Raw genomic sequence first — 118,820 nt, 5'->3', positions numbered from 1 at the left:
CACGTTGCTTTAAGGTAAATCCGTCCTTTGGGGGTAGGATTCTGAAGTCCCCCCAAAGTTCTGTGTTTCTTATAAAGCACGTTACACTTTTTTGATCTATAAACCTGCAAAGGTTTGCGCATTATTAAATGTCTGAAACTAGCAGCAGCAACAAGACTAATCTGAACCTTTGTGATGAATGGTCTTTTCTGCCATGGTCTGGAGCTATTTTGAATGATGTAATAGGATACCATACTCAACAAAAGGGCCACAAAAATATTATAAATCATTTATTTCATTTGAAATATAAAATATTAAATTTGTCATGAAATTAAACTGTTTTTAAGTAGAAAGAATGATATAGATATTTGATTCCGTCACAGAAGATGTTTGGCACGCTGAAGAATGTGCCCAATGGCAAGTTGTGTGACTACTTCTTTCACATCACTAACAGCATGAATTAAAGGGATATAAAGTTTTAACAAATGGCTCACTTTTAACAAACAGAATTAAAATGTGTTTCCTGAAACATAAAACGATAAACCAGCACCTACTTTTGATTTCTCTTGCCATAAATATTCCAACGAGTCAGATAACAGACAATGAGACCAGATGAGAGAAACAAGGAATTGCTGGGATCTGAGTCAACATCGACCACAAGACAATAACACGGCAATTCTTAAAATATTTAGGGGAGGGCAGACAACCAAATATGTCTTGCATGCCGGTGCAAATTACACAGTGTCATGGCGGTAAGCATTATTCGTCTACAATGTTCTTTTTTATTTTTATTTTCTTGCTATTCACAAAGAAACTTATTCAAAGCTCAAAGGAATGTTGACGCATCGTCTACTCCGCCAAACCTTCAATGATTAGCAAAGAGCTGGACTGCAGCAGCTTTGATACAACTAGTTGAAAGCTATGACAAACTAGTACACTGCTAAGAAGACATAGTTCACAATTAATAGGTTTCCAGTTTCGTGATGAGAGGGTGGAGGATTTGATATGCTGCCAAAAACAAAAGCATGTCCACAATACCTTTGATATTATTCAGAATCAATATGAAAAATCTGAAGACAACACGGGGAGGAAGTTATGACTGCTATATTAATAAAAACAAACACATTTCAGCAACTGGCAAAGTTGTCTGTAAAATAACATTAAAAACATTGTTAGGGTTCCAGCTTTGACATTTGTATCTGGTAGAGTGTCAAAATGATGCATGTTTGAGGATAATTGATGGAAAAGTGCAAAGACTGAGAACTATATAGTGCTCAACTGTGGACATAATACGAATTCAGTGGTTCACACGGTTCAACAGCAGAGAACAAGGACTTGATTAAAAACATTTTTTTTGAAGCCTCATTTGATAGATTTGGCCAATTTTTTTTAATCATTTCCATGCACGATGACTGCTGAAATAGGCTTCAACATGCCTGCGACCTCCGAAAATGGATGGATGTTGTTCACAACGCTGTTCTCTGTTGTGTGTCAATTACAAGACATTTACTTTCACTTTAAAGATGACAAAAGTCGTAACATGGCTGTAGGGTTGTTGCTTTGACATAGACAAGCAATTGCAGTTTGAAGACAATTAGTTCCAAGGTGTGCCTTTGTCGTAGTATTGCCTCTCTTGAACAAAAATTATTCAAAACCAATATTGTAGTACTTGTATTAACTTGAAAGTTAGATGCTCAGTTGTGAAGCACTGGTCAAAGCTTGGATACACAAAATATGTAATAGTCCCTTTGCATGGCAGGAGACCAATTGAACCAAGGCCACAATTATTCACATCAATAAAATGTCCAGCATATTAAAATAATATGATAACCAATGTGTATCTTGATCCTGTATGGCAACATTCGGCTCTGAAAGGCATTTCTTTCTGTAGTACCATGCAACTTCTGTGTAAGGCTCTTTGGACAAAAAAAATACATAAAAATACTCTGAATATCAGAATGAGATCCAATTTTGATTAGTTCCAAAACTCAGTGAGACTAAATAAAGTCGTCCTGTACAAGAAGCTTATTCCATCTGTGAGAACTGTGTGTCAAGTAACATTTTTGTTTTCTTTATACAGTCATTTCATTGCGACCCATTAAATGATCACAGTACGTATGTCACATGCGCATTCCAGTCCTGCGCAAACTCCTTTACCCCCCCAATGTCCTCCTCCGTCCTTCGTCAAATGCGCCTGCCCCTCGCTTTTCGTGTCAGTCTTTCAGAGCGGGTTCAAGGGGGTCAGTTTGCATTGCGCCCTGTCCTGTTGCTTCGTGGAAAGCGGTGGACTTTGAGGTGTTTTGACAGGTGATCGCTGCGGGCAAACTTCTTCTCACAGACGATGCACTGGTATGGTTTGACTCCGGAGTGGGACCGCCGGTGTCTGGACAGCTCATCGGATCGGGAGAACCTGCCAAAATATTAGTGCATTTCTTAATAAGCTTGACTAGACATTTTCCATAATATTTCATCAGGCACCTTTGGTGTTCAACCATTTTTGTCATATTCACACCACAAACGGGAAGTTCAGAATGACACAAAAACACTGGATGCAGTAAGTCTGCCTACCATGCTACCTGTATAAATGAAAAACGTTTTGTCATATACGTATTTGATATGCTTGTTAAATATTAGTACCTGTGAAAAATATCAGCCCTCTGTGGCCTCATCTTGAACCACTTAGAGTTGTAAGAAATCACAGTGTCCGAGGAAAACCAACCAATCAAGAGACAAGGCGTGTCAACCATTACAGTAGTCGCACCCTCACAGAACCATAACTCTTAATAATATGGTAAAAGTCCATTGGGATTACGGTGCCATGCTTTTCTGGGGTAACAAGGTGGCAGGTCAGCTTAAAATGCTTGTTTTCATGTTTCTTTTAATCTCTTTTATGTGAAGTTGGATAAAAAGCACACTGGATGACCTTTCATATTTCACTAATGTGGTTAAGGATCACTGAAATATGTTCCAGGATGCCAAATATCATAAAACCAAATTTCCAATGATGGTAATCTAAGCATGTTGATGATTTTATGGATGCGAATTGGCCTGCATCCTCTCTGCGAAGCTGAGGAGATGGCCTTTATTTAGCTCCAACACATGAGCGCTGCAAATCCTCATCTATTCCTGGCCCGCCCGGTCTCTGGTCTCCATGGGCTTGCCACAGTCTGGCTATCATGACACGGGAGGTTTAAGTGGACTTTTCACCACTCGTCTTTTGTGTCCGTCCTTGTATGTATGAGTAAAGCTGTTAACATCAGATTCATCTGTAACACGGGTTGATCCCCCAGGGCTTCCCTATTTTTCTCCCAGGTCGATAATTCGCAGTTATTTCAAGCCATTTCCACCTTCGACATGAATTACATAATCAGTCCGTTCATCATTTTAATGGCCTCACAATATAGAGTGAATAGCTAGCAGAGTTCATCATGTGCAACAATTAAAAATGGAAATGCAAGATCAGAATGTCAAACAATTTACGAGTGCAATGATTAATGTTCTCTGGTATCACCTTACTCATGCTACATCCAAGTTGACGTTATAATTGGCGCCGATGCGGGTTCATTTTACACTTTTAAAGCAAGTGCAGTAGTGTAATTCGGCGGACTTTCCAGAATTGAAACAAAGTTTGGGTTTCAACCAAGATAGGCCTATACAGTCACATAAAACCCCAGCTGTCACGATTTCAGTTTAGGAAGAATCAAAAGCTAACTTCTGGATATGCTTGGCTCCTTACTGTATGTTCTATTCAACAAGGGTTGTAAGAGATACATAGAACGACACAATTAGAAGAATAGACTGTATTGCTTGATTGCTGATTAATCAATCAGCGCTGCAGTGCAATCTCAATTGATGTCACAGATGAAATAGGCACTTTGCATCATATTAATGAGGGTTTGCAAACAAGTTTTAATTGTCTTTAATTGTCAAAATGTCGATTTTCAAAAGAAATTATGGATAATCGTGAGAGATTTTTCAAAGCACCAAAACTGTTACTGTTATATTTTCAAAGGACAGACAGAAGGTATTATTTGAATGTGTTATAAACGCTTTTATTGTCATGTTGTAAAGTTTTTATATGCTGTCATTTGTTTTAGTGCCAGTGTTTATTTATCTTGGTGGTAAAACTGGTATAAGAATATTTGGCAACGGGACACATATTTCAAATTTATATTGATTATTGCGCAATGTCATTTATCTAAACTTCTTTTTTTAACAAACACTCACCAGACAATCTTGTGATGACATGACTAACTAGTGAAGCTTTCAGAATCCAACCAAAATCATGTGACGGCCATCTGTTTTTGTGACTACAATAGCAGTCATGCAGGGAAAATATTCTACTCTAATATTGACACATTAGTAAATGGAGAAGCTTTGACACAAAAATAATGGAAAACCCAGTCATTCTAATTCAGGGAACAAATGGCGAAACCACATAGGAGCTCCATGTACACTGCCTGTGCTTCAAGCTGGGTCATGCCTCAATCATAAGAACATATGTACACCCAACACGACACGACGCAACATGCATATAATTAGCATGATATTCTTAACACTAACACAATACGCTCTGCAGATTGCAGTCTGCCCTTCGCCTTAAGTTCTACAGGACTCGATTTTCTATGACGGTGAACAGGCTAAGCACTATAGAAAATGGATGGATGGATATTTTGAACTCACAATTTTGTTTGGACAGATCACGTGGACATCTGTGTCCAACCACTTGCTTTTTAGCAGCCTCTTAACAACTCGTTTGAAGTTTTAGCACCTCTATACTGCATGCTCCAGAAGGTCACAGAGTTCAAAACTAAGGGTGACTGAAGGGCAATTGAGTCCATACGCCCTTAGGCTGTCTTGGTGTAGATGGAGCCTTGCACAAAGTTTGTGGGAAACACATATTCACAGGCTTTGTGCTAGCTGTAAGCATGGACAATAACCAACAAGACCATTGCACGCACACGCACACCAGTTCGGCAAATACGGAAGTGTACAGACGTTGTAACTATCATCCTTCTGTTCACATCACTCTGCAAAATCACAACAAATTTCAGCACAACATACTGAGGGCACAAGAATGATGGATCACATTGAGGATGTACTTCACTGGCCATTTGCGTTGGATTTTTGGTTGTCCTGTGTGTAAACTACATATTTTGTCTGGGAGGGTTGAAGCTGGATGAATTGGAGAGCTTCTGACGTGGTATCATAGTTGGAAAAGATAAAGTGCTGTGGGGCTAGTAATTGTTGGGGCTGTGACATATGTTACCATAAACCCTAATGCCCATTTGTTGTTTTTTTTTTGCTATATCGATGTATTGCAAATGACAAGGACAATAACTGCTATATGTATTTTCAATCTCAACTTCAACAAACCAACCGGTCCGGGTGTCCCCCGCCTACTGCCAAATGACGGCTGGGATAGGCTCCAGAATGCCCGCGACCTCCGTGGGGACAAAGCGGTACAGAAAATGGATGGATGGAACTTCAACAAACATTTTGACAGGCCAACTAATACTTGTTATTCCATACAAGACATTTCTTAACGTCCAAACAATACTTTTACAATACATTTCTTCCTCATTATTGTAACTCAACAGTCAGCACTTTAAAAATCAGTTCCTCGCCTATAATGCTTAAAACAAAAGGTGACTCACGGTTCTTGTCCTACATTTCATAACAAACATCCCCCTCCATGTAAGAAAACAAATGTACAGACAAGCGGATAAATAATTGATTACTGCAAAGAACGTTGAGCCTTATCTTTTGAAATGTTCTAGAGCAATAAAGTTCATCCTAGTGACAGTCAGTCCTAAAACTTAAATGTACACAGAGAAACCATGCTGATACAAACATTTGAGAGAATAAATTTCACTATAGAGAAAAATTTCTTAAATGGAAAATTCCCTGATCATGCCTATCCTAGTTCGTACCCTGCATGCGTACAACACCTTTCGAGAATTATTTTTTTCACCAAGGTTTGCAGGCCACAATAAGACTCTCACGTGGATCACCGTCATGTCAACAAATCTGTTCTTGTTCTGTGCTTTGCGTTGATCTAAAGGTGTCAGAATCTAAAGATAAATCGGACAGAGTGACCGCCCGGCAACAGAGCTGTTCTTTGCCGTGACAAAGAATGCATCAGCTGACAAGCCGCTGATCGGGTGACGGCTTGTCAGGTGCACTCGCGGACTTGCATGTTATGACAGTAAACTGTTTAGGTTTGAGCGTGGCTATCAAACATGACCTCAAGTAAGAGTCTTTGTGCAGGCCCAAGGTAAGCACAATTGCAGTTATGTATATGTATATCCTGCATGTGTTCATTGCTTACATTGGACTGTTCCTTCACAAGCACATATTTGCCAGATTATAACATACGTAAAGCATGGAAGAAGCATAGGGATAAAAAGAGTCGAACTATTTGGCAGGGAGAAAATATGACTGCAAGCTATATGTAGGAGCTGAGCCAATGAAATACGACTCTTCCCTACTCCTCACACATGGACCTATTCTGAAGTTACTCTTACGAGGACGTCCCAGTTGACCTCTACCTCCTGGTAGGGGGTGAAGGGTGGACTGTATATTATGTTGTAATGCTGATGTCATATCAAGGCTCTCAAAGTGCAGTTGTTGGCCGGACAACTCCATTCACTTTATACTGGTTAGTCTCTTAGTCTAAGTTAGTCTCTTACTGCATGAAAAAAGCTGATCCTAAATTACAACACAGCGGAATGGAACCTCTAAAGTTGTACGACCCCAACTAACATTACAGTGGAAAATTGTAATAGTAAAAGTTTTAGCCGTGGTATAAAAACATTGCCTATACACTTTTATGACTGCTCAACTTTTATTTAAGAATGTTTTGATTTCCTTTTTCCCCCCCTGGAACTATGACATTGTCATTCTAACAAATTGGACCAGTGTCTCGAAACTAATCATTTCCAACGTTAGACCACCACAGTATAATCAAGAAATAATACAATACTATGTTACGTAATAACCGCCTGCTTGCATGTCACTGCCACAGAAGAATAGACAGATATATGCACAGTCATCATCCAAATATTGTTCCTATGTGTTCTGCTCATGTGAAAGTTCCAAATGGAAGAGTTTAGATATTTAAGTACGTATGTCTTCAGGCCTCATGAGAGTCTGGTAAGACCTTATTTATTTGCTCCAACCCTATGTTATATAATACCATACCTCTCCCATAGTCAGTGGGAAGAAAACATTGCTGAAACTGCTTGATAGCCTGAGGTCTCTGCTTGAATGGGCCAAATTTGTTGTGCATGCATGACACTGCCTTCACTTGAGCAATTAGCACTGATCTGTAGATTAAAAATTGGCATTTGTAGATTGGAAAGGTCTGTCTTTTTTTTTTTTTTTTTTTCTTTTAATGAAGTTCAATTGTGAAACAGAAAATCTATAGTTTTGCTGCCTTGTATGCATCTTGGATGAGTGGAAAATTTCAAGAACTAAAAACCTTTAACTTGATTCCGTAATAACCATGCGTGTGTTTGCGTGTGTGTGTGTGTGTGTGCGCGCGTGTATGTGTAGGAAGTGTTCACAGACAGTGAGCAAACAAGCACAATAACTAGCAGGGACAAAGTCTGCATTCAGTCAACTTCAAAAGAAACTCTAATCTTATCAGAAATTTTACCATGGTACAAAAACACACAGTGAGCCAGCAGTTACTCTGAACAAATCAACACAAATGTAAACTTTTCCGAATTATTATTATTGTTTTTTTTCACAGTTCACATTTCATCTCCTGAATCGACTTTTACCGTACATATTTTGGACCAATGTTCCATTGCCGTTTTGCTGCTTATCACACAATAACAAGACTCTTAGTCTTCTAATCTAGACCTTGGTTATAAATTGGCTTACAAATGTAAGATATGTTGTGTGAAAACTGATAAAGCAAAATCATGAGTGATGACGCTTGACGGGACCATCCGAATGTCATAACAACAACATTATGATGATGATGATGAAAGATGACGTTGATTGTGTGAAATGCAGAGTGATTTTGAAATAATAGTAAAATAGTAGTAGTAGTAGCACTATTAAAATACAACATCACCACATGCAGAGTGCTTTCTTATATTCTAGATGTACAGTGCTTAACTTATTTTTATATTTGCAAGATAGTGATAGAGGTTAAAAAGTGAGATTTATCTGCAACACGTATCTGCAACACAAATCATCTTGTTGATACTCAATTTAGCCATTTTTCATGTCCTTCAATTTAGCCCAGTGGGATACATTCCAGCCACTGAAGACTTTAAGCAGATATATTTACACTCCTCAAACATGTAGAAATGTGTTGGCATAAGAAAAATACTAGATGAGGTAGAATCCAAGTATTTTTCTTGTTTCTACTCCTTGTGTAGCATCTTCATGATGGTTGCATTTTCTTATTTACCTTCATTTATTATTTCCCTTCTTGTTTTTGTTGATTTTACTGTTTTATGTTATGTTTGAAATAATTCGATCAATCAGTCAATCAATTTTGTAACTAGGAATGGATTCATGCATTCACACACCAAGAGCATTTGAGAACCATTTTGAAGGCTCATTTTTTCTACTTTTTAACATTCAGAATTGGCAGGTTAGTTACTAACCCTCTTCTCAGTGGTGTGTGGAATTTAGAAGCCGCATATTTTTACTTAAAAGATATTTTAGGACTGCTGCATAAAATCATTTCTGTGCCATTCATAAACATTTTATGATGGCCACAGCTTGACCCTGGAGTGAAGGATGTAAAATTTATTTCCTGAAGAAGTAGTAGTTGTATACTTTTACATGCGGTGTCGGTGGGTGACGTTGGCTTGATTCATTTTTGTTCAAGTGTTCAGACTTGCAGTACAAGAGCACTGATAATAAAGATCGTCTGAAAAAAATCAATAGACAGCGGGTCAAGTGTAACCATGATGTGCCATAGTATACTCAATTTCTTCCATTCTATTCACGAGCGCATTTTGTATTATTAAGCCTTTAGGGACAAAATGTTTTTGTCATGTAAACATAAGTTTGGAATCATATCTTTGTTCTTGGTCCTGGACCGATCAATAGTCCTACAATACACCTTGAAGCCCAGAAATGGACCTCCCATTTGGGAGCCAATGTAAATAATTATGTGGTTTTCCTCACCTCCATCCACAACCAGGCCATGTGCAGGCGAAAGGTTTTTCTCCAGTGTGCCTCCTCAGATGAGCTTTAAGGTGGCTGCTTTTGGTGTACATCTTATTACAGCCCGGAAAAGAGCACTTGTGCATTTTGATAAGGTCTGCCACTGCACTCTTCTGGTATCTCTGACCTCCAGCGAGGACCCCTGCGGTTGATCCACCACCTAAGCCGCCTTCCCCAAGCCCAGTGGGTTTGGCAGCAATGGGCACTGGTGCGATCCGTACAAATTTGGGGGAATTTTTATTCACAAGTGCAATGTTCGCTGGGGAAAGCAGCTGAGGCACCAAGGCGAAGGTTTGGCCCTGGATGTTGACCAGAAGCTGGGCGATCTTGATATCCGATGGACCTTGCGCTGGTTGAGACTTCTGCACGTTAGCTTCTTGCATTTGAGCGTCTGAGACAGTGCAGGGCTGAGGCTCTTGTTTGATCTGGATGGGCTGGATTTGTAAGATGACGGGCACACCAGAAGCAGCACTGGTGGTTTCCCCTGAGGCTGATGGAGATCCACAGTCTTCCTGTTTGAGTCCATCGACTTCATTGTAGGTGGAACTCAAACTAATACAGCTCACATCGACTGTTGATGAATTGTCCATGCTAGGTGCATGTAGCGTCTGTTTGGTCTCTCTGTGGGAGGACAGCGGAGAACGAGCCACGGGTACAGTCTGATCTGAGTTCTGCAAGACCTCTCTGGCTATTGTCTTTGCCCTTTCGGCCTCCGAGAGCTCTGGCGTCGGCGACATTGCATCGTCGCTCCCCTCGTCTTCCTTCTCTATCGCTATCACCATGTTCTCTTCCAAGAATTCCTCAATCTCTTCCAGAGTGGGCTGGAAGAGGAGCGCAGCAGGATCCTGCAGCTCATCCAGGAAAATGGGGAACTCACAATAGTCCTCTTTGGCTTGGTGCTGGAGGAGACCCAGCCGCTGGTCCCTCTTTGACTCCCAAGCGAGGCCCATGGGTAAAAATGGGGCAGTGGAAGATGATGACGGTGGTGAGGAGAGCAAGCTGCTGTTGCTGATGTTGGAGCTTACTGAATTGGTCATTTCCTGTGAGAGGAGGAGGTCCAGCAGACTGTCTTGACTCTCACCTTCAGAAGAGCTCCTGCTTTCATAGCCGGAGCTCACATGAGCGTGGGATTTGGGCGACGAAGACTCCGGGCTGGAGCAGAGCGAAGATCGAGAGCTTGAGGAGTTGCTAAGGTCATCCTCGGACAGTCCCGGTGAAGAGGACACCCCTTGGTAGGGGTTGTATATGCACGCGTCAGTCACCATGACACCCCGGGGCAGTTCCTCGCTGGCATCGCAACAGAAGCTGCTGTGGTCACGCGCCGATAAGCTAGTACAGTACAGGAAGGTCTCCTCACCAAGTGACAAGTGATCCACCATTCCTGTGAGGATGAATGGCAGCTGAACTCTGGTCTGCACTCAAGATCAAGTTTGTAGAGTTGGCTAAATATTAATGAAAATGTTTTTCCATCCTCCTGTTGAAGTCAAAACAATCAGAATCATCAGTTAGATCAAGGATATCCTGTTTGGAAACACATCCTACAGTACTTGGGGCCAACTCCTGTAACGTTGAATTGTAATTGCTTTATATCATCTTTTGACTCGGATAACTTCCAACGGCTCAAATCTAGCATTTACTCTCTTTGGCAACTTAAACTTTTCGGTTAATATTCTACAAGGGTCCTGCAAGCTTCACAGAAATGTGGAAGCCAGCGGATCGAGAGGGTGAACATGACCACTGTTTGACTTTTCTGCCTGCATGAAAGAACTTCAGTGTGTGTATGTATATAGCAACTGGTATGGCGTACACTGACCATGTTTAATCCAAAATTCCCATTTCTCCACTGCAATAAGTGAGGGAGCCACGTGGCTTAAGGGAAAAACTGTGGATACAGAAGCGATATCATCTATTTAATTCCTCTTTGCTATTTTTTCATGGTGCTAGTCACAAGACGGTTGCATATTAGCATGATTTTCAACACACTTTAACATTCCAGTGCCCTTTAAATAGAACCATAACGGTTTTATGACAGCTAAAGCGATAAAAAGTTGCAAATGTAGGGCAAGTTGAAATAAGTGTTAATGCGCGCCATCTAGTGTTGGCTGAGCGAATCTTGCTTTCCAAAGTAAATAAATAGTCCAAGTTCTCTGAAAAATGCGGCGTTTGGGTATTTAACCTAATAACCACCTATATTATAAATATTAACCATATTTGCAAACCTAGCTCTTATTGTTCATTAAAGATCCCATGTGTTTTTTTTATATATAAAAGAAGGCAAACACAGACTTTTAATTGTTAGCTTAATTAGTGAAAATGATACTAATGTCAAAATAGTAAAAAGTAAAAAGAAGAAATAAAATAAAATAAATGAAAACAAGATAAATATTTAATGCATGATGGGCTTAACAGAGTGTGGAGTAATTTGCCCTATAGTAACCTCTGCCTCGATGAAACTACTGTATTCAGGCAACTGAAAATATGCATGACGCAAAAACAAAACTAATACTGTGCATCCAGTCACCGCTTGTGTATTTTAACACAGTGTCGAAAAAGACCCTTCATGCATCTCAAAAGTTGCGTTATGTTTACGTATATTCTTGCAAGTTGCGTGGCCCGGGCTCACTCTGCAGCAAATCAACCACGTACACGACGCACTGCACGCGCGTGTATACATGCGTGCGTATTGGCTCACCTGTGCGTGGGTGAGAAGAACGAGGTTTTAATTTTCCCAAATTCAACGCGCTCTCCTCTTCCAAGTGTTCCTTCGTGCGTAATGGTGAGATCAATCCGCGGGTGGGTGCATGGTGCATTACTCTCTCTCTCTCTCTCTCTCTCTCTCTCTCTCTCTCTCTCTCTCTCTCTCTCTCTCTCTCTCTCTCTCTCTCTCTCACACACACACACGCACACACACACAAATGTACACGCATGCACAGAGGCTCACACTCCCTCTCTCGCTTTGTCATTGGGCTGTGCAGTTAAGTCACATGATCTCTTCTGGCAGTGTTGTGGGCTCGGCTTGTGAGGGCTCGCCTGCTCCGCGCGTCCTCATTGGTTAGTTGCTCGTAAAAGGAGGCCGGCGTGAGGGTATGGCGTCAATGGAGAGAGTGAGAGAGGCTGGGTCATGTGCAGAACACAAACATGAACATGATGACACTCTGTTGTTGTTCTGTTCCCATTTCTACGGTACAAAAGCTTTTTCCTTTATGGACTTGACCTCAATCCATTCCTATTTGGATGAGACGAATTAAAGGAATTTACCATATTTGGCTGAAATAGATCCTTTGTTATCGAACTCACATTCAAGACAAGAACTGCTTGTTTATTTTGGAAGAAATTGATCAACACTGGACAACATAGAAAACCAGGCCTTTCACAGCCTTCTGTAACCTGAGAAGCACTGTCGTCATGATATACAGTACATCATGTACTGACTGTGACCCCAAGAAATACATGGAAATTTCATCATAATGCTTTTATATGCTATTACAGGCAGCAACCATTTCAGCAAGGTTACTTGCCAACATAAGTAAAAATCCATGTTTGTTTCATATAGTAAAACCTTAAAAAATCATGGAGCAAACCTTATCTTTACCCCTACATATATACAGAAATCCAAATAGCATGACATATTATTGCTCAAACACAACAAATGTATTTCTTATCCAGTCACCTTCTATACCACTTGTCCCAATAGAAAGAGTCTACCCCAACATTTGGCAGAGGTGAGGTACACTCTTGATTGGTCGCGAGTCAATCCCTGGGCACAAAAATAATCACAGTTCTAGAAAATTTCGAGTCCTCACTAAACTCACATGTTTCTGGAATGTTGGAGGAAAACCGGATTGACCAGAAAAATCATGATGATTTAGTGGGTTTCTGTGTGCACTGAGTGGAGTCACAATGGCCCATGTGTGCTTACACTGGTACACTGACAACCTCTGCTTGATGAGCAGATGCCGCAGTTTGCAAACATTTTCATCACTACTGCAAATGTATCATCAAAATTATATTATACAGAGACACATGGCTATTGCTAAGAAGAAACTTATACACTTTGTTGTTGTACTTAGGTAGATTATTCAGGTGTCTGTATCTGTACTTTACGCATTTATTTTTCTGTTGATGTTTTATTTTTACTCTCCATACATTTCCAGTCAATGGCCTTATTAGAATCATTTGATGATGTCGGCTCCAAGAATGAGTCATGGTGAATATGTTGTGTCTTGTGCAAACCTGAAAACCACTAGTTTCTGGCTATCAAAAAATTGTCTAATTTGAAAAACATAGTAATTTTTCAGCTGTTCTAAATAGCTAATTTTATATATTTTTTGTTGATCAGTTCACAACCTCACCAAAGTTATGGGCACAGCACAAATACTATAAAAATTAAAGTTAGAAAAAAAGAGAAATTTGTGAGTTTAAGAAAAACAAAGAGTAACAAGTTGCTCTTTTTTTTCTTTAACTCACAAGTAGCAGTAAAAAATCATTTTCAATTTTACATACAAATCAGAGTCTGGGCGTTTACTTCTACGTAAGTAATGTGTTTGAGTTCTACAGCTACCGCTGACTCATTATAAACACTGCACTGTAATTGCTTCCATTCATTTCTATGCAAATGGAACGTGAATGAATGTGTTCAAGGGTTAAACGTTTTCCATTAGCAAATAAAAGATAAGTGTGGCTTCCATCTCAAGATAGGCCCCTTCGACTTTCTCCTCCCTTTACTTTAAGCTAGTTTTGTATCTTTCTTTGGAGGGGTGCTCAAACACTGCCATGACTGCACTGCTTGTTTTCTTAATTAAAAAGCGCCAAAATGTCTAAGGCGACTCGGCCAATGACAACATTTGAGTTCCAAATGAGTGTTGTAATTGCTGGTGCAAATCAGACGACCATGGTTCATTTCTTCTCGTATAGAAGCTCTACAAGAAGTCTTTTGCGCAAAAGTGGGTGTCCATTAGACTTGAGGTCAGCAATTGGTGATAACTTTCTAAGGTTATGTTGTTCACACTGTTAATAAGACCTTGCTGATTAGTTGTGGGCTAGTCAAACTTAGTAGCCACTCAGATGTATCTTTGAATAATCTTGTTTTTTGTCCACCTTTAAAATACTTTCAGCTTCTTTGGCAGTGAAGTTCTTCCAGTTCACATAAAAACAACACAATTGTGGGCTGTTACATTCAAATGCAAACCATCGCTAACTTCTCCGGCATTGCATAATATCCTGCCATGGCTTTCAGCATCCAAATAGATCAGCGGATCTTGAGCTTCCACATAAAAGCAGTTGCAATTCGAGGTCGATCTGAATATAAAAGAAGACGTCTGTGTTTTCAAAACTTGTCAGACTTAAGGGCTTATGTTTCACAAGTCTGGTTTCATTTGTACTAATGTCACTGATTATTCTGTTTCTATTGTCACATCAAGGTGTCACGTCAACAAACGGAGTGAGAGAGGCCAACCATGAGAAATACGAGAAATATGTCAACTCCCTCTGTTGTCTTTTCCTTCTTTCCTAATCGCCACGATGCTGTTAAATGGATTCATTTCAGGTCGTCAATTTACTTTATTAGTTCTAATGAGAAAGTCTGCTATTCACGGGGGCTGAGGACAGATCCCTACAGCGAATAGCGAGAATCTGCCAGTAAGGACGCCAACCCTAAAGAGGTTTGTAATTGCCTACAGAAGCCACAAGGTGGTGAAAAGGGACAACTTTTGTCGAAAAGAAGCTCCTCAATTCACTTCAAATAGTAGATGGTTGGTTTTGTGGGCACCATGATGCCATCAGATAGGGCCAAAACAATATACTGCTTTGGCGACGGCACAAAAACAACAAAATGTTTATTTATTTATTTATTTATTTATTTATTTATTTATTTATTTATTTAAAATAATGGTGGATACGTCCCCCCCCCAAAAATCCAAATGTCAAGGTTGTCAAAAGTTTATAGTATCCCCAATACATCATAGATGTTCTAGCAAAAAAAGGAACTCACCGTTATTTCTTAATTTGTTTATTTTCTGAAGTTGCAATAAAACCTTTGTCATTTTGCAGGTCTGAAGCTTATTCTACGTATAATTATGTTAAAGTTCTTGGTGGAGGGTGTATTCAATTGGATTCCATTTGAGATTCCAGATGCAGAATTCCTACTGGATCCAATTGGATGGCATGTTTGTACTTAATGAAGTGTCCAGTGAGTGCATGCTGCTTACTGACTCAATAATGTCATGCCAAGAGGGAAACAGAGGGTCTTGTTCCTGCCCAACAAATGAATTGGTACCAGATGGTGTGTTCACACTTGCAAATACTAACAAATGAGAATGTTGTGTAAGGCTCACATGGACTTAATGAATCAAAGTGATTTATCCCTTATGGCTGTGTTTGGAACCTGCCAAAAGTTAAATGGGAAAAATGTGGGCATCTTAGGTATATTTTTGTCAAGACTAAAAATGATCATGAACGCAAAAGAATTCTGACTGAGAAGTGCTGTGGTTCAGAATCTTGGTAACGGAAGTATTTGTACAACTTCTGACCATAAAATGAAATAGTAATATGCTATTATTCATTGTTTGTGGCTTCTTGTTTTATTTTCTTGTGTTGTTTACTTGTATGTACATTGTGAACTATGTCTTGTCACCGTGGGATAGTGAGAACGTAATTTCGATCTTTTTGTGTGTCTTGGCATGTGAAGAAATTGACAATAAAGCAGACTGACTTTTTTTAAAGGCTGATTTTAGGCCACACAGTTTTATTTTAGCCATCTTTTATTGATTCTTTAATCAAACTAGTTATTCCTGATTCACATAATTATACCTTGTCATGTCCTGTCAGTCATCATCATCATCATCATCATCATCGGTTTAAAGTCCGTTTTCCAGGCACCGCTGGGTTGGACTGGGTTCTTGATATGGCTTTCTTCCACCGGGAACGGTCCATGGCCATCTCGTAGCTGATGCCGAGTGCCTTCATGTTGGCTGACACGGCCGTCTGCCAGGTCTTTTTAGGTCGGCCACTGGGTCTTGTTCCCTCTACGTTATACGACATGACTTTCTTCACCCAGTCGTTCTCGTCCTTCCTCACTACATATCCGTACCATCGCAGTCTGCCTCTCCTCACCACATCCACTATAGCCTCCACTCCCATCTTCTTTCTCAGCTCTGCACTGTTTTTTTTCTCCCTCATTGACACACCACACATCCATCTGATCATCCTCATTTCTGCTCTGTTTAGTTTTTCTTCGTGTTCTGTTTTCAGGGCCCATGCCTCACTCCCGTACGTCATACTACTTCCGGCGCAGGCTGAGTACACTTGGCCTCTCATCTTCAGGGATGGAGCCTTAGATGTTAAGAACGGCATGAGTTCCCTGAATTTCTTCCACCCGCTTCTCACCCTTGTGGTCACTGCTAGGTCCACCCCCCCCATCAGCGTTAAGCATGTCTCCAAGGTAGCAGAAGCTGTCCACCACCTCGTACATCTCCCCATCTACTATGAGCCCCTCCTGCTCAGCTGGGTCTGCTTGGGCGACTTCTCCCCTGCACCGCTTGCATTTGAAGGTCTCATTTGCAGCAAGTAGGCTGCCTTTTACTCCGCTGCATCTCCGGTGTACCCATCTCTGACAACCCTTGCACCGGATAGAGTTAGCTTGCACCGCCTTCCCGCAAACTCCACATGGCCATGCTCCTGACTGTGGTACCACTCCCAGGCCAGCACCACCGACCATGACCTTTGATTTTGCCGCATTCACCTTCATTCCTTTCACTTCCAGGCAGGTCTTCCAGGCTGCTAGCTTCCTAGCTAGGTCTTCTCGACTGTGAGCCATCAATACCAGGTCATCCGCGTAGAGCAGCTCCCATGGTAGTCCACCCCTCACTTCCCTCGATACCACATCCATCACAATAGCAAACAATAATGGGCTGAGCACCGATCCCTGGTGCACCCCTACCCTTACTTCAAACCCATTACTGTCGCCAACTCCTGTTCTAACAGCTGTGCATGCTCTGCAGTAGAGAGTCATCACAGCCTTAACCAGTCCCTCTTCCACGCCCGACTTCCTTAGGGCCCATCTCACCACCTCCCTTGGCACCCTGTCGAATGCTTTTTCCAGGTCAACAAAAGCGAAGTACAACCTCTTCTTCTTCTCCTGGTGTTTCTCCTGCATCTGTCGGATGACAAAAATTGCGTCTGTTGTACCTTTACCAGGCATGAAGCCATACTGCATCTTGTCCACCTCTACCCGTGACCTCACCCTCCTTTCCAACACCCTCTCTAACAACTTCATTCCATGCTCCAGCAGCTTTATGGCCCTGTATGACCCGCATGCAAGTGGGTCCCCCTTCCCTTTGAATAGCGGCACCAGTACTGTCAGGCATTGCCTCACTTCTGAAAACCTTGCACACCGACCAGCTGGTCATACAGGCGCAACTCCTGGGGTCTCAGTAAACCACGCCACCTCTCCCACCACATTGCAGCCTGATCTGCTCAAAGATTGGAGGGGCAGATTGAAAAGACTGTAAAACCAAAACAGCTTACAGTCCTTCCTAATACCAAAGACCCACCTGAAGCAGAATTGCCACAAAAGGACTGGGTGAAGCTTCATTGCCTCTGCACTAAGGTGAGCCGTTTTACCAATATGTTCCGATTGGGCCTCACCGACTTGCTATCCTGTCCATGGGAACCAGACCCTCAGACGGCACAACACATCTATCAATGCACTATGTGCTAACCTTAAGATGGATATGTATGTGGACCGAGTGCTTGATGAAAATGGCACATTCAAATGGCTGTTGGATGAAATAAACAGACTTGGCTGCCTCAAATGCAAGAAGTCAAAGAAAAAGTTAATCATTGCAATGTTTGGCTTCTTTTTGCATGCAATTATACGTATTATTATTCACTGCGTGACATGGGATAATAATGCAAATGCAAGATAATAAGAATAATAAGAACTCCCACTGAACAGTGATAATGACAGGAATACATTTGGAAAATAATTAACCCAGACAAAGACTGGCAGGGCGCCCATTACCATGATTGTAAGCAGCCACCATGTATACTACGAGACATTTGAAGGATGAAAGTGGATTTAGTGGATGGAAACGCAATCAAAGAAAAGGAGAACTGCCTACTTGAAATTTAATTACACTTGAGTGACTGCTAGTTTATCTCAACGACATGAGACCATATGTACAAAATATACCAAAATATACAAAACAAATGCAAACAAAAACTAGACATTTAATAATATCACTATTATCACATATAATGCTACGCCTGTGCAGGTGCAACATACGTCAACCTGGGTGAGCTGAAGTGCGAATGATTCAGCCTTTTCTATCAACAAGCAAACTTTGTTGAACAAGTGTTGTTTTGACCCTAAATTGGCAACAGAATTCAAACTATGAGCAAGTCAGCCGCAGGCCAAGAAGTAACCAGAAGAGGACGGTGGGATTTATGGCTCTGGAAAAAAATGTGAAACACACCGTGACACACAAAACCACCATGTGTGAGCTCCAGGCTGTCAAGAGCAGCAGGTACCTACGGTACATATACAGAGCACACATGCACCGCAACATTTTGTAAAGTTAGTGTGCTGTGGCTACTGCTGCAGTACTGAAGAAACCACATCATTTTTCCAAGAAAATACTGCTTTCCATTTCCTCACATAGAGACATATAGGTGGACAGAGTTGCCAGAAATAATACTTAAGAAAGAGTACTGTTACTTTAGAACTATGAATCAAGTAAAAGCTAGTCCTCCGAGTAACTACTTGAGTAAGAATTATGAAAGTGAAACATATTCCATGTGTAACTTCCAATTTTTATTTTTTTAATTGAACCGTCAGATCAATGCAAGTCCAAATTGACCCAAATTTAATCACAATGCTCACAATGTTTTGCAAACTGGTTAAAACAGCACCATTTTAGGAGGAAGTTCTTGTAGACTGAAATGTAGAGCTCTTTAGACTGGCACAGATGACATAGCTGTTCTTTTTCAAAGTTTTTAAGGTCAGCATAGAATGAAAACGAGGCCAGCTAGGTCAGGAGTGAACTGCTCAGTGAAAGTAAAAAGGGGCCATAGCCCTATCAGAAATCTATGTCGCCCCAATTAAGCCTCATCAGCATTTTAATTAATTGGGTAGAAAACATATTTATGAATCATTTCTCAGCCCCTCAGTCAAGCCCTTTAGCACTGGGAGAGAAAAAACATCCTGCAACCACTCTTGTATTGACGTAACAGCAGATGGGCCAAGGCCACAACTGAATCGACCACCTTTAACCCTGCTTAACCCACTGAACATAGTTTACTAATCCATGAACTTTGCTCCCTAATTAGTAAAAACTGAAATGAAAAAAATAATTCTAAGCAGGTTTGACATAAACAAGAAACATACGGTTAATATGCTGTGGTTTGAGCAACATTCTGTTTCTTATTTTCCCAGCCACGACGTATGTTGTCCAGAGGGTGACAGTGAAAAATGTGTTTCTTGGTTCAAAATAACAGTGAAGGACGAGTGAAGCAATTCAGTTTTGAAAGTAAATACTGTTTATTGAAATACGGGTGCAGCTTTGTTTCAAGGTTGAAGAGTAAGTGAATGACAGGTTATTGACCCCTGACATCACTGACGCACATTTCATAAGTAACAGAGTTGAGTTTTTGAAACCTACTCATTTTGAGTTGATTGTTTTTTAAAATACTACTGTTGTTTTATTTCAATTGTTGTGCTTTACTCATCAACACAAAATAAGACCAGCTCACTAATGAACTCATTCAAATCCTTCATACATCTTTAACTTTATTTGCATAGTTCCCTTTGCCATTTGTTTAACCTACTGAAGCATGACGAGGCCCAAGTTCAACAAGTACCTTTCAAAGCTCATCATGAAGATAGCGTGCAAATATTTGTTTTGTGCCAGTCGGTATTCAGTCATTCATCATTATATTTTCCGTCCTTATATACGCACATTTTTGTGGACTAAATCAGTTTCAGCAAGCTATCAGTGTTTTGTTTTCCTCATTCGAGCACAACATCCAACCATGAAAAACAGATTTCCTGGTCAGAGATATATCATTGAAGTCTTCACTCAGGACTCTCAGGAGAGTCTTTTTTACAACGTGTAGGTTTGAAATGACCTTGGCCCTAGCAGTCTGTCCACAGTGCCTCTCAGCTTTGACAGCAACAGCAAAAAAAAAGCTGTATTATGAAGCAACTCATGAGGTCAGTGGAAAAAACATAGCGGCCTCATTGTTGTTATTGCTTTTGCTACTGGTGTCTTTCATTGCATGGTTTTGAACAAGACGCCACATCCATTATTTACTGTGTATTAATTTCCAGCACTGAAAATCTGTCACTTGAAATCAAACAAAGTCAGTGTTCCATGGCTTCAACAAATTATTTTAGGAACGCAAGACCAATAATTAAAGCATGTTTCTTGTAAATGCTTGCACACAATGTCACAGCTGTCTGTCCATGTGCTAAGTTAGTGTAGGTTGTTTGCCACTAACTTCAAGTTAGTCTCTTTTTTTCTTCCTTCCTCTTCCCGAGCTTCATTTATATTTGCCCACACTTTCCCTGAGCTCAGCCTCTGACCCATTACCCAAAGTCCCACAAAACCTGTTTTGTTGAAGTCCTTTTTAAATAACACGTTTTTGCCAGATGTTGCTCCTCACTTCACTTTCCAAGTGGCTATTAATACAAAGTTATGTTCAGAAGAAGTGAGTTGTCATGACAGCGGGATTTGCTTGTTGATGTGCTGAGCAGTTGTAGAGTGAGTGAGTGATTGAGGTGGTAAATAAAAAATGAAGTCACTTTTGGTAAGCACTTAAGAGGCTATCATCAGGCTGAGTGTGTTACAGTGGGCTCCTTCACTTTTCGACTCCTGTATTTCCCTCACTGCTTCACCATACTCCCTTAAGTAGCATGTTTACGTCCAGCAACCTCTTTAGAACATTGTCTTCAATAGTTCTGAGCAGTGAGCCCGTCATGCAGATTTACCATGCACATGAGTCACCACTTTTCCACATGACTATTGCTGTCAACTGCACTAATATACAGTTTTATTATCCATGTATAAAAATCAATCTATTTAGTTCTTCCCTGTGCAGACTGCTACTGATCAGAGCCTGCACAATTACTAATAGGGTTTCATACAAAACAGTGACAGACACACAGGCATATGTCACAGTTAAATGAAACAACAGGTAAAATAAAGTGAAAAATAACCATAAAATCTTGAAGGTATTATGTTGTAATATTACAAGAAATATGTGAAAACTTCAGGTGGAAAAAAAGTCCAAATATAGGAAAACTGACTAAAGTTGTTGTTTGAAGCGATTATTGATGAAAACGGAGTGATTCAGTGTCCTTTCACAAGATGCCATGATCACAGCGTATGTGATGTCACACACGTCTGCTACAGCTAAGTCTGAAAAGTAAACCATCACGTTGGTTGACAAATAGAGAGACTAAAAGAGGATGGTTCAGTTCTCCTGTCCCACATTCTGTTCAATTCCAAGCGCCAATTCACAGTTGTAGGCACACATCCACGCTCCGCTCCACACCTCTGTCTACTTCCTTGGCTTTAACCAACCATCCATCCAGCCGCATCCAAGCGTGTCAATAGATGTCCAGTACAATTACTCAAGAAATAACGACTGCCGCACGCACATCCAATACAACTGGCGTTTCAGACCCACATGACAGGTGATTGGCCTTTGCACATGTGCCAGCTTGTTTGTTGGACCCTGAATGTTGATCCATGCCCTCATTCTCCATGTTTCCTTGTTTGTGTGTTTTGAGTATCTTTCTGGGTGTTCGGTCTGTGTTGCAGACTTTAGGTCCGGGCCTCTAACCCAGCAGGCCTGCAGTTAGGGGCCGGTCTATACGTATGTTCTTTGTTACATCATATTATCTTTGTTCCTCGGTTCACTTGTGTCTCGTCGCACTTGTTGGCAGTCAGTCCGAGAATAAAAATGTGTTTTAAAAAAGATGCCGCTCTAATCAACAAACTAATTGCAATGAGTGAGTCAGAAAAGCATTCCAGTCATCAATCAGAGTGGTTTCTTGCTGTCATTCTCAAAGGCTTTGTATTGATAAGATGAGAGACAATGCTGGAGTTAACCCTCAGAGAGTAATTACTCTAGCCTGCAGTCTTGCTTTGTCATAATAAGGATACTTTCCAAAACTCGGCATCTGTTTTCTATGAGAGCTCAGATAAATCTGCTGGGCATCAGGACAGAGAGAGCAGTTGAACGGGTAGCGAACATTCATGCAGCAAATAGAATTTTCCCTCCGAACACACGCAGGGTGAATATTCACGTCAAAATCCACATAGTGCTAACAATGGTAAGAATGGAAACATTAACCCTGGTTTGAAACCCTATTTTGAAACTCTAACCCTAGTTTGAAACCCTAGGTTCAAAGCTACTTCCTCTATTATGACTATACTTTTACTTACAAAGCTACTTTAAAACATTAACCCTAGTTTGAAACGCTCATTGATACCCTAAACCTAGTTTGAAGCCCTACATTAAAAACCAAAAACCAAACTTTAGTTCGAAAGCCTATTTTGAAACCTTAACCCTAGTTTGAAACCCTACCGCTAGTTTGAAACCCTAACTTTAATTTGAGACCCCACTTTGAAACCTAAACCCTAGTGTGAAACTGTGACTTTAGTTTGAAACTACTACAACTTTAACCTTAACCTGAACCCCTAACCCCGTATTTCTAAACTCTAACTCAACTCTAACCTTAGTTTGAAACCCTACTTTGAAACCTTAACTCTAGTTTTAAACCCTACTTGAAACCTAAACCCTCGTTTGAAACTCTACTTTGAAACCCTAACCCTAGTTCAAAAAGGTTACTTTAGTTTTAATCTGTACTATGACACTTAACAATTACCTTAATCCTTAACCCTAATTTGAAAGCCTAATTTTAATTAGAAACCCTACTTTTGAACCTTAACCCTAGTTTGAAACTTTCACCCTAGTTTTAAACCCTACTACAAAACCCAAACCCTAGTTTAAAACTCTACTTCGAAACCCTAACCCTAGTTTGAAATACTTACTTTAGTTTGAAACCCTACTACAAAATTTGATCAATAACCCTATTCCCTAAACCTTAACCCCTAACACCTAACCTGAAACTCAAAATTTAACCCTAACCTCTAACTCTGACCCTAATCATAGTTTAAAACCTAACCCTAGTTTGAAATCATTTTGAAACCCTGACACTACTTTGAGACCTTAACCTTAGTTTTAGACCCTACTATAAAACCCTAACTCTAACACGAGTTTGAAAATCTAAACCTAACTTGAAACCTTAACTGTTGTTTAAAACTTTGAACCCCTAACCCTAGTTCGCAATGCTCACTTTAGTTTGAAACCCTACTCTGAAACTTTAACCCTAGTTTGAAGCACTACATTAAAAACATAACTTTAGTTTGAATCAGCATCGTAGCCGCCATGACCACACACAGGCTAAAGCAATGGATTAGACAGGATTGAGTTAGCCAGGTTTGAGCCCAGCCCACTAATTTCGATGGAAGAGTTTGACAGATTAAATAAATAAAACTCTGCAACACGGATGTTTCAATGAAACAGAGAAATAATATTTATAATTTACCTTTGATTATTGGAAATTTCATTAATAAATGACACGGTGCTATATTTAATTCCATATTGAATTAATAAATTAAACACTGAATTATTATTCTATTTAATGGTGCAGTTGATTATTGAGTGTTTTTATTTATTTATTTGGTTTATTTAATTCCATGTTTGAATAATAAATATTTAATTAATACATTTAACATGTAATTAATTACATTTTAGATTAAACATTCCATGGCGTATTTATTTATTTTATTTTGGCACTTTTGGTCCTTCATATTTTCACACGTGTTCATCCATTTGATCAAAAACGTAGACATGTATTACTTTGGGTTTGACCAGTTAAGCAGTCCAAACATTTATTACACCAAAATACAATATAGACTCAACATTACACAGAATAAAAAAAGTTTTCTGTCTTGCTACCGAGCGCCTAAACCAGTTTTGGTTTCAAGCATATAACCTAATGAATTAAAACTTGATTTTCTGTACAAGAAATCTGAGGACTATGTATGGGCATTTCTATTCGTGCATAAGCCAATGATGAGACAGAAAAAAGTATTCTCTTGTTAAATAAAGACCACAGGCTAATTTAAGTCAGAATATAGCAGTGATCAAACTATTTGGAGTACAGACATTTATTCCCAACATGCAAGAGACGCAAGGACAACATCTTTTATATTATCAAGAATACAAGGTTTTAAAATTGATTCATATACTTGCACAAATGTTTACAGCATCCTGTTAAGCCACCATCTTTACGCTGAAAAATACATTTTAAAAAATACACCTGGTTGATTGAATTTGACTGTAGTATTAAGTCATTTCATCACTACTGTTTTAACTACTGTCTGTGATGATCATAGTAGTTTGCATGCATAATACAGATACTTGTCTGTACAAATGATGGTCACAAGTGGGCGACCTTTGTTCACAGCTCAGTTTCTGACACCCAGTCAAGTCGTGGAGGATGGATAAACAGTAGTGGAAGCATGCATAGGACAATCTACACTCAGATTCAAGTCTATTGCCTTTCAAAGAATGTGCATTTTATCCACCAGGGAGCGTCTCTTCCCCACAAAAATGCCCGTCAGAAAGAGAAATGTGTGCCTTTTGTGACCTTCATTGTCATTCCCACTTCCCATCATCCACCATCCTCCATCTTCGTTTCAGGCATCAAGTCAAAGTCTCCGGATCTTCCTTTATTCCTCCTCACTTGTCTCCACACTTGCTTCCTCGCTCTCCTGCACCTGCCTCACTTTTCATTTCTTCACTCTCTACACCACCTCCTCCTCCACTTCCTCTCTCCAGGGCAGCCAGAGAGGGAGAATGACATTTCTCTAACAGCGGGAGGGCAAATCTGCACCCAGCATCACTTCACGCAGCGAAAGGATGAGTGGGTGTGGCAAAACGAATTACGAGTGTGTGTGTGTGTGTCTAAGTGTTTATTTGTAAGAATGAAGATACAATTAGATATTCATATAGTTTACTAATTCTATTTGATTCAGGCGAATTTATATTGTAAAATTAGAATTTACAATCCCGCACTCCTCGCCCCCCCTCCCCCAAATTTCATCTTTTATTTTATGTCTATAATCTCATATATGATTAGGAATTAATATAATGCAAAGTTGTAGTACACATTTGCAAGTAAAGCCAGGAATTGGTGTTAATGCTTTGCTGCGCTTGAACTTGACTGGTGAGAAAGAAGGATGCTTTTGTTCACTACTGCGTGGCAAAGTGACTTCACTGTTGGTAGTGGAGGTGTCACAAAGGAGGATAAAGTTTTAGGTGGAGAGGGGGGGGGAATCAAGCAGGATCGCTTTGTGCTGTTATGGAAGGGGCGAGGAAGAGATGCATGGTCTTGGTTCAATTCCTCGACTCTTCATGAATGACAAAAGCTGGTCGGGGATCTCGGCGAGGACGTCCTTTGCCAGTCGCGCCATACTGAGGACTTGGTTTCCAGATCTGTCCACGTAGTCTCGGAAGGGAACGAACTGGAGAGGCAGGGAACAAAAACATATTGACCAAGTTCAATTACTTGTATGGACTAATTATGATTAAACAATGCTGTTTTCTGTACTCACTTGTCTTTTTGACTAATAGGCCAATTTAAGTGAAATGAGACATGATCGATCAATGACATCTCATAACAGATTTTGCACTAATCTCTTTCATTCTTTCAAAAATGTACACAACCCCCAAAACAACTAGCCATCCATCCATCCATCCATCCATCCATCCATCCATCCATCCATCCATCCATCCATCCATCCATCCATCCATCCATCCATCCATCCATCCATCCATCCATCCATCCATCCATCCATCCATCTTCTTCCGCTTATCCGGGGTCGGGTTGCGGGGGCAGCAGCTTTAGAAGGGACTCCCAGACTTCCCTCTCCCCAGCCACTTCATCCAGCTCACCCCGGGGGATCCCAAGGCGTTCCCAGGCCAGCTGAAAGACATAGTCTCTCCAGCGCGTCCTGGGTCGTCCCCGGGGTCTCCTACCAGTGGGACATGCCTGGAACACCTCCCCAGGGAGGCGCCCAGGAGGCATCCTGATAAGATGCCCGAGCCACCTCATCTGGCTCCTCTCAACGTGGAGGAGTAGCGACTCTACTCCGAGTCTCTCCCGGATGACCGAGCTTCTCACCCCATCTCTAAGGAAGAGCCCGGACATCCTGCGGAGAGAACTCATTTCGGCCGCTTGTATCCGGGATCTCGTTCTTTCGGTCACGACCCATAGCTCGTGAGGGTAGGAGTGTAAATCGACCGGTAAATTGAGAGCTTCGCCTTTTGGCTCAGCTCTCTCTTCACCACGACGGACGGGTACAGGGTCCACATTACTGCCGACGCTGCACCGATCCGCCTGTCGATCTCGCGCTCCATCCTCCCCTCACTCGTGAACAAGACTCCAAGATAGTTGAACTCCTCCACTTGGGGCAGGATCTCATCCCCGATCCGGAGAGGGCATTCCACCCTTTTCCGACCGAGGACCATGGACTCGGATTTGGAGGTGCTGACCCTCATCCCGATCGCTTCACACTCGGCTGCGAACCGTTCCAGTGAGAGCTGGAGATCACGGCCTGAAGAAGCCAACAGCACCACGTCATGTGCAAAAAGCAGAGACGCGATGCTGAGGTCCCCAAATCGGACCCCCTCAACGGCTCGGCTGCGCCTAGAAATTCTGTCCATAAAAATTATGAACAGAATCGGTGACAAAGGGCAGCCTTGGCTGAGTCCAACCCTCACTGGGAATGAATCCGACTTACTGCCGGAAATGCGGATCAGACTCTGGCATCGGTGATACATGAACCGAACCGCCCTTATCAGTTGGCTCGGCACCCCGTACTCCCGAAGCACCCTCCACAGAACCTCCCGAGGGACACGGTCGAACGCCTTCTCCAAGTCCACAAAACACATATGGACTGGTTGGGCGAACTCCCATGCACCCTCAAGGATCCTGCCGAGGGTGTAAAGCTGGTCCACTGTTCCACGGCCAGGATGAAAGCCACACTGCTCCTCCTGAATCCGAGGTTCGACCTTCCGACGGACCCTCCTCTCCAGCACCCCTGAATAGACCTTACCTGGGAGGCTGAGGAGTGTGATTCCCCTGTAATTGGAACACACCCTCCGGTCCCCCTTCTTAAAGAGGGGAACCACCGCCCCGGGCACTGTCCCCAAAGTCCACGCAATTTTGTAGAGACGTGTCAGCCATGACAGCCCCACAACATCCAGAGCCTTTAAGAACTCCGGGCGGATCTCATCCACCCCCGGGGCCTTGCCACCGAGGAGTTTTTTAACTACCTCAGTGACTTCGAACCCAGAGATTGGAGAATCCGCCTCAGAGTCTCCAGGCCCTGCTTCCTCAATGGAAGGCGTGTAGGTGGAATTGAGGAGGTCTTCGAAGTATTCTCCCCACCGACTCACGAAGTCCCGAGTCGAGGTCAGCAGCACGCCATCCCCACTGTAAACAGTGTTGATGTTGCACTGCTTCCCCCTCCTGAGACGCTGGATGGTGGACCAGAATTTCCTGGAAGCCGTCCGGAAGTCATTCTCCATGGCCTCACCAAATTCCTCCCACGCCTGGGTTTTTGCCTCAGCAACCGCCGAAGCCGCGTTCCGCTTGGCCATCCGGTACCTGTCAGCTGCCTCCGGAGTCCGGCAGGCCAAAACGGTCCGATACGACTCCTTCTTCAACTTGACGGCATCCCTTACCGCCGGTGTCCACCAGCGGGTTCGGGGATTGCCGCCACGACAGGCACCAACGACCTTACGGCCACAGCTCCGGTCGGCCGCCTCAACTATGGAGGCGCGGAACATGGTCCACTCAGACTCAATGTCCCCCGCCTCCCCTGGGACGAGGGAAAAGCTCTGCCAGAGGTGGGAGTTGAAGTTCTTCCTGACAGGGGATTCTGCCAGACGTTCCCAGCAGACCCTCACAGAGCGTTTGGGTCCGCCAGGTCGGACCGGCATCTTCCCCCACCATTGGAGCCAACCAGGATTTAATCTAGATCCATCCAGAACCTTTCGGATGGCCATCAAAAATTGTGGGTTCGAACTGAACTCCCAGTTTCTACTGATGACACAGCCTCAGGAGTGTGGAGAAATGTGGAGACAGTGTTAAAACCCTTTGACTAATTTATAGACCGATTTGATAGATCTATGCAGCGTTTGTTCATTGTGAAAGTGCAAGTAAGAAAAAGTAAAGTGTGATGAACACTCCTTGTGGATTAATTCTCCGTGTATGCTGGAATATAAAAAAATGAATGCAGTTTGAAACTGTATGTATCCCACAGATTGCAATATGTAATGAAAATGTCTTTAAAGAATGTAACTATTATAATCAGATATCTTGGACTCACTACAACAGTCTCACTACAAAGGCACAAGGCAAGGTCTATTTTCTGTCAATCTAAATTCCCCCTAAAATCAATGTTATATTAATCCTGTAAACAAAATACATGTCGCAGAACACAACATGATTGTTCCTCTAATGAGAACTATGTGATTTACGGTGGGTGGGAAAGTCAGCGGTGTTGCCATACAAAATAGCGGCGAACAACATTTTGGATCGATATCAAGTAGGCTGCAGTAACTGAATCGATCAATTGATTTTTGTTGTTGTCCCCCCCTTCTCCTCACGAAGTCTTAAAGAATTGTTGTCATTGAAAGGTTAAAGGTAATTGGAAGCATGCATGCAAATGAGATTGTAGTTGTATAACAAACAGCGGACAGTTATGTGGAAGGGCCCTGACGCTGAAACATGATGGCAATATCAAGACAGCTTTGGCCTGAGAGCAGAAATCATGCAGTCAATAAGCAGGCCTTTGATTAATGTCTTAAAAAGTCTTAAAAATCTGGGCGAATGTAGGTCAGCAAAAACTTTAACTAGCATTCATATACATAATATGAACTTTTACGTCTAATATAAGGCTACATTATTATCATTTCAATTCACATCGAGCTCGGAATCTGTGTTTGTGTGTGTGTGTGTGTGTGTGTGTGTGTGTGTGTGTGTGTGTGTGTGTGTGTGTGTGTGTGTGCGCATGCGTATATGAAAAACAAAATAAGTACACTTGTTGAAGAACTGGGGGAAAAAAAAAACATGTGCAAGTACTAGTATGTCCTAAAAAATTCAGAGCGTGCAGATGAGTTAAATGGAAGAAGGGAACCAATTTAGAGGCTGATTGAAGCCTTGTTTCACTATGCACTTCTTTGTTACTGCTTAAATCTCCCTAGCCAAGTTCAATGGAATTGTGATGAGTACCTGCACAATGTCTCTCTCAGCGAGGCGCCCTCTGGAGGATACTCTCACCTCATCTCCATCCAGCTCTTCCATTGCTAAAAGCAGCAGAGAGACAGTGAAAGAATGACTCAATAACAGCGCCACTGAGAGGGAAAATGAAAATGATCATTGTAATTACTGAAATGGAACGGCATGAGGAGAAAGGTGTTGAGTGGGGTGTGGACAGAACATTTTTTTGCAACAAAAAATGTCACAGCTCCTGCAAAGATGATACAAATTCAAATCATGGGTCAGAAAATTGAGAAGCCCAGTAGTTTAAATGTGAAGCTGCGGGAGAGCTTCATAAGACATTTGTGCTAACAATAAGAGGGTACTTGGGGAAATGTGTTTAGATGTCCTCAATTGCAGAACCACCACAATCTCACATGTAATGAATGCATACTGTATTTACAGTTCTGTCAAGTCCCATCTGGAAATGAAACACTGCAATGGAAAGATGTCAAAGGTCATAGTATATGCTCACTGATCATAACGTGAGGTACACTGAAAAAGCCATTTATTACCTCTTTTGTTTTTCAGTACGTCTGTAGGCCTGATACTTGATGTTGGCATGACAGATCTATTTTTATTTACGTGTGGCTTCGCAATAAAGGCATTCACATCCTTGTTGCTGTCAGAGTGCACGTTGCCGATTGCAGAATGGCTGCTCAACACAATGTGTTCAGCCAAGCAAACACATCAAGGTACAACCATGCCAGAGCGCTAGAGGCAGCATTTCTCATACAATTGGAACTCAGTATGAGTCAGTATGAGTATTGAATATAATGTATGTCGAGACACACACACACAGGTAGCACATGTGACCTTCAAACGTGGCTGACAGCATTGCATTCACTATTAATCCTGATATTGGATTTCCAAATTAGAAAAAAATAGAGGACAATCCAACCCAGGCTGAGGTTTAAATCGTCACACATCACTGAACCGTAGCATCAGCTAAAGGTTCATAGCTGATGGCAAGCCAGGGTTTGACATTAAACTACACTAACTCAAGGCTTCATGCTGGAATGAATTGAACACATCAATTGATGGCACCCGTGTTTACCAACAAATGTATTGGCATTGCCTTAGAATAAAACCTAGGTGAACCATGGAGAGGGAGTTGTGGAGAAAGCAAAGTCAACAGAAAAGATCGATCAGTTTCCTCCCTTTTCTCTCTGGCAAGATTGCCAATTATATCTTCACAACCGCAACTAATCACTACAGGTCAACACCGCTTTGGATTCTTTTCTCCTGCTGGGAATTTTTGCATGGGTCTAGGGTGAGAAATATTTTCTTTTCTATTCCATCCATCTATTCTCTATACTCAAGCAGAGCACCAGAATGTATTTCTTTCCTGAGGCTAAACGAGAGCTTTGCAGATACATACTGCGGATAAGAAAATAATTTATAAATATACTGTATTTTAGAATATTAACTCAAATGCTCCAGGAGCTACGCCGATTTCCAATGCCCCTCGAGCTCCAGTGTAGCGCCATCCCTGTCTATATTGATTGTACTGGTTAGTGTTGCAGAGAGCTGGAGCCTATCGTAGCTGACTTCGGGTGAAAGACAGACTGGAGCCTGGACAGGCTGGACTGGTGGACAGTCAATTACAGGACATATATAGAGGCAGACGACTATTCACACGAACATTCACACTGTCAACGAGTGGGAAAGAAACCCATTCTGCCTGCATGCAAAAGGTTAATACACAAGAAATCCTGCTAGAAATGGAAATGACATCACAGTGCCTGAGGGCTCAAGTAAAGACATGGCTCACTTATTTTCTGGCTTTGGTCATGTGATGGTCCTTACTTGAGCGCTTGGGCACTGTGATGTCATTTTAAGTGGCAAAATTGCAGCCCTTTGAGGAGGATAAGGATTGAGAAGGATTGTGCTGCGTAATTCATCTTCCACATACACAATCCTAATCAAAATGTTGTCTTTACACTAGTGCGGGGGCATAGAACACATTATCTTCAAGAAAAAATTGGACTTCCGCTTTAAGCAGCGCCACTAGTTCTTTAGAAATAGTAAAAGTTGTAAATATTAAAATGTGTCACTCATTATTTTTTTCCAGTCATATCCCGACCCTGTAATACTCACCATCAAACTCAGCGGGCCCTACACCTACGATGATTATAGACAGCGGGAGTGATGCTGCCTGCACAGGAGACATCACAAAAGAAAGACCACATGAAAATCCAAAGCAGTGACACATACATTGTGGCATAAATGACAATCACACTGGCAGGACAAAATGGAAAAGCAAAATGTTTTATCTTGTACTACAAATGGGTGGTGCAATTAATCTGTCTCTGCCCCATTTAGGGATTCAGCAGATATTACTCATGAAATCTTGGCAACCTCATTCAGCATTAAAAACACCCAATACTGTTCATTTGTATGTATAAAAGAGGGGATAGAAACAACCAACTCCGGCCACTCTGCAGTTTGATTGAACTCAGGCTCACCACCCATTTTTGACATTTTTACTTTCTGTCACTTATCTTTTTCCTTGTGGCCTGTTCCTAAAGTACATATAAAAGGAAAAGGGCAATTGAAGGACAGGTATGACAGATATGTCTCACATCAACAAAAGTAATATTTTATGCATACATTTGTATTTCATCCTCATGAGCACAGACTGTTAGGATCTTTGGCTATATAAAATAAAAAACTGTAAACAGAGGTTTCATGAAGTGAAATATTGCATATGGGATTGACATGGGTCGAATTATCGGTCACGTATGGTAAATCTGTTAGAAGTGAATGCAAGCCAAAGAAATGTGTTGGAAACGTGCCTGCACAAACATGTGTGTTTACTTACATTGACCACGGCCTCTTTGGTTTGGACCATGTCAGATATGACTCCATCTGTGATCATCAACAGGACAAAGTACTGCGAGCCATCTGTTATCTCTGATGCACAGCTGGCACACAAACACACACGCACACACACACACGTAAACACACACACGCACGTACACACACACGCACACACACACAGATAGTTTGGCCAAAAGACAGACTATAAAATTACATATCACACAAGTCTACAATAATTCCAGTCTTTAACAGAATTGCATACATGTGATCAAGGGTTTATGACCCCCCAAAAATATTCATCCTCTGCTTTTCATTTGGCCAACTAAATTTAATTGAGTTTAGAGGAAGATCAACAAATACAATTGCAATTGTATTATAAATGTCATTTAGTTCTAAACCCTCGGCAAACACTCACTTTGCCACTTTGTTTATGACAGGTGCAAAGTTGGTAGGTCCATAGAGCTGTACAGTTCTTAGGCTCTGGAAGTAGGCCTCCATGACGCCATCAATGCCCACGCAGTTTGGATTATCATTATTGCTACCCTGAAAAACAAAGCAATGCATTATGAAAGACAACACCTTTAAGTCAGAGTTAAGCTCTTGTCTTTTTTTTCTTTGCTTTTTTCTTTTTTTACTCATATTCATAAGACATATATGTAACGTATTGCTCTTAAACTGTGGGCAAAAGTGAAGAGGCTTTTAAGCAAAGATACTCAATACAAATAAACTGCAGCAATTGTGTTTGTAAAGCAATCCAATGAACACAGAACAAAAGTTGTCTGTGCGGTTATAACATAAATGCATGAATTTTTACACCATCCAAATTATTCTGAAACTCTTACTTTATAGTGCATGACACGAAGGGAATAAAATTGTGAATTTCAGGAGAATACAACGACTTCAGCAAATCATGATGTGAGACATCAGCTCAATGAGCATCGAAAGTAAAGGTGTAAAACACAAGGCCGGGGGAGCAGTTTTAGCCTGCCACATCCTTTTATTGGCTCACTAAAGAAAAAACAGTATGTCTACTTTGTACTCATTGATTAATGGATTTGTTCTTGTTCTTTAGGCAGAAAATCTGATGTAAAGTTACATTTTTCTTTACTTTAACCAGGTTTGCAACCATTCTTTTTCACCAAATCCCATCTCAGGATAAATTCAAATTTAATTTGTTGTTAATTTCTTGTGATTGGAGACTTTATCCTTGACTCAGTCGTGATGGCCCTCTGTGACGTTGGCTGGCAGCAAAAATGTGTGTGACGTGCCTGATTCTATGTGTGATGATGATGGGCAACTGGCATCCTAAAATAGGTTGTGTTCAAGATACGAGCTTCTCCTTACCATATACTGTTCCTTGGTTAATCTCGCATTCTGCTCTGCATTATTTCCTGTTTTGTAATGTATTGTTTACTTGTCCAGTAATCATTTATGCATATACGTAGGTCAATCCTATTCTGTAGGTCAAAAGTATTTTGGTGACAAAGTAAGGGCTCTCTGGAGAGCCAAGCGGAAGGACACAAGTTGCAAGGCGAAAGGGTGCTGAGCTGAGCGATTCCTGCTGGCAGGCAGATGAGCACAACTTGTTAGCCAGCTGTTGTCGCAACAACTCCCGGTCCCAACCACATCATGCTACGGGTGTGCTGTGTGTGAGTGTATACGTGTGTGTTTGTCCTCCGCAGGTGATATGAAATGGTGTGTTTCTTACCAGTGGGAAAGCATGGGAGATTTTGCCATCGGGGGGCAGCTTAGCGCCAAAGCCATAGGCAGGAAAGAGCTTGTCACTGTCATAGTCCTGGATAATCTCACCCACTGCTTTCAGGGCCATGGCATATGCATTCATCTGGTAGGGGCTCATATAGTGGAGTGAGGTGGGCTGCGATGGATTACCTTGCAGAGGCAAACAAAACAAAACAAAACGAAACAAAGAGAAGGAAAAAGATCACCGGCCTAATCACTTGCTTTCAGATACCATAAAATGAATGTTTGATAACATATGTTGCTTCCTCTTATGTCTAATTTAGGTAATTAAGAAACAGAAAAAACATACGACACACTCCAAACCTTTAAGAGGCACTACAACCGCCTCTACTGAAAAAACATGTATGCATAATAGCCAGATCATATAAAATATTGAATTTGAAATCATCACACTCTATTTAGCAAGTTCAACAGGGATACGAGTTTACAAATGGATGTCTACTCATGAGGGTGATCAATGATTAACAAACTGAATAATGTAATATTACTTTCAAAGATTATTAAATATAAATAAACTGCACACTACTTGTTCAGAATTTGAGTTAAATGAATTAACATTTAATGACCCATGTGAACATAAATAGTAAAAAATTTAAATCCGGAAATCACAGCTTTCTGAAAAACCTCCGTAATAATTCTATTGGTTAAAGACAATGAATCCCTTCTTCAAATCTGATTTTCAGGCTGTATTAGACTGTACATATAAGGCTTCAAACTGCAGAGGGATGCAAGACAGCGCGGAAATTACAGAGGACATGGTGCAAGCTTGCCCATAGTTGGCGCTGTTTGGAAGTGGCCTGGTGCCTTGACATCATAACAAAGTAGGCCGCAGTGTTTGTCACTGTTTCAATGAAAAGCCCTGGATTTGCTTAGAAGAAAGAGGAAGAGGAGGGAGATGAGCAGCAAAGGATGAATTTATCGGACTCTAATGGTACGACAGAAATTTTAAATTTGAGTTTAGATTCGACCATCAGCCATCAGAGCTGCTTTGAGGTGTACGAGCATGGATGAGCAGGGACCAGTTTCCCTTTTTACTATGTCACGCTGCATTTTCAAAAATCTTGTGCTATTCTCACTTTGAAATTACTTCTCCACCAACTCTCTAATTGAATGCACCAAGATGTCATCATGGCGCTCGCCTAAATTGAACATTTTTTTGATTCAAGATGCAATGTGAAAGGGCCTTAAGAATCTTACCATTTGATGCTGTAAAGTCTATAGCAACAGTGAAGTTCAGCTGCGTCCTGGTGCACATAAAATTCACCCCAAAAGTGAAGAAACAACAAAAAACACAAGTCAATGTACATGCAGGAAATATTATACAGTAGTGCATGTGAACATTAATGGATAACCATCATTATTACACTGTAAAATGTAATTTGGTTAAAGAACCTCTACTAACTGATGCATTAACGACAAAAATATAAAAGATTATTCTAATAAACTTGCTAAGGATTGTACATTTAGGCAAAACAACAAAACAGAAGGTGATCATATTTTAGGTGCTCATTAGTACGCATTCACAATATTCGTCCTACCACTTTCTGGCAAACAAAATACTCAATTATAAGAGAATAATGACCTGAATACATACAAGAGAATTAGGAGTGCAAAATTCCTCAGGTGTAATTTTGTCAAAGTCAATATCAAATCAGTCTGATGCTCACAAAGCTTTTGGTGTGTCAAAGTACACACACGTACGCACTTGTGCACACAACTGGGTGGCATTGACACTGTGAGAGCGGGCTAATCATTAATTCCACTCACCCTCCTCGGATGAAATCCACAAAGGTGTACTCAGACTCCACTTTGAAGGACAGCAGAGTTACCTTGTGTGTACACACAGACACATGCACGCACACACACACAAACACACAAATGAAAACGGAGCCATATTCATGCCAATGGGAAGGGACAAACACAAACAAGTTGCCAGAGGGCGTCGCAGACATTGGGAGAAAAAGACATAAAATATTTGGTGTGAGTAAAAATAAAAAATACCAATGAGAAGCCACTAATTCCAATTTAATTTCAATTTATTATACTGTGACAAGGGGAAATTGAAGTTACGCTTTGCTGTATATTTTTGTGTTACAAACCACACACACAGAACCAGATCACAAATACAGGAACGCAAGGAGACAATCAGAGTGAAAGAGGTGTGCGAAACATGTTGCACCAGTTCAGCTTGTGGCTTGCGTTTCCTGCCTCAAGCGGACCTCAACAGTAGACATCAACCAAACCAGCAGCACTCCAAAAACTAGTTGCCATTATTCTAGTTTGACAACAGCGGGACTTGAATTTGTGGCTTCAAAGCCCAAGTCCTCATATCTGCTGCCTGCCACCTTATACACAGGCAAGTACAGGGGAGGTGGAAAGACTCACAGTTCCTGAATTGACATACTTCTTCTTTTTGCCCTTCTTCTTGGGATTTAAAACCTGTACGTGATAGGAAAAAGGGGCATATGAGGTTACCGCACATGAGTATCATACATTGGACAGTGCTTTAAAATGAAAATGAATGCAACAATGATCATCATGGCTGTCTATGAATAAACTGAAATTATTTCAATACATCTGATAAAGATGATTCATTTTAAAAATGCATTAATGAAATCACCACCCATCAATAGTTATCCACAAATGATTCACCCACACGAACTTTCAGTGAGTTCAGTATTTTCCTGCAAATAAATCGTCAAATTTAACTAATTTGAGGGCAGAAAAAATAGATGGATGTTTACATTTTTGTTCTTTGCTTTCTTACGTCAAAAGATAATTTTCCCAGCATTCAGAGATTGTGTTGCAGCATATTACTAATTATTACCACAATCAAATGTTGCAACTGTGTCAGTCCCAAAACATTTGAATAACATTTCAACAAGTTCACCTCATAGACGTTGAACTGGTTCTGTCCCCGGGACAGCTCTCTGTAGCTGGTGGTGAACTCGCCAATGAAGTCATGGCTGCAAACACACACCCACACATGGGCAAGCATGAATCCAAATGTCATCATCTGAGACATAGTGTCAAGTCTATTCACATCTCCTTCTGCGGGTCTGCCAGATTAACCCCCTTGTGTATTGTGATGGTGTGAGTTTATGTTCCAGTCATAAGGCTAAACAAATACAAGTAAGATAAGTTGGATTGAGGTTAATACACACACACACAGAAACACTATGGTAATAATTAAATTGTTTGGTGTTTGAGCTAAAATTTAGAAGCCGATATGGAGTGGGAGTGGGCAATAGTTTCCAAAGTAATCACTGTTATGTGTCATGTAAATAAATAAGCACATCACCTTCTTTCTCCGAGGGCCTGTAATTTGCTGCACTATAATAAACTTCATTACCACAATGCACACCAGCCACACAGCAAACATGGCATCAGTAAAGTAGCGTTTAAAGAACACGTGCTCCTGCGCGCATTCTGACGCATTCCGGAAAAAAAACACTGAGGTGGAGAAACAAGAAAGTTCAGATGCTACTATTGAATGACCTGTCTGCCGGCAGTCGTGAATGGTTTCTAAATAGAAAATGAAGGATTACGATGACATTTTGAAAATCACAAAATGTGTGATCTTGTTTGAAGGACAAAATTGCCAAAGTGACGATTTATAACATCTTGAATGTATAACGTATAATAATGTATAAAATAATTCTAATTAAGCACTAGGAAGCAGTCAGCTCAGCATACACGTGCAGTCACAGCAATTAATTATGTGACATTAGCGAGAATGTAGAACAACAAAGGATAGAAACACGTGACATAAATGTAATATTGTCACATTGTGAAATGAAAAAGAACTTATCTATAACATATTAAAATGGAATACTGATAACTGAGGTTGACAGGGACGTAACATGACTTTACCTTCCGTCTCGATCCCAGTCATAGACGTCTATTTTTACAGTCCTGAAATAGAGAACATATTAGTATTTATGAGTGTGCCAATGCAATTCAATGATTCAACATTGTGTTTCTCTGCCAGCAGAAATAAGGTTAAATATAAATTGCAACACTGTTGAATATTAAAAATGCAGCACCTACTGGCACTACAAAGCAAACAGGGTGCTTCACTGAAACAACACGACTGGCAGCGCAGAAAAAATGGCCATAACAATTCATTGTTATTTCAAAACGCCTGCCTTTTAAACTTTTTGAAATATTTTATCTTCACATAGGAGAAGCTGGTAGACCCAAGAGCAGGAAAGAAAAAAAACAGCCTGGCAGAATGCTGATGATTTATTAGAAAAATATAATACGTGCAACACCAACAGACACTGGTGGGACAGAGCATCTTACCACTGATAGTCTTAAAAAGACTGCCACAGACGACAGGATGGAAATAAAGATGGAACTTATAAGGTACAAGGGTAATGCAAGACCTGGGGCCCTATTTTTGTTCTGGGTGCATAGAGGGAGTTTTCTTTTTTTAGGTAAACCTGAGTCCGCCGTGCCTGACATTGCGGAAACAAAAGCATCACCCTGCTAGGGGATCATGTCCGCGGCCATGGTGGCCTTGGAAGCTCACAACTAACTGCAGAGTTAAAGGTCGGGGCTGCCACCCCACCTTATAACCCCAATGGAAAGTACACCCCAGGCTGGCATGATTGGCATCTGTTAAAATACCCCCTATTATTGATAAGATGATAAAAGTGAAACTATAAATTTAGGTCAATGGGAGGAATTGGGAAGGGGTCGGGAGTGAGAGCACTGTAGCTCATGACTATCAATCCCTTCTAATAAATAGATGAATGGTACAGCTCTAATTAATGAAGGTGTTTTGAGTCTAGCAGTTATCATATATTATACATTCTGAGCCCAGTGTTTATCCACTTTGGCTGTTTTTGTGTGCCTAGTTGATGTATTGTTTTCATTTTGGATTATCAATATTATGTTCCCATGCACTCCCTGTAGAAATATAGTCGAAAAATGCCACTGCAGATATAAATTTGACAGAGGAAGCTTTCCATGGGACATATAGCTGAAATTTCTTGTACACTGTTGTGATGGCACTTGGGTGAGACATGGTTTTCACATCGATTGCAAAATGAATATAATGAAATTCATGATACTTATACAGTTGGGGTTGATGTTACTGACAGTGTCCCTGTGGAATTTGCCCTTTCCCCCTGATGTGGGGCAGTGGAGAGCCCTGTCCTATGTTGCCTAGCAACAACAGGCTAGGCAACCGTGTGAGAAAAAAACCCTGTTTTTTTTTGCTGTGGCTGCCAAGAACATTTTTATTTCAGTTGTTAAGTTTATTTTGAATTGTGTAGCCTATTTGTTGAATGAATGGGGTCAAAATACAAAAAGTCCTGCCTAGCTACAAAAACAGATGTGCTCAAACCTCATTGAATAAAGTACATAAGCAGACAAGTATATTCACATATTAAATCAATAAAATAAACATTTTAAGCATATAATTGTACCTACACACCAAATCAATAAAGAGAACATAACTAGACATTTTTGATAAGTGGTAATGAGAAATGGTTTTATAAACTTTATGATCTGATATATATTTCTGAGCACTTTGAAATAACAAATGTCTTTTGATATATTGCTTAAATAGCTTAATGACCCTTAAGGAACTGTGTAATGCATGCCTGATGTTTTTCTCTAAATCATGGACACGGCCAGAGTTGTCTTGACCGTTCAGTACTTGATTGTATCTTATGTTTTGACTAATGCTATACGCCAGTTTTTGATTACTACTGAAAAGAGGGAAATATTTTGCCTAACAAAGGAAATATACGGTTGGAAGCATGATTAAACTAAGAATATAAGCAAAGACATGAACAATCAAAAGAACAAACTTTACATAGTCAGGGAACAGCAATAGATTAATGATGTCACAGCGAAAAGCTAACATAATTTCGTACAAAATGACAAAATTGAAGGGCGGCTCGGTGGCGCACTGGGTAGCACGTCCGCCTCACAGTTAGGAGGGTGCGGGTTCGATTCCACCTCCGGCCCTCACTGTGTGGAGTTTGCATGTTCTCCCCGGGCCCGCGTGGGTTTTCTCCGGGCACTCCGGTTTCCTCCCACATTCCAAAAACATGCTTGGTAGGCCGATTGATCACTCCAAATTGTCCCTAGGTGTGAGTGTGAGTGCGATTGGTTGTCTGTCTCTGTGTGCCCTGCGATTGGCTGGCAACCAGTTCAGGGTGTCCCCCGCCGACTGCCCGATGACGGCTGGGATAGGCTCCAGCACGCCCGCGACCCCCGTGGGGACTAAGCGGTTCAGAAAATGGATGGATGGATGGATGACAAAATTGAAAGAATGAGGTACGACAGTGTATGTCCAAGATTGGAGAAGAATGTTCACAGGAAGGTCACGTGGAGATAAAACCAGCAGGTGCCAGAGGGAGCCAGCCAAGGACTCGGCCAAAGATGATCGCCAAGTCCGAAAGACGGGATGGAAGACAACAGCCCCCACAAACACCAAATCACCCATAACCAGCACCCACTCCCATGGCGAAATTGCCCCACCCCAAAGACTCATCACCCATCAATCTCGGCCGACAATGTGCAACTGAATATAAGCTGATCAAAGAACCTTGAACATTGCCTTTTCTGAATGGAGACTTTCCGCTCTTGAAAGGCCCAGCGCTGTATTGTACTTTCCTGAAAACAGCTTTCTGAACAAGAATTGTGATTGAACTCAACCAACCTGTGTAAGTCTAATTTCTGCTTCAGTGTCTTAGCATTTTCCTAAATCTGAAGAAATCAAACGAGCACGCAGTGAGTAAATTGGATAACAGGTGATTGGCAATGGCTTTTGCCGTGAGGCGCAGATAGCGCGCTCCCTAAATTGTGGACAAAATCCAACATTGTCTATTCCATTTAATTGTGCATTTTTGCTGTAAGCTACAGTTGCCCTGAAGTGCAGAACACGAAAACAGATAACTTAACACAACACAAAATGAAGAAAAAACCATAGGGGGAAAAAGCAAATTGTATACAAATGACCAACCACAACGACATTTTCATACCGAACGAGGTTGGTGCGTGATAGGGTTTGACTTATGGCTGATCGGAAAAGAGGGACGCCTTAATTGACCACATGCACTGTTCGTCTTTGACCATGAAATTATTCCGTAAAATGTCCTTTCTTCAAAATGAGACCTGTGTTTGATGAGGAGTTTAGTATTTTTGTATTTGTGAGATTTTTATTTGCTGTTTCTTTGCTGATTAGATTTTATTTATTTTTTACGAGCTTTTTTCTTTTTTAATATTTGTTTTCATGTTTTTTGCTGTTGCTTTTGTGTTTATCACTTCAGGGCTACTGTAGTAATACCATCATAAATGTTACTCAGCTCACACATTAACATTTAATTTTATTCCCACGTGTAAAGTAGTGTTGTCTCATGAGAGCACCAACTGTAAAATATGCCAGTAATAGCCTCCAGTAATTCTGCTATCCACTGGTTTTTGAGATATACTGGCTAGGGAAAAAAAGGGCAACGTGATAGTAGCACCCGGTTTATATCACATGTTGAAAGATTTGCATCATCTGAGGATTGCTGTTTTATTTTACTGGCGCTGAGAAAAATTTGAAATGCCAAGCATCGTAATCCAATGTTCACACATTTAGGTGTTTAATACGATGATCTTATTCCCACAAGGACAAGTGCAGTTAGACAGGAGCCGTGAAAGGTATTAAGTATATGCAGTGCGCACCTGCCCGCAAGTGGCTATCACATCTGCTCGGCACACTCGGAATGTCAATGTAATACAGAGTGCGGTGTGGAAACCGAGGCGATCTCAATAACACCGGCGCTGGTCCCCGGGACAAAATGACCGACTGCTGGCATTATTCTGACCGCCCCGGCAACAGGTGATGTCATCGACTCCCGGTGTATTCAGGGTTCCTATGTCAGTTTATATAGGGGGTTATTCACGCATAAAATACATGGACGATCAAAACAGCCAACATTTCACTATGCAATTCTTGCATGCATTTATGCATGACTCGGGCAGCTGTTTTCTGACCTGTCATAGTCGCCGTTGCAGAGAGCTCGAACAGGGATGGTGAAGGGCTGCCACACTGGGTTCAGCGTGTTCTTGATCACCTCTGTTTTATGGCAGATGGTGAATCTGCCAGAAAAAATGGAAAACACTTTGAGAAACACACAGACGAGGCAAAACAGTGCTCATTTGCTTTCTTGATGATAATTACACAGCATTTATAGGGATGTGTCTCCGTCAGTTTGTCTGGAGGACATGAGCAGATGGGGTTCTGCTTGGACAAAGAACCAAGCTTCAAGAAGTTATTTGAATAAGAATGACACACAAGTAAAATCAGATGGAAGTAATGTGAAAATTGTTTACCCACACAGCTTTTTCATTACCGGAGTCCTCAAAGAATTTCCTCAAGCTTTCGTTGAAGAATTTATAATATTTTACATACGACTACTATTTAGATGACAATATTGTTTGGTTAGCCCCCAAAAAGCAAACGTTAAAGTACTTCAACTCCACAGTATTAACTCCAGCAAATGAAAGATATAACCGCTGCGCATGATTCCAGTAAATTGTGAGAAAATGTCTGCCTCTCCAACTGAATAAATGAGAAAATAGACTTTGGAACCACCAAGTAATGCTTTTTGTTACAAATATCTTGTATTAATTTGTTTAAAAATGAAACTGGAATGCAATTTTGTTAACATGACAGTAGTCATGTAAACCTGCAAAGATCTGTCATCTGCGTGACTGAATGATAAACTGCTTGTCAAGATTTGGCAAAGCTGTCCAAATCCCTGAATGGATTAGGAATTGGGTTCCCATACAGTGCTTAAAAACAAAAGGAACGCTTCAATCACACATCCCAGATATCCACAAATAGCATCATAATTAATGTAAACCAGAATCATTTATTTTCACAGGCTAATAGTAACCCATGAGGCTTTTCAGACTCACGTTCCATCTTCGTTGCTGCGATAGAAAACCAGGAAGGGGTCTGACTTGCCAAAAAAGTCTTTTTTATCCAGCTTGTTGGCACACAACTGCATAGTAGCAATATCCTGTGAGAGAAGACAAATAAGGCCTGATGAAAATATCATTTAAGATGCAATTTAATTTTGAAGGCAGCAACCTGCTGTGTTGCACATCTTATTATTCCAGACTACAGCTTTTTGTGACACAGACAAAGTCATTTATAACACAACACCCCATCTGAATGCAAAGCAATTGTCGTAGTTAAACTTGTATAATGGAGATGCAAAATCCCAAGTCGGCAAGGAGTCAAGCCTCATCTTCATAATGACTGCATATATTACATGGAGAATTCAGGCCGGTGTTTCATTTAAAGTATACATTTTATCAGAGGGAGAAGCAAATTTTATCACGGATCATCTGTAATATAGTCATGGAGGAATGGGGAATAGCCTCATGCATATTTATGAGTGGTTACATCCATTAATGAGACACTGGTATATTAGGTCTGTTGTTTTTAGATCCTTGGTATGGTAGAAGGATACTCTGGAAAGATTGTCCATGATTAAATATAGAATTCATTGCATTTGGATTTGTCAGTGCCCACATACTACAAGTATGGACATAATATACAATATTTCTGTTGGGTTTGGGTCGCTTGTCACTTTATCTCTGTGTTACATGCCAGTTTTATTTCAAAGTTTTCCGCATCTAAAAAAAAAGATACAATCATACATGGTTAAATAATAATATGAATCTGATCAATCTGACTACAGTATAAGAGGGCTGGTCCCAAATATCCTGTCAGTGCTCCTTTTTTAATGGGAACAACTGGACACATACAGACACGAAAATGACACGTGACAAATGTACTGTAAATTGAGCGTTCAGTTTTAATTTCAATAGATACTCAGTGTATAACCTCACGATAGCTGAAGTTACGATCCATGTATTATATGAATGGCAATGGCTGGGAATAACACAAGCTTCTCTATTTTGGTAGACTGGCACACGTTCACTCGATAACGGGCGTTACTTCATTTTTCTGTCAGCGTAAATCTAGTCTAGTGTGTTTGGGTCCATACTGCGCTCATCTGGGAGTGGCGGCGCACGTACCAGCCTCGCCCCCGAAGCACCTGCTAATTTGGTGACCAAATCCCGAATCATTATGATCCTCATCATCAATCTGAAAAATATATGCTGTATTTTAAAAGCGCACTGTCACTAACTATTATTTTGTGTGTGTGTGTGTGTGTGTGTGTGTGTGCGTGTGTGTGTGTGTGTGTGTGTGTGGAGGGGTGATCCATAGTGCTCTCGCTCCTGACCCCAATTCCCACCGTCAACAAAAATGTATTAGTTGCATGTTTATGTTTATGAAATTATTTAACAGATGATGACCATGCCAGCCTCAGTTTTACCTTCCATTGGATTTATAATAACCTTGCATACAAGCTGAATTCTCATGGTATTTGTGAGTTCACAAGAACAAATTTTCTTCGCACTCAATGCTGATGCAGTTCAATTCTTTTTACCACTGCTGTTTGAAAACAAATAACTATAGCAGTATCATTAAATCATTAATACCGTGTACGGGTGGATCAACACTGTTGGGAATTTGACATTTATATTACCATCATAGCCGGGGAAAAATGTACACTTGAGCCCTGACTAAGTGATTTACATGTTGAACTCCAGCTCATTTGTCACAGTTCACACTCCTCTCAAAAGTTGGGACCATTAAAACTTTTCTGCAGTTGTGCATGCGTGTGTGTGTATATGTGTGTATCCTATTATTGGGGCACAGCTCAAGTGTGTGCATAGAGGGGTGTGTGAGTGCACGTATGTTTGGCTACTGACCCTGCAGTTACTGAGCTCCTCAGCAGTTAGGATAATGACCCCACACTTCTTTCCTGGAATTCCACTGCAAAAAAGATGATTGAAGCAGGAAATTAGTCCGCATATATGCATCTTCTTTATTTCGCTCTTCACTGTATATAGGTATATGCAGACGTTTCCCACTTGGTTAACGAAATGTTTTCATCCACAACAATGGTAAAATCCCTGTCCACATAAACTAAGCCAACCTTTAGCTAATTTTTGGAAAAGGCAAGAAAGCAAAAATGGTAAATCCAGAGGATGAAGTATATAAATGTGCACTCATCACAATATGTGGTCTGCCAATAAATGTCATAACTTTTAATATTATCTATAAATTAACATGGTGTTTGTTGAGCCAAGGCACACATTTTACATGATGACTAAAGTGAAAATTGACATAATGATATTGATTCAATCTACTCACAGATTAAATTATTCACTGTTAAATGTAGTAGATGTTGGTAGATGAACAAAAGTATATAAATATCAATTACAGGACAAATAAACCATAATTGAATAATTTTCTGAAGCACACCAGATACTACCTCATGGCACCCTGGTTGGCAATTATTGCGTCATTCCTTGTTTTAAATGCGTTTCAGGTCAATTCCAGGTCTTCGTTATTCCCCAGTTTGAAATCTCTATTTACATGTGAAAACATTTTCGAGGTCAAGCATACAAGCCATTTATTGAGCTGTCGCATGGGAGTGGGGGTGGGGGCTAAACGTGGATAAAAATGAGAGGGAAAAAGAAAGCGTTGATGGGTAAATTAGTGACAAACGGTGCAGAAAAAGGGCAAAGCTTGTTCCGATCGATCGTTTTAGAAATGATGGGAAACAGAGTTGATACATTAAAAAAGAAAAAGGCTGTGTGACAGGCCAATGAGAAAAGCTAATACTTGTTGGTATTACTCCAAAGTCAAGCAGATCCTAATTCAAGGTTTGTCACTCTTAGGCCTGTTTGTCATAAATGATTAAATGTTGTGACTTGAGCCAGGTATTACAGTAGTACACCGAAGGCGTTGCATACAGCTTTGCACCTACTCTGTATATTGTTTTACATAGTGACGATGAACATACATACATATTTGTGACAATTAGGGGAAGTACATGTTCTAGCCTCTATTCATGTATATTATGTGATTTGAGTCACAATAATTTTAATGAAGCACTGTGACAGTCCATCCGCTCTTAAATTTGCCATTGCAGTATCAATGAGACAGCAATTTAATAAACATAAAAAAAAAAAGATTGATACCGAGTACTGAGCTCAAAGTCTAAGCATTTAGACCTTTGAAAATGGAACAACATCCTCTAACTGCATGCTGTGATGTTCAAAGAAGGGAGCAGGACAGTGGAATCGAATCAAAAGGTCATCTATCAGCAAGCCCACCCAGCTACCAAGGACACAAGGTTCGGATGAAAAAGTTCAGCAAGCCTCCGGTATAACTGATTAAATATAATACTTTCTGAGTAAGTCATATGTTACTGACGAATGTCCACTCCTGTTCTGAAATACAATGTTGTATTGACTTGTTCACCATCCCGATAACCAATTCATATTTGAGCCAGTTTGCAACAAAATATAAGTATGCTATAACAAACAGAGGATTTAGACCATCAGATTTTGAATAGAGTCAAAAACACAGATGCTGCTGCGTCTATTACCACATTACTCGATTGTGTATTCAACAGATATTTAAGCTGTTGGAGCAATTGATACAAAGAACAGTTACTTGATCAATAACCCAAAACAAATGAAGTCATATTTCAACTATATTGGTTGTTCTGTTATTTTGTTGCAGATCTAAAACCAGGACATGCTGGCATCAGACGGAGCAGAGAAAGTCCCTCAACCTAACAATGCTCTCTCGTACCTCAGGGAACTGAAGCAGATTGATTGGAAGGATAATTTTCTCTGTTTCCTAGGTTTACCTCAGGGTCTCCTACTAGTTAGACACAATCAGAAAACCTCTACAGGAGTATACGAGAGTACCACCACCCTTAGAGTGTGACCAGACTCTAATTGACTACTCCTCAACCTACTTTGAGAGGTCTGCGCTCTATTGAGTATTTCTACGACTTGAGGCGAGTTAGCCCGTGAAGGAACTCATTTCTTGTGCCTGAAATCTTTCTAAGACAAAAAAGAACAGTTGTTTTAATTGTACCTCAAGGGGAAATTCAGTTTTTCAGAGGGTTGCAAGTCATCATCACCCAAGCCTCCTGACTATAGGTGAGTGCATAATTTCACCTGTAAATTGAAAGCTTTATCTTTTGGATTGTCTGCACATAAAACTGGTGGTTGGAATAAAGCGAATGTGTTAAAGGTAAAGTGTTTTCAAATATTTTGCATGTTAAAAAAAGACAAACAAACACAATGAATAAAATAAAAATCAAATAATCAATGATAAACAAAGTACATCTCTGTCATCTCTGGACCCAAAGCCCGAGGCTCAGTCAGCAGATTGAGCCAATGTCCACTTAACATAAATGTTTTATTAGAGCTCAGCTGTTTGATTTCATGATGAAGCAGCTTGCATAATAACAACCCTGTCAGACCTCCCAACTGTATTTTCTTTTTATTTGACAACCAAAATGAATAGGACATCTGAAATAAGATAAAAAATGAGTTCAAGGACACCAGGAGTAAAGCCTGAGAGTAAAGAAAAAAAATGGAATTTCAACATTCAGAGAGCAGTAGAAGTGCACATAAATCTACAAGATTGCAGTTTTAACGCTGAAAGATCATTTACAATATGCAGAGCGTCACGGCAAGCACCGTGGAATAATTTTTTTGCATAGATACGATTGCAAAACTGTCTGGTGGGACTCTTATGTACAGTATAAAATGTCCTGCTTCGAAATGAAGACTTTCCCTCCAAGCTGTGTCTCTTCAGTGACTTTATTTTGAGCCAAGCCAAACCAGGATGAATAGTCTTGCACAATGTGCAATGTGTCGTCCGGATCACTTCCTGTTTTATTGTGTACTTTTCCTCTCGTTCCAGTCGGTGTGTCCTTCCCCTGTGCGTCCGGTCACGTGAACCCCTGATTCCCAAGTGTGTGCACCTGCGTCAATGACCAACTGTCTTCACCTGTGTTCCCCTCCTGTGTCCTTATAACCCGCGTCTTTCCCCGTGTCCAGTGCCAGTGCGTCTTGCCTTGTGAAAGAACACTAGCGATCACGAAATCCTCGAGTCTCGCCTAGAAGCCTTGTTTGATCACCCATGGTAACTTGGTTACATCGCTATCTTGTCACGGTCGGGTGGAGCATGGAGCAGGACGACCAAGTGCAGCTTGGACCAGGGTTTATTGAAGCAACTCAAAAGGCAAACTGACATGACTTAACAAACAATAACTTGACTGACCGGGACATGAAACAAGAAGACAGCAGGACATGACGGCATCAAGACAGTACGACAACACCGAACGACAGCAACCAATGATCCGACAGGGAGTGAGGGGCAGACAGGACTTTTATACACGACAGGTAACGAGAGGCAGGTGGGGACAATCACACTGATCATGGGCACACAGGAGGGGAGGGGCAAGCACACAGACAGAAACCAAGACAACAGACACATAGTGGAGCAGTTGAGGACGAGACGTGACATATCTTGTTATAGTATTTCCCTCGGTTCGAGGCGCTTTGATTTCCCCTTTTTTCTCCCTCGGTTCGAGGCGCCTTAGTTTCCCCTTTTTCCCTCGGTTCGAGGCGCTGTGATTTTCCCTTTTTTATCCCTCCGTTCGAGGCGCCTTAGTTTCCCTTTTTTCCCTCCTATTGAGGCGTTTTTTGTTCGACTATCAGTGGAGACAATAAAAGCCTTTTTGGACATTGAAATCTCTGCATTCGAGTCCTCTCCCTGCTCCGCGCCTGACATTACGCACTGGCCAGACATGGACTCGGCAGAGACAGCGCAGCTGGTCGCCCAAGTACGCTCCCAGACGTCGCAGCTGGGCCAACAACAGAAGCAGGTTAGACGCTCTGAGTGTTGGTGTCCAAGAACTGGTGAAGAACCAGGAAGGCTTCAGAGAGGCGGTGGCCGCCCAGGTGGATTCGCTGAGTCATCAAATGCAAGACGTCCTCACGCTGCTGACCACGGGGCGAGCTGCGACGCACAGTTCCACAGCGGCGCCCCCTGTGGACCACCCGGCGCCCGCTCCTATGGCGAGTGGGATCAGACTGGCCTGTTTGTGAGATGCAGTTCGAGCGAGCTCCAGGCGACTTCCCAACGGAACGCTCCCGTGTGGCATACACGATATCCTATTTGACGGGAAGAGCCCGGGCGTGGGCGACGGCAGAATGGGCCAGGAATTCCGCTACCTGTCACTCATTCTCCGGATTCATCGAGGCCCTGCGCATGGTGTTCAATCCAGTTCCCACGGACCGAGAGAAGGCACGGGAGCTGAGCCATATCACCCAGGGTCGAGAGACGGTCAGCGACTACGCGATCCGCTTCCGCACTCTGGCCGCGGAAAGCGGATGGAACTCGACGGCCCTGTACGATGCTTTTCTCCGGGGTCTTTCAGGGACCATCCAGGACCATCTCATTCCCCTCGATCTTCCTGTTGAACTCGACGCTCTCATCGCGTTGGCCATCCGAACAGACAACCGACTACAGGAATGGAGGAAGCAGCGCGCAAGCCGGGGCACGATCGTCACTCCTCCCGCATCAGTGGGCGGGCTGTCATCCCACGAGACGCACCACCAAAGATCGACCCCGGCATTGCCACTGGCTGGGATGGAACCCATGCAGCTCGGCAGGGCCAAATTGAGCGAAGAGGAAAGACAGCGTCGATGCCAGGAGGGCAGATACTACTACTGCGGGGCGCTTGGTCATCTCCGCCTCTCCTGCCCGGAGAGGAAGGCGCTGAGGGTAAGCACCTTCTCCGTGGTCCGGCAGAAGAATAGGGTACTACCCGTCGGGACGCTAACCTGCCAAGGCAAGGTAATCGAGCTCGGAGTGTTGATTGACTCTGGAGCCGATGAGAATCTGATTGACTGGGCTTTCGCTCGCAGCTTAGGTGTAAAGACCGAACCCTTGAACACGACCATAAAGGCTAAGGCACTTAATGGACAAGCCCTTTTCGACGTATCCTCTATAACTGAACCCCTCTCACTGTCTTTTGGGCCTCATCATGAACTAGTAAGACTGCAAGTAGTCACCTCCCCCCCTGAATCCGCTTATCCTCGGTTATCCATGGCTAAAACATCACAACCCTGCCATAAACTGGGAGTCAGGGGAGATAAAGGGGTGGGCATCCCAGTGCCAAGAATCGTGTATCAAACCGAACCCTTCGATCGATTCTACACGCACTTCTCCCTCTGACTTTGCGTCGCCTGAACCAGAGTTCAGAGCCCCGGATCTAAACCAAGTACCCGTATGCTATCATCAACTCGCGGAGGTATTTAGCAAAGCCAAGGCGAGCTCCTTACCACCCCACCATCCTTACGACTGCGCCATAGACCTATTGCCCGGGGCTACGATACCCAAAGGGAGACTTTATTCCCTTTCGGGCCCCGAAAAGAAGGCCTTAAATGACTATATTGATGCGTCACTTAAAGCGGGTCTGATCAGGCCGTCCTCATCGCTTTCAGGGGCCGTTTTTTTCTTTGTGGGTAAGAAAGACGGTACCCTGCGCCCCTGCATAGATTACAGTCCCCTCAACCAGATCACTATTAAAAATCGGTATCCCCTCCCACTCACGTCGGCCGTGTTTGATCAGTTGCAGCAGGCTCGGGTATTCACCAAGTTGGATTTGCGTAACGCGTATCACCTCGTGCGCATTCGGGAAGGTGATGAATGGAAGACGGGCTTCAACACCCCCAGGGGACACTTTGAATACCGGGTAATGCCGTTCGGCCTCACCAATGCCCCCGCGGTCTTCCAGGCCATGATCAATGACGTTCTGAGTGATTTCTTAGACCACTTTGTTTTCGTTTACCTGGATGATATCTTAATTTATTCACCAGATTTGAAGACCCATGAGAGGCATGTTAAATCGGTCCTGCAACGGCTCCTGGACCATCAACTTTATGTAAAGGCCGAAAAGAGCGAGTTCCACGCAGAGACGATATCATTCCTTGGCTTCATCATAGCCCCAGGGAAGGTCCAGATGGACCCAGCTAAAGTAAGCGCGGTGACCCAATGGACGGTACCGGATAGCCGCAAAAGAGTGCAGCAATTTCTGGGATTTGCTAACTTTTATAGACGATTCATACGAGGCTTCAGCGCCATCGCGGCTCCACTGCACGCTTTCACCTCCCTGACAATTCCTATTCGCTGGACGGCGGAGGCTGAAGCCGCCTTCCAGGAGCTGAAGAGGCGGTTCACCACCGCTCCGATCCTCACCTTGCCCGACCCGTCTCGTCAGTTTGTGGTGGAGGTTGATGCCTCCAGTCAGGGAATCGGCGCCATCCTGTCTCAGAGATCCCAGGCCTACAACAAGCTCCATCCATGCGCCTTTTTGTCCCGACGGCTGACCCCCGCGGAGCAGAACTATGACGTCGGAGATCGAGAATTGTTGGCAGTCAAACAAGCTCTTGAAGAATGGAGACACTGGCTGGAGGGAGCCCAACATCCCTTTCTGGTTTGGACCGATCACAAGAACCTGCAATATATCAAGGAAGCCAAGCGATTGAACTCCCGCCAAGCTCGTTGGTCCCTGTTCTTTAACCGTTTCCATTTCACTTTGTCTTATAGACCGGGGGCCAAGAACATCAAACCAGATGCGCTGTCACGCATCTACAGCCCAGACCCGGTGTCCACAGAGCCAGAGCCCATTCTCCCCCCTCACTGCGTGGTGGGAGCCGTAACCTGGCCCATAGAGGACTTGGTGAAGCAGGCAAACCACGACGATCCACCCCCTAGGGGAAGTCTCGAGAATAGACTGTTTGTTCCGCCCGAGCTACGATCCCAAGTGATCCACTGGGCGCACACCTCCCGGCTCACATGTCACCCGGGCGTGCGAAGAACCCTGTATGTCATCCAACAAAGATTCTAGTGGCCCTCCATGGGGGCGGACGTCAGGGAGTATGTTGCAGCCTGTTCCATCTGTGCACGAAGTAAGAACACTCCCGGCAGCCGTGTGGGGTTGCTGCAACCTCTCTCCATTCCCTCTCGACCACGGGCCGACATCTCTGTGGATTTTGTCACGGGGCTGCCAGTGTCTAGCGGTAAGACGACGATACTCACCGTTGTGGATAGATTCTCCAAGATGGCCCACTTCATTGCCCTGCCCAAATTACCTTCGGCTAAACGTACGGCAGTAGTCCTCATGGACCACGTCTTCAGGATTCATGGATTGCCTCGGGACGTCGTGTCAGATAGGGGCCCCCAGTTCATGTCCCGCTTTTGGAAAGCATTCTTCAAACTTATAGGGGCCACCGTGAGCCTCACTTCGGGCTACCACCCGGAGGCGAACGGTCAAGCACAGCGCATTAACCAGCAGCTGGAAACGGGCCTCCGCTGCTTGGTAACCCAAAACCCCTCGTCGTGGAGTCAAAACCTGACCTGGGTAGAATACGCCCATAACTCCCTTCCCACCACGGCTACCGGGATGTCCCCCTTCATGTGCGTATTTGGATACCAGCCCCCTCTCTTCCCCGACAGTGAGCCGGAGGTGTCAGTTACCTCGGCGCGCGCCGTGGTGAGACGCTGTCGGCGCATCTGGGCGGCGGCCAGGGCCACGCTGGTCCGCCAGGGTGACCGGGTGAAGAGGATGGCTGACCGGAGACGACGTCCGGCGCCCGCCTACCGGCCAGGCCAGCGGGTCTGGCTGTCCGCCCGGGACCTTCCCCTCCAGGTGGGCTCCAGGAAGCTGGCCCCCCGTTTTGTGGGGCCGTTCCCGATCTCCAAGGTCGTCGATCCGGCGGCTGTGCGACTCCGTCTGCCTCGGTCCCTTGCGGTGCATCCCACCTTCCACGTCGGGAAGGTCAAGCCGGTTAGGGAGAGTGGGATGGTGCCAGCTCCCGCGGCACCCCCGCCTCCGAGGACGGTGGGAGGTGGGCCTGCCTACACGGTTAAGAAGTTGCTAGATGTGCGCCGGAAGGGCCGGGGCTGGCAGTTCCTGGTGGACTGGGAGGGTTACGGGGCAGAGGAGCGGCAATGGGTGCCGCGTAGCTATATCCTGGATCCCGGGCTACTAGATGACTTTTACGCGGCTCACCCCGATGCTCCGGGTCCGTCTGGGATCCGGCCCTAGAGGGGGGGGGGGTTATGTCATGCTGTCATGTGTCGTCCGGATCACTTCCTGTTTTATTGTGTACTTTTCCTCTCGTTCCAGTCGGTGTGTCCTACCCCTGTGCGTCCGGTCACGTGAACCCCTGATTCCCAAGTGTGTGCACCTGCGTCAATGACCAACTGTCTTCACCTGTGTTCCCGTCCTGTGTCCTTATAACCCGCGTCTTTCCCCGTGTCCAGTGCCAGTGCGTCTTGCCTTGTGAAAGAACACTAGCGATCACGAAATCCTCGAGTCCCGCCTAGAAGCCTTGTTTGATCACCCATGGTAACTTGGTTACATCGCTATCTTGTTATAGTATTTCCCTCGGTTCGAGGCGCTTTGATTTCCCCTTTTTTCTCCCTCGGTTCGTGGCGCCTTAGTTTCCCCTTTTTCCCTCGGTTCGAGGCGCTGTGATTTCCCCTTTTTCCTCCCTCGGTTCGAGGCGCCTTAGTTTCCCCTTTTTCCCTCATAATGAGGCGCTTTTTGTTATTACTACCAGTGGAGACAATAAACACATCTTTGGACAGTGAAACTGCATTCGAGTCCTCTCCCTGCTCCGCGCCTGACAGAAGTAGTATATTTTCATTTAGTTGTACGTATACTGTAGTGTATTTCAACCATAAAGTGATTAAAAATTTAACATATATACAGAATAATTGCATTTCCATTGATTATAATAGGAAATTCCATTGTAAATCCAGGTAGTAGTAGCTACTACCTGGATTTTCAAACCTTTTAAGTTTTCAGCTACAAGGTTAGGGAATTAATTAAGTTTCATTGTGTTGGTTCAGAAACCATAAAAAAAAAAAGCAGATTCAATTGAGATTCATTCATAAATCTCAGTCTCAAATCAGTCAAATCAGATTTAGAAAACTGCCTTCCATAAACGTCACAAAAAAAACATGCATCAAGATTTGAAATTGTGTCTTGGTCCAAGGGAGTGCAGTATTCATACCACATGTTGTTCACTTAATTGAAAATAAGCCTGAAAGGAAAAGCTCTTAGGGACTGGTAACAAGATTGTACTGAAGAAATGTCAAGGTGCTGCGGAACAAGGCATGAAACCTCTAAAACTAATTTTGGCACAGCGTTAATGCACGAGCCAATCACCCTGAAGAAAAGCACCAAAGTGGATCCACTTGCGCTTATGGGTGGATTGCATATCATTTGAAAGGAAAAGTAAAAACAAGACTTGAGATTGGGAATGCAATTTGCTTCAGGATCTTATTAAATTTATTATTATTTTTTTAGGCAAGGCAAGGCAGATTTATTTATATAGCGCATTTCACACACAAGGCAACTCAATGTGCTTTACATAAGAAGGATTAAAAAACAAAGAACATAGAGCATAAAAAGGGGGAAAATAGAATATAATGCTTACAAAATCAAGAAAAAAAATTCATATTAATATATTTAAAAATGTGAACAAAGTACTCATTTGTTTGAGAATAGTTCAACATGTATTCAAAATGTACTTATATTTCTACATATCTAGTATTTGTCTAATTTCTTCATTATGCTCTTTAGGTGTTTCATACCGATGATAGAAAAACATAATTTTTACTGCCCTGGTAATTGACTTGCAAGGGTGAATTATATTGGGCTAACAAAGATACTCATTCCCTTAAAATATTTTATATTGGTTCTTGTCAGAGAGAGCCTAAGGGTTTAATTTGCAACTCAAAAAATGTCTCCTATATTTCGGCTTTGGGGTTATGTTCTGTTTAAAAAAGCAATATGTGTGAAACCTGGGTGGATGATATTGCCTGTGAATGAAAATCTTTGCTGTTAAACTGCTGTAGCTCGAGGATTCAAACGTAAGCTAAATATGACCTTGATTTGGACAGCTTGAGTTATTACTTGTATGCCAGTTCAGAAATATTGGACTTTTTTCCTGCTAGGAGATGAAAGGCGAGATAATTGGCAGGAAAATAAATTGGTGTTGCAACGATGTAAGGGAATCGCCTCATAGCAATTACTAAGTGTCCAATAAGAAAGTTCTGTGATCCTTATGCTGCTCATGGCCTTTCTGGGATATACAGCATTTGCTTTGTATCTGGTATACTATACTGGTATACTATATGTGCTTCACTTACATCGATATGCTATGCATTATACAGACTTGTTGCATTACTGGTTTCTCAAAATAAAAGCCATTGCTTGGCTGCTTTTTTTGTTTTGGTTTTTGCCTTTGACCTGTGAGCAGTTACGTGTGAGCCTTTGACAGCTTCAATCAGGTGAGGGAAAAATTGGAGCAATTCAGATGGTACCTCCTAATGAACCTCAGTTCACGAACGAATCCGTCTACCAACTCCATGTTTTATATATGAGAGCGAGGGAGAGGGAGAGAGAGAGAGAGAGAGAGAGAGAGAGAGAGAGAGAGAGAGAGAGAGAGAGAGAGAGAGAGAGAGAGAGAGAGAGAGAGAGAGAGAGAGAGAGGGAGACTTTCAGCTTAATTACACTTCATAAAACCAGTTTATTTCTTATCTTTCTTATTATATTTTTTCTATTGATGTTTTACAATAATGTGCAATGCTATTTTTCTTCTAAATGTAATGAGCTGGAAGTGGCCTTGATGTTTCCATGAGTGAAGTTCTGTTTCATAGTAGAAGTCCCAGATGGTGTTTTGTTATTGGCTGAATTATTATGTTGACCTGACAGTGGCACACATGAACACATGGCAAGACAGCAGCAATCAGTTTCTCAGTTGGAAGGAATCTAAGTCTGCTGTATCTCCAGAGTGCAATACTGGGAACAGCTACGATCTGGCTCAGAAACTATAAGGCCTCTGGTAGAGAGAACCTGAGCTTGAAGGAGATACCACCTCAGGATATAAAATAATCACTTTACAGGAGACCCCCAAAACAGCTACTGTTCAGCTAAATTGCATCATCAAGAGAGGGGATGTGAGTGATCAAATAGTAAAGATGATTTTTTTTTTAAAACATGAAATTTACCAAATTGTGACTCTTGAGGTTTTCGACCCAACATCAGCGATATTGTCAATCACATAGGTTAAAAGAATATATGCATTTTGTGCCTTCTTTCCACCCACTTTTTTTCAGAAAGTTAGGCTGGCTCAGGTTTCACCAAAACGAAAAACATAATAAAAGCAACAAGTTATCTAATGAATGAATCCCTAGACCCTAATTGGAACTGTTCCAATCTACATCCAAATTACAAGTAATGACATTGCCATTAAGAGTCTTTGCAAAGTAATTTTGCCCGCTATCACCTCTCAACTAATGAACAACTTATCGAGAGTCAGGTCACCTTGGGAAGCCTGTACTTTGGTTTAAATTGTTGGAGTGTGCATTGAGTTTTTGTATCCTCTGGTCACTAAGCAAACTGCTGGAACATTCAATTAAGGTTATGTCTCTGTTTGCCACTTTCGTCTTTACAACACTTAATGTTTTTGTTGTTACAAGTTAAGATCATCATGTCTTAGAGTTCACCCAAACACTTTTTTTCCCAGTTGTATTTATTGGTAAAAGACTGTCAGGGAAATTAATGTTAAACATGTATTTTCGGTTTATTAAATTTATCGGTTGTTTAATTTGGTCTAAGTTTGTAAACAGTCCTGTTTTATCTGTGCAGTTTGCTTCAATTTCAAAAAGAAAACATTCATTCATTTGTAGACAATATGTACATACTTATTAGTCATGATATTTTTTTCCACCTTTCGGAACCCAATCCATCCCTAAATCTGTACAAAACATTACTTTCTAATGCTAGCTATTGAGATTGATCATGTGTTAGCAAGCAATCATTGCTCCTTTTTTAAAAGACCAATTCGGTATTTCTGACCTATGCTTCTTCTCATTGCCATCTGTGGATCAGATAAAAGGATCCATCTTCCTCCTGCTGGCTCTCTTCCACCAGCCTCACCACCTGCATCTGGTCTCCAGTGGATTTCATCTAACTCCTGGCTTCCTGGGGCAGCATGTCTAATGAGGACACTATTGTTGTTGAAAAAAAGTCTCACCGAGGTTACCTCTTTAATCAATATATTTAATTTTGGGTGATACGTCTCACTAAATCTTTGAATATCACTCTTTTCTTTTAACCTATGTGATTGACATATTATCAGCCCAGACTGTACCAAGTGTCACAGTGAAATGTTTTCAAAAACCAATAAGATTTAAGCAAATTATTTAGTTCTAAAATTTGGTAGTGTGTGCAAACATTTCACCACATAACAGAATCCAAACAAATATGTCCTATAATTGAATTTCCCCTTGTCTTTCTCCTTGTCTTGATCAAAAGCTAATTAGTAAATCCTTGAGACATACCAAAGCGACACACAGAATGGCAACTTGCGCAACTTTTGAAGTTGTGTGGTCCTGATCCACATTCTGAAACCAAATAATCTAAAGCAATTCACCAATATCTAAAAAAAATCAATGGTCAGGATTTTTAAACTGGTCTGGTTAAATATTTGGTATGTGGTTCGAAAACACAGAAAAGGATAAACTGATTACTACAAGCAAGCTCACTTTTGATGCTGTCATGCTTGGCCATAAGCAAACATGAGGTGGAATGAGCTGGGACAGAGAAGCCAGGGGGTGACATGTCACCTTCACCTGCATCTGACTCATAAACTCTACATGGTTCTGTTACTTTTTGTCTGTCACACTAGTTTGTCACAGGCCAAAATTTATTTGCTAGCTGAGTGATGGGATGGATATACTAAAAACTACTCTTTTGAAGACTCATTTCACATGCTTCAAATGAGACAAATCAGAATGGCACAATCACAAGATAAAGAATATGAACAATGTTATGCATTAGCTTTTATGTTATGCGATAGCTACGTTCACTGTGTGGTTCAGTGGAATATTTACTATTTATGAATGGTTTTGTAACACATTCCAGAGCTAATCTTGGAGATTATTTTCTTGGATTACCCACAATTAATCCATGATTTATAAAGAAGGCATTTTTCCACACATGAGCAGGTCGTTAATAAATATTTGAAAAAATAAATTTGACATTTTATTGGGTTATATTTACAAATGTTTGATTATGTTAAATGTGGAGACACATGACAAAAAAATTAAGAATTTAAGAAGAGGTCTAATGCTTTCTTTTATGCCACTGTATAATGTAAAAATGTGCTTCCCTGAAATACCCAATTAAAGAGAAGGTTTGAAGTACCATTAAATCAATTTTCATCAACTCATTAAACTGGTGCCTTTAAATAAGTATCAACAAACATTTAATTAAATGAGTGGAGAACTGCCTGGAATTTATAATGGTCTGAAAATAATCAACTTGACACATTATTAGTTATTTATCATGTTGGTTTGGTAAGTTTCATGAACGTGTTTTTATTGTGCCTTTTGAGTTTAATAACTGAAGACAGTTAAAATGCTTATTTGCTTCTCATTTGGTTTTACTTTTAATATAGGTAACGCCGATCATTTTATCAGAGGCCGTATTGGGGATTACTGTATTGCACCACTTGTTATTTTGGCACGATAAGTGAAATTATTTAAATAGCGATTCTTCAGTGGTTATCTCTTATAAAATGCATTTATTACAAATCCCTTGTTGGTCCAACAATTGGTGTGGTTGACAGATTAAGAGTGTCACAGAACAACACTGTCACATTATTTGCCAAGACGCTTTGAGCTGGCAAGAAAGAATCACTCATTTCCACATTAAAGCGTGCCAACTGCTGACAGATCTGTGCTTTGCAAGCTAACAACAAATTCTTGCCAGCTGGAAAATACACATGGATTATTTACTCAGATTCTTTTGCTACGCAATAAAGCTTCCTTTTTCTTTGCACAAAAGTGGGATTGAAAGACAGTTGCAAGCATTGTTATTAATTTACCCAGCAATAAGACTGCACACAGCATGCAGCAACAGTGTGGCACAGACTATTTTCTTTCCTATAAAGATCTGCCACAAGCCCAAGATGTAATATCCATTTGAAATTTGGGCTAAACTGGTTTAACAGGCTCTTCAGAAGCTGCAAGTGTTTTGTCGTGTGGCTCGTCTTTGAGCAGGCCAGATGAGACCTCAACGACTGCACCAGATGGCGGGTGATGCTTCGCTAGGACATTGACCGCAGGGGAGGAAAGTGTGTGTGTGTGCGTGTGCGTATGTGTGTGTGTGTGTGTGTGCGCGTGTGTGTGCGTGCGTGTGTGTGCGTGCGTGCGTGTGTGTGTGTGTGGGTGTAAGCAGGTAGGTGGGTGGTTATGGTGGGGTGATGGCTGAGTTTGATTGTTCAGAATGAAATAAAATGCTGCCCCCGCGACCCGACCCCAGATAAGCGGAAGAAGATGGATGGATGGAAACAAAATGGAAAACGTTAGGATTTAGTCTATTTTTCAATACTTAACTTCATAATGGATTGCCTCATTTGGAAACCACTAAATCATCTAAATTATAATTAATTAGTGTGATTTTGTCTCTTTTGTGTTGAAGATCCTCCAGATAAATTACTTTCAAACCTTTGTGGAAAATCGAAATGAACATGCATTTGTTATCAGATGGATAAAACCCAAATGTTTTAATTTGAATTCAATTATGGAGGAACAAGAAACTGTGATAATATAGTGTTCAATTAACAATATAAGCAAACTGTTTACAGACAATAAAAAGGGATTGTTACATTCTAGGAATACGATTCATCATAACTATTGGTGGTAAGCTACATTAAATTGGCTTCCAAAGTTTTACTTATACAAGCAGTTGTGATAGCCAGTTCTGTTTTGCAGAAGACACACTGTACTTTAGCTTCATCTGGTAAAGGCAATACGATTTACCGTATTTCAATTCCATGTTCATATTATAATGCCTGTTCCATAAAGTGTTGAATAAAAACATTTACAGAATGGTCAGAACCTAAAGAAGCCAATCCAATGAATGCACGGATCTAACCAAAGTTGCAAAACCAGTAGAAAGATGTATGGAACACCTCCCAAAATGGATCAATAAAATATGGGATGCAGGTCTCCCACAGCTAACTTTCCTGTAGCAAGGGTTCAATTGCCATTCAAGAACTAATGTAATGAATAAATTACTAAATATTGCATCTTTTAAATGGCTTCACTGTCACGGCCGATTAAATTCGAACTTCACCTTGATCCTCAATGTTAACTTAAGGAATCTTTGGCACCCTCTCAGAGATAATGAAACCTGATCATTTTCCAATCCAGTGACAATTATAATCTTCAAATGTGGGAAATGGGGTAAAAAATGGAGGGCATGCATGAGTTGTGACAGTCTTATAATTGAGAAAAATGAGGATAAAACACCTAAGAAACTACTCAACACTTGCTGGCAATGGTTAAATGAATTCTTGTCTATAGTGCAAATGTTTTACCATCAAAGCTTTGGCTGACCAAAGGAATGCAAAAGAGGGTGAGATAAAATGTGTTCTTAGGGGACTTTTTTGGTCTCTCTTGGAAGATCTCACGACAAATTTTGAAATGCATTACTCTACTTGGATGAAATGGATGTTGTAAAATTAACTTCCAAATGACATTGGAACCCTAACTTTTCTTATAAACGCTTTTTGGGAAATGAACACTTCAGATAACATCATTTTACACGACTCAAACCACGAGTGTTTAAAAAAGATATTAGACACCTCTCTGTAGAGTATATAATTACAATATGATATCTTACTCAATAAATGGTGTGTGGTGTGTTTTCTGGGCCAGGCTGATTAAGCAATTTATTCAGTACATTGTTTTTTTTTTCTCATTGATTTTTTTTCCCTTGCAAAATACAATGCAGTGAAAATATGGTACGTTTCACGGCTGACAAAGTTGCATTGGCCAGTGCTTCTAGCATTTGTGCATTGGGTCACAATTCAGATCTGAAGTCATCCCACCAGCTGCCCACAATTCCACACTCTACCCTCCAACAACACAATTCACGAACAGACTGACCAGCAGCTCATGTGCAGAATCCTGAGTGTCATCATCGCCTGACACAGTCGGTTTGCCATCACTAACTCACCAGAGGAAGGCAACTTTGTAAATTGCTATCCATCCAGCCTCTATCAAGCTCAGGTTTTAGACCCAAACAAATAGTTCATGCTACCATCGTGCTCAAGGGAATGGAGTGGGTGGCTTCCTGCTGAGTGTGTTCTCAAATAAAGTATGTCACAAAATGTACGATCTTAAGTACCTGTAATTAGCAAAAAGTTATTTGTTTTTTAATTACTGTCATTAATTTGAAGGAATTATTATAACATAACACACTACCCTCCTACATCTATTTCGTCAATGTAGTATGTATCGAGGGGTCTGCCTCACAATCCAGCTGAATCGTAATTTTTCAAATTATAATGCTAGACTTTTTTTTTTTTTTTAGTATTCTCGCTTTCTTTCATGAGGATGCAAGCCGTAGTTAAAACTGAATATGAAGTACTGCGAGAACTAGTCCCCATAGTAAATCATTGCTCCACTTTTTGACCCAGGGCGATGGTGCCATGCATTTTTTGTGGTTCGCTGATTAAAAACATTGCTCTCCTGACAAACGGCTGAACGGCTTTTTGGGCTGTCCACTGCTCTTTATCCCGGTGGGGGAAAAAAAAAATTACAGATTTTTATTTTACATTCCACAGTTCAGCCAAGTTTTCGTGCTCCGGCACCTATCTTTAAATTGGATTATGAGACAAAAATGTATCAGTGCATTTCAGAGACCAAGGCAATTTTCTCAAGTTAAATTGGGATCTGGCTCCAGAAATTATGCTATTTTTCAAGGGTACAGTACATGATAGCAGAGAAGACAAACCATTAATTTGAAACATCATTCAATATTCTCAAACAGCATTTTGTCACCTGCCTGCTTGAAAGTTTGTGCTGAGCAGTTGACAGATCTTCAACCGTTCCCTGGAGCTGTGTGAGGTGCCCTCGTTCGAGAGGTTAGTGCTGAACCACCTGAAGGATGTCATGGGCCCCCTGCTTGACCCCCTCCAGTTTGCCTACCGGGCAAACAGGTCGGTGGATGATGCGGTCAACATGGGACTGCACTACATCCTGCACCACCTGGACACCCCAGGAACGTATGCCAGGATCCTGTTTGTGGACTTCAGCTTGGCATTCAACACCATCGCTCCTGACATCCTCCAACAGAAGCTCATCCAGCTCACGGTGCCTGCCTCCACCTGTCAGTGGGTCACCAGCTTCCTGACCAACAGGAGACAGCGTGTGAGGCTGGGGAGCATCACATCTGACACCCGGACCACCAATACTGGAGCCCCTCAGGGGTGCGTCCTCTCCCCACTGCTCTTCTCTCTCTACACCAACCATTTCTCCTCAGGTAACTCTCCTGTGAAGCTCCTGAAGTATGCAGACGACACCACTCTCATCGGACTGATCCAGGACGGTGATGAGACTGTGTACAGACAGGAGGTGGAGCGGCTGGTCCACTGGTGCAGCCAAAACCACCTGGAGCTGAACCCGCTCAAGACCGTGGAGATGACAGTGAAGGGACCTTTACCACTTTCACCCCTCACTATCCGTAGTAATACTATTCTCTCCACAGATACCTTAAATTTCCTGTCAACCACAATCTCTCGGGACCTGAAATGGACCGGGCCACATAGACTCTCTCCGGAAGAAGGCCCAGCAGAGGCTATACTTCCTGAGACAGCTCAAGAAGTTCAACCTGCCACGGGAGCTGCTGAAGACCTTCTACACTGCCATCATCCAGTCTGTCCTCTGCACCTCCATCACTGTCTGGTGTGGATCGGCCTCCAAACAAGACAAGCACAAACTGCAACGGACAATCAGGACTGCAGAAAAGATAATTGGAATCAACCCCCCATCTATCCAAGACTTATACCTGTCCAGGACCAGGAAACGTGCAAGTAACATCTCTACAGACCCGTCTCACCCAGGTTGCAGTCTGTTTGAACTACTCCCCTCCGGACGGGGTTATAGAGCTCTGTACACCAAAACCAGCAGACACAGAGACAGCTTCTTCCCCTAGGCTGTTGCTCTGATGAACTCACACCACTCTTAGAGTCTCAGAGTCATTGCTGTGCAATAACATCCTGCTCTCCACACCTTTTTTTGAATTGTCTACACTGTTTGTACTATGTGTTCTCTCTGCATCCATTGCAGCCTGGTCATCCTGGAAGAGGGACCCTCCCATCTGTGGTCTCTTCTCAAGGTTTCTCATTTCCCCTAGCTGGAGTTTTGAGTTTTTCCTTGCCCTCTTGGGCGTTTAAGATCAGTTTAAGATCAGGGGGTGTTTGAGAATATCTTTCGTTCTTCACATGTCCTGAGTGTTGTTGTTAGTCACCTAAATGTTGAACAGAGGCTGTGATGTACCGAAGTCAAATTCCTTGTTTGGCACGCTCAAACATGGTGAATAAAAACTCTTGAATCTTGAATTTTAGAATCTTAAAACTGTCATTTTATCGTTCCAATGTTGATGTCTACCATTGTTCATTAAACTGACAGATCATTCGTCTTTGATCTATTCTTTTTCTCTTTATTTCTCCCTCAGGGCGGGCGGGTTCAGAGAAATGGGTCATACTTCGGTAACCTCCGAAGAAGTTATTTTTTTCTAACAAGACAAAGACATGTCTAGTGTAAGTGCCACAACTGGCTTCTGGGCAAGAGAAAAAAAGACCATTCCTGTCTAATCCCAATCCACACAAGGCAGTCTTGGCAGACAGTGAGATTATTATTAGATCGACCTCATTTTTCCACACTTACGAACAGGCAGTTTCTGTTTCTTTAGCTTTCTTTTTCCCTCACATTTTTTAACATCAGGGTTTCATATCATACTGGCCACTGCAAAATCCTCGTGTTGAAAAACCTAAACTGTGCGTGAGCATTATCACAAGCACATTCAGTTTAAAAATAACCTTCGGTATCCGCTGCTCCCACAGCACAGTATCCACACTGTGAAGTACGAACCCCCACATTTATCTTTTCAAAAGGGAGTACATTTTGAGTCATTATTATACATTTGCTGCCTCAGCTGATAGATATTTTGGTCACCATAGCAACACACAGGTAAGTGGAAAGGAGTGCTTTAGTTTGCCACGCAGCATGGAGTCTGTTTCTAAAAGTGTTGACCCTTTAAAAGCATACACCCACTGACACGAGGAGGCAACCAGAGTCATATTGTACATAATTTGGAAGTGCGAGTTTGAAAACGGAGGGGGAAATCTAATATGTCTTGTACATTGTGGATTTTTTTGTTGCGTGTAGGCACCTGAAGTGCAGTCTTCTCAATCACAGCATATATAGCGAGGAGGAATCCAAATCGGCCTCTCTCTGTTCCTCCCTCCTCTGCCTCTCATCCTCCTCTTCTATCAATTGCCTGTATCTCAGCATCGATATCCTCCCCCTCTCTCTGCTCTACTCGGTTGTCAACTTTCACACGCCTTCTTTTATGTGCCTCGCTTCATGCCTACCTTGTTTCTTCCCTCGGGCTTTCCTGCGTCTGGCCTACCAGAGACTCCTGACAGCTGTCTCTCTGCTGCAGGCCGCCATCAGAGACATTGACCGTACGGAAAGAATAGTAATTGTGATCGTTTGGCCTCCAAAAAGCAGAACAAAGCAAAAAGTGTGTTGCTTCAGGCTGCTCTGTTCACATCCTTTCATTTGTTTTCCCCAACGCTCAGCTTGTGCACAAGATAGAAATTTAATATCAAAGCCATCAAAATAAGGTGTGATGCGGAATCAGCATCAGGGAAAAATATGACATTTTGATATTATTTAGTATTTAGTGTGAGTGCGTGCGTGCGTGCGTGCGTGCGTGCGTGTCCGTGTGGACTAGTCGTCAGCCAATTGCAAGAGATTTAAATGTTCTGAATGACTATTTTCTATTTGTTTCTCAACTAATTGTAAAAGCTATGAAAGTAGTTCGTAACAAATTTGGTATATAATTTTCCTCATTTACAGAAACACACACCTACATCAATCCAGCATCTTTACCGGTAGTTGAAAATCTATACAAGCAAATGAAGCTTTGTTATTTGCATTAAGCAAGTAAATTGAATGTGATTGTTCTTATGTTTATGAAACAGGGTCGAGGATGTTCGATTAACAATATTGTGGTCATATAACTCAATATACCGGTGTCAATTTTAACACTGTTTTGAGAGTAGATTTAGCAAGATATCAGAATAGCCTCTCGAAGGTGCGATTTGGTTGTAAACTGCCTCCCACACTCATAAATCTTTGAAAACAGCAAAAATCAGGCATGTGAGATTAATTACATCAAATTTGTTTTGATTTGAGTCAGTGTGTGGTCAATGGCAAAGTTGTTAGCAAAAAAAGGCATAAAATCATCGCATCTGAAACGACATTGTCAATCATATACAGCGCAGTTTTCCAAAAATGTGATGAACTGAAGCAGTCAGAATGCATCATTCAGTCCTATGGTATACTCACAGAAAAAACAAAAACATATTCATTTCAATTATATTTTCTTATCGTGCTGTATTTTTTAAAAAACATGCTTCTGTGGAATTTAATTTTTTTTCATTTGAATTCAATCATTAAAAGCTATTTGTTTGAATTATTTATTTTTGTATATTTTTTTTATTTCATTTATTTGCTTTTATGAACTACACTATAATGATTCAAGTAATGTTCTTTTTTATGTCCCCATTGCTGAGCACAGTGAGCATAAAATTAGAGTAAATTACAATAGTCAACATACTTTTTAAGAATAAAACAGCCTACAAACCTACTGTATTTAAATGTTGATCATGATGGTAATATTTGGAGAACTGAGATTTTTTTGGGGGGTACTTGAAGTAAAAAAAAATGACAACCACTGTTATGTGATAGATCTTGCACCAAAGTGTCATTTGTCCCAAAAATGTTCCTTGAAAGTAAACAAGAGAGCAAGCTAAAACAGTAAACCGACTTCTATCAAGCATACAGGACAGGTTTCCACATTTTACAGGGAAATAGCTTATAAATATTTCATGAGGAGCAATTTTAACACATTTGTTGGACCCAAGAGATATGAAGAGCGAATATAGAAAAACTGACTGTACACACCAATTTTGTTTGTATTTCTAATTTTAATCGACCTTGGAAGGGACTCATGTCCCGAATTTAAAATGGCGATAGAATGAACAGAGAATTCATTGAGCTCTTTTACACATGGACCATGGATAAGATAACCGAGGTTAAATTTGATACAGACACAAGCTGAGGGACATTTTTCTATTCACACTTGTTATCTATTATGACATTAAATTTGTCAAAATGTTTCAGCGTTGAGTTGAGGTGAAATCAAAAGGCTTGTGTTTGCAATGTATTAGGTTATGGGAAGTAATGTATTTCCGAGTAGGTAATAGTGGGGATTTTTCAACTATTCCATCAGTATTCATCAGTCTTTGTTTTGATCACTTGCACCATGCACTTTGATGAACAAAGATGTTTTGCATGATCTTGCCTCTGATATTGCGATATAATAGATGAAACCAGTTGAGGCGATACGCACCTCATCACTGAGATGGGTATTACAGCTTAGATTTCATCAGGGGCCGGCCATCGATATTCATGAGCATACATTTTATTATCATTGAACACAATAGCAGAAATTGGGAATTAATTTGTCATGATTAAATATATCAGTATAAACGAGATTACGCTGCAAGACTTACGAGAGAGTTTTCTCCAGACGCCCTCCCGTGGAACCAATAATTTCTCCAAGGGTGCAAAACGTCTGTCCCAAAAAGTCCTGAATGAAAAGAGAAATTGAATTAATTGCATGGCAGATGAAAAACATAATGGTGGAGCTGCAGTCATACGCACTCAATTCCGGAACATGCCCCCCCAAAAATACCGACAGGATGAAACATGAGACGTCTTTTGTTTTGTGTCATTAGGGACTACACTAGATGTGTTTAGCACTTGTAAATGTCGTGACACAGACTGCTGTAGTCTCAAACAACAACAGCTGCTTGTACATTTGAAGTCCAGCTGCAGCGAGACACCGTGAGCAATAACACAACGAAGGAGGGGAAACTCTCTCCCTTATGTTGTTTGCCCTTGATGAGATGGAATGAAAGAATGGGAGAAAAAGCAATGAGGTGGACTATTTTAGAACATAAATCATGGAATGAGTGGAGGATGAGGTTAGCAATGTACTTTAATCATAAACCACTCACCTTCTGCGCTCCGGCATGATTGAAAGTTTTGGGAGAAAAAAAAAAAAAGAAGGAACATTTGTCATTAGAAAGGCTCCTGCTACATTGTGTTCTGAATGACACTTTATGCCTACTGAGTCACAACATGGCTGTTGTTCACTCTTACATTGTAAACGACTTTACACTGCTAATGAGAGCTATCAGCACTGAGTCAGTGGACATTGACATACTGTACTTACGTGCTTGGAAATGTTGCAGCTCCGAGAGTCCACATTATACCTGGCAGAAACAAAGACATAATAAGACATTTGACTTTGACATTCCGTAAAGCTTGTGGAGCCTTGGATTCCCAAAACTGAGTTGTAGTTTATTATCAGTGATATGTTGTTAATTATAATGTGGTCAGTGTTGTTCTCTTCATTTGGACTCAGATTATGCACAATATCTTCCTCTCAGAATTTTTTTTTTTAAGTTTGTTGGCTAGTTTCTTACCCGTGAAAACATTGCAACCTGCCTTTCATCTCCTCTTCATCTCATCACAGTTAAAGTCTAATGGTTTTTTTTGTAATATTGAAAATCAATGTTTTGCAAACAAGGTGTCTTGAATGGAATGCTAAAAAGAGCTGGAGCCAGATATACGGTGAGCGAAGTACCTTTACCTTTTTAGTTGTTTACTTGTTTACTTGATTGTCTACTGTGGGCCATGTCTTGTCACCGTGGGATAGGGGGGAACGTAATTTCGGTTTCTTTGTGTGTCTTTGGCATGTGGAGAAATTGACAATAAAGCTGACTTTGACTTTGACTTTTTTTTTATTCTAATGGAGAGTTACTTCAAAGAAACCGAATGAACACACGTCTGAAATACGACATTTTCTCACATTACTTGAAACAAAAATCATTTCATCATCATTGCGCTTGCTACTTTGTTCCCACAAATGCTATGGTTTGGTCATGTGCAAAATAACTTTTTTTCTTTTAAATACTGCCAGTTCTAAATGTACATTATATGCGATTTAAAAAAGGAATAGCAACAAAAAATTAGTCAGATATATTTCACTGGTAATGGGTAGTGGACTCAAAGAAACATTAGAGGCATCTCAATGGTGAGCTATTTTTAGACGTTGGGTCACTCATGTGGTCCTTGGGGGCTACCTGCTGCCTGTGGACACCATGTTGGTGGCCCCTGATCTGAAAGGATTATCTGCACTAATGGATGTGCTTGTTTAGACAGGAACTGAATTCTGCACATAATTCAGTGACATTCAAAATGTATCTCTGCAAACAGCGGCGACAACATATGTGTTGAGTGCTTAGATTTGGATATAACTTGTCCATCTGTGCTTTAATAGTCACTGACTGCATGCAATTTAGCTCAGAAGTGCATTTTTTCACAGTGTTTTTACTTGTGGATTTAATGAGCTCCAAGCAGTACTTTATTCTGACTGCTTGTTTTTTTTTTACTGTCAGAAAAACAAAGCTTGCACAATCTTATTACAAAGCCTAAATGAGATAATCATAGATAAAAATGCCTACTCTTCAGTGGAATAGATCCGGCTTTCAATAATGGCTTTTAATGATGGCCAACCCTGTTAATTGTTCTCACGTGAAGGAAAGGATACAAGGAAGACTAAATGTTCAACATAGTTGGGTCCATCTAAATGTCAACTAGCAGTTCAAGAACATGAGTTTACAAAATGAAAATATATGCATTTTTTTTTTTTTTAGGTACAATTTCCTCACTTCACTATCTTCAGTTTAGTCAAAGGAATTGTCACAACAATGAAACAGCTCATACCCTGTAGATGAAGTTTAAGTGGAATGTGAGTGACCTTTGATAGCTATCAATTGAGGCTAAAAAGGATAGTGAAGTTAAGTGAGTATAAAAAAAACCTAATCAGTGAGGCCACCAAGTGACTTTTTTTTTTAAATGAATAATGATCGAATTTTATTTATCATCCATTTTGGTGCTATACCCTCCTGAATAAAGATTTCTTTTCACCAAATTGAGCTGTGATGCAACAGAGTCACCTCACCTTGGATTTCTTTGGGGGATTTGAACAAAACAACAGGTTACTTACACATCAAACCTTATACTTTGTTTTTCTTCAAAGAAGAAATCCAAGACAAACTTTCGGACAAAATCAGGATTCCGGGTGTTATCGATCACCTCTGTCCGGCCAGACTACAACAGCAGAAAAGTCAATACATGTGGTTAAACTTCCTCAAACAGAAAGAAAAAACAGAAAATCACAAAGTCACATTAATATTATTACAATATTTGTTAGAGTTAAAACACTCAAATATCCTTTAAAAAATGTTCTCAAAAAGTGGCACTGTGCAAAATGTTGTGTCTCGTGGGAAGTCAGGGGGCTATTTAAAGCAAGAATAGAGACTCGCTATCCCGCACAAGTCCAGGTCCCAACCTTCTCTCCCTGACAATCACACCACCACTAATTCCCCCAGTGGACGACCAGCCTCGCCTGCGTGGCCTGGCCCGAAAAGCACCAAGTAATGAGCTATTGATTTCGGCACTGCCTCGCCATAGCTACATTAGCTTGACTCATGTCTTTAGTGCCCTGGACACATAGACGACGCTATCAACTATGTCCTCACCCTATTCATTACCAAGGACTCATGGAAGTGCCCTGGACCTTAGAACCCACCTGCCATATCACTTTACAGAAAATCCCTATTGGTTTCAAATTTCAATCTGGGGTGAATTTTTTTTTAAAATAGCTGCTGCAATGGCTTGTGGGGGAAACATTTAGGGATGTTTTTAATGACCAAATTAAATGAGGTTTCATTTTGACAGTATTGCTATAAGAAGTAAATATACCTTCTTTTTTTTTTTTTTGCCATAATGATTTGCAGTCATTGAAAGGGGGAAATAGTGTCTTTACTTTTTTTATTGAATGGGTGGGACAAGATTCTACTGCCTTAAACTGTGACATTTGGGCTCAAATTTAACAGACTAGTTCTTTAATTTTAACGTGACACCTCAAGATATTTGAGGTTGATCTTGGAATTCTAATTTTAAATGCACAGACATGATACGTGATCTGTAGGACAACTATGTCACGCTCAAATCTTAAAGCTCTAATGGCTCACTGCGGCTTTGCTTTGAATCATACCCGTACACTTTAACCTTTCAGATGATCAATTTTGTTCCTGTCAAGTTTAAAAATGTTTTCTCTTCGTACCATGTCAAGTGTCATCATAGTACAGACAAAAATCACTTCAATTGCATAAATCCTGTCAAAAACACACTTTATGGATTGAACTATAACCACCGGATTCCAGGTTCAGTGAAAGAATGTCGCAAACGCTGTTGCTTTTTCTATCTCCCATTTGTTTCTTGATTGGAAATGTAATTTCAAAAGCAAAAGAAAATTGTTTCATTTCAATTCATGCATTGTCATCGGCTCCTGGCACTAAAAATGATTGCACACTATCTGATGACTGTATGTTTACCTCTGTAGATTGCAATTGATTCCATTCCTGACTACATCCTGACGCAAGGTCTAAAACTAATTCTAAAGGGTGAAAGTTCAGGGATGGTCATTCAAAGATAATTGACATTTTTTTTATATATACTAACAAAATTTTCTTTCTGTGTGGAGTTTGCATGTTCTCTCCTTACCTGCGTGGGTTTCCTCTGGGTACTACGGTTTCCTCACACATCGCAATAACATGCATCATAGGCCAACCACTCCAAATTCCCCATATGTGAGTGTGAATGGTCGTTTGTCTACGTGTGCCCTGCAATTGGCTGATGACCAGTTCAGGGTGTCCCCTGTCTACCGCCCCAAAATTGCTGGGATAGGATCCCGCGACCCTTGTGAGAATAAAAGCGTTGGATAATGGATGGATAGATGAATTTGGTTGACCATGTGGAAGTCAATTAATAAATTTCAAAGGTTATTTTATCTTCTAAGGCTTCCCATGAAGCAATGGAGGCAAAACATACTGCACATTTCCGCAAGGTGGTAGGCCTATACCTAAATATGGGCCTGATTCATTTGCTGCCTCAACCTGAGTTGGAAAGTAAAGTTTGGCGCAGACCACACAGATATATTTTCCAGTAAATTAAAAAAGATATACACTGACTAGATCTCTAATTCACTGGTAGACAGTTCATCCCAAGGTGGCAAAGTTGGCTCATCACTGCAACTTTTGACATCTTGGGAGATGGTGTTTTCAGCTGCTGGAATGACTGGACTGATAGGCTGTTAGAAGGTGATATACTTGGTTTCTTCTGGGAGCGGTGCAATAAATTTCAATGTAACACATGATGAAAACAGCAAAGTGAACTTCTACAGAAAAGGTCGACACAGAAAAATTCCAATGTTTTGATTAAATCATATCTTGAAGTTGGACTGTCGACAAAGTCATTTTCAACTGATCAAATCATAGTATATCCTTATATTTCATCCCCATATTAGCTCTCTGGAATGACCTGTCTGCATTGGTTGCTATGGTAACAAGGTAGCCTTCAGAACATGCACTTGCAATGCCGAAGATGAGTTATTCATTCATTCAGTCATTTCTTCGTTCCTTCATTATCCGAACCACTTATCCTCATGAGGGTTGTGGGCGTGCTGGAGCCTATCCCAGCTGACTTCGGGTGGAATGCAGGGTACTCCTTGAACTGGTCGCCAGCCAATCACAGAGCATTGGTAGACAAGCATTGAATTCACACTCGTAATCAAACCAACAAACAATTTTTGTTGGAGCGGTCAACCGGCCTGCCATGTATGTCTTTGGAATGTGGGAGGAAACCAGAGCACCCGGAGGAAACCCATGCAAGCACGGGGAGATCATGCAAACGCCACACAGGAAGACTGGAGCTAGAAGCAAACCCAGCATCTCGGAACAGTGCGCCACTGTGCTGCCCTATGAATTTATTTAATTGTTATTGTTTAATTTATTCTTGCTCAGATAGTAGCAGCACCTGGCTTTAAAACCCGTAGGTGCTTTCTTTTCTTCCATGTGTCTGTCACCAAAGTCGTCATGAATCACAGTGCATAAGCTCAAGGTTTTTCTCCTTATTGCCTGTTCGCATGCAAGTGAGCAAAAAGTGATTTACTCTAAGATTTGATAGACCAGAGCTTCAACACTCCTCACCATGTGGTTTGGGAGTTGGATCTATCTTGCTCAAATCAGATTTCACACGATTTTGTTGTTCAGACTTAATAAAGTCAAGACTGATACAATGTGGGTTATGACAGAAATTGGATTTGGAGCCACCATTTTGAACAAGACCTTTGTCTGGTGTTTTAAAGATCGATAAAACTAAACTGCTCGATCCTAAATCATCCAGCTAAATATTTTATTTACTATTTGATCATTATATTTTACTGTTCCAAAGCTTTTGCATACATGAAAATTTGATGGGTTCAAACAAAAGCTGCTACGTTCTAAATTGTGTACTGGAGCTAAAATGAAGCCCCTCAAAATAAGAACTGAAATATTGATGCACGTATCAAAGTCATCTTTTGATTTCCAAGCCAAATGTTTTCGGTCTTGGCCTGACTGTTACTTACTTGTGGAGGAGAGTGTAACTTTGTCTTAGAACAAGTATTTCATTACAGAATCTCTACTTTCTCTAATGTATCAATCAAACAAGAAAGATAAATAGTAAAAAATGAGCACAACTCTAAAAGTTACTTTTAGTTTATCTGAGAACATCTGTTCATATGGCAAATTTTCCAATGAACACAAAAGTTAACTTGGAATTTTCAATTTATTTTTGGCTGATGATTTCATGGCAGTAATGTGTAACATCTGCCATATTCAGGATTTGACGTATGCACCAATGCTCTTACTTCTCATCTTTCACCTCTTGGAAAAAAAAGTAACAATGAAACGTGACAAAACAGGTGAAGGAAGAAGCAATGAATGAACGGTCACAACCCCCTGCCATTAATAGTAAAGACAGAGAGCAATATTGCAAGATGGCAAGGGGAGGATTGCTCACATTTAACGACACAAACCATTAATCTCTCTTGTGCATCTTTGTATCCTTATTCATGACTGGACATTCTCTTTTTTAACAATGTGCTGTTTGTCTTTTGTCTTTTCTAATTCAATCTTCACTGTTTTTTATAACTCAAGCAGCCTTTTTCAGACTGTGATTACACTTTGTCGCGCCATTGAGGAGGTTGACGCTTTTTAATTTGTGTCTGCGCATTTTGGAAAGTCACTCACACTTATGGTCAATAAAGGTGTGTTGTGTGTCACACCAAAAACAGGATGCTGGCATATACTGAAAATAAATGTTTTTCCTACCTCCCTCCACTCTTTGGTTCCTATTGCCTGCAGATACAGAACCACCACTGAAAAGAAAAGAGTGTGACAAGAATTAATTTAGTACACTTGATTGAAAAGGAGCGTACAGAAACCTTTCTCAATTGCAAAACCAATCAGTTAAGGATTTCTCACCCAATTGTGGAAACATGTTTCTGGTAGAAATTCCTCTCATATACAGTATTTACCAAAATGTAACCACATAGTAATATTCGAAATGTAACACACGTTTGATGTGTAAATCGTTCTTCACACCACAAATTAGTGCGAACTGAATCAACAAACTGTCCGTTTACTGGCAGTATATACGACACAGTAAATCAAGAACTGAGTCCACATTTTCAAATTATAAATGAATAACCAGGTTTCTAAAGATAGAATAGTATCACACATAACATATTTATTTCTTAAAAAAAAAAAACAGCCACACTAGCACACTGACTTTGAATGTATACAAAATGTTACAGTATGGTTTCCTTACAAACCAGAGCTTTTGTTTCTGCTCTGCGGCTCAGCTGCATAAATAAGCAATTATAACAACCAAATTATAAACCCACAAATTCATCACTTTGCCATGTTAAGATTAAACACAAATGTGCTTGTTTAAGCATACAAGCAAGACCCGCCGCTAGAGAGAGTCTCTAATTGGATGTTTTAATGATCGGTCAAGTGTTGCTTTTTGTGTTTCAATGGGAACAATCAGCCACTGCATGTTTGTCTGAAATTGATTAGGTGGAATGAACTTCAGACAGTTTTGGACCAGCACACGATTAAAACCACATTTTTCCTCCTAATGAGCAATTAACTGAGGGGAGATAACAGAGAAAGAGCAGAAGTCTTTTCAGTAATGCATCTTTGGCAGAACATTCCTTTGTTAGATTGGTAGCCATATTTGTTTCAATGGCTTTTGTTCATCCTTGTCTCATAAATGAATGATTGCGGAAAATAGGTAGAGATTCAATCCCTAAATCGCACCGATTCTGTCTCATCTCCAACATGTAATGACGTCCAAGCCACCAAAAGCATTTTGTCTGCAATCAAAGTCATGGGACCTTGGTATCTCCCCAAGGTTGCAGAGTAACAGCACCAAAGCACGGCGGCGACATCACACTAATCCAATGGAGTGTCAGCCAAAGAACCTGACTGATTACCTCTTTTATGGAAAGTGACTGAGAAAGGAAAATCCCCATCTGCTCAGCCTCAGAGCAGCCAAATCACACGGCTATTCATTGCCAGCACTCGAAGGCCTACCTCTAAATACAATTCTTGACAATGGACTACAGGACAACAAGGGCCCAGGTGACTTAGAAAAAGACTGAAGTTGCATGCAAGCACAAATCACATTATATGCAGTGCAGCAGAGTTTAGCAGTGGCAGAGCAGAGGATGTCAGGAGGAATCACCTCTCTTACCGTTGTCCTATTGGCTGGGAATGTCTTCTTTCAGCCTTTCAGCCTTGCAAAAATAAATGCTTGCAAAGAGATTATTTAGACGCGAGCGGTCACTTGACCAATATTATTGCCTTTAACTGATCAAAATTATAGCTACGAGTGCACTTCAGACTGCCAATGATACAGATGCAGTTCACTTCATGACATCCAGCCAACATTGATTCGCATTTTTGTTTTTGTTTTGTTTACTCCAAATAGAAGAAGAAGGGGCACATATTAGGTACATGTATGTCATGTGCTCGCATTTTCCGGGTTTGCAGGTTACACGGAGAACAAATCCGTGTGTTTTCATACAGTTCAAAATTGTTGAGCACAATTTATCTTTTGACAAAAACGTGTTAAATGTGCGCATTTTAAAAAGGTTTGTTTTAGGAGAAGATCGAACAAATCAAATGCAATTTCATTCATTAGAATGGTAAATATAATTAGAGACTGTTAATTTGAGACTAACCCCAACTATTTAGTTGAGAGTAAGGCATCTCATCAGGTTTCAAAAGCATACGTCACATAGCATTTTCTTTGAAGAAAATAACAGACATTTGCTTTTCTTTGAATTCATAATCTCCTGCTCGATCTACTATGCTCCAAACACAGACGACTTCACAAGCTTGGGGAAACACACAAAGCCTGTGACTCCTCAAGGGCAGCGACAAAGTAGTTGAGGTCACGCATGCCTGTAATATGTTAAAAAAAAAAAAAAAAAAAAACTCGACAAGATGGTGATGAATATGAATATACAGGTCAACACTAGTGACTTCCTCCCGGGAAGGACTCTTATTAAAAGAAGCAGCATCTTTAAAACACTGACTGACAGCAGAAATTGCAACAAGCCTTCATGAATACAAAATGGTTTCATACTACGTACTTGCAAAAAATGAGCTGAAATGTATTTGTGGGTAATTTGAATACCAACACTAGCCTCTATGGCTCAGCTTATTCATGTGATTCAGATGTATTATTTATTAGACATATACAACTGAGACTAAAACATAACAACATACTACAGTCAGCTGTCCCTTGAGGCATTCGAATGAAGATAAATAAATGATCAGACCGATGACATTTTCTTATTTTTTTGCAGAAGATTGCTACCATTTTCACAGATCTAATAAAAACAGAAATTAACCTTTTTTTTTTGCCATTTTGTATGTAATCTTTTATTATTTTCTAATTCATTAGATTCAACAGCTGCAGGGTAACTGTGTCTGCTGGTAAAGATTCCTAAAGGCACGGTATAAATACCGTAAGACTAATAACGCAAAAATGAAAGTGAAACTGAACCTCGTTTTGAGCACTAACAAATACAATATCAACAGACTATGCGTTATAAATATTGATTGACTAATCCTAAAATGATGACTTTGTTTTGAAGTTGTTTGATTAATATAGATTCATCATTACAACAGGCAGCAAAGAAACTAGCAGCTACAGTAAGTCCCAGTGCTATAAGCCCACATGCAGCACGTTTGCATAATTGATCTGAACGTATAGTAAGAACTTTAATAATGCATAATGTGAAGAGTCTTTGATATTCTCTCCAAGAGCATTTCATGTGACCAACAACTCTTTTAATAAGAGTAAAAAAACAGCACATATTGTTACAAAAGTAAGAAAATATTACTGATTAACTTACTGAAAGTCAGTTTTATTTTATTTAACCTTTATTCAGGTAAGGAGAGAACACATTCTTTTGCAAATTATATCGAATTTAATAAATGTCAGAAAAGTTGGGGAATGAAGCAATTACATACTAGTAGGTCTTAAAATGAAACATTTTTTAACAATGCTATGTGGCATCTTCTAACTTTGAATAAACTGAAGAAAGATACTGAAGAAAGACATTTTTGGCATTTTTTAACAATGCTATGTGGCATCTTCTAACTTTGAATAAACTGAAGAAAGATACTGACGAAAGACATTTTTGGCATTTTTATGAGCACACAACTTGAATATAATCCAACAACAGCTATGACCTGTGCTCTGCACACAAAAAAATCTCTGGATGAGGTTCTGCCAAAGGGGCACAACAAAGCAATTTTATTCGCTTGCATTATACATTTAAAAGGAAACTAACAATGATGTCCATTTGAATGAGAGACTACAGATAGATGGTAGTTTGAAAGGACATAAGACCAGAAATAGTCAGAAGACTGTCTTGGGTATGTTGGACAACAAGAAGGGTAATTTTATAAAACGTATCAACCTTGAAATTGAAGAGGTGATTGCTTCCTCCAGGGTCCTATGCTGCTGATGTACGTCTTACTGTCTAAAAGCATCAGAGAAAAAAATATATATACAGTATATCACTCCACTGGCAAGTTTCCTTGATCTTGGCTGCACATGGAGGAATGAAAATTGATCACACAGTTACTCCTCCATGTGTGGGCAAACACATCCAGGCATCAAGCAATTTGGTGGCGGAGAAGCACAAACTCTAATTCAATTTACACGATGCCCAGGCAACACAGTACAACATCTCCAAGGACAAAGTCTAAGGCATCAATAAATTAGATGAGTAGAGAGCCACTTCACAGACAATCTTCACCATCTTGCCATTTTGTTCTGCAAAACAGCGTTGGCGGTCAAAATGACTTTAAAAAAGGATAGCAACTTACCAATGAACTCAGATTCAAGCATTCACTTATTCTGAAAAGAGAAGTGCAAAATGTGTTCTGGGGGATCTATAGCGTTATTCAGCTCAGAGAATTGTACTCAACCATTAACAAATTGCATCACTCATTTGGGGTGGAAAAACTTTCATCTAACTCAGCCCTGTCTCAGATTTGCATAAAATTCCGCCCGGCTCCCATTATATGATGTCAGGTAAGCTGTGGAATCCACTACTTGGCAACAACCAATAGGAGCTGTCATTGATTCTCTTAAAGCTAAATAATTGGTCATGTCTACAATAGATTACACTAGCTATGCAACTATTCTGCTTAGCATTATAAAGGGTGCTTGTCTATTTTCCCGATTCAGGCGGGAGACTCTCGACTTTCAACTTTATCTAACAAGTAACTCCCAATCGATCATTTCTCCCGCTAAGATCCCAATCTTACAGTGAAGTAAACTATTTACATTGTGGGGAATGTGTCGCGACAGGACTCCTCACCTCCGAGGGAGAGACTGCTCACTCGGACTCGCTGCCATTGAGCAACCACTTCTTCTCAATCCATGGTATCATCTCAAGCGCATTGCTAAATTGACTAGTTAAACGAATAACTTTATGAGTTATGAGTCTTGTTTCCCAATTCTGATAAAACTGCTGCTGCTGTCACTTTCATGACATCTAAACCATCTGGCTCACACTATTCTGTGCCCACCACAATAGTATCCGGCTTGAGGACTGGCAAGATTGCTTTGTGAAATTGTAGCATGTATTCTCGCGAGTCCATCTGCCTCACAATGCAAGCATCTGACTGCTTTGGGAGAGACAAAATAGTGATTCAATCTTGCATTGAAACGAGAGTGACTTTTTGTGGCTGGGTTAAAGGTATACAAAGTATCATCGAATATGGAGTGCCATCAAAGTGCCTTCAAAGAAGCCTTTGAATCCTCGCTCTGATGTTCTCTCACCCTTTGTGTGTGAGTATGTGCATGCAATTGCCCCGCCCCCAAGGGTCTCTACAAAGATATACTGAGGTACTGTCAAGTATGTTATCGCTTCCTCCTGTTTGGTAAGTGTGACATCATTCACCGTAATGTCACAAACAACTCGAGACTTGCCCTTTTAGCTTACAGAGCACTTCACAGAATTTCGGTGTCGCATTTTGTATCTTACACTGATGCGGAGACAGATGACCAATTATACAAGCAGAAGGTCTGGAAATTGAGTTGAGGTCTGGATCATTGACTTCCTGGAATTGGAATAACACTTGCCAAAGTACTTGAGGTGGGTGACAGAATAAAACGGTGCCCTGAGAAAAGACAGCTTTGACATTTTTAGGTATTGCAAATTAACCTTCACAGTACCAGGGGCAAGCAAGTACAGTACAGATTCTCATGAATAAAAATGGAAAAGTACAGTACTGAAGGTTGATTAATGCTGAAAAAAAATATTTATATCATTAAATACTTAAAATTTCACAGTGGAGCATTGCTTAGCACCTGCCCCTCACAGTTCAGTGCTACAGGCTCCGGGCTTCCTGTGTGGAGTTTGCATGTTCTCCCCGTGCCTGCGTGGGTTTCCTACGGGTACTCTGGTTTTCTCCCACATTCCAAAGACATGCATGCTAGGCCAATTGTCCAGAGGCATGAGTGCGAGTGGTATATACTGTGGATGCTGTGGCACAAAACACAATTTCTTTTTGATATCAATGATTTGGGTCACAGGATTTTTTGTCACCTTTTTTGTGTCAGAAAATAATTCCCTATTTACAACAGCACTCATATATAGTTCCACTGAACTATCCAAATGAAAAGTATATCAATTCACCATAACTGTGAAGTATACTGTGCATCTTTATCCTATACTTTTTAGAAAAAAGTTGATAAAGTGTTCAAAAATTATTTTTGTCACTAGGAATTTCGATGTTGTCAAGAGTTATGAGTCAGATGATGAAACGGTAGTTTCAGACTCTATCTCTCTGACCCATTTACTAATTGACGCTGATTAGTTCTGAATGATATGAATGAGCGGAAAAATGTAACCCTAAATTTAGCATTTTACACAATCAGCGGTCTACAGAGATTAGTTGTATCCCTGATTATGACTGTGTGATTTAATTAAACCATTTACATCACGTCAATCTCCTATCTCCTGTATGGCGCCCACTCTGTTAATTACGTCTATCCTGTCACCTAAATTGCACTCGTATTAGTGGCTTGGGATTTACTCGTATGCATGATTCCTGTCAAAATAGCCACCAGATGAGGCTGATGCAGAGTGTGCCTGTGAATGTAAATGAAGTGGTTGATTGGAATAGAAGAGCTATAGAATTATGTGGAAGCTATCATCCAAATGATGGAATATCTCACATGTACTGTACGTTATGCATTTTGTCGTTAGAGCAAGTAATGCCCAATTTAATGTTTTTTCTGGATGACAGTCAAAGCTAGTTTGCTTGTGTTTACACCATTATGAACAAAAAAACAGGGCTCACTCCCAAGTTGATATTGTATAAAGTTATGATATCTCTGATCAACTCTGTTACTTTCACCTTTAATGTTTAATATATTAATGCATCTTATTTGCAATTACATGTGTTTTATTTCAAATTAAGCCTGGGCCACTAGAATTCACTACCAGCTTCTTGAGATGCCCAGTAATCACGTTAACGGATTTAACAAAGATCTTGCCCTTTGAATTCCTCCAAAGTCTCGTTGGTCCAGTAGACTTGTTTCTTTGACCACTTGCTCCTCTTCCTTACACTTTCGAACCAAATGCTGTCCTGTCAATGGACTATTACAATAACGTTGCTGTTGAACTTACCTACCTGTGTTACTACCTGTGTTTTAGCCATCAAGGCAAAGCTTTAATCTAACTTTGGTAATGCCACAGTCTAAACGATCAGCTGCAGCAATCAAGCGCTTCCATGTAATTTTCTTCGAAAGGCTCTTTGGTACTGTTATAGCTAGAACAAGCGCGCCCACTTTGTTTTCTGACTAAAACACTATTCTGGGATTCCTGAATGGCCCTGTCACTTCGATTATGTTCAGAGACCATTTTTATTTACTTATACTGTACGCTTTGACGATGAAACAAAACTGTGCTTTAATATCTTCTCTCATCCTTCATATTGTCTCCCTTTTCATTTAAAAATAACAGTGTGGGACTTATTTTTCCCTCTATAATATGTTCAGTGGGAGCATTAACTAAAGTTTGAAATGCACCAGGTTTTGCTTACGTTGACATCTCTTATTTATCCTCCAATGTAAAATACTGTTTAACAAACATGTTTGCCACTGCCGTCTAAAAGATAATCTTAATATTATTTAACTGGCTGATTAAACCAGGTAAACATTAAGTAGGTGGGGGTGACTATGTCAAAGTGAAGCATGAACACAACAATGGCTACAGGACTTCGCAATGACTTCAAGGTGAAATTGCTGACCCTGACAAATATCTCTTGTGTTGGTTCGTGTGTGAACACTCGGCACTTTCAAAAGGACAATTCCTCTGGCACTCCTAAAATATTTGCGGTGTCTGGGTAAAAGATAAACAAACCAGAGAGCCATCACTAGATAGAGTAGGTGTCATTCCCAGTATGTTTATTCATCCCCTAATCCTTTTTTCATAACCTCAAACCATCAAACTAATGATACCCCAGCACCAAAACAGGAATATTGGTAAAACCTATGGGGCCACAGAGGCAACATTGGCCCCAAACAATAAGTTTTAAAAAGATGAAGATGAGTTTCAACTTTTTAGTTCGAAATAAACAACCCTTTGTTTATGGCTTCACCACAAAAAAGACAGAATAAGGATGACCTAGTCAGAGCCCCGTCCATGAGCCAATTGAACATCTGTGGGGTGACCTGAAAATGGCTGTGCACAGAGAATACCTTTAAAATTTGGCACATGGTCCACTTTTAAAAGAAAGGATTTTGCAGTTGTGCAAAGATATGGTCTAACTATGAATTATTCAACTTTGGATGAAACATAGTTGTTGTAAAGAGAACAGTAAATTGCAACATTGCCATGGCAACCATGGGTAACCTACTTTCGTCATCTATAATATTGGGGGACCAGCTGAGACACTCTCTAATGTAGCTTTAGCGTTAAGGCGAACGTGTTCAGGTTGGATGCTTTCCCAGCTCGTACCTTGAGAACTATTGAATCATGTTTTAAAAATATCAGCTCAGTATTGCTCTTTTGCTCTTGCAAATTGTTTCCTGGGGTAATGAGGTCACACAAAATAACCTCCCGCAGATCTTAACCAGACTTGCCAGGATGACCTTTGGTGGACTGAATATTTATACTTTCACACGTGTTCATCCTTTTTTTTTTCTTTTCTTAAACCAAAGCTTCATTTAGTGAACTTGATATTAAAACCCATTTGGAGAAGACATGAAATTGCAATACAAAATTTATGCACATCTAGTCTGAAAGGTTTGTTTTTGAATATTTTATGCTCTATTTCAGGCTTGGTGTGTGCTACTTTCTCACAATGAATGGCCTGATTGAGTCATGTTGCAGTGATGTAGAGGCAATAATTACAGGTATCTTCTAATACTTGGGCTTCCGATGCGCTTGAGTATACACATCCACGCACAAATGAGATCTTAGGAGTACTACATTACTGTATGTCAGCACAAATATTTAGCCATCATTTTGGCATTCTAAATGCAGTTTCTGCAAGATACGTCGACACCTGTCACATGTAAAGATTTCAGAGACAACTGCCAAAAGGCGAAAGGTGCATGGAAACATTTGTAACATATTATGAGGAGCTTACTGCATAACATCCATATCCTACTATAGCTGAAATACCAAAAATTGCTCATGCTCCCTTGTGTCTTAATTAGTGAATGAAGGGCCACAGGTTGTGATGGAATTCTTGATCAGGGTATCCAGGGAACATACACTTTGACACCAAGGCTTCACAATATTATCCAAGAATGACATTCATATGACTAAATTTTCTTATACCTGTAACTTTCATTTGACCTCACACTGCCAGTATCATGACCTTCCTTCAACACTGACTCTATAATTCTGCTGTAAGGTTTTATTGTTCCCTGCATCGGCAGTGTGGTGAACCATCATCAGCGCTGACCATTTTTGGCTTATTTGTTGATTTAAGAATCAGCGCTGACCATTTTTGTCTTATTTACTGGTTTAAGAATTAAACAATATTCATTATGCTGTTCATTGCCTTTTTGGCTTGGATATGATACAACGTTCCTGTCTGTTTTTTTTTTTTTTTTTGGTCAGGTGTGAAATAAATCATACATACCAGGATCAGACTTGGAGAAAGTATCCACATCCAGAAGATTCCTGTGGGAAAAAACATGCAGTGAAAACAAATCTTTCCCACTCTGACTTTCACAATCATGACTTATGATTGCTTGAAGTAAAAATTCTGCATGAAATGTATTAAACTGACACTTGTTCTAGATGTCAGACAAATTTAAATTTTTCAAAGCAAGAACCCAATTTATTTTGTAGGATTTTCAATCCCAGATGGTTGAATGCTACAGCATCATCAGTCACTGTCAGCATACTATACTGTACTTTATGGGACTCAGAAATTGCCATTTGACAAAGTCTCATTGATGCACGATTGCAAAAATAGTCATCGGCAAGAGCTGTGGGTCGTGACCAAAACAACAAGATTCAGGTTACAAGCGGCCAAAATGACTTTCCACCGCAGGGTGTCTGGAATCGCCCAAGGTTTATCTCGCAATCAAATTGGCCGGGATGGCACCAGCTCACCTCTGACTCTATTGGTTTGGGGAGTTTTTCCCCGGAGTTTATTATTTCTGCTTATATTATTACCTTTGAGTTATTGTTCTAATATGAGCAAAATTTGAGATTGATTAGTTTACTGAAATGGAGTTTGGTAATCCTTTGATGTTCCACTATACATAGAAACGGTATTCATTTTTGGGTGACCATTGAGACACATTTTAAGCTCAATCTAATTTGGCTGTGGCAAATGTTTATTTATGTTTCTTGGGATTGAACTGAAATTCAAAGCTTATGTCCACTGAGATGTGTCGCTAGCTCAAGTGGGGCTGATCAGAGGAGGGACTACACAGGCGAACCAGCCATTCATTATTCAGGAGTGGACTGAAGAGACATTTAGCACACGGCTAGTCTGATGGGAGCAACAAGGCTGACCGTGGTTTACGGCTCGATTTAGTCGGCCAATAAAGTGACCCGTTGCTAAATTAGATGAGCCACGATGACACCAAACAGGAGACTAAGAGAACATCTATTCTGGGTATTTTCTTTATTCATTTTTTAGAAAAATGCCCATGATAAGATGATTTCTAAGAGTGTGCCTTCCTTTGTGTGCAAACATGCATCTTGAAATACAAAAAAACAGTTCAAAGAATCCATCAGTGCATCAGGAATGACTGTGAATATCATTGCTAATCTTCAGAGTCATGGCTGGACTTTATGCAGGAGCAATATAGACTATATGGAATGCATTTAATAGCTCCTATGCATGCACCTGCTGCTCAGCTCAACCATTTCCTTGAGAGCAGGGAAATCAAAAGGTCACTGATTTAGAGGGGGCAGGGAATAAAAATAATTATACACACCCAGGGGTCTGCTTGAGGCGATTGTCAGCCCTGGTGTTGTCATTCCAACACTAAATTTCAATGAGTAACATAGGAAGCGGATAATGTTTTATTTCAATCAAAGCTAGCTCGATAGATTGATCGATGGACTGACTGATGGATAGATAGATAGATAGATAGATAGATAGATAGATAGATAGATAGATAGATAGATAGATAGATAGATAGATAGATAGATAGATAGATAGATAGATAGATAGATAGATAGATAGATAGATAGATAGATAGATAGAAAAAATATAAAGGAAAAAAAAGAATGAAAAAGCGTAAACTTTAGTAGACAGAGGTAAATCTTGAACTTATATGTCAGTGGTTAAAACATCGATAAGTGTATGCGTAAGAGTTTGACCTTACCGGCACGAGACGGTAACTTCTATTTTAGTTGCAGGGACTCTTGTGTTGAGTGGGTCGAATTCCCCGATGGTTGCCATGATGCTGGAGCAGAAGCGACGCTAAACAGCATCCGAGTAGAAAAACATCAATCTGACCATCTCAACTAACGGTGACTACCGCCGTAAATCCATTGTAGAGTACCTTCGTCTTCTCCTGAGCCTGTGGAGAGACCGACAAAGGTGCGCGCGCTAGGGTGCGAGAGAGCGAGAGAGAGACAGAGAGAGGGAGACAGAGACACACAGAGAGACAGCGAGAGATAGAGAGCGAGAAACAAAGTTTATATATACATACGTATATATATATATATATATATATATATATATATATATATATATATATATATATATATATATATATATACAGGTAAACGTGAATAAATAATTATAACTATGTATGTATGTGTATATATATATATATATATATATATATATATATATATATATATATATATATATATATATATATATAATTATAACTATATATATATATATATATATATATATATATATATATATATATATATATATATATATATATATATATATATATATATATACACACATATATACATACATATATACTAACATATATAGTTATAATTATTTATTCGCGATGCCTCCCTTATGTATGTATGTGAGATGTTTTTGTTTCAGAGATGTGCAGTTCAATAAATAAAGACTAGTGAGATGTTTTTATTATTATTGAAATTATTATTATTTTATGTTTTATTATTATGCCGGTCCGTTGTCCTTCCTTCGTCCCCGACCGGACATATACCCATCATCGTCCCTCTGTCCCATAATATAGTCATCCCCAGACCCATTCCATCCTCGTCCCCGATCCGTCCAACGTCAGCCCGGTCATACTATGGTATAGAAGATGAGAACCACTATTTGATTAAAATGGTTGAGTGCATGTATCTATGGTGGCTGCCAGAGAGTTTTACAAAGCCTCATACTCACTTGTTTTTATTTGCAACTTTAAAACACCAAAACGTTTTAAGTTTAAAATTACTTATCTTGACCATGGTCCAGCTTTGCAATGTAGCCAAGCGGAGAATCAAATATGGATTTCATAATACACAATAATAAACAATTAAACTTCATTATCTGGCAGATTTGCAGATTTTTGATGGGTCTCAAAACCATATTTTTTGGTCCTTTCTTTTGTTTAATGTGTTGTGTAAATTGTATGTTTCTCTCTGCTAAGTTCAATGCTGTTTTGCCAGATGAGAAATTAAAGAAAAAAATCGACAAAGGATCCTATCATTTTCGTATCCTACATGCAAACAAATGTATCATCAACAGTTTTACCTGCAATTTTTAAAATGTAATCTACTGAGAGTAGGAGATCCAACAACATTACTGTGATATTTTACAACGTTAAACGTATCTGCTTCCAATTTTAATGAACTATTCCATAGCCTATGTTCCACAAGTCTCGATTGCAGCTTTTGTGTAATCACTCTAAAAGAGCTGCACTTAGTAAGCGCAAAATGTACCTCAAACAAACACAGCATTAAGACAAGTAAATTTTTAATCGGCCCAAAGCCAAATGGATTCATCTCAAAGAAGAATCTTTCCTTTTTGGTTTAATTGTTGGAGCCTCTTTAAAACCCAGTAGATAAATTTCAGTTTTTGTTGATTATGGCGGCTCCATATGGATAAAAGCGGTAGTGTTTTGCCTGAAGTTGGTCACATTATACATGAGTGCCAGCGCGCTTTGTCATGAAATCCCGAGCTCTCGCTCGCCTGCAGTTGGACGGAATTACTTTTCTGTTTCCATGAGTGACTGTGGGAAGGATGAATCGCACTGAGGTGATGAATGTAATTGTGTCCAAGCAATATTGTAAATATATATCTATTCATTTGTTGGAAATGTTTACCTTTGGTGCTGTACCGTATTCTATAGTATATTTGGCATTGGCCCCACAATACAAGGCAGTGAAGTGATCATGGGCACATTTTCATGAAATAGAACAGCCTCACCAGTTTTTGGTGTGCTGTAAAACAGTGTTGAGTCTTTCATCCATCCATCCATTTTCTGAACCGCTTAGTCCTCACAGGGGTCGCGGGCGTGCTGGAGCCTATCCCAGCCGCCATCGAGCAGTAGGCGGGGAACACCCTGAACCGGTTGCCAGCCATTCGCAGAGCACACAGAGACAAACAACCATTTGCACTCGCACTCACACCTAGGGACAACTTGGAGTCTTCAATCGGCCTACCAAGCATGTTTTTGGGATGTGGGAGGAAACCGGAGTGCCCGGAGAAAACCCACGTGGACACAGGGAGAACATGCAAATTCCACACAGGGAGGGCCGGACGTGGAATCGAACCCGCACCCTCCTAACTGTGAGGCGGACGTGCTACCCAGTGCACCAGTGAGCCGCCGTCTTGAGTCTTTAAATAATAGAAATAGTGGTTAAAATGTTGAAACTGTTCATAAACACCTTACAAAATGTGAAAACATATTTGCAGTTGCACAGCTTATTCAATGACATTATCATTTGAAATAATCACTAAATTCTTCACTGAATCAGCCCATCCAATCAAAACTTCTCAGCCCCAATGATTTGAATGTCACCTTCCTCATAATGGGTGGATTTTTTTAAAATAAATTATTCTAGTGGTACAAGCAGAATAGATGCGCCACGAAAATGAAATTCATATTCATTAATCCTTTCAGCATCTAGCAGCCAGCTTTAAATAAATGCTGCGCTCTAGTGCTGAAAATACAGTGTTGCAAGAAGATTCTTCCCATCCAATAGTTGCCCCATGTCAGAAGCAAACCGTCAATGTTAGCATTATGTCAAAATAAAATATTATTGGAAGATGTTAAAAGTAAAAATAAATCGTAAATTTGTCTATTACAGGGTTCGGCAATCCAAAATGTTCAAAGAGCCACATTGGCCCAAAAAAAACCCCAAAAAACATACCTGTCTGGAGCCGCAAAAAGCCTTTTATAATGCAACATAGACTGTCAATACATATGTTGTATGCCTACTATTAATATAATTGAATAAAGAAAATAATGGTATCAATTTGATCATTTCGTCTTGCGGCCCATTAGAGTTCACGTACCTGCATAGCAGAGCTGTCTGTTCGATATCGGGCACGTCACACGACTCATCCAGCACAGGCAATTGAGAAAAAGCTGGAGCTGAATTAATGTCCTTGATTTGCTGATCAGTAATATTGTTTGTGCGGAGAGGCATGTCTTTAATTTTCTGAATGATCTCGGTTTTGTTTTTGAAGTCCCAAAATACGCACTTTATTACCTCCCGGGCTGCAATAAAACTTTTATCAGTAAAAGAGTTTGGAGATGCAATCCACTTCTTGAAAGTGTTTTTTCGGTCCTCAAATGTCTCCACCAGCACTGCAATTGCAGGTTTCCTCTCAGTTGCAACTGAAATTTAGCACGCTTTAGCTGAAAATGTCCCTACAAATTCCTCTTCTTGTTATTTGACAACTTCTTATTGTAAATCAGACATGCAGGCAATGCTTCAGCATTGGCTATGAAAGCAAATAGTTGAGTCCATTCTTTCTTAAAGCCTCTGTTCTAATCAGCAATCTTTTTCTTTTTGCCTTTTGAATCCATGGCCCATCACTCATACACCTGCTTGTTTTCAACACACCTGTGCTGTGTCGCAGGCTATGACGCAATTTTGCTATTTGGCGTCATTCTTAAATTCGTTATTATTTAATATATTTACAAATTCATACATTTTTACAGCATAAGAATGGTTGTGTCGTGATTACCGTATAAAAAACATTTTAAAAAAACAACAAAAAAACAACATATTTTTCCATTTTCATGCATTTTTGCAAAAATTATAGGGGCGTGCTCAAGAGCCGCTGGAGCCGCGGGTTGCCGACCCCTGACTTAGATGCTGATAGCCTAAGCCAGGGGTAGGCAATTCCGGTCCTCGAGGACACAGCACAGGTGTGTTGAAAACAAGCAGGTGTGTGAGTGTCCTGCATGTTTTCTATGTCACCCTGTTGCAACACTCCTGAGTCAAATGATCAGGATTGTTATCCAGCTTCTGCAGATCTTGCCAATTATCTGACCATTTGAATCAGGGTGTTGCAACAGGGTGACATAGAAAACATGCACGACACCGGCCCTCGAGGACCGGAATTGCCTACCCCTGGCCTAAGCATTTTTTGTTAATCTACCGTTCATCATTGTGATATTACTGCCATCTGCATTAAGCTATAACAGTGTTTACCCGGATGAGTTCTGATGACTACTCCAGTACATCTACTTTGTAATTGTAGTATGATTGGGGTGGAGTACGTTGGATATAAAATGTTCACATACTCCTGTTCAAATGCCAAGTTTAAGTGATATGAAAAATAATGAGCCCAAAATGAAACCTTTTCCTCTCTTAACGTGACCTATAACATGTACATTGCCATTATCATAATTATAATAATAATAATTATTATTATTATTGCTATAATTATTATGAATAATAATTTCACCTTGACGGGAAGTAAAAAATAATATCAGATAATTTTTCCCCTACTAAATTGTACATAAAATTCGGTTTAAAATGTGCTTAAAATGTGCATTAGAGTACAAAATGCAATAAAGTAGGAAGACAATCCAAGAGTAACACGAAATATAGTGACAAAGAGTGGAAGAGATTGAGGCAAACACCTCTCTCAATATGTATGAGGCTGGCATTATACTGTCCTCTGATCATTTGCCACAGTCTGACACTTTCAGCTCTACCCCCCTCTCTTCCACCCTCTTTCTCTCTGTCGCCGTCTCTCTCTCTTTCGCTCACATACACAGCACACAAACACGCACGCACGCACGCACGCACGCACGCACGCACGCACGCACGCACACACACACATGCGCACACACTTTCAAATCACCCAACCCCCTGCTTCTCGTCCTCCATCTTCCTGTGTGAAAACACCTGAGTCCTCAGGAGGCATCCCCAGCTTGAACAGTCTATTTTCTCTCTCATGACATGTCCTCACTTCAGCGGCTACATTGCACCTTTCACTCTGGTAGTTTTAGCTCACGCATTAGCACACTTGTGCTACACTTGTGCACATGAATTCTTCCACATGTGCGCACAGGGAATCACTACATACATAAGGTAAAACACACATGCATGTATGCACACAAGCATGCATGCACACAAGCACGCACGGATGCACACACGCACACGCTCACTCATACAGCACACACACGCACGCTCACTCATACAGCCCATCAAATCCCCTGTTGCAGCCAACGTATGACATGAGGCCTCGGGATGACGAAACAGAGTCTGATTGTTGTGGGAGCTGAGGTCAGACTGGCATGTTTGTTTAGACACAATCCAGACGTGCTATGCGGTGCAACCCAAAGATGCCACATGAATAATAAAGAAATACGTAAATCATGTTGCACATTACTTTTCCTTTCTTTAAGGAAGACCACGATTGGACTCTTCCTCTTAAATGCATGCACGCACGCACGCACGCACGCGCACACACACACACACACACACACACACACACACACACACACACACACACACACACACACACACACCCATACACACACACACACACACATACACACATACGGCCTAGTTTTGTATGAATGTGCTGGCTGGATGCGTCTGTCCCAAGAACATTACACAGCTTTTAATGGACAGAGAATGAAGGCTTCAATAGTTAAGGCAACATCTGGCCTTGAAGACAGCAACAATTGTCCTGTTGGAAGAATAGATATACTGGATATGTCAAATTGTTGTACTGTACTCGCCTTCGACTCACCCGACAATTTGGGAATATAGATGGGCTTTGGGTAAAAACCGGTGCATTGTCATTTTCGTGCTGGGGCAATGGTCTAAGTCAGCATGTTTGTGAATTCTCACTGGGTATCAAATTTGTCAAGGAGGGAACAAGACCAGCAGCACCCAAAGAAATCAAATGACAACGAGTCTCCTGAAACTCGCTGATGCTTCAAATCCAGTGGTGGATTTGAAGCAAAGATTCCAGCTCCCTGATGTCATCCACACAACCTTGGCTTATAATGTCGTGCAAAGAGCAACGTGAAGAGGGATTTGAGAGGAAATCTGAGCACGGCAGAAATGTAGTGCATGACTGCATGAATAGGCTGGCCAACATGGTTGTTTAATTAGGTATGGTGAAGAGGCATCCCATCCCAATCAGACTGGAAGTTGCTGTCAGAGGTTGGAAAAACAGGAATTGAGAGGAAGAAGGCAGTAGGGAGATTGGGGTAGGCGTTAGCAAAAGCCTCTTGAGTTCTGTTGGATATGGGCAAGCTGGGAGCCAGGCTGGAGTGGGTGCTGGCTGGCCAACCTGTCAGCAGGAGGGTGTTGTGGTTAACGGTTGTGCAAACTCCCAGGGCTCGATATTCATGTCAAGCGAGTCTGGCACATAGCGCTGTCTAACTGTGCAAAGTGGTGGGCTATATCCAGTGTTGGTATTTTTGCAGCTTGGTGCAGTGAGCAATTAATGGGTGGTTTGCACCACTGTGGGGGAGAACAAAGCCGACTTGCTTTGCAGCCAATGGAAATGCCTCCTCTAATACCCGTTAAAATCAGCCTGTGAGAGGCATACAGAGTGCCACACATATAGAGTTGAAGGAGTCCATGCAGCAGGTTGAAGCGTGCAATCTTTGGCATTTACTTTTCAAAAGCAGATCTGTTATTTTCGTGCAGATGCTCTCGCACAATTTTACTGTATTTAATCAGGCGCAGGCAGATAGATTTGGCGCTCCACGAATGTGTGTAATGTAACATCACCCAATTGACAATAGTGCGGGACAGTCCCTCTGAAGCTATGGAAATTTATTGAACGAATAGTAATCATTATCATCTGAATAATGTTTGTTAACTCCCAACGAAAATTCTTAAACACGCTGAACCAGTCTTGCACCTTCCTAAAAATGAATATGTGCCGGTTTTGTTTTCTATGGAAAATGAGTCCAAGGCGAAGCAGCTTTATTTGTGTAGCACATTTGATTCACAAGGCAACTCAATGTGGTTCACAAAACCACAGGCACAACCCTAAGGCTAAAATCACACTGCTGATCAGTTCTATTTTTTTTCCAAAGACTCAAATTTTTTTCGGAAGGGGCCAATCTTTGACAACTGTGAGCCTGTGAAGCCATTTGAGCCTCTTATGTGATTAAGTGCTATGCAACCTAACTTGACTATAGGTCAATGAATGTGAGTCGTTGGTTGTGCTCGGCGAGCTTGTGATTACTCCAGGGTGTAGTCTGCCTCTCGCCCAATGTTATCTTGATTGCGGCTCCAGTATTGAAATATAAAAATAAATAATTTAGAGAATAAATAATAACAAATATAATAATAAAGAATAATTTATTTTCAATTGCCAGAGGAAAAGGAAAGCAACGAATGAACTAATAATTTTTCATGCATAAAAAATACTTTTAATTCTTGAATATTAATTTAAGAGAGTGTAGATTTTTAATCATGCTACATGCCTGCTTGCACCAGTCTTGTATATTATAGTTAGTACATAGGAGCAAACGTAATATTATCTCACTTAATATTTCATTTCATCCCACCATTTCACTATGTCAAGGCCGATTTCTTCCAATCACGGTGGGGGTGACTACCTGCAAGTTTAATTCAAACCAGCGGTGGCGCGCTTTGACGCAAACGTTCACACTCCAGCACCCCCACCCACCGTGGCCGCGCACGTGAACGCGCCCCCTTGCTGTCATCAGTACAAACATCAGCGTCTTCCCGGGGTGCGCGCAGAGGAGCGAGAGCAGGAGGAGGACAGAGGAGAGAGGGAGAAAGAAATATATAGGGAGAGACAGCGAGAGGGGCTACACGTTGTGGATAAAGGCTGTCCGACGAGAAAAATGATGATGATGGAGTCGTGGCGGTGGAGAATTTTGGATTTACAAGAAAGGACTGCTCAAATTTGACAGAGGGGGCTTTTTCGAGATTACGCCTCTTCTCGGTCTCCTGCATCCCATCCCCTTTCTCCTCCTCTTTTTATTTTCCCTCCTTCGATTTCATGTGCACATCCTTGGTCATATAGGTGAGACAGTAAGGGGGTTATCCCACGGATGCATGGGAAGGTAAAAAAAAAAAAACGGACGAAATAACACCGCTTATCCATCCATACATCCATCCATCCTTCCTTCCACCCTTTCTTGGACGCTCGTGATAGACACCATGAAAACATATTGGCTGATGAAGCACGGAAATCCGCTTTAAATTAAAACATCGCGTCTGCATGTGAAATAAAGAAATCCCCCTATTTGATGGATCATTCATGGTGTAGCCCCAAGGAAAACGAGTACTGTTGAATCACTTGTCGTGGTGAATTATTCATTAGTAACTATAGGTAGGCTATGATTTTTGTATTTTTTCCACGTAGCATTTTTTCCTTTCATGCAAGGCCAATCCAGCTTTGCATTTAAGTGGATGGTAAAAAGTGTCTGCGTGGATTTGATTGCCTTTTTGGGAAGGTGTGCAGGGGCAGACGACGGGGGTGAAGAGAAAGAGGGAGGTTTTTTTTTTTCAAGAAGAGGAATAAACATGTTGCCTTCCCAAGAAGCCTCCAAGATCTATCACGGCAATTACAACTACAACTACAACCCGCGGGCCGTCGGGGTGCTGTGGGCCATCTTCACCATCTGCTTCGCCATCGTCAACGTGGTGGTCTTCATCCAGCCGTACTGGATCGGCGACAGCGTCAATACTCAGCAGGCCGGCTACTTCGGCCTCTTCCACTACTGCGTGGGCACCGGGCCGTCGTCCAGCCGGGAGCTCACCTGCGTGGGCAGCTTCTCCGACTTCAGTTCCATCCCGTCAGGAGCCTTCAAGGCGGCCTCGGTGTTTGTGCTGCTCTCCATGGTACTCATCATCGGCTGCATCGCCTGCATGGCACTGTTCTTCTTCTGCAACACCTCCACCGTTTACAAGACCTGCGCCTGGATGCAGCTGCTGTGCGGTAAGCGCGCGCACGGACGTACGCGCATACGCGCAAGGGGGACACCGTCTTTTATTTGTTTCATCTATTCGTTTTGTGTACTTGTGTGCCTGTGGGGCATAGGCATGGAATCTGTGCAGCTGTCTGCTTCGCTTTGGTCACGTTTAAATTTAATGATGAAATGAGCCTCGTTTTTGTGGGTTGAGTTTTCACATTACAAGTGATGGTAACTCGACGAGAGAAAGGGGAGGGGGGGTAGCCTAGAGGGGGGCAAAGAGTGGGGCTTCATTACTAAATTTCCTCAGCTCTATAGTACAGTGTATTGTGTTTAGGAATTCCCCCACCCATAAAAGAAGTGCGGGATTAGGGATTCCTACACACTCCACTTCCCACCATTCCACATTGTAATTTGTCACAATTTCAAAGATGGCACAGTTTTTGTTTTGATTTCTTAAAGGAACATTGGTTTATATCTATTTCCATCTATTGCAGTTCAGTTGCATCTTATTTTATTGTATAAAAAATCTGACTAAATTCGCTAGGCAATTAAAACTACTTTGCCATAGTCTTAAAGCAGGTAATTGTGGCTATTCATTTCAAAGCCATTTCAAGTGTCTTATTGAACAAAATCTTACTGTACTGCAAGCGGGAATTTTCAGATAAAACATCCTTTTTAAGATTCTGAAAGGGAGTTTAGTGTGGGAGTGGGTAAGTCTGTAATTTTTTAGTGGTGAAAGCGAACTGTGCATTATGTTCCAAAGGGCGTTAAGACACATTTAAGTATTTGCTTGCTTCTTAAAAATATTTTAATCCCGGCCTCAACAAGGTTGAAGCAGTATCACAATACTGATCCCTCAAAAGTAACGTAATTGGCAAGTCATTTTGCAGCTCAACCATCATACATGGCAGACACATCAACACTGATTTACCATCTTTCAGACAAAGGTACATACGTACACTACAACCCATTAATCATAACACATTTTCATAAAAATCCAAACATGTTACTTCTGACCAATTATTGTGCATATATTTAGTCAAAAATCTTACAAATGTTTGGATAGCATTCTTGTGTTTGGGACACCAACGTCTATTCTTAGTTTTAAGATTTGGGCTGCTTTTCTTTACAAATATTTGAAAAGAAAAAAAAAACTAAATTTTTCAAGTGAGTTCCATTAATTACAGTGCACAGTTAAGAAAAAACAAAAAAACATTTTCCAGTTGAATAAACAATGCCCTCTATAATTATTCGTACTCCTGGTTAAGATGTGTTTAAAGCCCGATAACAATTTCAATTTTGATTCCAGAAGCATAGTACGCTCCGACTGAGAATTGTAAAAATGTTACACTAGACATAGAATCAAGCTCCTCCGATGGCCATCTCAGTCCACAGAACTCAACGCCATTGAAAACATCTGGAGAGAGCTTAAGTGGGGGAGTGCAGAGCAGAGAACCCAGGTTGTTGGATGATTTAGAGAGGTTGTGCAAAAAGGAAAGGTCAGAGATCCCTTTCTCTGTATTCTCCCATCTTGTGGTGGTCCCCTTTACATGTTTGTGGAGGATAATTATTATAGTTTCATCAATGAATTGATTTCTACAACAATTCAAATGGATTGACCCACACTCTTGTCATATTCACAAACGAAATGATGACATCCACCATGCACATGAACGTTATGCCGAATCCGCATCTGCCTGCAACTCGATCAAACACCAAAATTACGTTACACCAAGTACACTACCATTCAGAGTGCGTTTAGGTCATGTATAATTTACTACTTTGTGTCACCAATTTACAAGATGTGCCGGGGGGCATTGCAGCCCGGGCACCAAGTGAGGCATAACATGTTTACCAAATTCAAAAACACGCGAAACTAGACTTACCCTGGCATGAAAATGAGGATGCACGTGTTCTAATTTCCGTGTCCAAATTGTCAGGTGTATCTGGGCTGCGGCAGCTCCATGCACCAGAACGTCCAGTGAGGCGCATCACGGTCCCAAAGAACGTAGACTACACTAGCCACCACCCCAAAATGGAATTACGCCCGTTTTTATGGTATAAGCGCCTGTCTGCCAAAATACTATACTACAGGCTTCTTGTAGTTGGTAATTAGGGCTGTTATTTTAATTTCTCAGTGGGAAATGTGGGAATGCATTGGTGGGATTGTTCACAGCACCAAATAAAGCAGACACGAAGCTCCAATGTACTAACCATGATATTGTGTAAGGAATCCTGCACCATTACAATGATATTGTTGAAATGCAAATTACCACCATCCATCTCAGCTTGCCGATGATGCACTATGTCTTAAAACAAAGTTTTGGATTCATCATCCCATAACCGAGGTTTTATTTATTTTTTATGACCCGTACTGCTATTTTGAGGGATGATTCCAGGTCGATAGGATTATTCTTCTCAGGGCAGGTTACGTTTTCTCTGCTTGTTTGCGTGTTCGGATTACAGTTTGGAGAGCTGGGTGAGCATAATGTGTAAATGCCTCCATGGACAGTGGACACAGGAATGTCCGTGGACCAGGAGAGAAGGCAATGCGTGACATTTACAAATGGCTGAATGGAAATGTACTATCCTAATGTGAGTTGCCTTTGAGATTTATGAAGGCGGCTCTTGGACATTGTTTAATTAAGATTGATTGTCTTTACTATTATGGTCTAAAATTTTAAATCATCAATAACTGTTTGAAAAAAGCTCTCGAAGAGTGGCTCTTTTGGCATCAAATACATTACTTATATAAAAGGAACCAAGACCATAATTAATAATTTTAAGAATTATTTTCAATATGTGATGTGGATCGATCAAAAGAGATGAAAAATTTATCAGAACACATTTCAACCTTATATGTACACAGCAGAGACAGCCACCTTCTTTATGAGGTGATGAATGTGGTAAATACAGTAGATTTAGCAGAAGTGAGTGGGGCTCAGTTTCCTGTGCAGCATCAGCCAGCATTCTGAAATGCAGGGAGAGCAAAATATTTCTTTTTCCCTCTAGTATTGTTTTGTCCTGTTGCGGTCTGTCCTCTGATTGCATGTTGAAATGTTTGGCGCTCTCATGTTGGCATAAATCAAACAGCATTGGTTTTCTCTTGTAAGGCTTTCAATTACTGGACCAGATTGGTGCTCTTTGTGGCAATATCAGTCAGGTAAAACATTAGTAAAATTCCATGAACTTAAACCTGCTGCATTGATTGTGCTGAGGAATCTGATGATGATGCAGCCATTATCGGCAGTATTGCTTAGCTCCATAAAATCTGTGAAAATATCATGACTCTGCTGATGCACATCAATCTTGTCATGTTTCTAAAAAGTAATCTCAACCCCAGCAAAATGTGCCAGTGTCCATCTCTGCATTGCAGGAACTCAAGATGTGCACAGACACTACTTTGCAAATCGGTTTTCTTTCTATCGCTCTCTCTCTTATTCTTTAGCCCAACCCCTCCGAACAGCGAGTCCACTGTATTGCATGTGCGTAATCTAAATATAATTGCAATTTCCATCTTTTCTATTTCGTATAACCACAAGTAACAAATAAATAAAAATGTAATGGAAATTAAACACACTGTTAACGAAATTAAGATGCATCGATTATATTAATTTTAGTTAAACCAACAATGTTGCCCAACGTACAGTTCTCTTCCTATGTTCCTGACACAGTCCAAGACAAAATCAAATGGATTAATGAAATGATAGATTACATATTTAAATTATCAGTTCTTGTTCATAAAAGTTGCAAACATTTTGTTGTCCTTCCAGTGGAAACGTATGATCTGTCGCAGAGGTAAGTTGTCTAATAGGCTTGGCTTTTGGCCTAATACTGATCACCACCTTGAAGATGTCCATTTAATCCTCCACTCTGGCCTGCTGGCTGTAGCAGCTTGTCCCCTGGCACAGCCTAGTGACCAACTATGCCACTGTGAATACATTGATGGCCAATTTGAACTGACAGTGACCTCAATTTAGGCCAACTAGACCAAATGCGCAGTTAGGGTGCAGATCATCATGGCGTTGTGCATGCAACTCCAACACGGAGAGGGAAAGACAACCATTCATCCAATGAAAATGCCATTAGCAATTTAGCTTTATGGCAGCTCAAATGACAGTATAGCTCTGAACACCCACACGTTTCCCATGTAATGTCAGATTTGTGGGTGTGCAATTCTTTAAAATTGAATAATTACTGCAGTGAACTTAGGGGAGTTCAAGTTAAGGTTAAAGTGAAAATGATGATGATAAATAGAAGCCAGGCCAAATCACTGGGTCCCAGGTTTCTTGGCCGAGCAAAATGTCTTGGCATCTCTAATCTGAAAGTGGGCCAACAGTGCTATGCTGAATTGACCAAAATCAAACAAGGTTAATACACTCAAAGATAAAGTGTCTTGCACACCTTTGAACAAACTGGAAAAGCTGAACCATATTCTATTGATTTGCTGATAATTAATTTAATTCAAGATGAGGAAACTGCAGTTCAACCTCCTTGAAGACACTGCCAGGACAATCGAGGGCACCTCCGACATCCATTTTTTCATTGATTTTCATATTATGTATTACTTGTGCCCTCTCTGCATCCATTACAACCTGGTGATCCTGAAAGGGGGATCCTTCCATCTGTGGTCCCTTCTCAAGGTTTCTCATTTTCCCCTGGTAGGGTTTTTTGGAGTTTTTCCTTGCCCTTTTGGGAGCTTAAGATCAGGGGATGCTTTGAGAATAATTGTCATTTTTTGTCTACGTGAAGCCCTTTGAGACTGTTTGTGATTTAGGGCTTTACAAATAAACTTGACTTGACTTGACTTGACTTGACTTGGCTTAGATTTTAGGCAAGTGGTTCTTAACCTGGGTTCGATCGAACCCTAGGGGTTCGGTGAGTCGGTCTCAAGGGTTCGACAGAGCCTCCACTGTGGAGGTCCGAACAAACCTAATTTATTGTGTAAATTCTGATTCGCCAATATGTAATTTGTTGTGAGGTCATGCATAGTGTTGGTTTTGTTCTTTGAGCAAGGTGATGTTCATGCACGGCTCATTTTGTACACTAGTAAAAATTATCTATGTCTTGAATTTCCCAAAAATTATTTTTCACTAACGAGGGGTTCGGTGAATGCGCATAGGAAACTGGTGGGGTTCGGTACATCCAACAAGGTTAAGAACCACTGTTTTAGGCCATAGGGAATATAGACAAGAAAAAAGTTCTTAAAGACAAAATCAAAATTAGGGATGGCTTTCGATCCGACTCATTATGGTTTTATTGACTGGCTGAAGGAATGAAGTAATAAAAATTATATGACATGATGTCATATATGACATAGTGGTATGGGTAAATGTCCAGACAACATTTTATATCTCAATATAGGTATTTTTATATGCCTAAGCAATTTCTTTTATACAATAAAATTGAGAAAATGTAGTATATCCAAAAGATACAACAAAACACAAAAACCTAGTGAGAAAAATACCTCCTAAAATATCGGGTGGCACAGCTATTTTTTAAGCTATTTTTTTTCACAGGAACATGAATGATGGACGCATGTTAAATTTAAAAGTCTAGACTAAGCTGCATGCTTCCGCAAATGAAAAGAACAAGTGACTGGGCAAGAGTTCCCCAAAGACCTTGAGGTCTGTAAAGAGCTTTGCCGCTTGTTCCTTGACATGAATTTTCATCCATTCAGGCAAAATACTCTCGAGTGAAGTCAGTTTGAGTTCATGTTTTCTTTTTGGTTGGCAAAAAAATCACTTTTGTGAGACAAGTAAGATCTCAGTCAGATTGATTGGTTTATTTGGAGAATATCTTCAGCAATTCCTATACACTATTTTATTCCATCTATTACCCTTTCCACCCTTATCGCTCCCGTTGCCTTTCTTCATTTCCTACTCTCTTTCTTGCCCCTTCCAGAAGAAATTAGTTACTATAGGAAGGCTGGAAGCCCATGAGTCATTGCAACTCCTCCCCACATGCATCAGCTCATCCATCCATCTCCTTTTTGCATCTGACCTTGGCTGTTGCAATATTAAACAGAACTAAGCAGGACGCCGGCCGTGGCACAGGGGATAAGCTGTTCCGGTAGAAATTAAGTGTCAGCTCCTGCTCGGTCAAAGTGTTTTTGTGCGTGTGCATGTGTGTAATTGATGGTGGATGATAGAATTCCTAACTCCAACAAGTAAATAAATTACCAGCTTTTTAAGCCAATGTATTGCCACTTGATTCATGCCAAGAAAGGACCTTCAACAGGTCAACGGGCATGACATTGCAGTGCTGAGCAACAGTTTGGGCCATCACCCTTTTTAATGAGTTTTTTCACAGCAATTTCACAAAGAAATAAAAACAAAAAGGAGAATTATGCTATGAAAGATGCAAAAGTTGTCCACAAAACTTTAGAGGTGGGTGGAACTCGAAGATCAGCATGTTGATGCAAGAATTTATTTTCCCTTTTTAATGTCACTGTGGCATTCACTGAACTGATAGTATGTTTGAATGAATCAAAAACTTAAATGGATCTGGGAAGAGCCCAGTGACATTTTTGATGGATATACGATGGTAGCCTATATAACTTTAGGCTAGCTTCTGTTTTTACGTCGCCCTTATAACTTGTATGTCCTCTGTGGTCTGTCAAAGATATCCATGAGACTTTGGGCAAAGCAATAATGGTAGATTTCTGCGAGGAAGAAAAAAAAAACATTTAATTTGGAGCATGTTTACATTAATATTAATGTCAATATGTCCCATTATTAACCAACACACAAAGTCTCCAGCTCCTCTCAAGTAGCTCAGTCCCCTGTAGCTTGTGTGCTGCTCCAATTTCTTTCGACGGAATTAAACATACATGGTTGCCATTTTAATTAGAAGTAAACCCAAGTAAATGAAATGCGCAAAGACATACATTACATTTACATGATTACACTTTTATACAACACTGGCAGTTATTCAGTTTTGTGTCTCATTTGATCCCAAGCCAGAAATATTAAATTCTGCCTAATCCTTTTTTATAATTTACATTTAAGGATTTTAGTGTTTCAATTTCCTGCAAAATCTGTGACAAGTTATGATATACAAATTGAAATGAATGTTGTGCTATTCATAAATACTTTATTCATTCAAGATTTTCAGGATCACTCAATGGCCAGGCAATCCAGTCTGAAAGGCATTCGAACTACAGTTACTTCCAAACTACTGTACAACGCCATATGCAGATATGTGCGGTTTCTACCTAAAATATTTCCAATAACTGTGGAATAAAGTTGACGACACTTGTTTTAAGGCTATGTGTAACTGCTTTGAAGGTAATGCAATTCAATGCACTCACTGGTCGTGGGGGTATGGTTAAACAGCAAATATTTGCAAATAATTGACGGCCACAATGCAAGGACCGCTCACGGTGGAAATGTCAACTTCATACACTTTTGAATGATTATGAACTTTCGTATGTTTTTAATCACTATCTTATGCATAGCACGGTGCCACATAATAGTTCATTGTCCTCATAGGCTGAGATGCACACCTACAATAAGAGAGAGACAGCGAGAGAGAGAGAGAGAGAGAGAGAGAGAGAGCGAAAGAGAGAGAGAGAGAAATAGGTGAGTGAGTGAGCGAGCGATTCCCGAGGGGATACCCCTGCCCCCACTTCTTCCTTTCCTCTCTTTTCCCAACCAAACATACATGTTTTAATAATCAGGCGGTTAATAAATAATTCTAAAGTCACCAGGGTGGTTCTAAAAATAGCCTAACAAATGAATAATGAATTTCTTTGACCCTTCTCTGCATTGTCTGTCAGTGTGTGTGTGCGTGTGCGTGTGCGTGTGCGTGTGTGTGTGTGTGTGTGTGTGTGTGTGTGTGTGTGTGTTTGTTTAGCATGTACTTGCTCCTATAACGAATGGCCATGTCTTTCTTTTACCCTTAAACATTAATTTGTACCATCTGAAGGGAAGGCCTGAGGCTACATGCCTTTACACTGTAGCCACCTTTAAAGTATGGCACTAGCCATTGTTGGCTTTGTTGGCCTTTCACTCTTAAAAGATGCATGATTACAACTGTCCATTTGTAAGGCGAGCCTTGGAGCAACAGGGCTCGAATACTGTAGCTATACCATTCAACACAAAAGATAAACTGTCAATACTACATACACTTGATTTAAACAAATGATTACATTACACATAATGTACATAGATAAATACATTAATAGATAGCCGGCAGTTGCTTTGTGCATTTGCAGTCTGGATCTGAAGGGATGAACATATCTTTCTTTGGAGGTAGATGTAATTCCTTTCAGTGAGGATCACTGGTGCTGTGCAACACTGGGAAAAATGCAACACACAAAACAAATGCAGCTAAAGCAACCATCTGCTCTGGAAATCTTTCAAAACTGCACCAAAGTAAGCTGAACTGAACCTCACCAGTCAGTGGGAACAAGGCTATATAATAATGTAGCAGAAGCAGGTCCTTCATGCGGCGAAACGGTCAGTGAACCCTAGAGGCGGTATGATTGTGTAAAGTGCCACCATCGGCATAACGCATACATACACACACATGCATGCACATTCCGCAGGCACACATACATGCATGTACACATGGGCTTGATCTCAACTCCTATAAAAGCTGTGTGTATCAGTGACGAGGCCATCCATTAGCTAGATGGAGGACAGCAGGCCAAGGTCTAGACACCGTAGCAAAGAGAGGGCAGAGTCCTTGACAGCTTTATTATATTACTGTCTGGACATGGGGAAGTCTTTATGTTCACATATTTACAGCTTTACACTCTGATGCACCAATGAAGTGCCGTTCTAACATTAGTGATTCTGTGATTGATGACTATTTTGCATTTTGCTAAATTGAATTACATCCATATATCAGCAGATCAAGTGAAAATGCTCTGGAGAAACATGGCAGCTTTGGATGCTCCCCTTAAAAATATTGAGCGCACACATTTAAATTTAGTATGCTGACAATATTTTTAGATCTCTTATATAATCACTTTGGGTTGTTTAACTAGAATTAGCATGCCATGTGGAAAAGAAAGTCTGTCAAAATTGTTACATAATAGCCCGAGAAATATCTCCTTTGTGCTATAAATAGATTGGGTGCAGCATATTTAACTAGTTGGATCACAACTCTGCCTTAGTTTTTTTTTTTTTTTCTTTCGAATGCTCTCATTAGTTGGGCTCGTCTTTGAAGCCATGTTCCAAACAGCTGACAGCTTGTGAAACGATTGGAGGCGATGAAGTGAGATGAAAAAAATAAAGACGCGACAGTGTATTGCATCAGAGGGCGTCCAGCTCGCCCCGTTTTTCCTACCACTTGCTGTTGGATCCCCTTGCTTGGCATCTTTGATGTCTCTGGGCTCCGAGTTCAGAAGGCAGCGTCTTGAGAGATTGGAAGGGGAGGAAGTGGGAAAACCCCCACCCGCTTCAAAGGGCTTTTCTCTCATTTTATTTTTAGCTCACTGGTGCCCACTTTTAAACACTGGAGTTGGAAATGGAGGATGTCATGTTATACTTCTTTCTATTTTGTTTAAATGGAAGTATAAAATATATGCAATCATACCAAGCAGCTGTGGTTTGATGCTTTGCTTGGTGGCACTTTGTCAGTGCACTGGCATTAGTCCATGTGTTGCAATTTTAGTTATTGAGTTATTAGGATATGAAAACATGCAAACTCCACACAGGAGACCTATGACCTCCGAAATGTGAGGCGACGTGCTAACCCGTGTGTCACCGTATATATATTTGTGCTGCTCTGGCAAGGGAAGTTTCCAGTGTGTAATAATTATGCAGCACTACTTTTTTCTTTTTAATTCTGAGCTAGACTGGCAGCCTGTCCAGTGTGCCTCGCCTCTGGCCCCAAGTCAGCTAGTATAGGCACCAGCTCACTCATGCTGTAGCAAAATAAAGAAATAAAAAAATTGAGGGAAGGAGGAACTTAACATCCTTGACATCCAGTACACTGAGATACAATGATTGTCCTAATGGGGCCGCCCGGACATTTTATAAGCTCCTGTGTTATATTTTATTTATGAAAAGAAACCAAAAACATGGCTAAAGCTACAAGATGGCGGCGTGTGCAAAGTCAAAAAGTCAAAAGTCAAAGTCAGCTTTATTGTCAATTTCTCCACATGCCAAAGACACACACGGCCCACAACAGACAAACAAGTAAACAAGTATAATGAATAAATAACACAACAAATAAATAAATAAGAGGAGCAAAAAAAAAAAAGGAGCAAGTGAGCGTACAGCAAACATACCACAAAATAGCGCAACAGTGCCGCACGCTACGCAGAAGGGGGTAGCGAGTTCAGGGTCCTAACAGCCTGGAGAAAGAAGCTGTTGGCGAGTCTGGTGGTGCGGGAGCACAGGCTCCTGTACCTCTTCCCAGAGGGCAGAAGGTCAAACAAAGAGTGAGCCGGGTGACTCACATCTCTCGCAATCGAGGTTGCCTTGCGGGCGAGATGGGAGCTGTAAATGTCCTTCAGGGAGGGGAGCGAAGCACCAATAATCTTACCAGCCGTATTCACTATGCGCTGCAGGGCCTTCAAGTTCTGTTCAGTGCAGTTACCACCCCAGACAGCGATGCAACTGGTGAGGATGCTCTCAATGGTGCCACGGTAGAATGTAGACAGGACTGCCTGAGCCACTCTCTGTCCCGTTCGGTGTTTTGTGAGTGTTTACTGAGTGTTTGTCCGGCAGTTTTGTGTATGTTCGTCTCATGTGATACGTCGTGCTACTAGTGCGGCGGGCATGTTCTGCTCAACATCGGCGGAAGTGGGTTTTATGGCGTTCTGGACTTTGGTTCGGAGAGATTAAGGGCGCTCGGACTGCTTCGTCATGGAGCGACGCCGGACTGGCCTGCTCTTCCTCCCCTGGTTGGACGGCGTCGTGAGCTCGGACTGCTCCATCCTGGAGCATTGTTGTGATGCGTCGGCAGCGGGTCTGCGAGGCAGCGGAAGAGGGGCCAGCGCGGAGACGTCGGGCCAGGCTTGCGGCCAACCCAGCTAGCCCAGCCGTGCCTTCCATTCTCCTGGCGTACGTTCGTTCGCGGGACGACAAGATGGGTTGCGTTCGCATGATAGGATCCACGAACAGGACAGTGCGTGCCTGCTGTGTGCTCGTGTTCACAGTGGCCTGGTTGACTGTCATCTTTCCGGACTCTGCTGTGCATCGGGAGCGGCTAGCGTGTTATCACTCTTATTGTTCATCTTCTTGTTTTATTTTTCCTGTGTTGTTTACTTGTATGTGCGTTGTGAACTCTGTCTTGTTACCCTGGGATAGTGAGAAACGTAATTTCAATCTCTTTGTGTGTCTTGACACGCGGAGGAATTGACAATAAAGGAGACTTTGACTTTGAAAAAAATAAATAATAATAATCATTTGTTTTATAACTGTAGTTGATGTGCAATAGCAACAAAGTAAAACTTGATAACATCCTAAATCATATTGGAACACACAATTTGAACCTGCATTGCATGGTCACACGTGTGTGTGTTAAGGTATGAGCATTGAGCATGCAAAACGCTGGTTGTTTTGGAACAGACTGGAGGCAAACAAAGAGAAACGGTTGGTAAATGAGCTGCCCTAAGGTGAATGCACTTTGTCCCTCCGATTCGTCAACTACATGCTCACGCTCTCCCAAACCTCCATGGGACTCCGGAGCATTTTCACATAGCGCACGTTCATCAAAAACCCATAAAACATGTTACCTGATGCTCATTACTCAGTAAATTATTTTTCTCATTGCCTGTCTATGCTTCCATCTTGTACGGCGGTCATAAAGAGAAGCTAATAATGTTCTGATTTCCCAGGATGATGCCTTGAGTTGGTCCTCTTTTCTCTCATTACTTACTGTAATACCGTCATTATATCCCTTCTCATTACATTCCCTCATTATGCCTGCAATGATTTGGAGTGGTGAGCCGTCACACTTTGAGTGTATCCTTGCTCGAGATGTTCTCTTACTAATCTCGTATTCTCCCTCATCTGTTGCCACGAGTGCACCGCCCACCATTGACTTGTGATGGATGGTGAAGGTGAAGCAGGGGGTCTTCACAGGGAATCGGTAATGGTACACCACTCCACCACATACTTAATGGACTTCATTTATTTTACATTTGCATCCAAAACTTTGATGCCTATAAAAGCCACAAAAATACAGCGGAACCTCTAAAGTTAAACATGGCCAAAGTCTTGCAGTTAAAAATTTGAAACAACATTTGAACAAAAATGCAACTCGGGAATTCTTAGTACCTATATACGGTACACATAAAACTTTCAGTGAGTATCATAAGATTAACTTACGTTTTGCATATCCCTTTTGAATATTCAGTCAGTTGCGTGACTTTGTTTGTTTTACTTAAACATACAGAAATTGTATGCCCTGCAGCCCATTTTATTCAGAATTTGGGTGACAACAAGTGCTGATGCAAAGCTTATAGGACAGGCAGAATACATTATTAAGTGGAGAGAAGGTAAACACCAGCAGAGGGAATCGCTTATCGCAAACTGTATGACTTACACAAGTATCAAAGTGACAGTGCAAAATGAATTCCACCACCAAGAAGCATCAAAAGTTGCAAAACACGAATACAAAGATTCTTAAATATTAATGTACATCACCTCAAATGCTCCCAAATATGCATGAACAGGCAGCTAGCTGAGGGTATAATCTACTGGATAAAATTCAAATTCTTCCTCTGCTGGATTTTTTTAAGCAACTTAATTGAATGTTTAAACATAAGCATATGCCAAACATAAACATCCACTTTCCCTTTGTTTGTTTTTTTCTACGCTTTCCTTGTTTAAGTTTCTTCTCTTTCACTAACAGGCCCCTAGCTTACATGGTGGGCTGTAGGCAATATGGCCATCCCTGGCATCTGACAGGAAGTTTGGTGAATTGTGACGTGGCTGTTTTTTTCTGCCTCCTGCGGGTCTGCATGGGGGACTAGTCTTTGACTGAATTATCTCTGCCTCAGGGCGGCTTGGTGGTGCACTGGTTAGCATATCCGTCTCACAGTAAGGAGGGTGCCGGTTTGATTCCACCTCCGACCCTCCCTGTGTGGAGTTTGCATGTTCTCCCCGTGCCACGTGGGTTTTCTCTGGGCACTCCGGTTTCCTTCCACATCCCACAAACATGCTTGGAAGGCCAATTAAGCACTCCAAATTGCCCCTAGGTGTGAGCACGAGTGCGGATGGTTGTTCATCTCGGCTGGCAACCGGTTCAGGGTGTCCCCCGCCTACTGCCCGATGACCGCTGGGATAGGCTCCAGCACGCCCGCGACCCCCGTGGGGACATAGCGGTACAGAAAATGGACGGATGGATGGATGGATGGATGGATGGATGGATGGATGGATGGATGGATGGATGGATGGATGGATGGATGGATGGATGGATGGATGGATGGATGGATGGATGGATGGATGGATGGATGGATGGATAGTATCTCATATGATGACTCGGGGTTACAATGGCAAAAAGCAGAAACATAGCATCAATATGACAATTCAAGGTGTTTGTTAATGGTGCAATAATGCCTTCTATGTTCTCGTCTCGAATCCAAGTCTGCTCCCTTAAATACTGTATGTTCCTCCATAGTTCCAGTATGGTGGAGCAGGCATCTACCAATCACTACTCTACTTCTTTCAATAGGTGTTGCTGCCGCTTAGTCTTAGTCTGTTTTTGAAATATTCACCAAATAAGTTCGGCGGACATTTAATCTACCGGACATTGAGTGACATGTAATAATCAACAGCTCGGTCAAATCTGATCCTCTTTTATGAGTAGCGCTGGTGATGTTAGCTGTGAAAAAGACGTGTTGTGGCCTGAATGAAGATTGAGTGTGACGGCTGCCATGTATGTTCACCATCTCCCACTGGATCCCACTGCTTTACTTACAAAGCCTCAGGCTGGCGCGGGCTGAATGCTATTTAAACAGAGCTGGTGAGCGTGGGACGTGGTCCAATCAGCTCCCAGGGTGATGCTCACTTTGATGAATGAGCATACGTGCAAAGTATGGATTACCATTTCACTTGTGCCCTTTGAATTGCATGAAGGATTTTGCTAGGTGTGGGACTCTACGTGTGTTTGTATTTGTGTGCATGTGGACACCCTCGTTTGTGGTTGTGTATGTGAGTGAGAAAAAGCTTTCTTGTCGATGTTTGTTTTTCTTGAGCCCTGCAATAGTTCAGCAAGTCCTGTCCAGGGTGTACTCTGCGTTTTGCCCAAAGTCAGATGGGATAAGGCTCAAGCTCATCTGCAACCCTAATGGAGATAATTAGAAAATCAATGAATGGATGGTTCTTCTTTAGGGTAAATGTCATGATACTGAAGGCGATTTCCATGTAATTGACTGATTGATGCTGATCACTGTACTGCAGTATTATTGTCACCAGTGGCAAAATATTGCAAAAATTGTATCAAAAGCTACTCGCTAATTCCCTGACAGAAAAGTTTCATTTAGGGGGTCAACCATGCTTCAGAAATTTAGAAAGAGAGCAGATTTCACTCGTCACTTTGCGTGCAAATGCGTCAGTGGTTAATGTTGTCCATTCATTTAGAGCTTCTTAAAAATTAATAATATATCGATTCAGAGGATTTTAGGGTTCACATCCTCTGATTGAATAATTAATAAATTCAAGGGTGTGTCTGACTACTTTGTTCCATATACTGTCGACCATCACCAAAGCTACTTCAAGCACTTCGAAAAGAAAGCTGCCAGGGTTATTGTTACGTTCCTTTCCCCCTCCATAATCAGATTCTAATGCATGATATTGCACATTAGCAGCTACTAACACAGAAATGTTGTGAGCATTTTATGCAGTGTTCTTACAGCCCATTGAGCAGTGGCGAGTGAGCATTGCACCTAAGACGTATCAGGGCACCAAGGCCAAGTTAACCTGAATAAGTCAGTTATGTTTTCATGTTTTTCCCATGAGTACATCCGCTCATCCATATTCCATACCATGTATCCTGCACAGAGTCACGCCAGATTCATACCTTTCAGATATGGGAACCACTCCACAACCACTGGCCCTTTCCTGGCATAAGATTTTGTTTGAATCATTGAAAAATATTTTTTAAAAAAAGTCACAAACTGAGTGGTTGAAATCACCGTGGTGTAGTCTTGTGCCGAAGATGGCCTACATAAATAGAAAAAAGGTTATTTTGAACAAAGACTCTGGAATAAGTAGAAGTACTGATTCAACTAAAAGTACGGTACGGGAAGGTAAAAAATTAAATATGACATTTTATTGTATATAAGCATTGTGAATTAGGGTTATAGTTCCTCTCTTTTATTACTTTTGTGCTTGAAAATAAATATTGTTCCGTACTGTGTTATTGTTAAAGCACGACAAGCATTGACTGAATTTCTTTTAATCAAAACATGTTTCCATAGCTTTGACTAAATATCTTTTAGTTTTTTTAGTTACTAGCTAGCGTATTTAGCCTAGCACAATATAAAACACATTTGCCCTGAATCATCATTGTAGCTGACAAAATTGAATTCTTATAAATAATGGCTATATCAAGGAAATATCTCTCTTTTCCAAATTCATTTATCTTCCAGTTCAATTTCTACATTATCATTTTTTTGTTACTTTTTGCTTCCCACCTGTGTTACTCCTTCTCACATCCTTTCTGAAGCCGCTACAGGTCCCTGCCAATGAAATAAGTTTCTTGAAAAACAGTTTTTTTCCCAACAGCTGTACGGACACTAAACTAAATCATTAATTGATGTTTCTATGCATATCTGTCTATTTATTGTTTGTATTGTTGTGTGTTGGCACAGAGATGTGAGCATGTCATGCTGTACTGGAAAAAATTCCATCAACTTGTTGTGTGGTCATTAATAAATGAACCTGAATCTTTCCTCCTCTAATTCCGTCTCCTCCTTTTCCTTGTTCTCATGCAGGTGTATGCCTGGTCCTGGGCTGCATGATCTTTCCTGACGGGTGGGATGCCGAGGTCATCCGGGACATGTGCGGGGAGCATACGGGGAAGTACTCCCTGGGTGACTGCTCTGTACGCTGGGCCTACATGTTGGCCATCATGGGCATTCTCAACGCCCTGGTCCTCTCCTTAATGGCCTTCGTCCTGGGCAACCGGCAAAATGATTTCTATCTGGACGACCTGCAGACTGACAACAAAGGTTAAGACGTGTTCTTTGCAATAACATACTGTGTATATATATATGAATATATTCCCAAATATGGAATCAAGGGAAGTCTTTTTCACCACCTCCACCATTCACAAAAGGACTGAGACAGTTGCTCTCATTTGCATTTAAGAAGGATTACCCCTTATAACTTTTCCATGAAACTTTGTTAAGGTGTGGCACAGGTCCCGAAGAAGAATGTATTAAATTCACACAAAAATCTTAAATATCACAGGCAATTAAGTAAAATACCAACTTTTGATTTTCCTTCTGTAAAAAAAAATAAAATAAATACTGCAGCTTAGCATCTTGTACTGTCAACTAAACAGCGTCCGACAATGAGCATACTGTTGGGCAACCATCAGCCAAGTTGTGATGGCTCTGCCAGAACCAGCACTGACTGAAATAGAGACATGTGTAGTCTCAGTGACCAAAATGCACTCAAGTAAAGGCCATCTAGGCCCCCCAAAAAATCACAATCAAGTAAGATCCATGGATGAAACAAAGAAGCGTGCATTCTCAATAACCAAAAGGCAAAATGTTTTTGTATGTAGCGTCAGAGGGTCATCAAAAATCCACACTCTACACTCCCCAGTTAATAGGAAGTGTGATTTAAAACAATAATATAACAAAATATATAATTACATATGTAGACCTACCGGTGCATGAACTGCAGTAGTTAAGTGTGTGGACTCGGTGGCCAAAATACATAAATACAAAATACTCAAAATATTGAATTTATGTTGATTTCCTTACATTTATTTTATGATTATTTATTAAATTTGTACTGGTGACCGTGTCCCTTGTGGTCCAACACTGTCACATGGTAGCCCCAGACCATTGGACCGTTGGGAATGTCAGATCCCTTGTAATTAGCAATGACAATGTATCTTCTCTAAAATTCTTTGACGTCCTAAGCAGGCATATTTTTTTTCTCCACATTGTTTACATTTTAGATCATTTGAGTGAGAATTTCCTCACTTACAAAGAAATAATAATTTAAGGGGGGGCACCCTGTGTTTTTATCGAAAATATTTGGAGAACTTGGGATTTGTGTGTCCTCAAGGGTGTTTCACATTGTAGGCTCCACAGTATTTGAAGTGTTATGTTGACTTGTATATGATCAGATATAGAATGAAAATGCATATACCCATAATTTTAATTTAATGAGATGCAGATGAAAGAAATACAGCATAGTATAGTATTTCCTGTTAATTTTCAGATTTGAAACAATTCACTCATTTTTTCATTTTAGTTTCAGTGCAGCATTCAAAGGCTCCCTCGGTGCAACTCTGACAGTTTACACAAAGTTGCATCAGGACACTTGAATCCTTTTTGTTAAGCTGTGTGAAAAAGGACTATTGGAGAAAAGGAACGGAAGAAGAGAGACAAAAATGAATAGAACACCAAAAAGGAGAGTTAATCAGCTATAGAAGAAACAAACAGAGATAGCCATGACATAATAGTGACTGTAGTAGAGTGGACGGTGTAAGCTATAGCAGTAGATCGGGAGCAAGATGCAGTAAAACAGAAAGGTGTAAGAGGCTGAGACTGCAATATAAATGGGAGAATTGTGACATAAGATGTTTCACTTCTCCGATGGATCTCTGATGGTTTCCATGGTAACTAGAGATATTCCAGTGCGTGGGCATGTCTTTCTCTTTTTATCTGATTAACCCCACTGACTGTGAGTTGTCGTCATTGTTTTTTTTACACAACGAATGGATCCATTGCTTCATCAGCTGTGTACTCCCCCCCCCCCCCTACAGCTTTTATATTCATAGAAAGTGAAATTGCCCTCTGGCTTAGCAGCAATCAATAATAAGGAAAATGTAACTTGATTCACGTTAATAGAAAAAAAAACAGCACTGAAAGGGTAGCATTTGAAGAGGAAACGAAGAAATAAACATAAGCCAGCACATGCGGCCAACAAATGTCATCATTCAGCCGTAAACAATGACTTGGATGCTTAACTTAGACTTACATAAGCATAATGTTTTGCACGAGTATGCACTTTCTTCCACTTTTTGTTATTGCCTTCATGCCAACACTTGTCCTGTTTGTGTCTTTTCAGATTTTGCTGTGTCCAGGGTACGTAAGGAATTTTGCTTTGTCAGTTACATTTGCATGAAACACACACACACGCACGCACACGCACGCACGCACGCGCACGCACGCACGCTCACACACTCACTCACTCATATACACCCACTCACACAATGTATCGCAATAGAAGTGTGTGTAAATATGTAAATGTGGATACTGAACATGAACAGACCCCTTTAAAAAATAGATAATGTCAAATAATTCATAAAAATACAAAAGGGTGATTAAACAAGTTTCCTTTCTATAATCACCAAAATTTAACGTTATTTTGAATTCACATTGGTCAAACTCACACATAAAGATCAAGATGCAAACAAATAATGTCAACACAAAAAAAAAAGCTCATTCAGGTTGTTCTCATTTTCAACCTAATTAGAGTGCAATATTATCATAGTGCGTAATCTAAAAAAATAAATTCTCCTGAGAAGAGGTGTTGCTGTGATATTGCCATTTGTCATTTCCCCTCTGTGCATGATGTGAAAAAGTGCGTGCGTGTGTAGGGGGTGGGCTACTGAAAGGAGTTTAATACAGGTATTTCCCTGGCTCCAAAATAATGAATTCCCTGAATGCCAAAGAGTTTAATTTCATGGCAAATTAAGCAGATAAAAGGACTGGAGCAAGTTGTGAATTTGTCTTTGGTAGCGTTACACGGGAAGGCTCAGTTGGTGGTACAAAGACACGCCAGTGCAGGGATAGGGGAAAGCACCACAAAGAATGTTGAACACAATATCCAAGAGTTGCCAAATCGACCATCTGGTATGTTCTTTGAAAAGCATGCAATACATGAGCCATCTCAAGTTACATTTGCTCTATGTCCCATCGGCCACGGCAGCCGTCACAGGCAACGGCAGAGCTGAATGGGAATTAAATAATTGGGTGCCTGACATCTAAAATGTAATTACAGTATTGTATTATGACAAAGATTATATAAATAATTGAATCATTCATTTGTTGACTACTTCATGTTGTGCGTGTTTTTTGTTGTTTTAATTTTAGATTGAGGTTCGGGATAGAAGAGAGCCAAGGTACGGGGTCCAACGTCTTCACTGAGGACAACGATCACACTGGACATCTCCTCTTCTTCTACTATTCCTCTCTGTTTCTCTTTTACTTCCTCTTCTCTGTTTTTCTTCTTCTTCTTTCCAGTGATCAGGATATCACCCAATGTCAATAGACACCAAGTGTACAGGAGTATGTAAGATAATACAAAAAAATACAAAAATCAACAACAAAGTCATTGGGATAAACTATATTTTGGAAAAACAAAAAACTAAACGTCTGTACAGTGAATTGAAGACTTGACTTTGTCAACAAATACATTAAGAAGAATAGATCTTTTGTGAGAAACTCTTAATATAAGGAACCACCTTGTCTGTAGACTTATTTACCATAATTTTGCAACTCACTGTGCGTTTTTGTACACATCTTCATGAATGACAGCTGAGAGTCCCTGTAGAGTAGTTGAATTTTAAGCCTTTCTTTTAAAATCTCAATTCTTAAACTAGTCTTGGCCATCAAGTGCACGGTGCAATTGGAGTTTGTAATTCCATAATACTTTCATCTGATTGTATTTACATTTCCAATCAATGTGAGGCTAAAAGCGCTCACTGGACAAGCAACTATGCCTGCAGTTTTTCCAGGTAACATTGATCAATGCCAAAAGCTGCAAGAGTCAGCACAACATAAAAGTACTGCATCATTAATAAAGGCAGTGACAAATTACAGATTTTAGGGTACTACTCTTCTTGAATAGGTATCCTTTAAAAAGGTTTTAAGAAATGGTTTATAGACTGATCATTGATCAGTTAAAGGTAAGGACAATTTTGCCTCTTGGCTTGTTGTAGAAAGTAGTACAGATAATGTCAAGACCTCATAAAATATATCACAACGAGGCTCAAATTTTGCCTTATCAGGAATCATTACTCAAATGAAACATAGCATTTTAATATTGTCAAATAACAGGCCTACACTCATTGTAAAAAGTACGTTATAAGCCGTGATTGATGTTTGATAAAAACTGTAGAACGTCTTCATTTGACAATTATAAAATCACATTTATTGTAATAATTACCACCAAAAGTAAAAGTGTTTGAATTATTTATTAACCTTTCTAATCCCACCCTATCGTAAAGGGCTTCTGATTTAAGAATCACGGGGATCGTACTAACTATAGACTTCCTTACACATGATAGCATTCATAAAATTAGCTTTACCTAATGTATTTTGGAAAACGACTTCTTTATATTTTACTGAAATTCCTACACAGAAATTCCTTAGTCACCCCCCACCCAATTGTTTAGAAGGTCATGAGTCATTCATAAGAGAGCAAAGAAAATTGACTACAATGCATTTTATTTGAAATGTAAAAAAAAAAAAAAAAAAACTTATTTATTGTAAATCTTTTAAAATATGTTGACAGTATTTTGCTATTTTTCTAGCAAAATGCAGCCACACATTCACAATTTTCTTAGTTTCAGCTGAATTCACATTATTTAAAATTATTTTACTTCATCATTGGTGCAATTTGTGCATGTTAATTGGTGGACACTCGTTTCACTGTACAATAAAATTAGACGGTTTTGTTCAATTTCACACTAATTCCCGATGAGCAGATATTTTCTATCGAGCAATCTTACCAATTTGTGTCTATTTGTCAAGTTGTTTTCTGTTATTTACAGTAGATGTTCTTATTTGAACAAACAAGTCCAACACTCACAAAAGTGCTGTCACACGACACCAGAACAGGACTACGAAAGAATCCCATCTCAGAGTCTTTTGGGAATTTTGTCATTAAGCTTCATGCATTACGCATGAATACTGGATTTGCACCTTTATCAGGATCTACAGTAGAAAGAAAGAAGACGTAATGTCATTGATGAAGGTATTCCTAGAATTCCAAACAAATGATAAGCTTTGTACTACATACGTTGCTACATTGCTGCTCCAATAAACATGTAGCTCCTGTTTTTGCTGCACCAGCAACATGTGAATGCCATTTCAAACATGTAACTGGCAAGTCGTATTGGGTAGAATGGCTCAGTTGTAGGAACCATGGCGAAAGTAGGCCTTTGTTAAATACACTGGACCCTTGGGGCTTGCATGATTGAATAAAACATAAATGGAAATTGAGCTGAAATAAAAGTGTAAAAATTTACATATACAGGAAACAAAGCATCTGGCTATTATTGACATTTGGCAAAAAGGACAATAGCAAGACCAACAAAAACTAAAACTGAATACAAAAATGAGGTTACCTACAGTATAGATTATGAGACCCGTTGCTATCGGTATTCCTTGAACACAAGTTAACCGAATAAAAAGTGACGACATCTAAGCTGAGGCTGGCATCAATAAATCCGCCACATTGCTGGAAACTATCTATTTTTGTGAATTCCTTTGTCAAAACATATTTCAAAATCAACACAACAAAGGTTGAACAGTCTCCCGGAAGCAATTGTGTTCAAGTTCTGAAGGTCCACTGTACTTAAAAGGGCAAATGTTTGCTTTCACACCGATTTTAGACTTAATTTTAATTGCGTAGCATACAGCTGATTGGTAACATCTTTAGGTGGGTTGGTATTTTCTAACCTCTGACACCTGCGGGTTTGTCTGACAAGGCTTCAAAACCAGTGGGACATGTTTACTCAAGACGCCAATTTCAAACATGAGTCACACTCAAGCCTCCTCTGCAGGAACACGTTGTATGCATCCTCTGACCTTGCTTTATGCAGTCCAGGTACAGTCATGAGCAGATAGCTAGACGTGTGGTTATTTTTGGACGCTTGCTAGCTAACTCTCAGGAAGCTGTGTCCACAGCACTGTATTAACGGCTCAAATAAGTGCGTCTTGCAAACGCACCGATGTGGTACGGTTCCTTTTGACACGTTTGGAGTGACTACTCTGGGTTTACAAGCTGGGCCAAGCAGGCAATATGAAAATAGCCCTTATGCTGAATCTAATGATGCTGTCACACTCACGATTTTCGCCTCATCAACCATTGCGGTGCCAAGCCTTGATTTGAAACCACCGATGAACTGTGTGCAAACCATTGTTGTAATATGTAAAGGCAGGTTGACGGAGAAATGTGGGGTAATTGTTTTTCTTTCTTTAGACTTTTTAGACAATTAGTCCACAATGCAGACACCTAAGCATGGACATGTTCCATCTCAAATTCTTTGCATAGAAAAGGTGATAATGTGTCTTGATAGGTAATATATATCAGGATTTTCTTACCCTCTTCTCATTTGGGAATACTTTTATGGATACACTATGTCTTTCATGAAACAAACGACAAAAATCTTCTAAGGGAGTGAACAAAAACTCGAAAGAGGCTAATGTTCGGACCTCCAAGCGTCGTTGGCCGCACGTTGGCCGGTCAAGGCTCCACTTTTTCCAATCCTGAGGAGTCGACGCCAAACCGAAATCAACCTTAACAAGGAACTGACGCTATCTTAACCCTGATGAGCACATCTTTCTACTACTCCAGGTGCCTCTAAGAACTCTTGATCCAGATGTGGTGCAGAACCAGCAAAACAAGTAGTGACACTGTAGGTTTTTTTTCTACTAAAAGACTAAGACACTCCGACTGAGCTCCCATTTGTCGCAAAGGTGGATCTGACTCAGAAATTGGGGTCCATTCAGTTTGGAGTCAAGCAAAGATGTCCCACCTGATTATTTACTTTAATTTGGGGGCAAAAGTTTGTCTACTTTGAATTAAATAAGTTCATCTTAAATTCAAAGACAGAAAGATGCGTCAAAGGGGGAAAAGCATTTTCTGATACCCCCAAATATTTGCTGACCGTGTAAATGTCATTGAACTGTTTTGTCATGCAATACCATGTATAAAGACATCTTTTTGGGAGGGGGTGGGTGAGGTACGGGGCAATGATGACTAACGTCCGGTGATTTATGTTCTGATTTCTGTTGACGTTTGTGTTCATTCTTGAAATTTGCCAAAATATCATGTATTACATGAGGAGAAGAAAAAAATATTTTGTTTTGCTTTTTCTAAAAAAAAATGTTGTGTTACAAAATGATTCTATGAGCATATTTGTCAGAAAGTTTGTTTGATTAATGTGTTGCTCTATCTTTAGCTTTAGGTTAAGGTTTCCATTTGTTGTATTTTCCTATGATGGTTGTCGTTGTGTCACAACAAGATCATTTTCTCAATTTCGCTGAGTTCCCGATGGACTTTTAACACCCCTAAAATGCAATTTTGAAAGACACACAAAGAGAGAGAGACAGAGAGAAAGAGAGAGAGAGAGAGAGAGAGAGAGAGAGAGAGAGAGAGAGAGAGAGAGAGAGAAAGAGAGAGAGAGAGAGAGAAAGAAATCAATTTGAGAATTTACTTTATCGTCAAAAAAGTCTGAAATTGGTTTTGTTGCTTTTCATGGTTTATGCTGATTTTGATTTTGAAGTTATATTGTCTAATTAATTCCTAGATGTGAATAGTATTACAACTCACTATGACAATTTCTGTTACTCAAACACATTTTGAGAGGGTCGAATAAAAAATATTTTACATTCAAAACAACTGCTTCCTTTGTGTAAGGCTGCGATGCAGCCCTTTTACTGGGCATTTTGGTCAATCACAGAAGTAAAAGGCATGCTTAACGTTTGTTAGCCTATAATGTAAAAAAAAACAAGCAAATGCACTGATGAATGAAAAGCCACAATTGAAAGATTTTTTAAATGAATTTCACCAGAAGTGCTGAAAATTACAATTTCTTACTGAAGTTAAGAAATAATATAATTTTTTTTGTTCATAAATATTTGAAATTTCCAAGTATAATATTTAAAGGAGTGTCTTACTAAATGGTGTCCCTCTCCTCTATCTGCTTATCTCATATTGTAATTTGTAATTGTTTTAATGTTTCATATGTGAAGTCAATGAGTAAAAGCATTAAAGGCAAAAAAATATATATTTAAAGAAAAAATTGACAACTCTGGATCATTATCACATTAGGAATCACATTAGGAATAAACATAACATCCCCAGTGGTTCTTAAAAATATACTGTTGGTCTTAGCAATATATGTATAATGCTACATTGTAAAAACAGAACATTATTATTTTCTAAAAGCAAACTTTTTTATAATTTAGCGCTTTGTAGTGGATTGCTTTTGATAGCCCAAGTCAATCCTGCGTCAAGAACAATATTAGGGTCATGGCAGGTGTATTTTCATCTTCATGCAGCAAATTGAGGTGGATTCAAACAAGAGATTGTCATTTACATCCGCAGCAGAGCATCCAGTTCTGTGGGTGAGTCACAAAACCCAAAATAACTCACCACACAGACATGCGCACACACACACACACACACACACACACACACACACACACACACACACGCACACACACACGCACACATGCACACACACGCATATTGAGAGGGTGGCATAAGCTAAGAGCGCCAGCCACTGTGTGAATCCTGTGAATATTGTCCAGTTAAACGTCTGTTAATCATCAGTGGCTCTTTCCTGTGTGGTCTCACTCTTGCAACCACCACACTTGGTTAAATGTGCTCCTCAGGCAGTCCTGTCTACATTCTACCGTGGCGCCGTTGAGAGCGTCCTCACCAGTTGCATCGCTGTCTGGGGTGGTAACTGCACTGAACAGAACTTGAAGGCCCTGCAGCGCATAGTGAATACGGCTGGTAAGATTATTGGTGCTTCGCTCCCCTCCCTGAAGGACATTTACACTTCCCATCTCGCCCGCAAGGCAACCTCGATTGCGAGAGATGTGAGTCACCCGGCTCACTTTTTGTTTGACCTTCTGCCCTCTGGGAAGAGGTACAGGAGCCTGCGCTCCCGCACCACCAGACTCGCCAACAGCTTCTTTCACAAGGCTGTTAGGACCCTGAACTCGCTACCCCCTTCTGCGTAGCGTGCGGCACTGTTGCGCTATTTTCTGGAATGTCTGCTGTACGC

The 118,820-nt window shown here is 40.8% G+C and overlaps 3 protein-coding genes across 6 annotated transcripts; 1 reads left to right on the top strand and 2 right to left on the bottom strand.

Moving 5' to 3' along the window:
- Nucleotides 1–256: 256 nt before the first annotated feature.
- On the bottom strand, nt 257–12,098 carry klf15 (Kruppel like factor 15). The gene is made up of 3 exons (XM_049754024.2): nt 11,867–12,098; nt 9,136–10,648; nt 257–2,389 (listed from the first exon to the last, which is right to left on the bottom strand). Exons 2-3 carry the CDS (start codon nt 10,551–10,553, stop codon nt 2,221–2,223), a joined length of 1,587 nt encoding a protein of 528 aa, XP_049609981.1. The 5' UTR covers nt 10,554–10,648; nt 11,867–12,098; the 3' UTR covers nt 257–2,220.
- Nucleotides 12,099–24,098: 12,000 nt separating this feature from the next.
- cpne9 (copine family member IX) lies at nt 24,099–86,769 on the bottom strand. Of its 4 annotated transcripts, XM_049754017.2 has the most exons (23): nt 86,684–86,769; nt 84,837–84,883; nt 84,657–84,754; nt 82,949–82,989; nt 73,583–73,629; nt 69,373–69,476; nt 67,534–67,573; nt 66,809–66,885; nt 44,960–45,023; nt 43,088–43,191; nt 42,161–42,265; nt 38,033–38,074; nt 37,050–37,125; nt 36,545–36,598; nt 35,927–35,988; nt 35,357–35,403; nt 34,107–34,288; nt 32,814–32,941; nt 32,400–32,502; nt 31,676–31,733; nt 29,706–29,786; nt 29,549–29,622; nt 24,099–25,772 (listed from the first exon to the last, which is right to left on the bottom strand). In XM_049754017.2, exons 1-23 carry the CDS (start codon nt 86,733–86,735, stop codon nt 25,608–25,610), a joined length of 1,851 nt encoding a protein of 616 aa, XP_049609974.1. In that variant the 5' UTR covers nt 86,736–86,769; the 3' UTR covers nt 24,099–25,607. The 4 variants fall into 4 exon arrangements, with proteins under 4 accessions (XP_049609974.1, XP_049609976.1, XP_049609978.1 ...); XM_049754019.2 differs by lacking the exon at nt 29,706–29,786 and having other exon boundaries at nt 86,684–86,765; XM_049754021.2 differs by lacking the exon at nt 86,684–86,769 and adding an exon at nt 77,254–77,612 and having other exon boundaries at nt 84,657–84,885.
- Nucleotides 86,770–92,416: 5,647 nt separating this feature from the next.
- On the top strand, nt 92,417–116,890 carry LOC125988622 (LHFPL tetraspan subfamily member 3 protein). The gene is made up of 4 exons (XM_049754050.2): nt 92,417–93,664; nt 109,543–109,779; nt 111,860–111,876; nt 112,888–116,890. The coding sequence occupies exons 1-4, from the start codon at nt 93,103–93,105 to the stop codon at nt 112,939–112,941; spliced, it is 870 nt and encodes a 289-aa protein (XP_049610007.1). The 5' UTR covers nt 92,417–93,102; the 3' UTR covers nt 112,942–116,890.
- Nucleotides 116,891–118,820: the final 1,930 nt, after the last annotated feature.

This window comes from Syngnathus scovelli, chromosome 2, assembly GCF_024217435.2.
Source record: "Syngnathus scovelli strain Florida chromosome 2, RoL_Ssco_1.2, whole genome shotgun sequence".
In the NCBI taxonomy this organism is placed as follows: domain Eukaryota; kingdom Metazoa; phylum Chordata; class Actinopteri; order Syngnathiformes; family Syngnathidae; genus Syngnathus; species Syngnathus scovelli.
Note: the sequence above shows the minus strand (reverse complement) of the source record. Positions and strands in the feature narration are given on the sequence as shown.

Coding starts and splice junctions, on each gene's coding strand:
- LOC125988622 (XM_049754050.2), top strand. CDS start 93,103: ATGCAAGGCCAATCCAGCTTTGCATTTAAGTGGATGGTAAAAAGTGTC. Junction 93,665..109,542: donor CTGGATGCAGCTGCTGTGCG/GTAAGCGCGCGC, acceptor GTTCTCATGCAG/GTGTATGCCTGGTCCTGGGC.
- cpne9 (XM_049754017.2), bottom strand. CDS start 86,735: ATGGATGGATGGATGAAAGACTCAACACTGTTTTACAGCACACCAAAA. Junction 32,942..34,106: donor TCTCCCATGCTTTCCCACTG/GTAAGAAACACA, acceptor TTTGTTTTTCAG/GGTAGCAATAATGATAATCC. Junction 31,734..32,399: donor CCAAAGAGGCCGTGGTCAAT/GTAAGTAAACAC, acceptor TCTCCTGTGCAG/GCAGCATCACTCCCGCTGTC.
- klf15 (XM_049754024.2), bottom strand. CDS start 10,553: ATGGTGGATCACTTGTCACTTGGTGAGGAGACCTTCCTGTACTGTACT. Junction 2,390..9,135: donor TGGCCTGGTTGTGGATGGAG/GTGAGGAAAACC, acceptor ATATTTTGGCAG/GTTCTCCCGATCCGATGAGC.